This window comes from Schistocerca serialis, chromosome 6 (genome assembly GCF_023864345.2).
Source record: "Schistocerca serialis cubense isolate TAMUIC-IGC-003099 chromosome 6, iqSchSeri2.2, whole genome shotgun sequence".
Classification (NCBI taxonomy): Eukaryota; Metazoa; Arthropoda; class Insecta; order Orthoptera; family Acrididae; genus Schistocerca; species Schistocerca serialis.
In genome coordinates, this window is record NC_064643.1 from 101780997 (window position 1) to 101902892 (window position 121896).

The 121896-nt window shown below is 42.8% G+C and overlaps 1 protein-coding gene and 1 non-coding gene across 2 annotated transcripts; one reads left to right on the forward strand and one right to left on the reverse strand.

Moving 5' to 3' along the window:
* Window positions 1-17731: 17731 nt before the first annotated feature.
* On the forward strand, window positions 17732-121537 carry LOC126484661 (uncharacterized). Its single transcript, XM_050108253.1, has 4 exons — window positions 17732-17815; window positions 42686-42814; window positions 107476-107708; window positions 121390-121537. The coding sequence occupies exons 1-4, from the start codon at window positions 17786-17788 to the stop codon at window positions 121535-121537; spliced, it is 540 nt and encodes a 179-aa protein (XP_049964210.1). The 5' UTR covers window positions 17732-17785.
* On the reverse strand, window positions 103627-103701 carry Trnas-cga (transfer RNA serine (anticodon CGA)). The gene has a single exon. It is a non-coding gene; the product is annotated as a tRNA-Ser (tRNA).
* Window positions 121538-121896: the final 359 nt, after the last annotated feature.

Below are 121896 nucleotides of genomic sequence, written 5' to 3' on the forward strand. Positions count from 1 at the left end.
GACTTAACATCTATGGTCATCAGTCCCTTAGAACTTAGAACTACTTAAACCTAACTAACCTAAGGACAGCACACAACGGGGTGGGTTGGTCAAAGACAGTGCTAAGGGATCTTTAAATCTCTAACTTTATCCTAAGAATGCGAGAATGCCCTGTGACTCCCATCCACACAGAGAAAGATGGTGAAATAACGCACAATGCTTGAGGTGCTAGAAATTTGTAGATTGCTGTCTGGTATGCTTTGATGATGTATATGTTCGAGAATTAACACTGAATGGACGTACTGCACAGTCATCTCTCTACATTTGCAATGGTACTCGCAAATTAGAGGAAGGGCAGTTTAGCGATGATACAGAAGTTGGGAAGCACGCTGTCGCATCATTTGTCGGTGTTGAAATTACTGTAACATTGCTAAAATTGTTCACACTATCAACTGTGATGCTTATTATTACTGTACATCGATGGTGTCTCTTCCATCCCATCCATCCACTGGTACACTGTAGATTAACGCATAATGATTAACTGACCTCTTGTTTAAGATGAAGAAAGGGTTTTGGTGGAGGGACAACACTTTCTGGGGATGGATAACACCGAAACATCGATTGGATACATGCAATGTGAGGAATCAGTCGAAACGGAACGCAGAGCCATCAGCTATTCTGAACTTGTGACAGATGAGTTTAAATGTAGGGGTCGGCAATCACTTTCGAACAGCAGTTTGGAAACTCTCCACAACGCCGCCAAACCCTCCCATTTTCCTTACGTTGTAACTGTCTTTTATTTAAAATCATCCAGTGTGTGTGTGGCGTGTTATGGTAGCTGGAGTAACAAGATGATTTACACCGTGCGACGTCTTGTTTTCTGCGAGAGGCAATGGGTCAGAAAGTGTTAATGTCAGTTTAGAATCTGACACAGACCTCGAAGTCGTGGTGGAAAAACGAAATCTATGACAATGTACAACGCGTGTTACAGCAGAAAAAAACAATGTTTCAAACAACGATACAGGGTCATAGGGAGCGTCTCTTGTGGCTTACAGTATGGTCTGTGGGATACATTCATCCTCCTACAGTACAGGTGATAAAACTTTAAACTGGTCAGTGCAGTGGATCAACACCTGTATACTTAATAGAATCGCTGCATGTGCTCGATGCCGGCATGCAGACGGTATTTGTTTGTGATATATCGGGAGAGAAAGACGCGGTAAAAATCTTATCTAGTGCTCTATCGGATGAAGTTGGCAGAGCTTTTATAGTTCATAATTTTTCTTTGTTTTGGGTTTTACAGAATAACGATGATTGAATGTTGGGGTGATCGACGTGAATAGACCCCGAGGGACGCAGATCTGCTTCAGATTGTGGTACCTGTGTGATGTTGAGTCTTCCGAATTTTCCTCAGCCGAAACACCACCGTAACTGTTCATACTTTCTTTATAATACCGCATGTTGCAGGAACGGGCTTCGTTTGGTGCTGACCTTACACATCGTACACGGTTGGTGGAGCTATAACAACGTGTTCCTATTTCCATCAAATGATCAAAACGTGGTTCTGTCGCACTTAGTCAGCTTAGCCTGTTTCTACATGGATTGCAGAATGTGGTAGATATAGCTATCTCTGACTTCTGCTCAGTTCCGACTTAAATTGGAACAATCACATATGAAAAGCTGCAGGGATAGCAGGGCAGAGTCTGAGGAGCAATTGCAAGATGCATAGGAACTATCTAAAACCATGCTGGAATTTTACTGTAGCAGATAGGTTCGAAAAAGGCGATTCATTTCTAGATATGACAGTGCCAGAAATATGATTTTCCATAGGATCCAATGCACGTATGTGGTTGAATGGAAACTCTTGATTCCAAATCGCAGACAGCATTTCTACCAGAAAGCATAGCACTAGAGATCTGAAAAGCCGGAATACATTTCTTACAGCCTCAAGCAGTACACTGTCTACTGTATGTGATCATTCTCAATCAACCAGCACCTATAACCCAGTGGCTATATCACAGAACCTCTGATGTGGCATCAAGACAGAATGTGTTACGAATGCTGGAGAAATATGTAGCGGTGGCATGAGAGAGTTGCAAATACTAGCTTCATACCGTGTTCCTTAGCTGAATCACTTACTACATTCGGTGACTTTATTATGACCATACACTGTCGGAGATGTGTAAACACACTATTGGTCTTGTATACACTGCAGCAGCGATCACAGTCAGTAGGGTGGCTACTCTGGCGTCATCCCAGTCTCCATTGTTGCCAGATGTAGCCAAGATGGCGGTGATGACATCATTCAAGATGGTGGTATGTAGACTTGGCAACAGCACATGACGTCATCCAAGATGTCGACCGTGACGTCATTCAAGATGGTGGATTTTAGTGGGAAGTTAGGTCAATTGGGCTATCTCCATTAACCTAACCCCCTCCCACAGACAATGACGGGAAGTTCAAATTCCAACAGGATAATGCATCACACCATGGTTTCTCTACTAACCTAAAAAAATCGCGGGAAAATAGGCCACTTGGGTTATGTCCATTAACCTAAGCCATCTGGCCGTTATCTCTTCCTAGGGGTTTGAATTTTGAAGGGGTGATAGGTCAGTTGGGCTACTTCCACTAACCTAAAGAAATGGCGGGAAAAAAGGTCACTTGGGCTACCTACACTAACCTAAGTCGTCCGACCGCCACCTCTTCCTAGGAATTGCCAGGAAAAGGACTCAGACTGTGCTGGGTAGAATGGATGTAAGTCTTCATTTTGCAGGCTGACTTTATTTAAGCAATCTGAGGCAGCAGCAGCATCCAGTGTGTTATCCATGAGGCCTAGACTCCAACTGACCTAGTACACAGTACCACCATGAGAGGGCGCTATCGTCTGTTCCGTAATGTAATCCAAGATGACCGCTGGGATGTCAGCTGATATGATTTCTATTACCCAAGATGGTGGGAAACAGTGTGTTCACCACGAGGTCTGGGCCTAGTACACACTACTGCCACCAGTGGGCGCTCTCATCTGTGATGTAATCCAAGATGGCCACCATGACACAAGTACTGTTATCCAAGATGACAGGAAACATTGTGTTCACTACGAGGTCTGGCTCTAGTACACAGTACCACCACCAGATAGCGTTGTCGTCCATTCTGTGATGTAATCCCAGATGATAGTCTGGGGTGGGGGAAATGGTGGGGAAAGGATTCTGCCTGTGTTGGACATAAGTCTTTATTTTGCATACAGTGTCTCCACCACAAGAGCTAGAGTCCAACTGACATAGTACATAGTGCTGCCACCAGAGTGTGCTGTCATCCCTCCTGTGACAAAATCCAAGATGGTGGTCTGGAGGGGGAAAATGGAGCGAAAATGACTTAGCCTGTGCTGGGCTGTTGGAAAGAGTAAGGAAGGAGTGTACTTTATTTATTTTGGAACAATTAATTGAGGGATGGAGTATATTTATCACATTGATGCAAAACACACCCTCTGACATGCTTGGGGTCGCGCCATACAGCCCATAGATCTGTAAACTACTCCTAAATAACGCTCTGCAGACACACAAACAACTCCTAACTTACCGAAATAATTTCAGTGCAGACATGCAAACTCACCCTAAATAATGCAGTCCACAGATGTGCAGACACGAAATCAACTCATAAACTGTCCAAATAATGCATAACACGGCCCACAGACCCACTCACAAAATAATGCAACAGACACGCAGACACTGCCCACTGCCCCATGTCCACTAGACCACACAGGAGGCTACCAACAGCCCCATGAAGTGATGCAGCCATCAGCTCCCAAACCACACACAGGTGCCCGTTTGGGTCCTGCATGCATGAGGCAGTGACATACTTTTCCTACTTGGTACCCGAGAAATTCCCCTTGAAATACGTGACCACCTAGGCGTCGTTGATGACACAACCAGACGGGAATGAAGAGCAATTTATCTACAGAGTGCGGACACTCCAAGGTTTGCCATGTGTGCGTGTGTTTGCCGCTACTGCTGTGAGCCGTCCCTCTACCTGCGGTCCGGTGAAGAGCTAATTACCAAGCGACACTACAGAAATCCATTCCAGAGTAGTACAAGCTGCTTTCTCCCTAGTGATTCTAACGGACCCTGTGTGATGTGTGGCTGACGCATTGTGGCTCATAGCTACATACCATCACAAGTGCAACTAGCAATGTTCTCAATGTTATACTGAAGCCACATGGCTATCTAAAATAATAACCAAGTCGCTCTAGTAAATTGTCCCAGAAATACTTACTGTGAACTTTTGTAGAAGTTTTCGTGATGTCTCAGCTTGTATGCACGGAAATTCTTGCGATAACAGAACCTGTTTACGAAAATAGAGCATAATAACATCGTATACACTCTTTCTAGCGGTCCTAACATGATACCCCGTCCATCACGTGATACCCTTCCTGCTTTCAACACACACAAACGTTCCCACTGCTATGAAGAGACTCCTATATCCCAGCACAAGGGATGTCTTGTGAATGAATCGAGCATTATGATTGGCTATTATCGAATTTACCCGCCAAATTACTGATGCCACCAGTATCGAAGCATCATCCACCTTTCCTTTCTTTCTGCAGATAAGACTTCCAGAGGTAAAAACTATTTTACACAGATCGCCATATTGCACCTACAATTAAACCCTGCAAAGTGCTCCTACGTATCGTCAAATATGGAAAGACTCTTACTCAATCACACTGCTCTCCCACCGAGGACAGGAGATTGAACATTAGAATGTGAACCCGACCTGCAACCCTTCAGTATATCGCCACGTACCCTACATATCGTCAAATACGGAAAGACTCTTACTCAATTACACTGCTTACCTACCGAGGACAGGAGCTTGAATATTAGAACGTGAAACCGACTTGCAACCCATCAATATATCACCGCATACCCTACATATCATCAAATCTGGAAAGACACCTACTCAGTAACACTACTCTCCCACTGAGGATAGGAGCTTGAATATTAAAGAATGAAACCGATATCCAACCCAGCAATATATCACCACCTACCATCTACCATCTCAATGGAGTAAACATACAATTCGTATCCTGTGCCATACAAAATCAGCCCTTTTACATCATTTGTACATATACCATGAAGACAGACAGCACAGTACGTATACTTGCACCAGTAGATATTTACTGCGAAGTCAGGTGGGAATCCACCATCAACACATGACCAGAGCGCCCTCAGTGGATCGAAGTCACTCTCAGAACTGTTCTACAAATTCGGCCTCGTTTGTCCCCTTGGCATAAACGCATTACTGTTTCTGGAATAGATCTGCTTGCTTGCTCGCTTTTCTACACCCATCTCCAGACTCTGGGATTACAAGAACATATATAATTTCGCATGGTTTGCTAGAACATCATACCATTTTCGTAGTACTTTTCGTTATCAAGCACAAATCAATATCGCTTGCATAGCAGTACCGCACACGCGATACAATTCCGAAGATATAGAGTGGAAATTATTTCTCTAGAAACCCGAAACTTGAGCTAGGTGGGGTGTGCTGTAAACCACTAGAAACCTGACAAGTCTGTGAAGACATTTACTTGGAAACTCGAAAAGAAAAAAATAGAGAAAACTGATATTTCCATTCCTGAATACTGATGTCAGTGATGCAGCAGATTCCAAATCATCCCTATAATTTACAAGGTAAACTGAGGTGTTTCTCATGTCAAAAGAACCGGCAAACATGTCTTCCACATGCTAGATGCACACGCCACAATTGATTGTCTCTCAACTAAATAAAGGCGCGAAAAGTGCAGAAGCAGTCAACCGAACAATTTACATCGGAGGAAATACCAGTCCAGCGCAAACACACCTCCATATTCAATCTTCTCAATTTTCCACTTGATCACGAAAGCTGTCCAACACATACTAAGCTCACTATTCTGCCTTCTAGAGGACGGCAAAGTTAACTCAGATACATTTCTGCATTCCAACAGGCCTTTGCATTCGGACGGCTACTGCTGTTAACAGGAAACGAGAATCTTTCCCACACAGGTCGCTGGCGCTGCAGGCCAAGCATACATAGACTGAATGATCCTACGAATTCGTTCACATATGTATTTTATCCCTGTACTTACTACTAAATGTTAGCATTGTGGTCTCAGTTGAATGACACTCGTCAATGAGCGAAGTACTGGAAATACACCATGCTGATGGCTGTGGCTCTGGAAATAGAACTATCGGTACCCATACTTATGACTTGACATACTCTTCCCTTGCTATCACAGTACATGTCAAATTCACACCTTCCTTATGACTGGGCATAGTCATTTCCTTTGCACGTTTTGGAACACAAACACATACTTTATAACCCTGATGCTCAAATGAGAACATATCATGCACCCCCTACTACTAAGTATAATACTTCATCAATAACTAATAGCTGGTGATACGAAATAATACTGAGAGAAAATCAACCAGGGGTGGACATGTCTCATAAGTTTTTCTTGCGAGCGCTACCACTGTGTCCTAGAAAGATTAACTGCCAGATGTTAAAAAAACTCGATCCCAACAACTACTGTATGTTACTGTCACAAGCGGTCTTGGTTCTACAAATGCACACAAGTATCCATGTTAGAAGCTATACTGGCTTTATAAATCGAGGTGCGACATTACCTCTGAATGAGGTAATTTTTTCCAGACAAATACCGAGACAGTGATCGTAGGAATGTGTATTATCAGACCAGGACTCCAGTTACACGTTGCCGATGGTGCAACTTCGTAATAAAATCACTGAATTTCCGGCGGTACTCCCCGCAAACACACATCTAACGCCCTGTCCTCAGCCTCTTCTAACAGAACTTTATTAGTCTCCCCATTCTGTGACAGTTCGAATGTTTGTACATTCAGTTTTCGAATCCTGTCTGAAAAAAATGGTTCAAATGGCTCTGAGCACTATGGGACTCAACTTCTGAGGTCATTAGTCCCCTAGAACTTAGAACTAGTTAAACCTAACTAACCTAAGAACATCACAAACATCCATGCCCGAGGCAAGATTCGAACCTGCGACCCTAGCGGTCTTGCGGTTCCAGACTGCAGCGCCTTTAACCGCACGGCCACTTCGGCCGGCGAATCCTGTCTGAGAACACCACTACAGTCTCATTTCTCCTTATAACTAACGCACTTAATTTTTCACGAAAAAACCTGGTACTATTCTGTTTTTGATACATCTGGCGTAACCCAGCCTCAAGCTCAGAAAACGTCCCCACATTGTTCAACGTTTCATGGTACAATATGTACGACTTGGCCTCCCCTATTAAGTGTAACTTCGCCACTCTCCACATTACAACATCTGACCACCCATTGGCCTCAGCCATTTTGATAATGTCGTTAAGGAATATTGAGACATCCTCCGTTGCTTTACCCGAAAAGGAGTTAATCAATGCCGCGATTGCTGGGTCAAATGGTCTACGACACACCACGACCTGCAATTTACTTTCACCCAATGTCCCTTCCCATCTCACAATGCCTCAAATCTCCCTGCTAATTCTTCATATTTTTCTTTGTCACTTATCCTCGCCTCTGACAATACCAGAATTTGCTCTGTTAGAGCGGCTACAGCTTCCACTGTACTCACTGCCACAGCCTCCGCTGCTTGCCATGTTTTCACCATTCTTGCTTATAGCTCCACTGTTGCCATTAATTTCACTCCGCTACTCCTTAAATGAAGCAGGCAAAAAGGAATACAAACGTCTGAAAAATGAGATCGACAGGAAGTGCAAAATGGCTAAGCAGGGATGGCTAGAGGACAAATGTAAGGATTTAGAGGCTTATCTGACTAGGGGTAAGATAGATACTGCCTACAGGAAAATTAAAGAGACCTTTGGAGAAAGGAGAACCACTTGCATGAATATCAAGACCATTGATGGAAACCCAGTTCTAAGCAAAGAAGGGAAAGCAGAAAGGTGGAAGGAGTATATAGAGGGTCTATACAAGGGCGATGTACTTAAAGACAATATTATGGAAATGGAACAGGATGTAGATGAAGATGAAATGGGAGATATGATACTGCGTGAAAATTTTGACAGAGCACTGAAAGACCTGAGTCGAAACAAGGCCCCCGGTGTAAACAACATTCCATTAGAACTACTGACGGCCTTGGGAGAGCCAGTCCTGACAAAACTCTACCATCTGGTGAGCAAGATGTATGAGACATGCAAAATACTCTCAGACTTCAAGAAGAATATAATAATTCCAATCCCAAAGAAAGCAGGTGTTGACAGATGTGAAAATTACCGAACTATCAGTTTAATAAGTCACAGCTGCAAAATACTAACGCGAATTCTTTACAGACGAATGAAAAAACTGATAGAAGCCGACCTCGGGGAAGATCAGTTTGGATTCCGTAGAAATGTTGGAACACGTGAGGCAATACTGACCCTACGACTTATCTTAGAAGAAAGATTAAGGAAAGGCAAATCTACCTTTCTAACATTTGTAGACTTAGAGAATGCTTTTGACAATGTTGATTGGAATACTCTCTTTCAAATTCTGAAGGTGGCAGGGGTAAAATACAGGGAGCGAAAGGCTATTTACAATTTGTACAGAAACCAGATGCCACTTATAAGAGTGGAAGGGTATGAAAGGGAACCAGTGGTTGGGAAGAGAGTGAGACAGGGTTGTAGCCTCTCCCCGATGTTATTCAATCTGTATATTGAGCAAGCAGTAAAGGAAACAAAAGAAAAGTTCGGAGTAGGTATTAAAATCCATGAAGAAGAAATAAAAACTCTGAGGTTCGCCGATGACATTGTAATTCTGTCAGGTACAGCAAAGGACTTGGAAGAGCAGTTGAACGGAATGGACAGTGTCTTGAAAGGTGGGTATAAGATGAAAATCAACAAAAGCAAAACGAGGATAGTGGAATGTAGTCGAATTAAGTCGGGTGATGCTGAGGGAATTAGATTAGGAAATAAGATACTTAAAGTAGTAAAGGAGTTTTGCTATTTAGGGAGCAAAATAACTTATGATGGTCGAAGTAGAGAGGATATAAAATGTAGACTGGCAATGGCAAGGAAAGCGTTTCTGAAGAAGAAAAATTTGTTAACATCGAGTGTAGATTTAAATGTCAGGAAGTCGTTTCTGAAAGTATTTGTGTGGAGTGTAGCCATGTATGGAAGTGAAACATGGACGATAAATAGTTTGGACAAGAAGAGAATAGAAGCTTTCGAAATGTGGTGCTACAGAAGAATGCTGAAGATTAGATGGGTAGATCACATAACTAATGAGGAGGTATTGAATAGAATTGGTGAGAAGAGGAGCTTGTGGCACAACCTGACTAGAAGAAGGGATCGGTTGGTAGTACATGTTCTGAGACATCGAGGGATCACCAATTTAGTTCTGGAGGGCAGCGTGGAGGGTAAAAATCGTAGAGGAAGACCAATAGGTGAATACACTAAGCAGATTCAGAAGGATGTAGGCTGCAGTAGGTACTGGGAGATGAAGAATCTTGCACAGGATAGAGTAGCTTGGAGAGGTGCATCAAACCAGTCTCAGGATTGAAGACCACAAGAACAACAACTCCTTAAACTTAGTTCTTGCAGCAAATTATTGCCCATCTACATTCTGAACAATTGCGCGCCAAATGGCCAAATCTATTACAAATAAAACATTTCTTTGGCACCCACTTTGTACATGGTAATCTGTGGCCTGACAGATTACAAAAATTACATCACTTAGGCGCTATGTTATCATGTCCCCCATTTCCCCTGAATCCAAATAAATCTACAGGCCCCTCTGGCTTTACAAAGACGCCTTTAAAAAGTCCATCCCCATTAGCAAAAGAATGACACATAAACCATAAATCAAATCTCACCCCTCCACATCGTGCTTGTGTGCAGGTGAACAGTCCTGCTTTCCTCTCTATACTGGTATGGACGAACAACTCCCGAACGACAAGATGTAACAAGAAGTGCACGACCACCTGTCACAAACGCAACCAAACACCTCACCTACCCCTCTACACAGACACATCTCAATGCTACTTGCTCGACATAAGATGTGGGAGTAGAAATCCAGTACCATCATAGTAACCAGCACCACTTCTGATACCACTGTTGCTGGGTTGGTTGTCGAACCTGGGACTCCGGATGGCAGAGCTGAAGCTGGGACCCAAAATGCCCTATTTTGTCAGGAGGGTGAGAAAGTTCAAGAGCATCGAGGGGCAGTGCATCGTGATACAGCGGTATTCGGTAACATTCCTTTATTCAATTAATTTACAGTACTCGATGGGTGAAGCATAATGTCGACATGCTGCCGTGTGCTGCCCTGCGAGTCCAGCCAGCTTAGCAAACTCCTGGTATGCTGACGCCACTGCTGCAATCATCAAGGTCGCCCGCTGACGGAAGTTGGCTGCACTCTCCCAGTTGCTGCTCGCCGGGGCGTTGCGACTGGCGCTGCTCTGCTGCCCGCCATTCTGGAGACTGCTACAGACCCTGGACCTCGCCACTCTCCACCCCACTTGGCCTGCTCTGTCCGACCATGGGACGAAGGTGGGTGTACTGGTCACCTGTGGCCCCTGGGCCGACGCTGCTCCCAGGACAGTACCGAATTCGAACCCATGCCCTCCTGGACATTGTGCCCCAACTTTCCACTAGTGGTGCTTGCTGGATGGCAACACCTGCCACCGTCTCTGTCGCAGTGTTGCTGTGCCTGCCAAAGCGTATGCCTCACCCGGATCCTAGTATGCCAGGTGGGAAGCAAACGTGGCCCTTAGACTCGAGTGGAACCGAGCTCTTCCTGGACCCGCTGCAGACTGCTGTCACTGTCCTCCTTCAGGCAGACTGTGTGATCTCCAAGTTCCAGGCTGCTGTTCCATCCCACCCTGGTGTTGTGTCCCCGGAGGCGGAATATAACCCAAACAAGTATATAGAAACAGAGTACAAGTTTATGCAGAATACTTATAACATTGGTGCCAGACTGGCCCCTATAAGTGTAGACCAGCACAGGTCTGTCCCGACACTCGACTGACTGGGCACACTCTGTATCAAGCTAAAATTGCCCATCTGTTTATATAGGTTTTTCCCTCACTTCTGATGTAGTGTTAGAGAGCAACAAAAACTATGGCAGGGATAAATTCACACATATCAATCACTTACAAATCACTGCTCTTGGCTCTGGCGTAGTGCACCACCACATACATCGCAATAGCTTAAAGCAACGCTGCAGTTTCCTGCCTTGGTGTTGCTCCACTCAAAACAAATCGTGCGTGCAATACCGCCATCGCAGCTCTGTGCCCACGAGTCCATGTTTATCTTGCTTGGCCTGCTGGCTACTGACTGTTACCACACTCTGCCAGCGGACCCAGATTTCATCGCCCAACTGTGCCTTCACTGAATTTGGACAAAATTTCCCTTTCCTTCGACTAGGACTAATACTAGCGCAGCAGTTATTAAATTTTCATCTCCCTTCACTATCTGAATAATTTCTTGTATCTCACCATACATTTCTTCAATCTCTTCGTCGTCTGCCGAGCTAGTTGGCATATAAACTTGTATTACTGTGATAGGTGTGGGCTTCATGTCTGTCTTGGGTACAATAATGCATTCACTATGCTGTTTGTAGTAGCTTTCGTGCACTCCTATTTTTTAATTCATTATTAAACCTACTCCTGCATTACCCCTATTTGATTCTGTATTTATAACACTAAATATATATGACCAAAAGTCTTGTTCCTCCTGCCACCAAACTTCACTAATTCCCACTATATTTAACTTTAACCTATCCATTTCCCTTATTAAGTTTTCTAACGTACCTGCCTGATTAAGGGATCTGACATTCCATGCTCTGATCCTTAGAACGCCAGTTTTCTTTCTCCTGATAATGACATCCTCCTGAGTAGTCTGCGCCTGGAGATTCGAATGGGGGACTATTTTACCTCCGGAATATTTTACTCAAAAGGACGCCATCATCATTTAACCATACAGTAAAGCTGTATGCCCTCAGGAAAAATTATGGCTATAGTTTCCCCTTACTTTCAGCCGTTCGCAGTGCCAGCATAGCAAGGCCATTTTGGTTAATGTTACAAAGCCAGATCAGTCAATCATCCAGACTGTTGCTCCTGTAACTACTGAAAAGGCTGCTGCCGCTCTTTGGGAACCACTCTTTTGTCTGGCCTCTCAAGAGATACCCCTCTGTTGTGGTTGCACCTGCAGTATGGCTCTCTGCATCACTGAGGCATGCAAGCCTCCCCACCAATGGCAAGGTCCATGGTTCATGAGGGGCAGGAAAATACTTATGTTCTTGTAATCCCAGAGTATGGAGATAGCTGTAGAAAGCAAGGAAGCAATCAGGTTGGGGCCAGAAACAGTAACGCCTTTTTGTCGAGGGGAACCAATCCAGCCTTTGTACAGCAGTTCAGAGAGTGACCTCAGTCTGTTGAGGGCACTCTGGTCATGCATCAGGCCAATGTGTGCAGGTGCAAATTACTTGTGAACGTCGGCTGCAGTGGATGACCTGCCGAGCTCGTGGGTAATATCTAGTGCTGTGAGGACTATATACAGACCATGTGCTTACTCTGTCTGTCTTCTTGGTATATGTACCAGTATCTGATGGTCGGTAGCTATATGCAGGATGCAGCGGTGGTGATTTTGTATGGTGCAGGATACGAATTGTGTGTTTACTACATCGATGCGGTATGTAGTGATGTGTAGCTGGGTTGGAGATCAGTTTCACGCTGAAATATTCAAGCTTCTGTCGTCAGTGGCAGAGCAGTGTAAGTGGGAAAGTGTCTTTTCGTATTTGACGACCTGTAGACCACTTTTGCAGGGTTTAACTGTCAGTGCAATATGGCGACCCGTACAAAATACTTTTGCCGCTCGAAGTTTTGTCTGCAGAAAAAAAGGTATACAGTTCACCCACACTGCAGCATCAGTAATTTGGCGTGTAAATTCAGTAAGAGCGTATCAGAATGCTCCATTCATTCACAAGACATCCTTTGTGCTGGGACATAGGAGTCTCTGCGGAATGGGTCGAACATGATGGGGGCAAGGTGTCCATGGAAAGTTCTGAGAGTAACATGATGTCTTCTTTGTTCAAGTGTTCAAGGACAAGTTCGAGCAGACCATCCATATCTGGCGAGATGCTGGCCCTCATCCACCATTGAGGCATTATTACTCCTCCAAACCAATAGCTGTAGGACACCGAGAATTTCCGCCATTTTTTTCTTCTGTAGGACAGCAGTGCTTCGAATTCTGTTTGCATAATTGTTCTGATTTTTCCATCTGTGCTTAGACAGTACTCTCTTTTCAAACAACAAGCATGCTTTTATGATTAACTGTGTTTTCGCAGGCGTGCACAGACATTATGAAGGCTTTTAAAAGTGAGAACATGGGCGAAACGTTTACCGTTTCTGAGATATATGTTGAAAGCAGGATGTTACGATTTCAGGGAAGGGTAACACGTGGTGCACAGGTTGCTCGTTAGGACCATCAGGGGGAATGCATTCCGCGTTATTCTAGGCTATATTCGTAAACAGGTCCTGTTAGGACAAGAATTTCCTTGCAGACGAGCTGAGACATCACAAAAGCTCCTACAACAACAAAAATGATTGTTAACTATTTCTGTGGCACTTTGCGATTTCCGGGAAGGGTTATCCGTAATGGACAGGCTGTCCTGTTAGGATCTCTAGGAGAATGCATGCTGTGGTATTCTGGGATATTTTTGTAAACAGTTTCTGAAAGCACTGCAAACGATTTCTATAGTGTGTCTACAGGGAGCCATGTCTGTTATTTACTTAGACGCGTGAGGACAGTATAACACTGACAACCTTTTAGCTGCACCTGTGAGGGTGAGTCGATAGGTAAACATCTCGCTGGAACTGCAGGCACAAAGGCTATTGTCATTGCACCAGCAACGGTGGTTAGGTAAACACTTGTGTGCCTGGAGACCTCTCGCATGTGGAGCAGGCTGGACCGGCGTACACCCCAACACATGAGTCATCATTATGGCTTGTATCTCTGTAAGGAACAGGTCTCTGATACGTTACAGTCGAATTTCTTAACGATAGTTCGAAAGCTATTTTGCATGCAATGAGTGTTTGTGAAATGCATTATTTTGGCAGTTTCAGCATTGTGAGTGTGTTTGCAGAGCATTATACATGCAATATTTTTGACAGTTTTACGCTTAGTGAACGTGTCTGTGCATCTGTGTACTGCATTATTTTGTGAACGTGTCTGTAGGCTGTGCAATGCAGTATTTCCGCAGTTTACAATCAGTGAGTGTGTTTGCAGAGCGTTTTACATGCATTATTTTGACAGTTTAGGAGTTGTTTGCGTGTCTGTACATCAGTACACTGTATTATTACGGCAATTTACGAGCAGTTTGCATGTCTGTAGGCTATTTATTGTAACCCCAAGCACGTCATGGCGAGTGTTTTGTGTCAGCATAAGAAATTCATAAGCTACGTGAAATCCATCCCTAAATAAATTGTTCCAACATCATACTGAAAAAAACGTAGATTCCTTCCTCTCTCCAGCAGCTGGACACAGACGGAGTCCTTTTCCTGCCATTTTCCCCAGCCCGCCATCTTGGATTACACCATACGAGGGATGATAGCCCCCTCTGGTGGCGCTGCTATGTACTAGGTCAGTTGGACTCTGGACCTCATGGTGAACACACTGGATGGAACTACTGGCTATGACAACTCGAATTGTTTGAATAAAAATGCAAAATAAAGACTCTTGCCCATCCTATCCAGCAGCCAAACATAGAGTGAGTCCTTTTCCCGCCACTTCCAAGGAGGAGGTGGTAGTTGGATGACTTAGGTTAGTGGAGGTAGCCAAAAATTGACCTATTTCCCGCGAAATTTTCCCGGCACTTTCTTAGGTTAGTGGGGATAGCCCAAGTGACCTTTTTCCCACAATTTTTTTCCTGCAAAATTTTGCCCCGATTTTCTTGGGGAGGGAAAGGGATGGGATGGTTGAGGGGAGGAGAGGGGGTTAGGTTAGTGGTGGTAGCCCAGTTGACCTATTTTTCCGCCAAAATTTAAACTTCCCACCATGACTTCATTGGAAAGTTGCCACATCTATTGCCACCATCTTGGATCCACCATATTTATAAATCTGGCAACAATGCAGAGTGGGATGACATGAACTCCGAACGTATACATAACGGCTTCAAAATCAGGCGAAGTGGACAAGAGTATTCTTGAACAATGGCGGGATAATAATTTCTCTCCTAATATCAGAACAAAATATTGCCTGGTTCTGGATGCATTTTCATTCCGTCAGCAGGACTGTTCGTAATTCCACATAAATACATACAGGTAACAACCATTGCACCTGGCGCAACCTTTACATGTATACTTTTTCCGCCAGCGGGAAAAGTGCACTAAAAGTTTTTTATGAGCGAGTTTTATTCGGCGACATTGATACTGAAGTCCGCATTCGTAACGCTGCCATCGACCTTCATGCACTTATCCATTATCAGTTTAGAGCACCCATATTTAATAAGATGATCAAGAAAACTATATTTCCAGCTGAATGTGATGCTTCTGTAGCTCCTGACGATGTGTTCTGGAATACGGAAGATTCAAGTTGGTCAACACCCAACTACGCAACTGTGTCGTTTATCCAATGCTCATATTGTCGTTTACATTTGTGTTTAACAGATTTATTGACCAAGACCCACAAACATCTTAATAATAGTTAAGTACAGCTAAATGGAATAAATAAATAAACAATAATAATCAATATGTTACAACTGTGTTTCTAGTCCTATTCATTATTACACCACTATCTACAAGGCTTACCAACATCTATAATGGGCAGCTAAAATTTGTGTAGAAAGTATTGTTTACACCTGACGTTTCCATCGTAATTAATTTTAGTTTTGAATGCATTATGGGAGTGACAGTGATCAATGTGTTACAAATATTTAATATTAAAAACAGTCTTGATCACAATTTATTTATTACAGTGATCGGTTTCGACCACTACTGTGGTCATCTTCAGACCAATGAGTAAGAATCTCCTCCTGCTGGACAATCACTACTCCAGCAGAAGGAGGTTCTTACTCATTGGTCTGAAGATGACCACAGTAGTGGTCGAAACCGGTCACCGTAATAGATAAATTGTGATCAAGACTGTTTTTAATAGTAAATATTAGTAACTAATTTTATTTCAATAACTGCGAGTCACTTTGCGAATATATCTTGTCAGACTTCATACAACCCCACCAACAAAAATCTAATAGCGTAAGGTCTAGCGATCTTGGTAACCATTTAATTGCACTATCACGACTATTCCAGTAATTTGGGTAAGTGCAGCTGAGATGTTTCCTCACGCGTCTGGTAAAATGTGGAGGGGCTCCGTCACAGCAGAAATTCGTTGCAGTCCGCATGTCCAAAGGAACGTCCTTAAGGTATTCAACGAACGAGTTTTCCAAAAAATGCAAATAATTCTGTAACATCATTCGCTCTTCAAAAACGACTGAACAGCCCAAAAACAAATGTACATTAAAGGTGTTCAGTCTCGGAAACCATTAGAAATAGCACTTTTATCTGTACGAAGTTTTTTTTGTTTCAGTTGAGTGTTCCTGTCATATCTCTGAATATTGGCCATTCCCTCTGGGAAGCCTTGTCTAACCTGACAGCGGTTACTTCGAGCCCTGGAGCTTTGTTCGGTTTGAACAATTTCAGCTGTATCTCGAAGCCACTGATACTATCTATTTCACTGGTCTTTGCAGTGGTATAAGAATTAAACTGGGGGAGACACTCCCACATTTCCCTTTGTAAAGGAACATTTGAAAACAGAGTTAAACATTTCTGTTTTTGTTTTACCATCTTCAAATTCAGATCCTGTCTCGTCCACGAATCAGAATTTCTGTGGGGTTTGTGTGGGAAAATATTCTGCTACGGCTGTCGTTGAAGCCTTGACGCTTCGGCTTTTTGACAGGTTTATTTTAACGCCTCCAACGTAGGAAGTATATTTTACTTCTATACATTTTAAGTTCGTTGTCCTCTGCCATTTTATAGCGAGGCACCGATTTTTTCTCTCCGAATTTTCAAATGTCTTTCTCTCTGGGGAGACGCAGACAATAGCTCTGGCTCTTTAGTCAAATAAGCTAGAAGCTTTTCGGAAATCTCCGATTTGTGCACATAGGCACCATTTAATGAAAGCTTACTTTAACGAAATATTATGCGGCATATGAAGTATTAAGCATAGTCATATTAAGAATGTACTCGGCACGTGTTGGAAGTTAACGTCTGCAGTGCCCAAAAATAATTAAAGAACTACGTACTAAATTCTCGTCTGTTAACGGTAACAATCTTTCAGAAATTTATGTTGGCAGAGCTAGCTGCCTAACAGTGACGGAAGATCACAGACAAAATAATTGTTCTCATATCTCGGACATGGTAACCAAAAAGACAAAACATTAATCATTCCAATTTAAGACTTTTGGAAATTATAAAAAATCTTTTAAACGAGATACGAGAGCAGCCAAATGCGTTTTTCACTCAGCACCTCTCCCATGCTTCGCTTTACACCTGCTATGCAGCAGTAGCTGTATCTTTAGCAGTACCCATACAGAGACTGTATACTGTGGAGCGTCCTTCCCGTCACGACAAGATCCTGTATAAAACGAGTCACAATTTAGGCCTTTTATCCGCTGCGCGCAGGGCGTGGCGTTATCGACCGCTCTGGACGTGTGGGTTTTTCGTCGGGCGCGCATGCGCGGCGCTCGCCCTGCGGGTTGCCGGCCTCTCAGAGTGTCATGGCAGCTCGCTAGTCCTCGCAGTGCCGTCAGAGACTGGTAGGAGAGAGACAACCATGTGGCGGCTACAGCGGCATCCTCTGCAGGTAAGCGCGGCGCCTCAGCCTCGTGTGCGCAAAGTACTTGCCCGTTGCTGGGGCCGCTCTGTTTGCCTTAATGAGAACTGGCGCGGAATACAGCTTCTAGTTGAGACAGTCTGTTTAGGTGGGAACTATGTCCTGGAAATAATTGGTTGATTCGGGGAGGGGACCAATCCTGGAAATGTCTGCATTTTCGCAATGGAAGTGGTCACAGTTAATGTGCATCGATAACACTAGAGTCTAATCACAATTTTAATTGGGCAGCAATGGTAACGTAGATCGATCGCGACTAGGTACAACGAACCGTTTCCTAGCAGAGTGTTTTATGGAAGCCACAATAAACTGAAATAAGAACGGCAGGACGATTACAAGATATGTCCTGCGTCGTGACCACTATGGAATTTCGTCCTCTAATTTTCGTATAAGTTATTTACCAGCACGGATCCCGCGAACATCGGTCATGAGAAACCCTATTCGCGTTTTTCTCCACGTCACAATGAAAGCCACGGATCAAAGCAGTCACGTACATGAAGTATTTCTCGATTTTAGAAAAGTGTTTGATTCACTACAACACCCACCCGTATTATCGAAAGTACGATCGTAGTGGGTATCAAGAGAGATTTGAGAACGGACTTCTTGGTAGGGAGTACTGAGCATGGCTTGGTTCAAATGGCTCTGAGCACTATGGGACTTCTGTGGTCATCAGTCTCCTAGAACTTAGAACTACTTAAACCTAACTAACCTAAGGACATCACACACATCCATGCCCGAGGCAGGATTCGAACCTGCGACCGTAGTGGTCACGCGGTTCCAGACTGTAGCGCCTAGAACCGCTCGGCCACCCTGGCCGGCTTACTCAGCATGTTCTCTTGGGTGTAGAGTCATCGACACATGTAAAAGTAACTTCAAGTGTGGCCCAGGGAATTATGCTCAGAACGTTGCAGTTCACATTGTATGTTAGTGACATTGCAGACAATAGTAATATCAGACTTTTCGCAGGTGATGGCAGTTATCTGTATTGAAACAGTCTGAAAAAAGGCACAGAAATATTCAGTCGGACCTTGAAACGATTTCAGATTGGAGCAGAGACTGCCATCTTGTTTAAATATTCAGAAACGTAAATTTGCACTTTTCAAAACGAATAAACGTAGTGTCCTAGACTACAGTACCAACGAGTCACAGCTAGAATCGGTCAGCTCATACAAATACCCGGGTGTAACAATTTGCTGGGATATGAAATGGAACGAAAAGTTGGATTGGATTGGACTGTTTGGGGGAAGAGACCAAACAGCGAGGTCATCGGGGAAGGAAGTCGGCCGTGCCCTTGCAAAGGAACCATTTGCCTGGAGCAATTTAGGGAAATCACGGAAAACCTAAATCAGGATGGCCGGACGCGGGATTGAACCGTCGTCCTCCCGAATGCGAGTCCACCTCGCTCGGTGAACGACGAATAGGTTCAGTCGTAGGTACAGCAGGTGGCTGACTTCTGTCCGTTTGTACGTGACTAGGAAAATGCAGTTATATCAAAGAGACAGCTTACAAATTGCTAGTGCGCTCCATCCTATAATATTGCTCAAGTGTGAAAATATTAGGCTGGCGCATAGGATCCTAGCGTTTTTGTTTTGCATGTTGGTATTCCCGCTGCTGTGGGTTTGTTTATCGATTGTCATTTTGTATTTGTAGTTCACTGTTCAAATGGCTCTGAGCACTATGGGACTTAACATCTGAGGTCATCAATCGCCTAGAACTTAGAACTACTTAAACCTAACTAATCTAAGGACACCATACACATCCATGCCCGAGGCAGGATTCGAACCTGCAACCGCAGCGGTCGCGCGGTTCCATACTGAAGCGCCTAGAACGGCTCGGCCACAGCGGCCGGCAGTTCACTATTGCTGTCTGAGTTTACATATTGTTATTTGGAGATAGTTGTCCTCTATGGTGAGTGTTCATCGGAGGTGAGAGTATCATCTGGAGTGCCCCAGGGAAGTGTGGTAGGTCCGTTGTTGTTTTCTATCTACCTAAATGATCTTTTGGATAGGATAAACAGCAATGTGCGGCTGTTTGCTGTGGTCTACGGGAAGGTGTCGTCGTTGAGTGACTGTAGGAGGATACAAGGTGACTTGGACAGGATTTGTGATTGGTGTAAAGAATGGCAGCTAACTCTAAATATAGATAAATGTCAGATGAATAGGAAAAAGAATGCTGTAATGTTTGAATACTCCATTAGTAGTGTAGCGCTTGACACAGTCACGTCGATTAAATATTTGGACGTAACTTTGCAGAGCGATACGAAGTGGGACAAGCATGTAATGTCAGTTGTGGGGAAGGCGGATAGTCGTCTTCGGTTCATTGGCAGAATTTTGGGAAGATGTGGTTCATCTGTAATGGAGACCGCTTATAAAATACTAATACGACCTATTCTTGAGTACTGCTCGAGCGTTTGAGATCCTAATCAGGTCGGATTGAGGGAGGACATAGAAGCAATTCAGAGGCGGGCTGCTAGATTTGTTACTGGTAGGCTTGATCATCACGCGAGTGTTACGACAATGCTTCAGAAACTCGGGTGCGAGTCTCTGGAGGAAAGGAGGCGTTCTTTTCGTGAATCGCTACTGAGGAAATTTAGAGAAGCAGCATTTGAGGCTGACTGCAGTACAATTTTACTGCCGCCAACTTACATTTCGCGGAAAGACCACAAAGATAAGAGAGATTAGGGCTCGTACAGAGGCATATAGGCAGTCATTTTTCCCTCGTTCTGTTTGGGAGTGGAACAGGGAGAGAAGATGCTAGTTGTGGTACAAGGTACCTTCCGCCACGCACCGTATGGTGGATTGCGGAGTATGTATGTAGATGTAGATGTAGATAGTGTGTGGAGCTGTGGCCGCTACCGAATGGAGTGGCAAGTGGAGAAATCGGAACATTTCCGAATTATTCTCCTGTTTGAATTCAGTAGAGGGGCGAGAGCAGCGGAGGCAGCCAGAAACATATGCGCCGTGAAGGGGGATGATGCCGTTGGACAGAGCATGCAATGAAAATTGTTTTCTCGTTTTAAGCAGGATCGTTTTGAAATCAGTGACTCTCCACGTTCAGGAGACCTTCGGGGTTTGATGAAGATGGTTTAAACGCATTAATCCGCAGCGTTCCACGTCGGTGTACTCGAGAACCGGTGAATCGGATGGAAGCGTGATCGTTCGGCCATCGTGCGACATTTGGATGCAATGGGGAAGGCTAAGAAATGTAGCGTATGTGTAACGCATGCTCTAAGTCATAATTACAAAAATCCGCGGGTGGTCATGGGTGCATCGTTGCTTCCTCGTCGCCAACTGGCTCGTGAACAACACCGATCATTTCTACCCCGTATCGTTACTGGCGACAAGAGATGGCGCCTTTATGCTAACGTAAGGAAAAGAAAGCAATGGTTGAGCCCAGACAAAGCAGCGACTACCCGTGCAGAGACCCGCGCGCATCCACAAAAGATAGTGTTTCGCATCTGGTGGAACAACGACGGTGTGGGGGGCTTCGAGTTGCTTCCTCGAGGTGTAACCGTCGCTGACGACATTTACTGTCAACAACTGAGACGCGTTCCAACAGCAACGACCATAGAGACTGCCGCCTGCGTTCTGCTAGACTGACAAGGGGAGGCCGCCAATTGTGAAATTCAGATTCGATCCATACTGCACATAATAAGAGCTCATGGCCAGAGGTCTAATGTGGGAAAGCACCAAGATGCACTTCTCAGCCGTTGTCGAGAAAATAGACAGTTGAAAGAAACCGTTGTGGTGAAATACTCTCTGCGATTAATTATTTTCTACAGCGTCGTGGTGCAGTAAGCGCTGGAGTTCGTAATCCGAAGGTCGCCGGATCAAATCTCGCGCCATGTGACTTTTTTTTTAGTATTTGTTTTGTAATTCAAATGTATATATATATATATATATATATATATATATATAAATTCCCGGCAAGCAGTTGCAACAATTATGCATATAATAAGTTGTTGAAAGTCGTTTGTCGTGCAAAAACTGGCGACTTCGAACAACATTATGTTTTCCGCAACCAAAGGTTGTATTTCACAGATGTTATTAATCGTCTTCATAATGTTTACCACGTATAGTTAACGGAAAACGTAGAAACGATGTTCCGAAACGAATACGTATAGTGTAAGTCAAACGTTCGAATTAGAATAGAATTTTTAATCGAGCGAAACCGTGACATCAACTCCAGAGACGATTGTATAAAAATCCAATCCATCGTCCACCACCAATTGTCTTCTCCGATTTTTGCCGATATTATACGATACGCGTGGTATGCATCAAACCTGACGAACGATAGAACAATTTTTCAGAATGTCAGTCAGGTGTGTTTCCCAACAGAAAATTAAAAAAAAAACAGTTGTTCTTGTAAAAACGCATCGTTTATCAGATGTGCTCGATGTCGTGCTGTTTTCTGCTTTCCATGTTTCTATAATAACTATCACCCTGGTTCGTGTGATACTCCAGCTACTTCTGGTCACGAATTGTTAATTATGTGCGAGTGTATACCGAACTTTTCAATAAATTGTATCCACTTGAATATTATTTGTGATATTCAGTTTTATTTCAAGTATTATTTTTCCACGACAAACGACTTTCAACAACTTGCAACTGATATATATATATATATTACAAAAAAATAATAATAAAAAAAAGTTGCATGGCGCGAGATTCGATCCGGCGACCTTCGGATTACGAACCCGAGCGCTTACCGCTGCGCCACGACGCTGTAGAAAATTAATAATCGTAGAGAGTATTTCACCGCAACGGTTTCTTTTAACTGTCGATTTTCTCGACAACGGCTGAGAAGTGCATCTTGGTGCTTTGCCACATTACACCTCTGGCCATGAGCTTTCATTATGCGCAGTATGAATCGAATCTGAATTTCACAATTGGCGGCCTGCCCTTGTGAGACGTCTTGCAGACGCAGTCAAACAACAACGACCATAGAGACTGCCGCCTGCATTCTGCTAGACTGAGAGAAAAACACTGTACAGGGCTGGGAAGTCATTCCGCTACCACCTTATTCCCTTGGTCTTGCGCCCTCAGATTTCACCTTTTCCGCTATCTATCGAACAGTCTTCAAGGAACTTCCTTCGCGGATGAAAGTACGCTCCGGAGATCGCTCGACGAGTTCTTCCCCGGAAAACCACGTGATTTCTACAGTCGCGGAAGAGGAAGACCGCACTGCAGTTCCTTCTCTAAATCCTCGCACAAACGAAAAAATGACTGACATCGAAACAAGTATCCAAGGAATAGAAAAGCAACTGGAATCACTCAACAGAGCAAAGTCCACTGGACCTGACGGGATACCAATTAGATTCTACACAGAGTACGCGAAAGAACTTGCCCCCCTTCTAACAGCCGTGTACCGCAAGTCTCTAGAGGAACGGAGGGTTCCAAATGATTGGAAAAGAGCACAGGTAGTCCCAGTCTTCAACAAAGGTCGTCGAGCATATGGGGAAAACTATAGACCTATATCTCTGACGTCGATCAGTTGTAGAATTTTAGAACATGTTTTTTGCTCGCGTATCATGTCGTTTCTGGAAACCCAGAATCTACTCTGTAGGAATCAACATGGATTCCGGAAACAGCGATCGTGTGAGACCCAACTCGCTTTATTTGTTCATGAGACCAAGAAAATAGCCCGCATCTCGTGGTCGTGCGGTAGCGTTCTCGCTTCCCACGCCCGGGTTCCCGGGTTCGATTCCCGGCGGGGTCAGGGATTTTCTCTGCCTCGTGATGGCTGGGTGTTGTGTGCTGTCCTTAGGTTAGTTAGGTTTAAGTAGTTCTAAGTTCTAGGGGACTGATGACCATAGATGTTAAGTCCCATAGTGCTCAGAGCCATTTGAACCAAGAAAATATTAGATACAGGCTCCCAGGTAGATGCCATTTTCCTTGACTTCTGGAAGGCGTTCGATACAGTTCCGCACTGTCGCCTGATAAACAAAGTAAGAGGGTACGGAATATCAGACCAGCTGTGTGGCTGGATTTAAGAGTTTTTAGCAAACAGAACACAGCATGTTGTTATCAATGGAGAGACATCTACAGACGTTAAAGTAACCTCTGGCGTGCCACAGGGGAGTGTTATGGGACCATTGCTTTTCACAATATATATAAATGACCTAGTAGATAGTGTCGGAAGTTCCATGCGGCTTTTCTCGGATGATGCTGTATTATACAGAGAAGTTGCAGCATTAAAAAATTGTAGCTAAATGCAGGAAGATCTGCAGGGAGTGGCAACTGACCCTTAACATAGACAAATGTAATGTTTTGCGAATACATAGAAAGAAGGATCCTTTATTGTATGATTATATGATAGCGGAACAAACACTGGTAGCAGTTACTTCTGTAAACTATCTGGGAGTATGCGTGCGGAACGATTTGAAGTGGAATGATCATATAAAATTAATTGTCGGTAAGGCGGGTGCCAGGTTGAGATTCATTGGGAGAGTCCTTAGAAAATGTAGTCCATCAACAAAGGAGGTGGCTCACAAAACACTCGTTCGACCTATACTTGAGTATTGCTCATCAGTGTGGGATCCGTACCAGGTCGGGTTGACGGAGGAGATAGAGAAGATCCAAAGATGAGCGGCGCGTTTCGTCACAGGATTATTTGGTAAGCGTGATAGCGTTACGGAGATGTTTAGTAAACTCAAGTAGCACACTCTGCAAGAGAGGCGGTCTGCATCGCGGTGTAGCTTGCTGTCCAGGTTTCGAGAGGGTGCGTTTCTGGATGAGGTATCGAATATATTGCTTCCCCCTACTTATACCTCCCGAGGAGATCACGAATGTACAATTAGAGAGATTCGAGCGCGCACGGAGGCTTTCCGGCAGTCGTTCTTCCCGCGAACCATACGCGACTGAACAGGAAAAGGATGGTATGACAGTGGCACGTAAAATGCCCTCCGCCACACACCGTTGGGTGGCTTGCGGAGTATAAATGTAGATGTAGATGTAGAATCGAAAAGCTGCCTCAGTTTTCCAGACCGCTGTAAATTGTGAAGGAGAGTACATTATGATGACCGAGGTCTCTGCTATGTGTGTGTGTGTTGTATTTGCTAACCACATGGAAAAACTCTCGGACCTTATGCACCATCCCAGTATTTTAAAGATCCTCGTGTGCTTACTCGGTAGCCGTGGATACCGAAGCGTAAAATAAAAAGAAAGGAGTAACACAGTGATCAGGCAGGGTGTCTGCAAGTTACCGACGGCCTGACTGCTAGAGATGACAGTTCATCGGACCATATGCTCTCGCCAGCCCGGGTTCGACTGTATAAACAAGCAGCCACCAGGGAACAGTCATGAGGCATCGCTGGAGGAAATCACTATCCCCGGATACAATCTACCGATGCGTTATTTTCTATCAGTCACCTGACATAATAACAGAGACAATAACCAGCTGTACAGCCACTTCTCCATAGCAAGTTTTACTTCGAATTGTCCGGTGGCATCCCAAAATGTGACATCGGTGGCCATCTGGCAACCGAAATAAGACAGTACGTAGGGGAAGACCATCACCAGAATCCAGCAGCTAGTTTCCAGAAGGGAGCCGCTGCAAATTCGATCGAAACGTCGGTATTTTACTCGTTTCAGTGTTTCATAATGACGTAGTCTAGTCCCAAAATGATTTTATTCGAAATGAACCAGGATCTTTAATTCAGCTTAATTGCTGAGTAAATGTTTGTACATCTACATCTTCAGCTACATCTACATAAATACTCCGCGGGCTACCGTATGGTCCGTGGCAGAGCACACCTTCTACCACTACTAGTGATTTCCTTTCCCGTTCCACTCTCAAATAGAGCGAGGGAAAAATAGCTATTTATATGTCGTCGTATGAGCTCTGATATCTCGAGTCTTATCGTCGTTGTCCTTATTTACAGTGTATGTTGGCTACAGTAGAATCGTACGGCAGCCAACTTCAAATGACGGTTTTCTATATTTTCTCAATAGCATGTTTCGAAAAGAACATCGTCTTGCCATCAGGGATTCCCATTTGAGTTCCCGAAGCATCTCCGTAACACTTACGTGTTGTTCGAACCTACCGGTAACAAAGCTAGCAGTTCGCCTCTGGACTGTTTCGTTGTCTTTCTTCAATCCGACCTGGTACAGATCCACAACACTCGAACAGTATTCAAGAGTAGGTCCCACCAGCGTCCTATATGTGGCCTCCTTTACAGATGAACCATTCATTCCTAAAATCTTCCCAATAAACCGAAGATGACCATTCGCCATCCTTATCACAGTTGTCACATGCTCGTTCCATTGTATACCACTCTGCAGCGTTACGCCCAGATTATTAAAAGGTTTGACAGCGTCAGGCAGGACACTAGTAATACTGTATCCGAACATCACAGGTTCTACCTACTCATCCGCACTAACTTAACTTTTTTTCCACAGTTAAAGCTAGCTGCCACTCACCACACGACCTGGAAATTTTCTCTAAGTCGTATTGTATCCTCCTACACTCACTCAACTTTGGCACCGTACCGTACACCACGGCATCATCATTGCTGCTCATCCTGTCCGCCAAATCAATTGTGTATATAGACAACAAGAGCGGTCCTATTACACTACATGGGGCATTCCCGACGATACCTGCGTCTTCGATGAATATTCGCCGTCGAGGACAGCATACTGGATTCTATTACTTACGAAGTTTTCGAGCCGCTCACATATCTGTGAACTTATTCCACATGGTCGTACTTCCGTTAACAACCTATAATGGGGCACCGTGTCAAACGCTTTCCGGAAATCTAGAAATATGGAATCTTGGCCTTGTGACACGGACAGTTACCTTGCTCAAGGACGCCGTCATTGGGGGGACATCGGGCATGAAGGGATGCAGTTGGTGGTCAACAACGTTCACATAGTCTACAGCCGTCATGACTTCTTCGATTAGTGCTACAAGTCCTAGGGAATCCCAGGTGAATGTCCCTTATAGCACAATAGTGTCCAAACCAGCCTGTCTCAGTAGCGAAGTGCGTGTTTCAAGAAGGCGTTCGCCTCGATGGCGGTGTATCCAGACACGACCGCCGATCTTGTGTAACAAGAAACGTGATTCATTCGACCAGAGGACATGTTTCCATTGATTAACGGCACTGTCTCGTTGATGCTGTGCCCGCTGCAATAGTAAATGACGATGTCGTTGAGTCAATATGGGAACATGTAGAGGTCTTCTGCTGCAGATATCCATGCTCAGCGATGTGCGCCGAACGGAGTGCTCTCAAACACTTGTGTCTGCACCAGTGTTTTACTCCGTCATAAAATCCGCCACAGGTCGCCGCTTATGCCGCTTTACAGAACGAGCAAGGCTCCGACCTTCACGTCCTGTGATGAAGAGCCCACATACAACACTTTTAACGCTGTTTCAGTGTCTTTCAACCAATTAGCGCAGCCGACCGGTTTCGCCCGTTTGAGAGATGTTCGTTCGCAGTCGCCGGGCCACAGTAGTCTCTCTTTGTCAAAATCTCTTATGTCAGTGGATTTCCCCATTTGCCGCCTGTGTCGTCGTTAAAATGTGTTTCCATAACAAGCTTTAGTAATGACGGGTTTTTCTGTGTCCCTCCAAAGTGAAGTGGCTTTGTCGTTATGTTTCCTAACGTGTTGGTTGGTCTCTCTTGTATTGCCCTCCCGTATGTGTTTCATTACCAGTGCTGCCAAAATTTAGTTCCACGCCAGGTAGGGTCAGGCACAGCGCGGGTGTTCCATGAGGGTGTATGTGGCTATTTGATGGTCTCTTTTAGTAGAACATCCACACAATCCGTGAGGACCTCTCGCAAACAGTAGATACCTGGCTGATCCTGCATAGGTCGGCAGAGGGGAAATATCGAGACAGATGCATGGCGAGACGGATCGCCCCATTCTGAAGTCCGTGGAGCCACTTTACGCCCGTCTCTGCAGCACTGCCCCATGCGATGCACACGTCCAGGAGGTTGGGACTGATTAGGGTCACACACATGGTGACTCCAACAAGGGAGGCGGGGGAGTTAAGATTGTGGGTTGAGAAAGGAGAAGAGTATCTGCAGCCTACCTGTCACCTTTTAGTCAAGGTCATTCGTTGTGTTGACTTCAGGACTGCGACTGCAGCCTTTGGAGAGCGACAGCTGCCATTCTACACATTTTCGTCCAAAAGGGAGAAACTATTGAAGATCTTTTTCATGGTGTGCTTCACAAATTCAAGTTGGACCATGTACAACAGCACCTCTATGTCCTTGGATTCTGGCGCGGCCTGCACTCTGTTACATGCCTCTCATTACTGATGATGTAAGAAGCCACTGGTGCTCACTGTGGTGAGTGTCATGTCCTTACACCGTGTCACCTGGTGCATGAAGCACATCCCAGCCATTCCCGTGACGACAGAGAACTTACAAGAGGGGAGACTCGCAATGCTGGAACTGTCATTTTGTTAGCCACATTGCGCGACGCTTCTCCATTCCGCTGCAGTGCGTCAAATACTCTGCGGAAAGCCAACCGTGACTGCACTCGTAAAATCGAAGAATCGCCGCCCCTCTACGCAGACTGTGGCCAATGACGTGCATCGGCTATTGCGACAGTTTGTGCTTCAAGCGTACTGCCACATCGAGACGAGATACATATCCCAAAGCCTCAAAAAAATAGACCAATCGTCCAGGAGCTAGTTTTTTACGGACTGTCTCCTCCCTGGTGTTGGAAAACTTCACCACCACTTGCAAAAAAACTGCAGCCACCAGTGGGGAAGGGAAGCAACCTCGCCGCAGATAGCGCTCCCAATCACGCATCTGAGATGACTCATCCTCCAAAGGACACTGTCAAGGATAGTGATTCACAGGCAGTACGCCTAGCTGACTTTCCAGCCATCGTTGTTCCATCTATCTCAGGAAGAAGAACGCCAGGAGAGCGTCACTGCAGCATACGAATTATCAAGCGTCACAGCCATGTTCAAGTCGCTTCTCAGTTTTGTGGAACAACTGCTAAAGAGCATCCCACAACAAATCCCAGCTGCAATCAAGGAGGCCATCTAGGTTACCACACTACGTCATGAAGTAACGGTCGGTAGTGACGCCCAGGTATTTAGCAACGCGTTCCAAGAAAGATACTGCCATTCCCTGGACGTTTACTGATGTGCGGTCTGCAGGAACGAGTCTTCTGGCAATTATGATGTCTGCGTCTTTGCCAGTCTGAATTTTAGTCGCCACTGCATGTCCCACTGTGTCAGAACATCGAAGGCCCATTGGAGGCGACGTTGAAACTGAACGCCGTTCATGCTCTTAGTGTAGATCACCATGCCATTTGTGTAGAGGGCCATCTGGACTTGGGGGAAAGAGGAAATCCTTGGTATATCTGCTGTCTACAGAATGTGTAAGAGTGGACCAAACACAGAGGCTTCTAGGAGCCACTGAGAATGTTGCACTCTGTCTATGTGCCTTCGACATGGAAATGGAAGGCGAGTCGTTCTAGGTAAGATTTGATGAGATGAACATGTGACAGAGGCACCCCCAAGTTGAGGAGATTGTAGAGGAGCCCCTCATGCCACACAAAATCGAAGGCTCTTGAACTCCAAGGGCTGTCAATTCGACTAAATACCTAGGAATTATAATTACGAGCAACCTAAATTGGAAAGACCACATAGATAATATTGTGGGGAAGGCGAAACAAAGACTGCGCTTCGTTGGCAGAACACTTAGAAGATGCGACAAATTCACTAAAGAGACTGCCTACATTACACTTGTCCGTCCTCTGCTGGAATATTGCTGCGCGGTGTGGGATCCTTACCAGGTAGGATTGACGGAGGACATCGAAAAAGTACAAACAAGGGCAGGTCGTTTGTGTTATCGCGCAATAGGGGTGAGAGTGTCACTGATATGATACGCGAGTTGGAGTGGCAGTCACTGAAACAAAGACGGTTTTCTTTGTGGCGAGATCTATTTACGAAATTTCTATCACCATCTTTCTCTTCCGATTGCGTAAATATTTTGTTGACACCCACCTACCTAGGGAGAAATCATCATCATAATAAAATAAGAGAAATCAGAGCTCGAACGGAAATATTTAGGTGTTCCTTTTTCCCACGCGCCATTTGAGAGTGGAATGGTAGGCACTTAAGTATGAATTGCAGAGTAACCATGTAGTCGTAGATGTAGATGTACAAACATTGAGTAGTACTGTCCTGATGTTCTCCCTCCTTCCGAGGGTGTCCGACGCTTCCTCCACTAGGCACTGCAGCTGGTGGTTCTTTGGGCGTCCCTGACGAAATCCCGATGGTTTGTATAGTAGTAATTCACTGACTACGACGTGTTGGAGCAGATGACACATGTATATCGATTCAAACAGATTGCTGATGGCTAGCAGCAACTCGATGGGCCAGTAAGTATTTGGGAGTTGTGGTTTATACCCTGCCTTATGGGATGGCCATGCTTTTGGCTTTCTTCAAATCCAGTGCGTACCTCCATGGACGCAGGATATTGTTGAAAATCGCCACTATATGGTCTGTGGCGGCGGCAGGCATCTATTGCAGAAGTTGATTGGTGAGTAAAAATGGTTCAAATGGCTCTGAGCACTATGGGACTTAACTTCTGAGGTCATCAGTTCCCTAGAAATTAGAACTACTTAAACCTAACTAACCTAAGGACATCACACACATCCATGCCCGAGGCAGGATTCGAACCTGCGTCCGCAACGGTCGGGCGGCTCCAGACTGTAGCGCCTAGAACCGCTCGGTCACAACGGTCGGCTGATTGGTGAGTAGATAGGAGTCTCCTGCGTTCCGAGTATTGAGGCAGTGGAGTTGTTAAACCACCTCTTCTGCATCGACTTCTTCTGGCTGCTGTGCCTCATCTGCATTGGCTGCTAAAAACAACCAGAAGTCGTTAATCTACGAGAGTGATGTGGTCTGGGCCTTACAGAATCTCCTGTCGAAGTGAAATTGGTCTCAAAGATATCTCCAGGGATGGTGGATTTGGGTGCCAGCTCACAAAAAACTTCTTGGTTGATTCACAGTGGTGGTGTGTCCTCTACACAGGAAGGTTTTCGTGTCCTCTCCTCTTTCCCCCTATGCCGACTCATCTCTGACACACATCAGCGCCAGGTGGTTCGACCAGTCCTGGTAATTACGATATTGCAGTGCCTGTGTTGTTAAAAAGAATGATGCACTGTGGCAACTACAGTCATTATGAAATATATGAAATGTATTCGCAGTTGTGAATACAAACAGCCATCAGCTGTATAAGGAAATGACGACAATGAAAATTTGTGCTGGACTGGGATCCGAACCTGGATTTCCCGCTTTATGCGAGCGATCGCCTTCACCGTTTTGGCTATCCGTGCACGACCCAACGTAAAACACAAACTTCGTCGTGCCTGTATGGCAACCTGCACTCGTACGCACCTTATGTTACAATATCGTATTTATCTGTCGATACCAGTCATGCATGTCCGAAGGAACACGGAATCGTTCTTCTTAACAGCACATGCATTGCAATATCGTATTTATCCGCTGATAACAGGCAGCGACTTTCAATTAAAATATCCTCTGCTGTATGGGAATTAAATATTGTTTATACGAGTGCAGGTGGTGGCGGAGGAATGACAACATATGGAAGTCAGGGTCTGACCTTGAGCCGTACACGTATCGCCAAAGCGATTAAAACGACAGCTCACGTAAAGCAGGAAATCCATATTCGAATCCCGGTCAGGCACAAATTTTCATGGTCGTCATTTCGTTATAAAGTTGAAGACAGCTCGCATTGGTAACTACGAATACATTTCATATAGTCCAGATAGTAGTTGGTCGATGGCGACTTTAACCTCACGCCGCATCAGCTTAAGCAGGCGCTTGATTGCCTGGTGTCGTATTTGCTGCCACTCCCGGAATCCTCTATTTTTCTCAGTATTGATGCCATTATGTACAAGTGCAATCGCTGACAACGATCTGTCGGTGCCTGTCTTTGTAAAGGAAGGAAGATCAGCTTAACGTCCTTTTCAAAGCACAGTCATTAGGTTAGGATTATCAAAGAATGGGGGAGGAAATCAGATGTGCCCTTTTCAAAGGAACCCATCCAGCAAATACCTATAGCGATTTAGAGAAATCACGGAAATCCTGAGTTTGGATGGCAGGACGAGGCTTTGAGCCCCCCTTACTCTCGAACCCGCGTCCAATGTGCTACCTAGGGTAATTTCCTGTCGGTGTTGCAGCTATGACAGCGTCTAGTGCCTGTTCTTGGTGATGACATACATGTGGCTGCCAACCCCTTCAGGTGCAGAGGCTGAAGCCAGTACCCCATCTAATTGCGGCCAATAATGCTCCCAGTTTATATGAAGGGTGTCCAGACTGGTGTGGTGGTGATCTTCCATCGATGTCGAGATCGAAAATGTTGGGCTCGTGGTCTAAGATGATGGTGGTGCATGTGCTCACTGATATAATATAGGGTAGTCCACTTTCAAGGGGTACATCAAGAATCGCTCACTGGTGGCTAGTCGATATATTGTGGGCTGGTGGGACGTGTGAACCAATCGCCTGTCATTGGCATTAGTGATATGAGAGTTCCATGCACCATGCTTAGCGTTAATGTCTCCCCCAACGAAGACTTGGCTGGTGGGGGTGTAGGGGGAAGGCGAGAGGAGGGCTTTCACGTCAGCTGGGTCCAGTAGGCCTTTTGGTGAATTATACACCCCTACGAAAGTGATACTCTGGAGAGATGTGTCACTGATGGTAAGCTGTGACCTCCATAGATTGGAGCAGAGGAAGTTGTATATGGCGGTAGGTGAGAGACTTGTGCAAGTTGCCTGCATTTCCGCCGCTGGTTGTAACAGAAGTAATTGACTGAATCCACGTTCTGGTCTTCAGATCGGTCTCGCTCGCCAGACACGCGTCGGCGGCCTTTTCACACAAGAACTGCTGAAACCCCCACCCCGTGTATGGAGGCTATTGGTGTTCCATACACAGATAGTTAGGTCTCCCAGACTACGGGTCACGGTGGGTTTCCGACGGTGATGTGACAGTTACCCAGATGGCCTCATTGATAGCAGTTGCTCTGTAGCAGTTGTTCCACAAAAGTGATAAGCGTCTTGAACATGGATATGACGTGTGGTAATTCATCTTGTGGAGATACTGCAGTGACGTTGTCTTGGCGTTCTTATTCCTGAGATAGATAGAACAGTACTGATGGGTGCATTGCCGGCCGAAGTGGCCGTGCGGTTAAGGGCGCTGCAGTCTGGAACCGCAAGACCGCTACGGTCGCAGGTTCGAATCCTGCCTCGGGCATGGATGTTTGTGATGTCCTTAGGTTAGTTAGGTTTAACTAGTTCTAAGTTCTAGGGGACTAATGACCTCAGCAGTTGAGTCCCATAGTGCTCAGAGCCATTTTTGATGGGTGCATTGTCTGTTGACCACTACCCTCAAAAGAGTTCTTGGCTGAGGGTGAGTCATCTCAGATTTTTGCCTGGAACCGCTTGCAGTGGTAAGGTTGCTTCCCTTTCCCATCGGTGGCTGGGGTTGTCTTACAGGGTGGTGCTGTTTTCCACTGCCCAGGCGAAGAAAGTGAGAACAAACCTCACTCCTGGCTGAGGGATCAACGATTTTTCGGCCTTAGAATTCGAATCTCATCTCCATATGGTGATATGCTTGAAGTGGGAGCGGTCACGACGGTTGGCGATGTGTTGTTGGCCGCAGCGTGCACAGTGTGTTGGTGACTTTTCCATTTTGCGAGAGCAGTCACAGCTGGCGTCTTCGGCAGTGCATTTTAGGCATCGCAGTGGCATCGAACAGTGCAGTACAACGTGGCCAACGACGTGACAGTTGTAGATCCTGTTGCAAAAGTTCACCTTCGTCACGGGAATCGCTGTGATGTGTGTCACGCACCAGATGCCATGGGGATGGGGCAAGGCACTCTCCACAATAAGTACCAGTGGCTTCTCTTTGTGCGTCTTCAGTGGTGGGAGGACGGTGACAGGGTACAAGCCACATGCGAATCCGAGGTCGTCAAGGTGTTGTACGTGGTCCCAAGTTGAATTTGTTCACCAAATCACGAAAAACGATCTTCAATAGTTTCACCTACTTGGGCGTAAAAGTGTAGTATGGCAACTATCACTCTCCAAAAGCTGCAGCTGGAGTCCTAGAGTTTGGAGCCAGTCTCAGTGAAACCTTATAGACGTCATTCCCCATTGGCCTAAGAGAAAAACTGTCGCTGCCTGACAATTTGGTATCGTTCGTCGTGGTCTCTGCCGAATTTGAAGACAACTGGAGGAGATTTTGTTTCCTTTGCGGGCTTTTAACACTAGAAGTCGGTCGGATAGCATAGTAATGTCCATCTCGCTATCCACTAACATGGCGGAGTTGATCGCAGAAGGGCGGTCGACTGCAGCAAACGACGGATAAACACACTTGCCGGCAGGCGATAATCAGAACTCCGAGCTTGGGTGCCTCCGCAACGAGCTCGACAACCTCAGCGACAGAGCTAACTCGAATGAGTCCCGTTTCGTCTCCGCTTCGGTTAGATACTAGGTTAGTGGATGAGTTTGTAGTGTTTTTGTTGTGGATGGTGATATTTCGTTTGCTGTGGGTGTACTTATCGATTATCAATTTTTATTTGCAGTCCACTGTTGCTGTTTGAGTAAACATATTGTCATTTTGTCATGTGGAAACAGTGAGAATAGAGAGCGGACGATAGAAAATGGGGCGCCAAGCGGAGAAACCAGAATATTTCTGACATATTCTTCCGTTTGAATTCAGTAGAGGGATGACAGCAGCCGAGGCAGCCAGAAATATTTCCTCCGTGAAGTGGGATGACGACATTGGACAAAGCTCGGCAGGAAAATGCTGTTCACGATTTGTGGAGTATTGTTTTGGCATAAGTGACTCTCACGTTCTGAAAGACCTTCGAGGTTTGATGAAGATCGCTTAAACGCGTTAATCCACGATGATCCAAGTCAGTGTATTCGACAACTGGTAAATGTGATGAAGTGTGATGATTCCACATCATCGTGTGACATTTGCATGCAATGGGGAAGATTCAGAAATCAGGTGTATGGATACCGCATGCACTACCCCCCCCCCCCCTCCTCCCGGGGCACAAAGTTTCAAATACCGGCTCCATGGCCATTGTTCGGTCTTCACAGCTGAGCTCTTTGCCCTCTACCAGGCTGTTCTTTACATTTGCCACCACCGACATTCTGCTTACGTCATCTGCTCCGATTCCCTGAGCGCCATCCAGAGCCTCAGTGATCCGTATCAGGGGACTGATGACCATAGATGTTAAGTCCCATAGTGCTCAGAGCCATTTGAACCATCTTTGATCCGTATCCGGTTCACCCCTTCGTGCACCGGATCCAACGCTCTCTCAAGCAGCTGGTGGACGACGGTTCTCTGGTTAGCTTTATGTGGGTTCCTGGACATGTCGGTATGCCTGGAAACGAAGCTGCAGATGCCGTGGCCAAGTCTGCGGTCCTCCATCCTCGGACAGCTTCTTGTTGTGTCCCTTCATCAGATTGTAGCAGGGTCATTTGTGGCATGCCGATTGGGCTGCACTTACGGACAACAAGCTTCGGGCCTTGAAACCTCTTCCCGCGGCTTGGACGTCCTCCTCACGCCCTTCTCGGCGGGAGGAAGTCGTTTTGGCCCGGTTACGAATTGGACACTGCCGGTTCAGCCATCGCCATCTGCTGACGGCTGCGCCGGCGCCGGCGCCGTTCTGCCCATGTGGGCAATTGCTGACGGTCCGCCACATTTTAACGTCCTGTCCGGATTTTACTACACTGCGTCTTGTTCTTGGCCTGCCGTGTAATCTGGATGCCATTTTAGCGGATGACCCAGGAGCAGCTGCTCGCGTTCTTCGTTTTATCAACTTGACAAACCTAAGGACATTTGATTATGCTGTTTTTTTAATCCTATGCCTGCCAATCTGTCTTTTATCGTGTTTTCTCTTTAAGTTGCTGTTTTAAACTTGTGCCTCGCGGTGCAATCCTAACGTAGTCTGGGCGCTAATGACCATTGTAGTTGTGCGCCCTAAAACCACAAAAAAAAAAAACAAAAAAAAATAATTTGCGGGTGGTCGTATGTGCATCTCTGCTTGCTCGTCATCATTGCCTCGTGAACAACACCGACCATTCCTATGTGTATTTTTGTTGGTCACGAGAAATGGTGCCTTTATGCTAACGCAAAGAAAAGAAAGGAATGGTTGAGCCCAAACAAAGCATCAGTTCCCGTACAAACACCTGCGAGCATCCACAAAAGCTAATTTTATGCATCTGGTGGAACAGCTTCCCCGAGTTGTAACCGCCACTGCTGACATTTACTGTCAACTGAATACTTGGAGACGTAATCCAAAAACAACGACCAGGAAGACTGCCTGAAGTGATGCTACTCCATGATAACGCTCCCCTGCATTCTGTTGGACTACACAGGAGTTGGGTTGGGAGGGCATTGCGCATCCACCGTATTCGCCTGATCCTGCGTCCTCAGATTGTCACCTTTCTCGATCTCTATCGAACAGTCTTCAAGGAGCTTCCTTTGCGGATGAAAACGCGCGCTCCGACCATGGCTCGACGAGGTCTTCGCCTTAAAACCACCTGATTCCTACATTCGCGGAATCGAAAAGTTACCCCAGCGTTGCAAGAGTGTTGTAAACAGTGAAGGAAAATATTTAGTGATGACTTAAGTCCCTGCTACGTGTATGTTACGGCGTTACGTGCCGGCAACGCAGGTGGCATTCATTCTCGCCGTGAGCGTTGGTCGGTTTTTTTGGCTCATCAGAGAATAGTTTACTTTCTTTTAAACTTGCATGGCATCTGACCTCCCGGAACCCACTGGAAGTGATGTATCAAAAGGTACACATAAGGCTTCAGCAGAATGGCCCTTATTGTTGGAGACCTGCGTGTACCTCTTACGCGTCTTCACAGAAGCGAACGTCTAGAGTGGAGTCGTCAACAAGTCACCTGGACAGTCGGTCAGTGGGCCAATGTTCGTTTCGCAGAAGAGTCCTGATTTGGTCTGGAGACGAATTCGCATCTGGAGGGAACGCGGAACACGATTTCCGGGTCCAAACATTGCGGAAAGAGACCGATATCTAGAAGGATCCGTAATGGTGTGGTAAGGGATTATGTTGGCTACTCGAACACCACTTCATGAAATTGTACGGGTGAATCGGTGAGGTTTAACTGCTGTCAGGTATCGTGACGAGATCTTGGGGCCTCATATGCGGTTGTTGCGAGGTGCTGTGGGCCCAGACTTCGTACTGAAGAACGATAACGCTCGACCTCACGAGTGGTCGATGTTTTCTTGGAAGACATTGCATGCATGGCTCGGCCTGATCGCTCTCCCGATTTTAATCCTATAGAGCATGTCAGGGATGCACTAGGGAGACGTCAGCATCCACCAACCTCTCTCCAAGGCTTGTGAGCAGCTCTGCAGGAAGAGTGGGCGTCATTGCCTCAATCTGAGGTTGGCGACATCATTCACTGCATGCCCCATCGTTGTCAGATCTGTACTGCTGCCAAAGGTGGTCACACCCCATACTGAGCACATTAACCAATTGTCGGAATGTGTATACAAATCCGTTAAATTGGTAAGAAATTAAGAATATTTTGTCTACCGGTATATATTGTGTAGTTGTTTACGTTCTGCATTCTTTACATTGTTTCTACTTTGCTGTCACCTGTTTATAGTGTTTTGTGGCAAAATAAACGAATCTTGTAAAATTTTCGCTCGTTGCTTTAATTTTGGACACCAGTGTAACAACAATATTTATTAAACATTTTAATGTTTGAGCATGTAAACTGTACTTGCGCCAAAAGTAATTGCTTTGTTTACGTAAAAGAGCAGAAGCGATCAGCTTATTGTTACAACTTATAAAATACAATTTATATTTTGTTCAAAATGGTTCAAATGGCTCTGAGCACTATGGGACTCAACTGCTGAGGTCATTAGTCCCCTAGAACTTAGAACTAGTTAAACCTAACTAACCTAAGGACATCACAAACATCCATGCCCGAGGCAGGATTCGAACCTGCGACCGTAGCGGTCTTGCGGTTCCAGACTGCAGCGCCTTTAACCGCACGGCCACTTCGGCCGGCTATATTTTGTAAGGATATAAAATACGCAATGGACTAAAACTGAACTATGTGAGCTTCCAACCGTGTTCAGAACAAACAAAATACAACGAGAAGTAGTCGGCTCCCAGTTTCTCTCTCAGAAATTCACTTACGTTTCTTTCTCTAACAACGCCAACAGTATACTTGGAAGGAGAGACAGCATTGGTCGTATATTTTTGTTTATTATCGCAAAATCGATTGTCGGTCACTTAGTGACCATCTTCAGTGCTGTAATTATAACTTAAATTAGTAAGCACTGGTGTCAATAATGTCTATGTGATCGCCGTAAGCTTATTGACACCAGTGCTTACTAATTTAAGTTATAATTACAGCACTGAAGATGGTCACTAAGTGACCGAAAATCGATTTTGCGATAATAAACAAAAATATACGACCAATGCTGTCTCTCCTTCAAAGTATACCCATTATCTGGTCGTAGTGCACAGGACACTATGGAGTCGCCAATCAACGCCAGCAGTACCATTTACTACTTCATTTGTGTACTGTACCAAAACTATGGTACAGTAGCTTTGGCAGAGCGCGACTCTAGTTATATCACATGCAATAAAATGAGAATAAGCTATAATATCGGAGAAAAGTATGGAGACTTTATGTCACTCTGCGTAAGCAAACGACCCTTACTTATCGAATACTCCAGGTCCCAAACTGTGTTGCCTTGGGGTCCAGTTGTTTACTCGGGTCGCCGGTACGTGTTGTGTGGAGCTGTCCTGTGCCACACAGATGCGTCACGGCCTCGGTATGCCGGCAGATGGGCTCATTGGCCGCTGCGTGCGCCATTTACGTGAATGGCAGCGAAGGCCGCGAGTCCGGCCCGTGGTCACGTGCGGCGCGACAGGTCACGAGGTTCAAGTCGCCACTGGTGCCGGCTGGCTGCCTAATTGGACCTCACAAGGCCACAGTCCGTGCGGCAGGAGAAGAGCCCTGATACTTAAACTGGGCTTGGCGCCGCTGCTTCGCGTGTCTGCCACAACCAACTACATAACACCATTTTGTATTCGCCTATATTGCATCGATTCATTGTTGGCGCATCGATTCATTGTTGGCGCAGATATACGTAGGGATTCCCGATATTTCGGGCTAATGATCCCAAACAAAGAAGGAAAAGCTGAAAGATGAAATGAATATACAGTGTGTCTGTACGAGGGAGATCTTGAACGCAATATGACAGAAATAGGACGTAGATGAAGATGAGATGGGAGATGTGTTACTGCGAGAAGAATTTGACCCCTGAAAGATCTAAGTAGAAACAAGGCCCCGGAAATAGGGGACATTCCGTCAGAACTATTGATAGCCTGCCGAGAACCAAATGTGACATAACCCTTCCATCTTGTGTGCAAGCTGTATGAGAAAACCCTCAGACTTCAAGAAGAATCTAATAGTTCTAATTCCAAAGGAAGCAGGTGCTAGAGGTGTGAATATTACCGAACTATCAATTTAGTAAGTCATAAAAATACTAATACGAATTCTTTGCAGAAGAACGGAAAAACTCCAAAAAGCTGACCTTGAGGGAGAACGGTTTGGATTCCGAAGAAATGTAGGAACACGCGAGGCAATAATGACCCTTCGACTCATCTTAGAAGATGGGTTAAGGAAAAGCAAACCTCGGTCTGTATCATTTGTAGACTTAGAGGAAGCTTTTCACAATGTTGACTAGAACAATTTTTCTGAAATGCTGAAGGTAGCAAGGTTAGAATACAGGGAGCGAAAGGCTATTTACAACTTGTACAGAAACCAGAAGGCAGTTATATGCGTCGAAGGGCATGAAAAGGAAGCTGGTTGAGAAGAGTGTGAGACAGGGCTGTAGCCTATCCCTGATGTTATTCAGCAGTAATGGAAACCAAAGAAAAATTTGGAGTAGAAATTAAAGTCCAGGGAGCAGAAATAAAAACTTTGAGTTTTACCGATGACACTGTAATTCTGTCGGAGACAGCAAAGGACTTAGAAGAGCAGTTGGACAGAATGAGCAGTGTCTTGAAAGGAGGGTATAAGATGAACCTCAACAAAAGCAAAACGAAGGTAATGCAATGTAATGATGCTGAGGGAATCAGATTAGGGAATGAGACACTTAAAGTAGTGGACAAGTTTTGCTATTTGGGCAGTAAATTAACTGATGATGGCCAAAGTAGACAGGATATAAAATGCCGACTTGGTAATGGCAAGAAAAGCGTTTCTGAGGAAGAGAAATTTCCTGACATTGAGGATAGATTTAGGTGATGGGAAACCTTTTGTGAAGGCATTTCTGTGGACTGTAGCCATGTATGGACGTGAAACATTGACGATAAACAGTTTATCCAAAAAAAGAATGGGAGCTTTCGAAATGTGGTGCAACAGAAGAATGCTAAAATTTTGATCAGTAGATCATGTAACTAATGAGGAAGTACTGAATGGAATTGGGAAGACAAGAAATATGTGGTAAAACTTGACTAAAGGAAGGGAACGTTAGATCGGACACATTCTGACACATGAAGGGAGCATAAGTTTAATATTGGAGGGAAGTGTGTGTGTGTGTGAGGGGGGGGGGGTTAAAAATCGTAGGGAGACACCAAGAGATTAACACAGTAATTGAATTCAGAGCAATGTAGACTGTAGTAGTTATTCAGAGATGAAGAGGCTTGCACACGATAGAGTAGTGCGAAGAGCTGCATCAGACCAGTCTTCGGACTGAAGACCACAACAACAACGAGCCTACAATGATCAACCAGTACCGCATGGATTTTGGATGGGTTGAGTTTTAACCCTATGCCCTGTACCCATTTTTATAGTGCACACTGTCCAGTACTGAGATTCTCTGTAGTTATCTTCAGGTTTATTGGTTTTGCACCTAGATACAAATGGATGTAATCACAGTACATATGGTATTAGCAATACGACAAAACTGATAGCACATCGTTGACATACAATGAGAAGAGAGTGGCAATAATACCGAACCCTGAGGGACACCTAATACTCCCTGCCTCCACTGTGACTTTATGGTGTCAGACGACGCATTCCTAACGAGATGAGATCCCTGATCTGCAGTAATGAACCATAATTTTATCCTACTTAGGTTCTTAAGACGTCTAAGCTTTTTTGAAACTTCATCTCGTTTATTTCCTGCGTAGCAATTTGCCAACCTTTTTTTTATTACGGTACTTGTGCATATTACTTTTCACGGCCCGTAACTCTGGTTCTAGACGTATTCCATTCATGAAATTAATTGTTCTGCCATTGCACTGATGAACCTAAATAATTGTACTGCACTTTGCGAGGAATTTAGGCTGTTAAGTTTGGCAAGTAAAATGTCGACGTCGTCAGTGTCAAAGGCTTCGCTGAAATCTAAAAAACAGCAGCTTCCTGTGCATCCAATGCAAGTTGAGGTCATCTGAAGGCAGATGTTGTGCAGCAATGTTTACGAAAAACTGATTGGTATTCATCTAGTAGATTGTTCGTAATTAGTTTGTTAGCTGATCGTGGACTACCAGATCTGTTCAAAAAATTCCGGAACTTTGTCTACAAAATTTTTCTACACTTATCTGTTACTTATTGTGGATGGTCTTCGAAATCCGCTCCTCCACAATTGATACACAGCTCCGAATGCCGTTTCCAATTCCAGAAGTAGTCTTGGTACGCCTCTTGCTGGATCGCTCTGGTCTATCGTTGCAAATCTTCGTCCTTTCAATGGGGTTTTCAACTATGAAAATAATAAAAAGTCCTCAGGGGCAAGGTCTGGAGAGTACGGAGGCTGAGGCTGCACAGTGTTTTCGTTTTTTTGTGCAACAATGACACACCAACAGGGATGAATGGGCAGGTGCGTTATCGAGATGCAAGAGGCATGAATTGTCTCACCACATTTCGGACCGTTTCCTTAGTGTTTGTCCCTGTGGCACTAATTCATGATGAAGCAATCCTTGAAAGTCAAAGAAAACTATCAGGATGGCTTTGACTTTTGACCTGACCTGACGAGCTTTTTTCTGTCTTTGAGAACCTTTGCCGGCCGCGGTGGCCGTGCGGTTCTAGGCGCTTCAGTCCGGAACCGCGGGACTGCTACGGTCGCGGGTTCGAATCCTGCCTTGGGCATGGATGTGTGTAATGTCCTTAAGTTAATTAGGTTTGAGTAGTTCTAAGTTCTAGGGGACTGATGACCTAAGATGTTAAGTCCCATAGTGCTCAGAGCCATTCTTTTTAGAACCTTTCCCAACCCATTGTGAAGTTTGAACCTTGGTCTCAACATCATTACCGTAGATCCACGTCTCATCGACAGTTATGATTTCTTCGAGGAACATCTAGTTCTCATTTACGCGATCCAAAAGCTCTTCACAGATAGCGAGACGGTGGTCTTTCTGGTCTTGACTCACGAGTCGTGGGACGAACTTTGGCGGCAGCACGATGCATTCAAAGATCCTGTGTTAGTATTTTATGACATGATGCGACTGAAATGTTACATTCATCTGCAATCTCTCAGACAGTTAGTTTTCGATTGGCACGTACAGTTTCTTTGACGTTCCAGACGTGAGCGTCGTCGGTAGATGTCGAAGGGCGTCCTGAACGAGGGTCATCTTTAACTTCTGTCCGGCCATTTTTAAACCGTACAAACCTTGCGTACGACTCTGTCAATCCCAGGCAGAACCTACTCTCGACATGCGACAACGGGTGCCGTGTGATATGTGGTTGGTGTGGAGAAATCTCCTCGAACCGGTCCTGGTAACACTTGTATCCTATGAAGTACATGTGCCTTGAGTTTCAGCTATGGAAGTCCGCGTCACCTCGCTGTGTTGGACAGGTGTGCGTCTGGCGGTGGGCGGCGACGACGGCGGCGTGTCTGCTGGTGGCGCTGCCGGCGGAGGAGGCGGAGGCGAGGGCCACCAAGCGCAGCGTCACCGACACCTCCGTCATGGGCTACCTCACAGAGGTGAGTGCACAGGTGCTTCGCAGACACCTCTGTCATAGGCTACTACGTGGATAGCAGCGTCACAGACACCTCCGTCATGGGCTACCTCACAGAGGTGAGTGTACAGGAGCTTCGCAGACACCTCTGTCATAGGCTACTACGTGGATAGCAGCGTCACGGACACCTCCGCCATGGGCTACCTCACAGAGGTGAGTGCACAGGAGCTTCGCAGACACCTCTGTCATAGGCTACTACGTGGATAGCAGCGTCACCGACACCTCCGTCATGGGCTACCTCACAGAGGTGAGTGCACAGGAGCTTCGCAGACACCTCTTTCATAGGCTACTACGTGGATAGCAGCGTCACGGACACCTCCGTCATGGGCTACCTCACAGAGGTGAGTGTACAGGAGCTTCGCAGACACCTCTGTCATAGGCTACTACGTGGATAGCAGCGTCACGGATCCCTCCGTCATGTGCTACCTCAAAGAGGTGAGTGCACAGCAACGTCTCAGACACCTCCGTAATGGCTTACCTCACGAAGGTGAGTGCACAGAAACATCACAGACGTTTCTGTCTCTCGCTACCACATGGAGGTGAGGGCACAGCAGTATCATGAATACGTCTTCGATGGTCTACCACATTTTGGTGAGAGCGCAGAAGTGTTACTTCCGTGAGATAATCCGTGACGGGGGTGTCTGTGATGCTAGACACCCCCGTCATGGATTACCTCACGGAGGTGAGTGCACAGAAGCGTCACGCACACATCCGTCACGAGTTACCTCATGGAGGTAAGTGCAGACATCTGCATCATGGGTTACCTCACGACTGCACAGAAGGGTCACAGACACCTCCATCATGGGCTACCTCATGGAGGAGAGTGCACAGTAGCATCACAGACACCCCCATCACAGGTTACCTCACGGAGGTGAGTGCACTGAAGTATCACAGACTCCTCTGTCATGGGTTACCTTACGTTGGTAAGTGCGTAGAAGAGTCACAGACATGACTGTCGTGGGCTACCACATAGAGATGAGTGAATAGAAGCATCATGAATACCTCTGTTTGAACTACCACATTTTGATGAGAGTACAGAAGTGTCACAGACACCTCCATCATGGGCTACCTCACAGAGGTGAGTGCACAGGAGCTTCGTACACCCCTGTCGTAGGCTACTACGTGGATAGCAGCGTCACGGACACCTCCGTCATGGGCTACCTCACAGAGGTGAGTGCACAGGAGCTTCGCAGACACCTCTGTCATAGGCTACTACGTGGATAGCAGCGTCACGGACACCTCCGTCATCGGCTACCTCACAGAGGTGAGTGCACAGGAGCTTCGCAGACACCTCTGTCATAGGCTACTACGTGGATAGCAGCGTCACGGACACCTCCGTCTTGGGCTACCTCACAGAGGTGAGTGCACAGGAGCTTTGCAGACACCTCTGTCATAGGCTACTACGTGGATTGCAGCGTCACGTATCCCTCCGTCATGGGCTACCTCACAGAGGTGAGTGCACAGGAGCTTCGCAGACACCTCTGTCATAGGCTACTGCGTGGATAGCAGCGTCACGGATACCTCCGTCGTGGGATACCTCGAAGAGGTGAGTGCACAGCAACGTCTCAGACACCTCCGTAATGGCTTACCTCACGGAGGTGAGTGCACAGAAACATCACAGACGTTTCTGTCACTCGCTATCACATGGAGGTGAGGGCACAGCAGTATCATGAATACGTCTTTGATGGTCTACCACATTTTGGTGAGAGCGCAGAAGTGTTACTTCCGTGAGATAATCCGTGACGGGGGTGTCCGTGATGCTAGACACCCCCGTCACGGATTACCTCACGGAGGTGAGTGCACAGAAGCATCACACACACATCCGTCACGAATTACCTCATGGAGGTAAGTGCACAGAAGCATCACTGACATCTGCATCATGGGTTACCTCACGACTGCACAGAAGCGTCACAGACACCTCCATCATGGGCTACCTCATGGAGGAGAGTGCACAGTAGCATCACAGACACCCCCGTCACGGATTACCTCACAGAGGTGAGTGCACAGTCGCATGAGACACCCCCATCACAGGTTACCTCACGGAGGTGAGTGCACTGAAGTATCACAGACTCCTCTGTCATGGGTTACCTTACGTAGGTAAGTGCGCAGAAGTGTCACAGACATGTCTGTCGTGGGCTACCACATAGAGATGAGTGAATAGCAGCATCATGAATACCTCTGTTTGAACTACCACACTTTGATGAGAGTGCAGAAGTGTCACAGACACCTCCATCATGGGCTACCTCACAGAAGTGAGTCTGCAGAGCGCATCACTGCAGAGTGCAGGGCAGGTGTTTGTCGCCAACAGTGCTGTGCTGTCAGCATTTCCACAGAACAACTTCAGAGTTGACAAGACAAAACGCTCACAGAAAATATTTATAAGCCTGACTCACAACTGACCCTAGTTAATGAACAGGAGAACTGCCCATCGGAGGCAATGCTGGAAACTGTGATTTGGATCCAATAATCGGTTGCTGTCAAATGTCTGTGCATGTGTATCTTCCACATGATCTGTCCCGAATATTTCGTTGTTTTATTACATCTGATTGAGTGAGAGTAGATGACACTGCTTTCCTCGCCCTCTGCCTTACACTCCAGAAATCCCAACAGTGCTTCCAAATCTACCTCAATCAGTTTATCTCCTGGTGTAACCGAGGGCTTGTAAAATCAGTCCCTCCAAAACTCAGGCAATAATTGTAGGACTAGCTGCCCACACCTTCCCCTGCACGAGTTCTATCTTACCATTTACGACTGTCCTACAGTCCTATCCACTAACGCACTAAAATGTCTTAGACTAATGCTCAACTGGCAACTAACGTGGAAACCTCACTTATTAATCATCCAACGGAAAACCCACACTAGACTAAAACTACTAACCAGCCAAATTTGGGATTACACCCCTCCAGTACGCTCAAAACCTACAAAACCCTGACTTGACCTATCCTATGCTATGCAAGTGTTGCATAGATCTCCACCCCATCAAAGTTCTATAAGTCTCTCCAAATCGTCAAAAACTATGCACTCTGCCTCATTTTCCTCTTCCGTCAACTGTCCACCACATGGTTTATCTATCACCTTATCAAATTTCCACCCCTCCTCAACCACATCGAACACCTCCACATCTCCTATACAATCCGCAAACTAGATTCCAATAACCCTATTCTCCCCTCTGACCACCAACCCTAGTATGTTGCTGCGCCTTCACAACCACATCCCTCCACCTCCACACACTCCATATCCCATCTCAACTCTACTTCAACCAGCTCCATCTCCCAGACAATGAGATCCGCCCCAATATTTATCCCTCTTACCAACTTTAACTCTTCCCTACCTCTCCCACCCCACTTTAGAACCTCCTACTCCTTTTCCCTCTCTATCCATCCCTGTCACTTTGCTCTTGTAAGCACTACTCTCCCCATACACCACACTACTCCTCACACTATGCCTTTCCCACTGACTGTATTCCCACTATCTGCCTCACCTCCTACCTATCATACCACAGTTTCCTTACCTAACAGCCCCTACCTCTTTATGCACATCCCTCAATCCTGTGGAACATATTCTCTCCTGCCACTACATTTCCTATCCAGTCCAGGTCCTTCAGATTTTAAGTGAAAGCGCAGTGTTCCAGTGTTTTTTTTTTTTCACAGAAGAATATCACCACATTGCAATTGTGTTTTTAAATTGTACGTATTGTTTGTCCTTGTAGCTGTCTACCGTTAAGATCCTTAATTTAAAACGAAAATTCATGATATTCTTTTGTCTCTCAATTTGTAAGAATGTTCTTGGCGGAAGAGCGGAGTATCGAACTGCTGACAGCCCCCCTGCCCCGTCCATATGGAGCGAGAGGTATGAAATAACAATACGGAAAAAGGTGAGTGAGTGGAGTACCAAAAGTTGGTTGTTCATCAATTTTACTGGCATAACAGGTGATAAAAATCAACTACGTTTTTTGATTATGCAGCGGGCACTTCATACACCAGCAGATGTAGTGGACTCTGAGTTTGATTGTTATCCCCTGCTATGACAATATGGGAAGTTGGTTGTAGGTCCAGTTTTTGCCAGTAGAGGTGCCTGATGACAGTGCAGCGTGTCATCGAAACCAGTCACATTTGAACGAGGAGATTGAAACACGCGGCTGAAGATGTTACCATTAATTCTCATGTATAGTCGTTCATCTTCTGTGAGTTAATCCACATATGAATTAAACAGTTTCTGGACTTACTGATTAGCATTAATTCTCGTATACTGAGCAGCTGTTGTCCCATTCTCCATCCAAAACAAAAGATGGTTATACGAAAGAAAGGCTATATGGGCATTTTCAGCGAGACTGAGCAACAGTACGCACTGACTCGATAACCTAGTCAAGAGCGCATGAGGTGTTCTGTGAAAAGAGGACAATCATCAGAAGCAGCAAAATCTGCTGGCCACCTCGATCGCCTGGTCTCTCACCTTGTGGTTTTTATGTATGGGGAAAATTGAAGGTCAAGTGGACTCACATAATGCCCATACACTGGAAGAGTTAAAGCAGAATACTGAAATGTTATTGCTGCTATCCCTCAGGCATAGCTGCTATGTGTGTCTCTGCTCTGCATTGACGTGAGCGTTGTCCATTTCCGGCATCTTGTGTGACATTCATTAACAAGGGTATATCCTGCGTCAATCTTATCAATATAAATAAAAAGTAAATTTTTCCTTTGGTCAGAATTGTTAATCTGTGAAAGTTCTTGATGGATTGCTTTCAAATTTAGACAAAATGTTACATTCTAAAACAGGCGTTTTTTTAGGTAAGTATTTCTTTGTTTCCCTATTATTAAATGTTTGTCACAGTGTTTCCCTATTATTAAGTTCATAAAAAAATTGTATATTACATATATCAAAAAATAGGTATATAAAACACAATATATATGTAATATACAATAAATTTAATAGTAAGGAAATAAATGTAATAATAGGGAAACGTTGTTACAAAATTATTACATTTATTTACTTATTATTAAATTTATAAAAAATTGTTCATTACATATAATAAAAAATATGTATATAAAACACATGGGTATTCCAATGTAACCGTTGTATCAAAATTCCAAAGCATTTGCTCATAAACTTATGGAGATTTGCGATTAGAAACTTTTACAAACGTTGATGTTCATTTCCTCAAAATCTCAAAGCTCCAAAAGCTCTTCACGGATTGCTTTCAAATTTTGACACAACATAGCATTCGAACACTCATGTGTTTTTACTTACCTATGGGAACGCCATCTGGTATATATGTAATCAGTATGTAGTAAAAAGGGTAATGTTATAAAAATGTAAATACCAGTTTGTACAAAATCGTTGATCTCCAGAAGTTCTTGACCGATTGCTTTGAAATTTTGACACAACGTTGAATTCTAATACAGGTGTATTTTATGTACCTAATCATTTAATACACGCATATTTTCTATATATATATATATATATATATATATATATATATATATATATATATAAAGGGAAAACATTGTTACCAAAAATCTCAAAATATATCTTTCCTAATCACTTCAAATTTCTGCACGTTACTGTAATAAACGTTTAGGTTATATACTAGGTTATATACATAACAGTGAAACGTTATTAGCAAACAGGAAAGTTTTATTTATGGCTCATTGATTTACGATTAGAATATTATTATAGAATATGAATCCGCAATAGTAATAAACAAGGCTGAAGGTCAGAGACAGTGGGAGGAGGGGGGAGAAGAGATGGACAGAGGGATGGGACGAAATGAACAGAGAGGGGGACAGAAGGAGAGAGGGGGGGGGCATGAGAAGATGGACAGAGAAAGGGGGGGGAGGAGATTAGGACGTGTATCCATTTCCCATACATATAAGAAACGTGTGCTTTCTCTATTCTTTCTTTTCCGTTTAAGCAGACCATGCCGCAGCAAACTGTGGTAGGGTACAACTAGTTGCAAATATTTTCTTGGCTAATTATGTATTGCCCACATCGTACATGTTCCGGCGAGGCCAACTGTAGGTGGGCGGGAATTAGCTCCCTATTGAAAACTTTTTATAACTGTATTGATACTTAACCAATTTTCATGAACAAAAACATTTTATTCTTTACAAAGGTAAAACTGTTATCCATAGCTAATATTCGACATAATTTACATTATTATCCACGAGTTGTCACTAACTGATGGGGATGTTCTGCTAATAATCCAACAATACTTTTCCAAAACATAGCGAATGCGCTCCAACTCATCAGGAATTTTGATTTTGTACAATGAACATTCTATTTCGCGCACCTACAATAGAAGTCGAAGGACGTTTGGGGGATGGGGGGAGGAGAAGTTCCTTGCTGGCCATTCCAGGGGACCACGCTGCCCCAACTAGCGCCCTGCAAAGTGGATGTCGAGCCATGCAAGGACAGGTCTTGCGAGGTGAAGTGCGGCCCCATCTTGCATGCAGATTAGGTCCTTGTAATTGCGGTATGTGGATACAATTCCGTGAGGGTCATCTTCAAGCAAATAAAGGTAGCGTTCGATACGCATTGAGTCCACAGTAAGATACTGACTGACAACTTTCGTTGATGTCATGGCGCTCCACACTGCGACATTTCGGCGATGTTGATTTTTTCAGCGACCAACATCGCATCCTCCTTTTCTCAGCAATAACAACTGTGTCGGTTAAAAAATCCTCCAACGTGAAACACAGTCACATCGGATCACAGGGTATTATCGAAAAATTGAGCCCGTCTTCATACCGAGTAAGCATCATTTCCTCACCTTCCAACTTATGACCACAGTCTGCTGGCGATAATTCCTGGCAGTAATGTTCTTTCCAAGTCCGAAAATTTAACTCAGTCTTCAGAACAGTTTGAATTGCATGCCAGGTCAAACTACTTCCGCGAGATTCCTGTCTTTGTGTCTTTTGGTTTTACGAGGGCTTGGAGTGAAGTTTTCTTAACGCATTTGCAATTTTTCCTCCGTCCTGGTTCGACTGCTTCTACCCAAATCTCACACAGAGCCTGCGTGCATCAACTTGTAGTGGCAATTCCTTGCGGTCTTTACATCTGCCAGGCCACCATCGCTGTACTTGTACCGGGATGCCAGTTGGAGTTGCTCATGCAAAGTCAGACGTTGCGCCATGATCGGCTGCTGATATGTGCAATGGCATAAATGAATTATTGTGTAACAAATTTTACCGTTGTAAGTTTTTCTTCCATGAAAATTGTAGTCATAAACAGTTTTCAATTGGGAGTTAATTCCCGCCCACATTATGGATACACCTTTAAATAAAGTGCTTGGCATAAAGAATTTCTTCCAAGGTCTGTTAGCGAAAACATTTATTAAATAGGCCAACATTTAACAGAACGTTTAAAAATAAAAATGCATTTCAATCAAAGTTGCACAGTGATAGGTATAAAATTGCCAGTACTAGATTTACATTGGTGAGAAACATCGGTTTTGCGATCTGTCAGCGGTTGTAGCTTGTGAGTTTTGCAGTGTAAAGTAACGATTCATGTTAAGTCCACAATCATCGACGCTAGTATTGCATCTCATTCTCACTGCCAGACGCTCTCTTCTGAGAAGTAAACATGAAATACAGATCAAAATTACTCTCCAAAAATACACTTTGTTTTTAAAAATATCTAGATGGAAGTACAGCTCTATCTCCAGAAGCTGATGCTAAGTTATTCAATGCATTGCGTAATTTTTAAATGAGGAGCCGTACCACTGTTGTTTTACGCAACACGTCGAAGACAGTCGACGCCAATTGAAAAAAAAAAAAAAAATGTCGCCATCTTGTGTGAAGCATTACGGATGTTATAAATTTTATTTCTTTTTATTCTCAGTGTAAATTTAAGTTATGCTGAAACACATTTACTTACACATAATGACTGATAGAAAATTCGGATAGAACGTAAGTAAAATCTCTTTTGGATAAAGCGAAAGTCGGATCTATGAATGAGGTTTTTGCAGTGTTTCCATTTCAGAGGCCAAAGCTCTCCAGTGTTTTTTGTTGTGGTTTTCAGTCCGAATACTGGTCTGACGCAGCTCCCCATGCTAGTCTATCCTATGCAAGCCTCTGCACCTCTACTTAACTGTTGTAACCTACTCGAATATCCATTTGAACTTTCGTACTGTAGCCATGCCTTGATCTCTGTCTTGAATTTTTATCCCCTACCCCTCCCCGTCGTCCCTCGCACTTAGCACCATGATCAAGCTGACCATTTTTTGGTGCCTCATTATGTATCCTTTCATTCACTCTCTTTTTTTAGTCAAGGTGTGTCATAACACTCGTTTCCCCCCGATTAGATTCAGTACTTCCGCATTACTTATTCGATCTACCAATCTTATTTTCAGTATTCTTCTGCAGTACGACACTACATAAGCTTTTACTTGCTTCTTGCCTACACTGCTAATCATCCACCATTTTCTTGCCTAAAAATATCCGTAGAAAAACAACTAAACACTAAAATTTATTCTAGAGCTCAATAAACTTCTCTTTTTCTGAATCTTTTCTTACTATTAATAATTTGTACGTTAGATCCTCTCTGCTTCGGACATCGTCAGTTATCTTGTTTCCCAAACAGCAAAAGTCACGTCCTACTTTTAAAGTCTTATTTTCTAATCTAATTCCCTCAGCGTCACCCAGCTTAATTCGTATACCCTCCATTTCACTTGTTTTCTTTTTTTGATGTTCATCATGTAACCTCTTTTCGAGATACAATTCAGTCCGTCCAACTAATGTTCCAGATCCTTTCCCGTCTCTGACCGAATTACGAAGTCATTGGCAAACCTCGAACCTTTTATTTCTTCTCCATGAACTTAAAATCCCTTTCCAAATTTCTGTTTGGTTTTCTTCCCACTTTGATCGGTTTACTGATTGAATAACATGGGGGAGGGCGGAGGGAGGGGGGGGGGGGGGAGCACACCTACAACCCGTGCTTCGAAAATTTTTGCGACAAGCTACCGCTGCCGTCATCTTTTCAAGAGACAAGAGTTTAAATATAAAAATGAAGAGGAGATTGCCAATTGGAGAAGTGAATTGGCGGTTTCTAGCGAATAAATTAATGGGAAATTAATAATTAAAATGTGTTATCCTTGTAATACCAATGCTTAATTGGCCAATAAAATATAATAACTGTAAACAGCCGGAGCACCTAGTCACCTCAGAAAATTGTCCCCAACTTCTGTCTTCGTCACATGAAATGTGACATCGACAGCGCATTTAATTGAATAAATCGCAATGTTGCAAATAAGAGCGGAAAACCAGCCTCGAAAGCCTTACGGCGGCAAGGAAGGCACTGATTTTGGCAGTTAGGTGGTAGGATATATGTGGTCCCGACACCCTGTCGCCGAGGGCACTGAATACAATACACCTCCGCAATATAAATTTTTCTATATGATTTACGAAAATGTTGGCTAATGTTGATGATGTAGGTGAACCCATGGGTAAACCTTCTTCTTGTATCTAGTATTCTTAATTGAATTCAAAATAATTTTGTTGTAAAAACTTTATTGTATCACATGGGTGTTCATGAGGTAGCTGATAGTGTGTTTTCGGGTCTTCTTCAATTATTTTTATGGTTTCGTTAACATCGATGCGACTGTACATACTTTATACATCAAAGGATAGTAGTTGCGCTGTGCCAGGGATTTCTTATTGTTGTATCATTATCTAGTTTATAGTATTGGGTGAGCTGTGACTGCATTTGTTTTGCTAGTAGATACGTACGAGCTGCTCTGCAATTCAGTATTGGACGGACTGGATAATTTTCTTTATGGATCTTTGATTGACATCTCAAGTTGGCGGATTGAGGATTTTTTTGTACAAGTCTCTGTTTCTGTGTGTAAATGTGTATGTTTTTGATTGTGTTTTTAACATGTGTTTGAAATCTGTTAGATTTGTTTGATTTTACCTTTTTTATGTTGGTTTTGCTGATGAATTCTTCTGTTTTTTTCTACGTATTTTCTGTGTATCTACAACTTTGTACAGAAACCAGACGGCAGTTGTAAGAGTTGGACATAAAAAGGAAGCAGTGGTTGAGAAGTGAGCTAGACAGGGCTGTAGCCTATACCGTATGTTATTTAATCTGTACACAGAGCAAGCAATAGAGGAATCCAAAGAAAAATTTGGTGTAGGACTTAACGTCCAGGGAGAAGAAATAAAAACCTTGAGGTTAGTCGATGATATTGCAATTCTGTCAGAAACAGCAAAGGACCTGGAAGAGCAGTTAAACGGAATGGACAGTGTCTTGAAAAGAAGATGTATGGTAAGATGAAGGTCGAAAAAAGCAAAACGAGGATAATTGACTGCAGTAAAATTAAATCGGGTGATGCTGAGGGATTTAGATTAGGAATCGAGACACTTAAAGTAGTAGATGAGTTTTCCTATTTGGGCAGCAAAACAACTGATGATGGCAGAAGTAGAGGGGATATAAAATGTAGACTGGCAATGGCAAAAAAATCGTTTCTGGACAAGAGAAATTTGCTGACGTCGAGTATAGACTTGTCAGGAAGCGTTTTCTTAAAGTTTCTGTATGGAGTGTATGGAAGTAAAACATGGATGCTAAACACTTTAGACAAGAAAAAAAGCCTCTGAAATGTGGTACTACAGAAGAATGCTGAAGATTAGATGGGTAGATCACGTAACTAATGAGGAGGTACTGAACAGAATTAGGGTACAAAGAAATTTGTGGTAGGACACATTCTGAGATAATTTAGTACTGGAGAGAAGTGTGGGAGGAGGGGGTTGGTAATAATCGTAGAGAGAGACCAAGATGAATGCAGTAAGGAGATTCAGAAGAATGTAAGTTGCAGTAGTTACTCAGAGATAAAGAGGCTTGGAGAGCAGCATCAAACCAGTCTTCGGACTGAAGACCACAACAAACATTTGTGAATGAAGGCACTTAAGCCGCTGAGTTCCAATAAGATAAAAGATTCATTTTAACATTTTTCACGAAATTAACCTATATAGTCATAGTAATTTACAAATACAAGAAGAAATTAGCTGAAAGTAAATATTCAAACATTTTCACTTGGGAATATAATTAACGCTTATTTTTATCGTAGTAAGCAGCATGTAAAAGAAGAAATTAGCAAACCTAAACAATCAGTTGTGTTGAAGTTGTAGAACCACTGAGACATTCAGTTTTCTATCATCCATCATTTCATGAGATATATTTGTAAGCAATTTCGCATTTTTCCTAGAGATAATCCCACATCTCGAAACTTCCGTGAATTCGTAATACCTAAAACAAATTAGGGTCTTACGTAAAAAGCAGAAATGTGCCTAAAATTTAATAAATTTATATCAGAAGTACATGCTGGTTGGTTGATTTAGGGGAGGGGACCAGACAGCGATGTCGCCGGTCCCGTCGGATTAGGGAAGGAAGTCGGCCGCGCCCTTTCAAAGGAACCATTTGCCTGAAACAGTTTAAGGAAATGACGGAAAACCTAAATAAGGATGACCGGCCGCGGGTCTGAACAGTCGCCCAGTATGCTGACCACAGCGCCACCTAGCTCGGTAATAGATCTACTACATCTACATCTACATTGATACTCCGCAAGCCACCCAACGGTGTGTGGCGGAGGGCACTTTACGTGCCACTGTCATTACCTCCCTTTCCTGTTCCAGTCGCGTATGGTTCGCGGGAAGAACGACTGTCTGAAAGCCTCCGTGCGCGCTCTAATCTCTCTAATTTTACATTCGTGATCTCCTCGGGAAGTATAAGTAGGGGGAAGCAATATATTCGATACCTCATCCAGAAACGCACCCTCTCGAAACCTGGCGAGCAAGCTACACCGCGATGCAGAGCGCCTCTCTTGCAGAGTCTGCCACTTGAGTTTATTAAACATCTCCGTAACGCTATCACGGTTACCAAATAACCCAGTGACGAAACGCGCCGCTCTTCTTTGGATCTTCTCTATCTCCTCCGTCAACCCGACCTGGTACGGATCCCACACTGATGAGCAATACTCAAGTATAGGTCGAACGAGTGTTTTGTAAGCCACCTCCTTTGTTGATGGACTACATTTTCTAAGCACTCTCCCAATGAATCTCAACCTGGTACCCGCCTTACCAACAATTAGTTTTATATGATCATTCCACTTCAAATCGTTCCGTACGCATACTCCCAGATATTTTACAGAAGTAACTGCTACCAGTGTTTGTTCCGCTATCATATAATCATACAATAAAGGATCCCTCTTTCTATGTATTCGCAATACATTACATTTGTCTATGTTAAGAGTCAGTTGCCACTCCCTGCACCAAGTGCCTATCCGCTGCAGATCTTCCTGTATTTCGCTACAATTTTCTAATGCAGCAACTTCTCTGTATACTACAGCATCATCCGCGAAAAGCCGCATGGAACTTCCGACACTATCTACTAAGTCATTTATATATATTGTGAAAAGCAATGGTCCCATAACACTCCCCTGTGGCACGCCAGAGGTTACTTTAACGTCTGTAGACGTCTCTCCATTGATAACAACATGCTGTGTTCTGTTTGCTAAAAACTCTTCAATCCAGCCACACAGCTGGTCTGATATTCCGTAGGCTCTTACTTTGTTTATCAGGCGACAGTGCGGAACTGTATCGAACGCCTTCCGGAAGTCAAGAAAAATAGCATCTACCTGGGAGCCTGTATCTAATTTTCTGGGTCTCATGAACAAATAAGGCGAGTTGGGTCTCACACGATCGCTGTTTCCGGAATCCATGTTGATTCCTACATAGTAGATTCTGGGTTTCCAGAAATGACATGATACGCGAGCAAAAAACATGTTCTAAAATTCTACAAGAGATCGACGTAAGAGATATAGGTCTATAGTTTTGCGCATCTGCTCGACGACCCTTCTTGAAGACTGGGACTATCTGTGCTCTTTTCCAATCATTTGGAACCTCTAGAGACTTGCGGTACACGGCTGTTAGAAGGGGGGCAAGTTCTTTCGCGTACTCTGTGTAGAATCGAATTGGTATCCCGTCAGGTCCAGTGGACTTTCCTCTATTGAGTGATTCCAGATGCTGCTACAATTCGAAATCGCTTATAACAACAGCAGCACAAACTCAGATTTACGTTACAATAAACTGTAGATGTACTTACTTCACCGTCAACGTTCTCCTCAGTACGATCCCTATCAAAATACCACATGCGACAGCCTGTTACAATCACGTAGCACGGTCCCTGCGCTAACCGATGGTTTGACCGCTGCCAGTGACTGCCGCTATGTACTACGTTCGTAGTAGCACCTCATTGTAGCAGTAGATCTCTCTGTCTTGCAGCAGCATGGATGGTTTCAGGCGAAAGGCGCTGGTAGTTTAAAATAATAGTAAAATGGTGGTTTCAGGCCGAAACCATTGGTACTGAAAGAGTTACCAAATTCCAACAAGGTTTACAAATAATTTCAAACTTTTCGGAACTTTCTACCGCTGACACCCCACACAAAGTGATGAAAGAAAAAACAGTTTATCGCCTAATCCGTAACGTCCCAGGTACTGTCTCACAGACCGAGAGCGTTTGTTGTTTCTCTGTTGCTAATGCATAGAGGCGTGGTAGGGGACCAGTGCGTTGTCTGGTTGTTCTTCTCGCAGCTGCCGTTGTTTGCCGGATCGACGCGTGCCGATCCTGTTACTGGGCTTCTTTCGTGGTGGCGGTCTCTGAGACCGCACTGAGATTTTGCGTTATGGATTCCGTAGCTAGGTCTTCATCTATCATTCGTGGTACAGCTGACTTTGAGGATACTGTTTTCAAATCGTTTGAAGATAGTTTAGGAAGTGATGTTTGATCAGATAGTGAAAATTAAATTGAAAGGGAAGATAGTTCATAATCCGAACAGAGTGGAAAGAAAACGAATTTGTTGTGCCAGCAGTGAATTCACTGAATGAAACAAGTGGTCAAAGAGATGGAAACAGAAGTGTAGAGACTAAATCTTTTGTTAAATGTTCTGTTAGAAATATATTTGGGCGAAACAAATATCGGTGATCTGTGAAGTCTCATCAATTTCATGTTCGGCAGCATAACATCATTCGTATGCTAACAGTAAAACTAACTGCTGAAGGAGGAAAAATCCAGATCCTCTTACTATTCGAAATTTACTTATGAGTGACGACATTGTCAGCCGCTGTGGCCGAGCGGCTCTAGGCGCTTCAGCCCGGAACTGCACTGCTGCTACGGTCGCAGGTTCGAATCCTGCTTCGGGCATGGATGTGTGTGATGTCGTTAGGTTAGTTAGGTTTAAGTAGTTTTGAGTCTAGGGGACTAATGACCTCAGATGTTAAGTCCCGTAGTGTTTGGAGCCATTTCAACCATTTTGAAGTGACGACATTTTGAGTACTATACTGAAACTGGTAACGTAAAAATAAACAAATGAAAGCCTGAAAATGATGCAAATATTTGACATGAACCTGATTTGTGTGGCCTTAAAGCATTTCTTCGTGCTTCCATTCACCGTGCTTTGGGTGTAGCAGAACCAAGCGCAGAAGTCTTTGTAGAACGACTGAAAAAACGCAGAACATCCTCACCCCAAATAAAAAACAGAGGATGTCCCCTTATGTCTGCTACTGTTGCAAGAAGCCAGTTTGCTGTGAATGCTCTACAAAAATTTGCAGCTAGAAGGAAACTAAAAAGCTAAAAAGTACTAGTCTAATTTGAATTTCTATTACTGTTTTATGAGAGTTTCTTATGCATTGATTACTACATGTACACTGAACCGCGAAAGAAAGTGATATGGGCATTCGTTTTGAAATACAGAGATATATAAAGAGCAGAAGACGCCGTTGCGGTCGGCAGCACCTATGGTACAGTATATAAACAAGTGTCTGGCGCTGTTGTTAGACCGGTTACTGCTGCTACAGTGCCGGGTTACCAAGATTTAATTGAGTTGGAACGTGGTGTTAATAGTCGGGGCACGAGCGATGGGACACAGCGTCTCTGAGGTAGCGATGAAGTAGGGATTTTCCTGTACGACCATTTCACGAGTCTACCGTGAATCCGGTAAAACATCAGATATCCGACATCACTACGGCCGGAAAGAGATCCTGCACGAATGTGACCAACGACGACTGAAGACAATCGTTCAGCGTGACAGAAGTGCAACCCTTCCGCAAATTGCTGCCGATTTCAGTACTGGGCCATCAAAAAGTGTCAGCGTGCGAACCATTCAACGAAAGCCCACTGGTGTACCCTTGATGATTACACGATGCAAAGCTTTACGCCTCGCCTGCCCTCGTCAACACCGACATTGGACTGTTGATGACTGCAAACATGTTGCCTGGTCGGACGAGTCTCGTTTCAAATTGTATCGAGTGGATGGACGTGTACAGGTATGGAGACAATCTCATGAATCCATAGACCCTGCATGTCAGCAGGGGACTGTCCAAGTTGGTGGAGGCTCTTTACTGGTGTGTTGGGTCTGATCACCTGCATCCATTGGTAAATTCCAGCAGGACAACTCGGCATCCTAAACGTTCAGAATTGCTACAGAGTGACTCCATGAACACTCCTCTGAGTTTAAACACTTCCACTGGCCAGCAAGCTCCCCAGAGCATACTGAGCATATCTGGGATTCCTTGCAACGTGCTGTTCAGAAGAGACCTCCATCCCGCCGTACTCTTACAGCCCTGCAATATTCATGGTGTCAATTCCCTCCAGCACTACTTCAGACATTAGTCGAGTCCATGCCACGTCGTGTTCCGGCACTTCTGCGTGCTCGCGGAGGCTCTACACAACATTAGGCACGTGTACCAGTTCCTTTGGCTCTTCCGTGTGTAATAGACAGCAAAAATACACCAAGAAGTGAAATTTAGAGTACACGGTTTTTGAGTTTTTATTGCATTAGCGCTATCGTGGAATCTTCTTCTTCTTCTTGCGTTACGGTCTCTGTAGGACCACGGGTAGCCCCTTCGCATTTTCCTCTTCTTCTCCCAGAACCTCTTCATTCTTTCTCTTCTTCTCTTCCGTTCTTCTTCCGAGATCTTCAGTGTCCTTTTCTGCTGTCGGCTTCACTGGAGACACTCTAAATCTTTTCCTGTATTCTTCCCTGTCGTTGATCTCCGGCATATTGGTCGGTGTTTATTTGTCCCTCCAATTTTCCTTTCCTTCGACCCTGATCCCCAATTCCAACCAGTCCTTCCGAAGTTCAACAACCCACTTGGTTCCTGTCTTTCCCCTTGTCCTCCCTGTTGTTTCCCACACTCTCTTCGTCATTCTGTCCAAACTCATCCTAACTACATGTCCAGCAAATCTCGCCCTTTTGAGTCTGATTTCCCCAGATATTGTTCTCGGGTTCCGGTACAACTCTGCCCTAGGTCTTCGCATCCACCTCTCTCTACATCTTTTGGGACCTAGTATTTTTCTCAGTATTTTTCTGTCTTCTTTCTCTAGTTGTGCTGCCCCATTTCTTCCTAGTGTCATCGTCTCAGCAGCATATAATACTGCACTCCTCGCTGTTACCTTGTAGTGGCTTATCTTTGCCTCTGTGGATGTATTCTTTTTATTGTATATCTCTCTCGTCATACAGAAGGCTGACCTCATCTTCTTTATCCTCTCTGTTATTCCCTCCTTGCTCCTGTTCCTTCCCGTTATAAATTCTCCCAGGTATGTAAATATGTCCACCATTTGCACAGTGCCTTCCAGTGTTTCCCAGTCTGCAGTGGTGTTTGATGCCATTGTCTTGTTACAGGCCATCCTCAGTCCCACATTTCTGGCTACCTTACGTAAGTTGTTCATTTTGTGCAGCTTTCTGATTAAATGTGTTTCTTTCGTAATAATAAACTTTAAAATCGCCTGAATATTTGTGTGTGTGTGTGTGTTATTAACGTAACATTTTCCATAAAAATCTGAATTGTTTCAGTGAAATTTCTGGATTCAATTTTTATGGCTATTTAAATACAGCAGTCTGTCAGACCACACCAGGGCAGGAAGTAAAAAAAAAAAAAAAGGGACTGGGAAGTTAAGTGTTAATACATTTTCGTTGTTCATGCAGTCGAACTTCAGCATCCGGTAGGACGTTATAAATTATTACTTCTTTATTACTAATTGTATTCGTAACATATTTTTCATATATCATCGACATATACCACTAAATGTCATATTATTCACTGTGCGGCACGTATTTCAGAAGATATGACGTCATAATCACTGAGATACGTGAAAATAAATATTTTCTTAAAACGGAATGCAAATTAGCCAGACTGCGCTCATCCAGTGTTTGATAATGAGAGCGCTCAGCAGTTTCCGAAGTGATGTAATCAGATTTTTGAAGCAGTTTTGTATATGTCAGTGCGACTCTTTAAGGAATCGGGGAGTGAAGAGGGGTTTCTGTTACACAAGAGACCAGAAGATAAGAATGCTGTGTCAGCTGTGGTTTTCAGTACCGAAACCACCGTCCCTTGGTTAGTCCCAGGTCTGCAGCAGCGTCCCACGTCTTTTCTCAAATAAACAAATTCCTTTTCAGAGTGAGTACGGCTGGAAAACATTCTGGAGCAGCAACGCCTGCGGACCAGTGAGACAGCACAAAGAGCGACAGGCGGCTCTGAGTTGCCGCCGCGCTCGCTTTGTTCTCCGTGCCGTTGCGCCGGCGAGACGGCGGGATCAATGGCGACGCAGCGCAGCACCAGAGAGCCGCGGTCGCCCGCCCGTTGTTCTGAGAGTTCTTCTGCGAGAAAGGCCTGCTCTGCTGCTGCTGATGTTGCTGCTGTCGCCCGTCTGAACGGCCCCAAGCGAGTTAGGGAGTCGGCGCGTCAGCGTGAATGGGGGACCTCTGACCGCCAACTTCTACCTGCCACGTGGAAAATAATTTATTGATCCTTTTTGTTCATTAAACCAGTTAGGTGAATCAATTGAACGGGTATTCACGTTTTTACCTGCAGAATGTAATGACACATTCCAACGCAGATATATGCAATACCTTAAAGGCTGTGCCAAAGATTAAATTGAGAGGGATATAGAGTATAATCTCAGTAATGTTCATCTTGGATTCTCTTTTGTTTCATGCTCCAAGAAGGAGTTAAGACACACTTTCGATTGTTACCTTGTAGGGGATGGACGTAATTTTTGGTGTGTGCCGAAAGGCAGCCATCTTGTTAATATTTATGGTTTGTGCGACGAGCAGAGCAAGTCTTATTGTCTTGTGATTAAAAAATAGTGAGAATTATCTAAGTTTTACGAGAATTATTTAAAGCGACGTAGCATTGTATTCCTTGGTTTCCACCGCCTTTGTGAAGTAAACCGATGCCGACTCAGGAAGATACACACGGTCAACAAAGAGAAGAACATCGATGGCGACTAATGAATTAATATTGTGGCAGAAGGACGAATTCTACGTCTAGGTGAGACCTCTGAATAAATCAACAATGACGTAGAATTAAAAAATTTAATTATTCGGAATGGTAAATTATATTACAGGCAAATTTCACACAGCACTGAATTTGTCCGCATTCAAACCGGTCAATACAGTAAGTAAAATAGCCTTTCAAAAATTCTAAATTTACAGTCCCATATCCATAATTTTTTCTCTTTTCAAAAAATCAATAAATTAATTTTTTTTTATTTATTTCGCCACAAGAATCATCATCACCACTGCTCCGACAGCTCTTTGATTCTTTGCCTTCTGTAGGACATTATTCCATTCTGTCCTGTTTAGTGCCGAACTACTCCAATTCCAATTTTCGTTGTGTCCTCTCTGACACATTCCTCCTACATTAGCTTTGGTCTTTCACCCTCCTCTTGGTGCCTTCATGCCCTTAATATCTTCCTAATCGTTCGCTCATTATCTCTCATTACTTGTAGTGGCCTTTTAATACAACTGACAAAAACTAGTTTTAATGGGACTGACAATGTCTGGTTCATTTTATAGAATGTTTCAGGAGGGGGAGTAACTATTTTACACAGTGGGGTAAATAAAAGTGGCCTGGACGAGTGGATACGATTGGACGTGAATGTATGCATGTGATCACACCCGGCGACGCGCACACCACGTGTTCGTTCACCACGTGATCCACAGCGGTTCAGAGCGTAGTGCGGACTGCGTCAGTGTGAGTGGAGCAGTGCAAAGTAGAGTTGGGCAACACGATTCCATTTCCCGATTCGATTCCCACGATTCAATTTCACATTGCGAATCGATTCCTACGATTCGTTCACGGTTCTTTCACGATTCATTCTAGTATGCGATGGCACGATTCTTACGGAATGCAAAAAGTTCTACATCTTACTCACAGATGGCAGGACACGTCTGAAATTGTCAATGGGGTTAGAATCGAACTGTGTCATGATAAGACATGACAGAAATAGTTTATTTATGAGTAAACATGCATATGACGTTACAAGTGTGATTCTCGATTTATACGTGTCATGCCTTAATTGTTGAAAAGGACACGTTGGATTCGATTGCATCTATTTCAGTATGCCAGGAAAGAGGAGTGGATTTGTGCGAAAGGTGGTGCAAAATTACGTGGTATGCCAGTTTGGTTGTGTGCTGTAAGGAAAGACACCTATATACAGATAAACTTGAAAACCAAAACCTTAACTACATTCAATACGTACTAACAAAGTTTCACGAGATGGCGTTATAAAAACATGTGAAATAGCGTTTTTATAAAATAAAATTGCGTTTTTACGAATGGAACTATGTAGCGTATATAAATTGTAAAATTGACTTTTTACGAAAGAATGGAACTACGTAGGTGAACTCGAAAAGCAAAAACCAGTCTAAATACAAAATTTCATCCAGATCGTTAGGGCCGTTTTCGAGATACGCGAAATATAATACATAATCCAAGTGCTATTGCTCGTGTGTAAAGAAGGTATGTGTGTTTTGCATTGCATCTGCACGTATTTAATCATCATACTTTGATTTCTTGATTTTAATCGTGTGTATTGGGAGCTGTGTACTCTGTGTACTGTATATCGTTTCTGTCATCACTAGTTCGTGTATTACTCGCGCAAACTAAGCTGACGTCGGCGCGGTGGCTGATGGTAGCGATGGTAAATGGGAAATGCCTTTACGCTCGTTCCCGTCAGCCACCGCCAAGTGTCAGCTTGGTTTTCAGCTCACGAGTAACATTAAGGCCCACGAACTTCGTTTGTTCGATCCGAGCTTCCTTTTTTCACACGCATCCTCCACTTGACTGCCATCTGGCGGTCGTAATCATACGGCACGGAAGTTGCTTTCGAAGCATAGCGTACTAAGAATCGATGAATCGTTGGAACTTGGAATCGTCACGACTCGGAAACACGCAATCGTTCTTACGATTCTTTTGGACGACGATTCGTCCGTATCACGATTCGATTCTTACGATTCTTTACTTAGAGTCGTTCAAATGAACGACTCATTCACGAATCGCCACAACTCTAGTGCAAAGGGGACGGTGGTACTGATAGTGGAGCAGCGGGTGTTCGCTGTGCGAAGTTATGTGACAACAAAGACGTGGAATTTGTATGGTCAGTTGTTTGCTGAGAAGTCTAACGATGTCAAAGTGCCAGCAAAGAGTGCCATGCAACGCTTAATCCGAAAATGGTGTCAGACAGAATCTGTTTTGAACAAGTCAATATACGTTCCGAAACATGCCCACACACTAGAAAATGTGGCTGCATTTCACCAAAATATGCTTCAGAGTCCTACCAAATCAATCCGACGTTTTTCGCAAGAGACTGACATATCACATCGATCATCTGGACGAATACTCCACCTGGACATGCACATGCATCCCTAACGAGTGTCTGTTGTTCATGCATTGAAAGCAGCAGATTCTCCTCAGCGCCCCCAGTTTTGTGAGTAGCTGATCACTGACATAACAAAGAACGACTTGGACACGGAACTGTTCGTTATGTCTGACGAAGCCTGGCTTCACCTGAGTAGTTATGTCAACTCATAGAATCACGGGCTCAGGGTAGCGGAGAATCCGCACAACTTCCACGAAACGCCACTGCAAGATCAGAAGGTTGCGGTTTGGTCTGCAGTGTCTACAGTGCTTTCCTTATATATATATATATTTTGAGTCTAGCAAACTCTGCTTCTTTCTCAGTGAGTTTAACTTAACTTTCACACGTGTAAGCCTTTGAGTTACTAATACTATGTCGTAAGTTTAATACAAATGTGAAGGGTATCCTTCTTTAGGCCACTGAAAGTTGGAAAGGAGACAAGAAGATAGCGTCTCAGTCACAGAGCTTCATAAATTGGTGTTTTCGACGCCTAATGAATATCTGGTGGCCAGAAAAAATAAGAAATGGGAAGCTCCGGAGGTAAACAAATCATATGCGTATACAATACCATACTATATACGTGTGACAAAGTGACACGCTGGGAAAGTCAGACGGAGAAGTCGAGAAGAAGGCATAGGAAGGAAATCCACAGGGAACAAGGAAGACAGTCTAACATTCTGCGTGGTGTCTGTTTGTTCTATATCGTGTCTCCCTACCACTTTCGCGAAACGACGCTCTGAGCGTGTTTTTTAGGGAATTGACTAGTTTGAACCTGTGACCTGTTTCTGATAAGGAGACGCCAGACCTCACATGACATGTAGAGTTCAGAAGAGTTCAGTGGGACTAGCGATGATATAACCAAATACTTAATGATTTCAGCGTCAGCTCCACTACACTCCCTGTAAAAGAATCTTAATACTAACTAAATTTAGTGGAAGGGGTTCAAGGCATTCCTATTTTTAGTTAGCTGGTAAACTAACCACGAAAAAGCAGTTAAGTTTACCATTGGAAATTTTATTCTACTCACAAAACATTGTTTATAAATTGCACTATTGATAAAAGGAAATGTTTTAATACAGGATGGTAAAAACCAACTGCGTCCAACAAAAATGTGAACGAATATTCCCTGAATGGGTTTCCAAGTTCTACAATGGATCGAAGGATGACCTATGCCATATCACATCTATGATCTAGGTTTAAATTAAGTTTCACGGAAGAGAAAACTATCAAAATGGTCTACAGTGACCCTCAATTTTCTTTAATTACTTATCTAACTTGTCGTAAATTACAGTGGCTGATGTGGCTTCTCAATAACTATATAACAGAAAAATCATCGCGTTTCAGATTTTTACTTCAAGTGGCAAATGTGAACACCATGAGCTTTAATTGACGATCGACACTAGTATTACGCAAAAAGGGGGTGTAACAGATGAGACTTCTGCAGTTCTGAGTGAAGCTTAATGCGCTGTTATGCAGCATTGCGTGCGTTCGTTATCTTGTCGGTGTTCGTCAGGGGGCGACGGACAGCACAGCTCCGCTCACCTCGCCGTCTCGGAAGCAAGTCTCCCCTAACTTCTCCTTACTACAATTTACCGAAGTTGGTTTAAAAAAACTATCTGGCTGTGTTTTCATCTTACCAATCACGGTCTCAATGTTAACCTTAAGCTCCGCCTACAAAAATTCTGTCTACTCAATGAGAAAAGTTATACTTTTCGTGGTGGGGCAATGTTTTTAAAGTTTGCAACGTAACAGAGACGCGAAAAAGTCTCACGCTAAAACTCGCGGCTGGGGTGGCCCTTTTAGTGTTATCGTAAGATCTATACTGTTCTTCTGGAGGGCTCTTGCTTTTAACATGGGCTGGGGATGGTCCTAGCGGTTAGCTGGCGACGTGGGTGTCCGTCCCTTATCGTAGGGCCTTCTAGCTTAACACGTTCTGCTCTCGGCTTTTGTTCTCGTTTCTCCCCTCGGAACTGCGCCTGTCTCATGGTGGGAAGGTATGACATGCATGTAGGCATTCTTGTGTTAGTCTGTGGTATTCCATTTGCTCACTCGTTACTCGTATTACTTTGGTTAATTTAATGTCACGATTTATTCGGAGCTATGTGACATACTATTGGATTTGCTTATCATGCCAGGGTTTTCATGGAAGGTGTTGGATTTGCGTGACACCTTACATATCACCACTCTTCGAACTTAATTTTTGTACTGTTGTTAGGCAATGATTGAATCGTTGTCTAAGCCAGTGAAAAATTATTCCGTTATCTAAATTTTGTTGCCTACTGTTCAGCCACGTTATTCTGTTCTATGCTAGTTTTTATTACTAATTTTTATATTCTTCCACATTATTATCAAAAATATGTTTATATTGACAAGGGAAGAATGTTTTTATTCTATTATAATTATTATATTTTAATTATTTTCTTTCTTTATTTAACTGTGAAGTTTCTTTTTTAAGAAGTTTGTTATCGAAAGTGAGGAGTCTTTCACATCGATTTTCTTAGAAATATTGTTTTTATAAATGTAGTAATTAAGTAAAATCTATTCCTAAATAACATGTACAAGTAAAATTTTTGTTTCTAGGCACTCATTTCAACATTGTTGCACTAACAAATGAGAATTATTTCCAAGAATTGCTTTGACAAAGAAATATACATACACAAGTATTGAGATATTATCCTAACAAATGGTACAAATGTTAAACAAAAAAGGGAAAACATCCAAAAAAGACAATTTTTTATTCTTTGTTTTTATAAAGAAAAAATAAGTAAAATATAGTTATTCTTCTATTTTTATGAGGAGAAAATAAGTGACATATAGTTTTAGTGTTTAAAAAATGGTTCAAATGGCTCTGAGCACTATGGACTTAACATCTGTGGTCATCAGTCCCCTAGAACTACTTAAACCCCTTAGAACTACTTAAACCTAACTAACCTAAGGACACCACGCACATCCATGCCCGAGGCAGGATTCGAACCTGCGACCGCAGCAGTCGCGCGGTTCCGGACTGAGCGCCTAGAACCGCTAGACCACCGCGGCCGGCGTTTTAGTGTTTATTATGCCTTACTTTTGTTCTTTATATACTGTCCATTTCAGAACTAATGACTTATTTTTATCGATAGTCTATTTTTTACTAAGTCCATAGTCAATGACTGTTATTTTGTAGTTCATTAGCTCTCTGGTGTGCTTAACTTATTTAGTTTTTCACACGTTTCTTTTGCACAATTCCTACATCACATAATTTGATTTCACACATTCACACAATCCTATGAATGTTTAAGCATGAGGTTGGCGAATGTTTTTTGCACGAAGGTGATGGACTTGAGCGAGATGGATGTGGGCAAGTATTTGATGTACAGCTTCGTTCGTCGTTCCTTGTTGGCTTTGCAAGTGTGTGTTGCTGTTGTGGAGGTCCCATAATGGAATGGAGCTGTGAGTGCAGAATCTCGTGGTTTAAGCTCCGTCTACAATAATTCTGTCTATCCAATGAGAAACGTTATACTTTTCGTGGTGGGGCAATGTTTTTAAAGTTTGCAGCGTAACAGAGACGCGAAAAAGTCTCACGCTATAACTTGCAGCTGGTGTGGTCCTTTTAATGTTATCGTAAGATCTATACTGTTCTTCTGGAGAGCTATATCCTTTAACATGGGCTGGGGGTGGTCCTGACGTAACAGAGACGCGAAAAAGTCTCACGCTAAAACTTGCGGCTGGGGTGGCCCTTTTGGTGTTATCGTAAGATCTATACTGTTCTTCTGGAGGGCTCTAGCTTTTAACATGGGCTGGGGGGTGGTCGTAGCGGTTAACTGGCGACGTGGGTGTCCGTCCCTTATCGTAGGTCCTTCTAGCTTAACACGGTTCTGCTCTCGGCTTCTGTTCTCGTTTCTCCCCTCGGAACTGCGCCTGTCTCACAGTAGGAAGGTATGACATGCATTTAGGCATTCTTGTGTTAGTCTGTGGTATTCCATTTGCTCACTCGTTACTCGTATTACTTTGGTTAATTTAATGTCACGATTTATTCGGAGCTATGTGACATACTATTGGATTTACTTATCATGCCAGGGTTTTCATGGAAGGTGTTGGATTTGCGTGACACCTTACATATCACCACTCTTCGAACTTAATTTTTGTACTGTTGTTAGGCAATGATTGAATCGTTGTCTAAGCCAGTGAAAAATTATTCCGTTATCTAAATTTTGTTGCCTACTGTTCAGCCACGTTATTCTGTTCTATGCTAGTTTTTATTACTAATTTTTATATTCTTCCACATTATTATCAAAAATATGTTTATATTGACAAGGGAAGAATGTTTTTATTCTATTATAATTATTATATTTTAATTATTTTCTTTCTTTATTTAACTGTGAAGTTTCTTTTTTAAGAAGTTTGTTATCGAAAGTGAGGAGTCTTTCACATCGATTTTCTTAGAAATATTGTTTTTATAAATGTAGTAATTAAGTAAAATCTATTCCTAAATATCATGTACAAGTAAAATTTTTGTTTCTAGGCACTCATTTCAACATTGTTGCACTAACAAATGAGAATTATTTCCAAGAATTGCTTTGACAAAGAAATATACATACACAAGTATTGAGATATTATCCTAACAAATGGTACAAATGTTAAACAAAAAAGGGAAAACATCCAAAAAAGACAATTTTTTATTCTTTGTTTTTATAAAGAAAAAATAAGTAAAATATAGTTATTCTTCTATTTTTATGAGGAGAAAATAAGTGGCATATAGTTTTAGTGTTTAAAAAATGGTTCAAATGGCTCTGAGCACTATGGACTTAACATCTGTGGTCATCAGTCCCCTAGAACTACTTAAACCCCTTAGAACTACTTAAACCTAACTAATCTAAGGACACCACGCACATCCATGCCCGAGGCAGGATTCGAACCTGCGACCGCAGCAGTCGCGCGGTTCCGGACTGAGCGCCTAGAACCGCTAGACCACCGCGGCCGGCGTTTTAGTGTTTATTATGCCTTACTTTTGTTCTTTATATACTGTCCATTTCAGAACTAATGACTTATTTTTATCGATAGTCTATTTTTTACTAAGTCCATAGTCAATGACTGTTATTTTGTAGTTCATTAGCTCTCTGGTGTGCTTAACTTATTTAGTTTTTCACACGTTTCTTTTGCACAATTCCAACATCACATAATTTGATTTCACACATTCACACAATCCTATGAATGTTTAAGCATGAGGTTGGCGAATGTTTTTTGCACGAAGGTGATGGACTTGAGCGAGATGGATGTGGGCAAGTATTTGATGTACAGCTTCGTTCGTCGTTCCTTGTTGGCTTTGCAAGTGTGTGTTGCTGTTGTGGAGGTCCCATAATGGAATGGAGCTGTGAGTGCAGAATCTCGTGGTTTAAGCTCCGTCTACAATAATTCTGTCTATCCAATGAGAAACGTTATACTTTTCGTGGTGGGGCAATGTTTTTAAAGTTTGCAGCGTAACAGAGACGCGAAAAAGTCTCACGCTATAACTTGCAGCTGGTGTGGTCCTTTTAATGTTATCGTAAGATCTATACTGTTCTTCTGGAGAGCTATATCCTTTAACATGGGCTGGGGGTGGTCCTGACGTAACAGAGACGCGAAAAAGTCTCACGCTAAAACTTGCGGCTGGGGTGGCCCTTTTAGTGTTATCGTAAGATCTATACTGTTCTTCTGGAGGGCTCTAGCTTTTAACATGGGCTGGGGGGTGGTCCTAGCGGTTAACTGGCGACGTGGGTGTCCGTCCCTTATTGTAGGTCCTTCTAGCTTAACACGGTTCTGCTCTCGGCTTTTGTTCTCGTTTCTCCCCTCGGAACTGCGTCTGTCTCACGGTGGGAAAGTATGACATGCATTTAGGCATTCTTGTGGTAGTCTGTGGTATTCCATTTGCTCACTCGTTACTCGTATTACTATGGTTAACCATTTTTTGTGCGTGGGAGGGGCCCCATCAAATCTGTTGCAGCTATTTGTTTCAAACTTTTAGGGATTATTGGAAACATAGGTGGCTTGGTTTGGAAAGTGACGTGTTTAGCCCTCATACATTTTTTGCATTTGACTAATGCTGTTCTAATTCGTCCTTCCATATTAGGAAAATGGCTTGTTTGTTTTATTTTTAAAAAGCATTTCTTTGGTCCAAAGTGGCCATTACTTAAATGTGTATACCATATGTACTTGTTAATTAGTTCATCTGGGATATAAATTAACCATTCATTCGTTGCAACATTTCGTCTAAAAAATAAAACATTGTTTTTTACGAGATAGTGCTGTCGAGTGTTTGGAAAATCCTTACTTCTCCACTTGTGTTTGATTCCTAGTATTTCGGGATCCTTGTCCTGTTCTTTGGCTGTTTTTCAATGCTGTCGTAATGTAGTTTTCGAAAGGTACTTGTTTCATATAGTACATTGTAAACTGGTCTTCTGCTGCTTCCAAACCTATGTTATTGGATGCACCCTGTGGACATCGTGATAAAGCATCTGCTAATACATTCGCTGTTCCTGGTATGTGTGTAATAGTGAAGTCAATTTCTTGTAGTGTTAACATCCATCTGGCTAACCTCCCATGAGTTAGTTTGGCGGATAACAGAAATTCTAATGCTTTGTGGTCAGTGTATACTTTTGTTTTTCTTCCGAATAGGAAGTATCGAAATCATTGGAAGCCCTATTCAATGGCCAATGCTTCCAGCTCCGTGACTGAATAGTTTTTCTCGCTTTTTGTGAGTACCCGACTGACAAATGCAATTGTTCTATATGATCTTAGCCCTGCCTGTTCGTATTCTTGGAATAAAACAACTCCTAAACCTGTTTTCGTGCTATCAGTGGCCATTCAAAAATTTTGTGTTAGATCAGGGTGTGCTAAAATCAGTGCTGTTGTTAGTGCGTTTTTTCACTTTTAAAAAGTCTTCATAGGCTTATTGGTTCCATACCCATGGCGTGTTTTTTCCAGTCAATGCACATAGGCGTGGTGTTGCGAGAGAGTCGATCCAAATAAATTTTTTATAGAATCCGGTGAGACCTAGAAATCCTCTGAGAGTTTTCTTATTATATGGAGTACAGAATTCTTTGATTGCCGTTAGTTTTTCTGGGTCGGGCATTACCCATTTCTCTGAAATTATGTGTCCTAGAAATATGACCTCTCGCCTTCCAAATTTGGGATTTTGTTATATTTACTGTGACCCCATGCTCTTCCATGATCTGTAAAAACTGATTTATAGTGTCGTTGTGATGTTCCCAAGAGGGTTCTGCTATAATCGCATCATCAACATAAGAAGTATTTTTTTGTAAAATTTCAGGACTGAGTATAGTATTAAATCCCCTAATAAACGCTGCTGATGATTTGTTTAAACCAAATGGCAATCGTTTAAACTGGTAACATCTACCGAATACGATAAATGCTGTAAATTTTCTACATTCTGGGGCCAATTCTATTTGCCAGAAACTACTCCGTAAATCAATTGATGAAAATATCTTAGCACTGTGGAAGTTTTGTATCAATTCCTCTAATTTTTCTGGGCGATCTGTCTCAGTGATTATGATTGTGTTGATCTGTCTGGAATCAAGCACTAACCTGATGCTCCCATCTCGTTTTTGCACAATATGGAGCGGGCTGTTATATGTGGAGGTAGCTGGTTCAATAATATCGTCATCTAACATTTTAGATATCTCCTGGAATACTTTATTCCTGTAGCTTAATAGGATTGTATAGGGTGGCACTCTAAATGGTTTGTGCTGCTTTACTTCAAACTTGTACTGAAAGTGTATAATACTGCCAGTCTTAGGTAAAAATACCTCTGCTTTATCTCGTAAAATACCCTCTAATTCTCTTTTACTGTGTTCCGAAATACCTTGAACTTCTTGCAATTTTTCGTCGGTTTCTTTACGGACTTCTAACATGAGTTGAGGCGATTCCCCCTTTTGTGCATACCATTCTAATTCTTCATCCTCTTTATCTCTCGTCTTTCTTAATTGTTTGTTTATAACTGGTATTTCTTCTAATTTTAGCTTTTGCTCAAAGAGAAGTGTGACATTCCCGAATGTTACGCTACCTTTCCCCGTATTTATCATCGCTCGTGTCTCATTTAAAAAATCTGCACCTATAATCAAATCTACAGTTAGTTTAGGTATTATCACGAAGTTGGCTTCGATCTTTTGACCTTGACACGAAAGAGTTAACCTTGTTTGTCTCGTAACTTCCGCAGCATTGTTTCTAATAGGACCTCTTACTTTAATCTTACGTGGTTTCTGAACTGGCAATTCCTCATTGGCATTACACTGCATGAATAAATTTTCTGAGATCGCAGTCAGTTCACTTCCGCTATCAATTACAATATTGACTGGGATATGCTTTACCATGGCCTTCACAATTGGTTGAATTTGAAAGGGTTGGTTCCGTTCTTCTTCTTCTTGCATCAACGAATCCTCCACTGAATCATACATGAGTCTTTTTAGGAATTTCCCATGTGAATTCGAACTTTCTGTAGGATAAGCTTCGACTGCTACTTCTCTCTCTTTTATTTCCTCTTCTCTATTTCTTCCTTCATTTACGCTTTCTTCAACATCCTCTACTTTTTCCTCATCCTCGTCTATCTTCTTGTAATATCTCTTTATATTCGATGAATTATTCTGATACAATTTTACCCTTGAATGACGTTTACTAATTTTCTATCTTCATACTCGCAGAATCCATGCGAAAAGTAGTTCATACAATAGCTATGCCATGAGCGCATAAGTATTCTTTGTAGTACTCTCTCTGGTGGTTGTTAGAAAAAAAGAAAGAAAAGGAGAAAAAAAGAAAGCTTTGGAGACTGTCTTCGTGCCGATTAGCCTGAGCTTGGTTTGGAAGAACTGTAATCTGATTATTGAGATTTATCACAGAAGATAACTGATACAAACTGTACGATTGAAAAGGAAATATATATAGATTGCTCCTTGAAATAAAAGGTGTGTATTTGAAATTTGAGAATTAATGATATTTATCGATATATTGCGTAGTTGATAATCAGAAGGGAACTTCCGAAAGACTGGATACGAACCTGCATTTAATAATCCAAGAGCTCCATTACTTCTTCGGAAGGTTAAACTTCATCAAAGCCAAATATCCGCTTGATATGAGGTTTCCCGACTGATTATACAACGCTCCCAAAATTACGAGGCATTTTATTTGTACAGATTAGCGGACTGCCGCAAAGCACGAGCCTGCAGAGAAGAAGAATCATCGCCTGATTTCATTCTAACAAGTAAAATTTCAGAATCATTTTGAGTGACTGAGCTATGACTGTGTTTCCTATCATGAATGATTGATTGCTCGAACGAATTGAGAGCTACAGAATTACGTAGAAAAGAAGGAAAAAATTACAGTGGCGCCAGTTTGACAGGACTCTCTTGGATTGTTATATAATATATGTATTTTTTTGTTTCATGAAAACCAACGAGAACGAGAGGTAACTAATCTGAAGAGAGATTCGGTGTCCACAGTAAAAGATTGCTGATACGAAGAAACGATTTCAACTATTGGACAACACCGAGACTACAGAACAAGGCCAGAGAAATCTAATTTTTTTTATCCTGTAGTTGAAATAGTTTGAAATCAATTTAGAAAGAACTTTTTTCCAGATGGTAATTAGATTGTAGAATTGTATATTGTGTGATTTTCGTATTTGGACATTGAACTTTCTACCATCTGTGAAGTAATTTGAAAGTTAAGTGTGTCTACGACAGTAAATTTGAAACTGTATTTGGTGATTAGAACCTGATATTGACAGTTATTTAATGGTATTGACTAGAGCGGCATTTAAAATGTCATTGAATCATCAACGAGACATGCAACAGCCTTCAGCTGTTGGCGCAGAACCAGAGGCCACGGATAGCAATTCTGAGACTGTTGTGGCTAGCGGTAGCAATATAAATAATCCCGCTGGTTCAGAAAACATTCATACAACAGCTGATCAGACTGTTGTTGACACATTAGTTGTTATTATGCAACAGTTGTCTCTATTAGCCGAAGGCCAAGCGGAGGTAAAACGAGACTTATCCGTTATACAAAATGAACTCCAAAATCAATTAGCCGAAAATCAAACAGAATTACAAAATCAGTTAAGAGCCACCTTTACCGAATTAGATCAGAGATTAAATACCCAGACACAGGAAATAAAAGAACGGGCAGAAAGGACCGAACAGAATCTTATTGCTCAAATTGAGCAGATCCGCCAACAGTGCCAAGAAAACAATAGTAAATTAAAAGCGGAACTAACCGAATATGTATCCGTCAAAATTGACACGATACAAAAACAAGTAGAACTGTTTCCTCAAGTAATACAAGCTAAAGAGGACATACAGTGTTCCGTAGCTATGATACCAGAAATTATAGAATCCCAAGATAATCTAAAGAAGCAATTTGACGAAGTGAAGGAAAAACAGGAGACAGTGGAACATAGAATGAATGTACTTGCGGGAAAGTTTTCAGAAATGACATTACAGCGGCAAAATTTTCCTTCGGAAACGAAAGAAGAAACTGTGAAAGTAGCTTTACAGTCAATTTCAGAGAGTTCCGAGGAGAATTTTTTCAACAAAGGGTTAAAGGAAGTTCGAGAACAACTTGGCGAAGAATTCTCGCGTTGGAAAGCAAATATCGAAAGATCACTAAATCTCTCGCAGGAGGATTTAGAAACAGCGAGAAGTAGGAAACAACATTCTCAATCTGCGCGTGAAATTCCGTCCACGTCAAGATCCGATGTAGACAGAACTGGAACGTCACAAGTTAGATTCGACATAACGGATAGCCACAAGGAAGAGTACGAACAGGATGATTTATGGAATCGTAGTACCGTTGAGGAAAAGATGATTAAACAGAGACAATTTCAAATCTTTAACCCTGACAAAAGGAATGTTCATCCTGTAGTCTTTATTCGAAGTTTCAGAGGTCTATTTCCACGATCTTGGACAGAATGGCAAAAGATTAGTTTTGTATCTGGATATATACAAGGATCAGGAGCATTGTGGGCATCCGAACAAACATCTTCTTGTAAATGTTACAAAGAATTTGAGCAGGCTTTTCTAGCAAAATATTGGCCTGCTGGAGTACAAGAAAGACTTAGGCAGGAAGTATCATATCCTGAGCCTTTCTCGTTTTCTAGAGGATCTCTAAAGAGATATTTTGAGAACTACATTAATAAATCTTTGTATTGGGATGTACCGATTCCTTTGCCGGATATACAGATCGAGTGTTCCGGTATCGGAAGTATTTGTTGAAATAGAGGAAGTTACAACGAATGTGATATTAGACACCGCCGCTTCCGCCAATGTCATCTCAGGCGCTCTTTTTCGGAGAATTATTAGGAAGAAGAAGGTACCAATTTTGCCAGTACAGAACTGCAAAATCATCGGAGCTGTTGGAGCACGCTCTCCCAATGTCAAAATACAAACACAATTAGAGATGAAAATGGGAAATGTAGCGATAAAATGCACGTTCCTTGTAGTGGAGAAGTTATTAGTGGACCGTATTCTTGGTATTGGGAGTATGCAGGAGTACGATCGTCAGATTGATTTTTTGGAAGGAATAGTTAAATTTAGATTAAATGGAGAAGTGATAGCACTGGATTTAAACAGAAAGGAAACGGTGCATGAGAAATATTGTCACGGTGCCATAATTCAATTAATTGACACTACAAACGGTCGTTGGAAGGAGCTTTCAAAGGATTTGGTACAACAGGAGGACTTTAACCAAACGACAATGATAAAAGCTAGTGAATCAAATCAGCTTACCGGAGAAAAAAGGCAGCAGCTTCGTTATTTGTTAGAGGCATATGAAGAGATTTTTGATGAGAAACCAGGAATTATTAAAGGGTATATTTGTCACCTACAAGTGAAACCACATCAGACTTACTGTTACACGCACTATCCGATGCCCTGGCGATTAAAACAATCCGTTCAAAGGGAGATAAATAGAATGTTGGAATGGAACTTGATTGAGCCATCAACTAGTCCATATTGCTCTCCGCTCTTAGTCGTCCCAAAACCTGGAGGTAACGTTAGATTAGTTCTGGATGCGAGAGAGATTAATAAAATAATAGTACCTGTAAGATCTCATCCAGAAAATATAAATGAATTAATTCAAAATTTCCAGGATGTTTCGTACTTAACTAGTGTTGATTTGAGAAGTTCGAACTGGCAGGTCCAAATGGATGAAGAATCTAGGAAATATACCGCATTTATCTATGCTGGAAGAAGTTACCAATTTAGAGTTGTCCCGTTCGGTCTTAATATTAGTGCCGGAATATTTATTTCAGCGTTGGATTATGTTCTTGGACCAGAATTGCGTAGTCGTATAACTGTGTTTGTTGACGACTTATTAATAGCCACGAAAACATGGGAAGAGCATTTGCATATTTTGGAAAGGATTTTTGCTGTTTTCAAGAAAACCGGAATTACAGTAAACTTACAAAAGTCTCATTTTGCTTTACCGCAAATTAAGTTCTTAGGACATATGATAGATGCGAAAGGTATCCTGGCTACCGAGAAGAAGATAAGAAGTGTAATTCGAAATTTTCCATCACCACGGAATAAAAGACAGCTGAAGGGATTTATAGGTATGGAATCGTTCTTCCGTCGTTTCATAAAGACTCAAGCCATGAATTCTGAGGCATTAAAGCGGCTTCTACGGAAGGATGTGCCATGGCAATGGACTGAAGGATGTGAACTAGCTTTTCGAGACATTAAAGACCAACTAGTTAACGCATCCTTATTATATCACCCTGATATGAATTGTGAGTTCTGTCTGTCCACGGATTCATCGGATGTTGGATTAGGTGCTTGTTTCTTTCAAATAAGGAAAATAAAAGGGGTGCCAACATTCTGTCCGATAGCATTTGCCAGTCGAGTGTTGTCGCCCTGTGAAAGAGCCTATACGACCACAGAACTTGAAGGACCTGCGGTTATCTGGGCATTCAAGAAGTTTAACTATTATTTATATGGTTCGAAAACGATTGTGTATTGTGACCATCAGTCACTCACCTTTTTGCAAACATGTAAATTATTACATCCTAGACTGTCACGTTGGACAATGACACTACAACAGTACCAATTTAAAATTATTCATGTGTCTGGCAAAGAAAATATTATTGCAGATGCACTGTCAAGATCCCCAGAAGGTTTAACGCCGGAAATAGAATCAGTAAATACTTTGGATTTTCCAGTATTACTGTTGCAGGACAATATCTACAAGACTTATTATGTACATCTTTGTAAAGATATGGGAAATTTACAACGAAAAGACCCTCGATGGAAGAAGATAATTCAGCTAAAGGAACAACAAAATTCAAGGGCTAGTTTAGATCATTATAAATTAGTAAATGGAGTATTGTTCTTCCGACGTGGGAAGGACAACAGTCCACGGTGGTGTGTATGTATCCCGAAGGAATAAGAGGAAAAATTAATTTGGTTTACCCACTTATCATGGGGACATTTTGGTGCAATTAAATGTGCCAATAAAATAGGAGCGTACTGTTATTTTCCGAATATTCGGAGAAAAGTGCACCAAACAATACAAAACTGTTTACTCTGTCAACAGGCAAAACCGGATAATAGAGGTAGTACGCATGTTCTGCATTCAATTATTCCACGAGAGCCAAGGGCGTTAATTTCGTGTGATATCTGCGGCCCTCTCCCACGATCAAGAGGAGGAGTCAAATTCATTGTTGGATTCTTTGATGTGTTTACAAAATATGTAAAACTATATCCATTAAAGTGTGCTACTGCCAGAGCTGTTGTAGTGAGATTGGTGCGTGACTATCTTCCGCATGTAGGTTTACCGAAATCCATAATTACAGATAATGACAGAATTTTTACTGGATTTAAATGGAAGCAAACATTAACACAACTTGGTATTCGACAAATTTTGACATCATGTTACCATCCACAAGGTAGTCCAATAGAACGAGTTTTCCGAGAATTAAACCGATTTATGCGTAGATACTGTCACAGTAAACAAACATCATGGGCTGATTATTTGTCAGAATTTGAACAAATATTTAATAATCTGACACATACCTCAACTAACTTTACTCCAACAGAGCTTATGTTTAGTCAGATTGAAAAGAACTTCTGGATAAACCATCTGCCAAAGTATGAAGACCAGAATTTAAAATGAGAGGAAAAGATTCGACTCGCACTTGTCAATTTAACTAAAAAGGCAATACAACGGAAATTGACATATGATAAACGGATTCACCGGATTCAGACGTTTCATTTTGGAGAAAAGGTTTTACTGAGGCGACACATCCATTCCTCGAAACTGATGAAGAACATAAAGAAATGGATTCTTATTTATACCGGACCGTATGTTATTGTAAATATACCAAATCCTGGATCATACTAGTTGGCATATCCCGAATCGAAAAGAATAAAGGGATTATTCCCGCATAGTGATTTTAAGAAATTTTTTGAAGGACCGTAGATCTGTGATACCAAATATGGAGAAGAATTTAGAGTGGAATTTGACTATGAGTCGAATGTGTAAATAAATATCAAGAAGTTTATGTTGTCTAGGGTTTAAGAGACAGTGAGATTACTCCTGTGATAGGTTAAGAGACAGTGAGATTGCTCCTGTGATAGGTTAAGAGACAGTGAGATTACTCCTGTGATAGGTTAAGAGACAGTGAGATTACTCCGGTGATAGTTTAGCACAAAAATTTTAAGATAGGTAGAAGAATTGTGAAATACTAGAGTTTTTAAGTGTGGACTATGAGCAGAAGCCATAGTGATATACAATGAAAGTGCATATACATTTCCTCAAGACACGGCACTTATGTGAGAATTGCGTGTGAAACTTGAACAGTGTGAGATATGTAGGTAAATACGCTGTGTGTATGATGTGCGCTGTTCGCGCGAGAAAACAAATGAACTGTGAAATGAAGCAACAGTCGATAATGTCACTGTTGCAAACAATTGAAGAAACTCTCTGGTTGCGCAAGAGAAAATTATTATAATTTTTAGATTTTTCATTATGCCTTATTTACCCAGAGAATTAATTTAAGAATTTTAATTAACATTTTAAGAATAGCAGTTTGTGTGTTTCATATTATGGACATAATTGTTGAAATATATTTCCATAAATGTTCATGAGAGGATGAAGAAGATTCTGTGAGTGGATGATTTGTTAAATGAACATACATCATCATTAATGATATTTATTTGCAAGTGGATCTATAAATCAATTAATTATAAGAATAATGAAAATTTTTCAAATTATTCATTTTGTGGAGTCAGTGTCATATGCCTATGTTTAAAATTTTTCATCAGGTGTAAACTTAAATTTTATCCATAATTCCGTAATTGAAAGCAAACCTCGGACAGATTCAATGCTCTACTTCCACCTGCACTATAACAAAACGAAGATTACATTTAAAATTTTTTGAGAGGAATACATTCGATATGAGCTACAACAACATTTAAATGCCCACAGTCTATTTGGCAATGTTTTGGACAATCAGCAGTTGTAATGCAAAACAAGTTTGGTATTGAGGACTACAAAAAAAAAAAATTCGCGATTGTCAGGACTGATGAATGTTCCAGTCTGGTACAGATGGAAGAATATAAGAATCCACTCCGATTTTGAGTTCAACGATGAAATATGGACTTCGTTGCCTTAATCCACTCTCTTCCAGGGATTTATTCAGTCAGAACCTTTTCTTATTCCACTTTGAACCTGTTTCATGTTCACGTCCCTGACCATCTGTTCCTGAGATCATCTTCCTGTTTCTACGGCACATTACCAGCTTCTATCCTGTACCATAAGCCATCGCCTGTCCTCCGTGCCGCCTCCACCAAACGCTGTACGTCGCCTACCCGGTGTCCGTACCCAGTGTTCCTGATCCATCGACTTCACAACGAGATCGCCGGCTACATCGTCGAAAGAAGAATTTTGAAAATTTTTTTTGAGCAATATTGTAAATTTTTTTTTTTGGGCTTAGAGGCACTTTTCCTTCGATCTAATTTATGGAGCTTCTATATATTTCAAAATTACTGGATTTAGGCTTTCCTATCTTCTTTAATACCTGAGCTGGGGTCTATTCTTCCGGGTTTTCCAGGGTTTCCCTGTGAAGGCCAGTTCCCAAATGGGTAGACCTTTTTCGTAATTACACCAATCAACATCTTCCCCGGTTATGTACTCGGGATGCGGGTATACCCCAGTACATGTAAAAGCTACAGCTTAGGTATTCTCATAACTTATTGTGTTAACGTGTTACCCATACTCTCTATAGTAAAATTCTAATAATTCAAAATATTCCTCTTTTGAAGAAACAACCCAACAAATTTTTTCTGTTAGCTCGCAAAGTGTATTATCATTAACTTTGCTCGCTGCGAGGGGCAATTATAATATCTCTTTATATTCGATTAATTATTCTGATACAATTCTACCCTTGATTGACGTTTACTAATTTTCTATCTTCATACTCGCAGAATCCATGCGAAAAGTAGTTCATACAATAGCTATGCCATGAGCGCATAAGTATTCTAGCTTCGGAGATTGTCTTCGTGCCGATTAGCCTGAGCTTGGTTTGGAAGAACTGTAATCTGATTATTGAGATTTATCACAGAAGATAACTGATACAAACTGTACGATTAAAAAGGAAATATATATAGATTGCTCCTTCAAATAAAAGGTGTGTATTTGAAATTTGAGAATTAATGATATTTATCGATATATTGCGTAGTTGTTAATCAGAAGGGAACTTCCGAAAGACTGGATACGAACCTGCATTTAATAATCCAAGAGCTCCATTACTTCTTCGGAAGGTTAAACTTCATCAAAGCCAAATATCCTCTTGATATGAGGTTTCCCGACTGATTATACAACGCTCCCAAAATTACGAGGCATTTTATTTGTACAGATTAGCAGACTGCCGCAAAGCACGACCCTGCAGAGAAGAAGAATCATCGCCTGATTTCATTCTAACAAGAAAAATTTCAGAATCATTTTGAGTGACTGAGCTATGACTGTGTTTCCTAACATGAATGATTGATTGCTCGAACGAATTGAGAGCTACAGAATTACGTAGAAAAGAAGGAAACAATTACATTCTCCTTCTTCGTCGCTACTTCCACATAATCGCATCGAAATGCTCTAATTATCGCTTCATAACTTCCTTCATTATATACGTTGGGTTATGTGCCCACTCGTAACTTATTTTCAACTTCTGTCGACTGCGCATTATCCTCACTCAATTCGCTTTCCCTGGTTTCCACCTCAAATAGCTCTGCAATACTCATTACTTCGTCCTTTCCTCCTACATTCGTTGTGCATGCCTCTGGTAATTCATCCTCCTCGTCAGTATTGTCCCAATTAATTTCGTCCCAACACGATATTGTTATTTTCTTGTCTTCGTTTTTATCTGGTCCCTGCGGATTTGTTTCTTCCTTCTTCTCTTCTCGTGATAAGATTTTTACTTCTCTGTTCAAGGTGCTGCAATTTTCCTGGGTCGGTGCGTCATTCTCTTTGGCACGGGCGCTTAGCTGTCAATTCGAACGTTTATCGGGGTTTGTTGGTCTTACCTCCACCTCTTCTATCTGTATTCTCTTTTCTTGTTCAGCTTGTTGATAGTGGTTTCTTTGTTGATAATTTGTCGGTCTATTGGTTCTCCAGTACCCGTTCCGGTTGTTATTCCCTCTGTAATAGTTGTTGCCGTTCCTGGGTGAATTATAGTTATTGCCATATTCTCTTCTAAATCCATAACCGGTTCTTTGTTGAAATCTATTGTCGTTTCTTGGTGCGAATTTATCACGTGGTTCGTAATTATTGTTTCTTCGTACTGTGTCTTGTGGATTCAACTGCTTTTTGCTTTCGTTTTCACGTGCGCTTCGTCCTTTTCTTGCGTCATCTTCCGAAAATATGAACTCTAGTTCCCTTAGAATACCTTTAAATGCTTCGACGTCATTGCCTCCGCGACCTACTAATGATTGCTGGTATTTCAATGGTAACTTCATCGCGCATGATTTAATCAACTCTCCGTCACTGTACGGTACATCCAAGCATTGATTTTTCTTTGCCATTAATTCGAAAAATTTCACGGGACTCTTCTCTCCCGAATTTTCAAAATATGGGTTCTGTAATAATTCGTACTCCACTCTGTTCTGTGCTTCGCTGGACCAATATCGTGAGAGAAACTTCTCCCTGAAATCTTCGTACGATCGGCATGCCGCTGCAACATTCTGCATGGTTTCTGCGACTGTTCCTGACGTGTGTGCACATATAAAGTCTAATTTGTGTGCTAGCGTCCAGTGTTCTGGTAATCCTACTCGGAATTGATCAATAAAAGTTCGTGGATGTAATGAGTTTCCTTCTCGAAAGTGTTGAAATTTTCTGACTGTGAGGAAATGATCGTTGTCGTACTTCGTCATAGTTCCATATGAAATTCGCGATTCTTCGCCACTTTTGTTTCTGATCATTTCTCCCGTCGTTCTTTCCGGTTGTGGTAGATCCATTGGATATTGTCCACTGTAACTTTCGCCTACCCTTGCGTAGTATCGTTGGAGTGGTACGCAATAATTTTATTCCATCGGTTGTGAACGTGTAGCTGAATGCATTGCACTGTACTCTTCGCGACCTGGCTTTCCATTGTCAGGTATTGGTTCGGTATCTTGTCTGGCTAACCTTGCTGCTTCATTGCACGATCCAAACTGTCTTGAAACATACATTTGTGGTTCCGCATGTGTTTGTGATGACGTTTGTTCATCAAGAATTTCGAAACGTGTTTGTTGCTGTGCAGGCTGTCTGATTTCACGTATGTTACTTTCCGCCTGTGATTGGAATCGCAAATGAGTAATATCTTCGTTAATTGCTTGTTTGTCCGGTGCTGTTACAGATACGGATGTGGTCGCAGACTCTGTGCTTGTTCGATCCTGTTCACTACGCTCTTCAATGGTTTGCAACAACTCTGTTCGCAATTTCTGAAATTGTCGCTTCGTTTGCGCTTCTATTTTGACCATGCGGTTATCATATCTTTTCAGCGCTGCTTTTGTGATACGTTTGTGTAACACTCTGTTTTCAACAATTTCACGCGCTGTACCTGCTGCTTGTCTAGTAATTTCGTTTATCTGTTTCTCTAGTTTCTTGACATCTCCTTGGGTGTTGTTACGTAATGTTTTGATCTCGTCCTGAATGTCATTACGCAATGTTTGTACGTCCGCTTGTACCTTGTCAATGTCTGTTCTCAATTGATTGTGACCTGTTATTAAGTTTCCTATCACTTCTCGAGATTCTTTTGCCTCGTCTTCAATATGACTAAGGTGTAACTGAATTTTTTTCTTTTGTTCTTTAATCGCACGCATTTGTCTCGTGGTTTCTGCATTCTAAATTTGAATTTGGTTCGCTATGTCTTTATTTTGCCTTGTAATGCTTTCCGTAATTTGTTGTAATAATTCTGCCAGATTGGTGGGTCCTATTGCGTTTTCTTCCGACGTCCTACGCTCTGTGTTTTCGCCCAAGTGTTGGTTCGCAACCGATTGCATTGAACTGTGCTGTGACACGTTTCTGCTCCCATTCCTTGTACTCTGTGGTGAGGGAGCTCTGATTACTTGTACTATGCGTTCTACGTATTCAAGACGCAAGTTAGAATCCTCATCGACTGTCTCTCTACTTTCCTGCTCCTCTGTCGTATGCTGACTTAAGTTTTCTATGCCTTGACGTACATTATCCTCGTTATGGTGCGTTATATGTCCTATTTCTCGCGATACTGCATCGTCTGTTGTACTGTCCCTTATTGTCTGTCCATTTTCATGCTGGGTCTCTACCTCAATTCGGTCAAGGTCTCGATCTGCCATTGCTAATCTTTCCGAATCCCTTATTTTCTGTCCACATGCGCTCATACGATCTCACGCGCTTCATAAACTTTTTGGTCAGGCGACTTGACACTTATTATACCCAAGACTGACAATCCATTCACTTACTTGTTGAGTCAGAACCAACTTGTCAACGATGTATCCGCCACCTGTGCGCTTGCATTGAGGAGAAAACTTAATTCTAACAATTTTTAAAATTCATAACTTAATTATGCTATTGTCTCTGCTAGAATGTCTCACTATCTATCGCTGCAGCTACTGTTTTCAACTATTTATGCCTTTCAAAAAAAAATTTTTTTTATTACGATAAATTTTTAACAGGATATTTTACTGACCTAGTTAGGCATGTGGTCGACCTTCAATCATGGTATTTTACCATCCTGGAAGGGTCGCCATTTTCTAACATTCTGCGTGGTGTCTGTTTGTTCTATATCGTGTCTCCCTACCACTTTCGCGCAACGACGCTCTGAGCGTGTTTTTTAGGGAATTGACTAGTTTGAATCTGGGAACTGTTGCTGGTAAGGAGACGCCAGACCACACATGACATGTAGAGTTCAGAAGAGTTCAGTGAAACTAGCGATGATATAACCAAATACTTAATGATTTCAGCGTCAGCTCCACTGCACTCCCTGTAAAAGAATCTTAATACCAACTAAATTTAGTGGAAGGGGTTCAAGGCTTTCCTATTTTTAGTTAGCTGGTAAACTAACGTCGAAAAAGCAGTTAAGTTTACCATTGGAAATTTTATTCTACTCACAAAACATTGTTTATAAATTGCACTATTGATAAAAGGAAATGTTTTAATACAGGATGGTAAAAACCAACTGCGTCCAACAAAAATGTGAGCGAATATTCCCTGAATGGGTTTCCAAGTTCTACAATGGATCGAAGGATGACCTATGCCATATCACATCTATAATCTGGGTTTAAATTAAGTTTCACAAAAGAGAAAACAGCACAGCTCCGCCCACCTCGCCGTCTCGGAAGCAACTCTCCCCTAACTTCTCCTTACTACAATATACCGAAGTTGGTTTAAAAAAACTATCTGGCTGTGTTTTCATCTGACCAATCAGGGTCTCAAAGTTAACCTTAAGCTCCGCCTACAAAAATTCTGTCTATCCAATGAGAAACGTTATACTTTTCGTGGTGGGGCAATGTTTTTAAAGTTTGCAACGTAACAGAGACGCGAAAAAGTCTCACCCTAAAACTTGCAGCTGGTGTGGACCTTTTAGTATTATGGTAAGATCTATACTGTTCTTCTGGAGGGCTCTAGCTTTTAACCTGAGCTGGGGATGGTCCTAGCGGTTAGCTGGCGACGTGGGTGTCCGTCCCTTATCGTAGGGCCTTCTAGCTTAACACGTTCTGCTCTCGGCTTCTGTTCTCGCTTCTCCCCTCGGAACTGCGCCTGTCTCATGGTGGGAAGGTATGACATGCATTTAGGCATTCTTGTGTTAGTCTGTGGTATTCCATTTGCTCACTCGTTACTCGTATTACTTTGGTTAATTTAATGTCACGATTTATTCGGAGCTATGTGACATACTATTGGATTTGCTTATCATGCCAGGGTTTTCATGGAAGGTGTTGGATTTGCTTGACACCTTACATATCACCACTCGTCGAACTTAATTTTTGTATTGAAGTTAGGCAATGATTGAATCGTTGTCTAAGCCAGTGAAAAATTATTCCGTTATCTAAATTTTGTGGCCTACTGTTCAGCCACGTTATTCTGTTCTATGCTAGTTTTTATTACTAATTTTTATATTCTTCCACATTATTATCAAAAATATGTTTATATTGACAAATGAAGAATATTTTTATTCTATTACAATTATTATTTTTTAATTATTTTCTTTCTATATTTAACTGTGAAGTTTGTTTTTTAAGAAGTTTGTTATCGAAAGTGAGGAGTCCTTCACATCGATTTTCTTAGAAATATTGTTTTTATAAATGTAGTAATTAAGCAAAATCTATTCCTAAATATCATGTACAAGAAAAATTTTTTGTTTCTAGACACTCATTTCAATATTGTTACACTAACAAATAAGAATTATTTCCAAGAATTGCTTTGACAAAGAAATATACATACACAAGTATTGAGATATTATCCTAACAACTGGTACAAATGTTAAAAAAAAGGGAAAACATCCAAAAAGATAATTTTTTGTTCTTTGTTTTTATAAAGAGAAAATAAGTAAAATATAGTTATCCTTTTATTTTTATGAGGAGAAAATAAGTGGCATATAGTTTTAGTGTTTATTATGCCGTACTTTTGTTCTTTATATACTGTCCATTTCAGAACTAATGACTTATTTTTATCGATAGTCTATTTTTTACTTAAGTCCATAGTCAATGACTGTTATTTTGCAGTTTATTAGCTCTCTGGTGATCTTAACTTATTTAGTTTTTCACACGTTTCTTTTGCACAATTCCTACATCACATAATATGATTTCACACATTCACACAATCCTATGAATGTTTAAGCATGAGGTTGGCGAATGTTTTTTGCACGAAGGTGATAGACTTGAGCGAGATGGATGTGGGCAAGTATTTGATGTACAGCTTCGTTCGTCGTTCCTTGTTGGCTGTTGTGGAGGTCCCATAATGGAATGGAGCTGTGAGTGCAGAATCTCGTGGTTTAAGCTCCACCTACAAAAATTCTGTCTATCCAATGAGAAACGTTATACTTTCGTGGTGGGGCAATGTTTTTAAAGTTTGCAACGTAACAGAGACGTGAAAAGTCTCACGCTAAAACTTGCAGCTGGTGTGGTCCTTTTAATGTTATCGTAAGATCTATACTGTTCTTCTGGAGAGCTCTATCCTTTAACATGGGCTGGGGGGTGGTCCTGACGTAACAGAGACGCGAAAAAGTCTCACGCTAAAACTTGCGGCTGGGGTGGCCCTTTTAGTGTTATCGTAAGATCTATACTGTTCTTCTGGAGGGCTCTAGCTTTTAACATGGGCTGGGGGGTGATCCTAGCAGTTAGCTGGCGACGTGGGTGTCCGTCCCTTATCGTAGGGCCTTCTAGCTTAACACGGTTCTGCTCTCGGCTTCTGTTCTCGTTTCTCTCCTCGGAACTGCGTCTGTCTCACGGTGGGAAGGTATGACATGCATTTAGGCATTCTTGTGTTAGTCTGTGGTATTCCATTTGCTCACTCGTTACTCGTATTACTTTGGTTAACCATTTTTTGTGCGTGGGAGGGGCCCCATCAAATCTGTTGCAGCTATTTGTTTTAATCTTTTGGGGATTATTGGAAACATAGGTGGCTTGGTTTGGAAAGTGACGTGTTTAGCCCTCATACATTTTTTGCATTTGACTAATACTATTCTAATTCACCCTTCCATATTAGGAAAATGGCTTGTTTGTTTTATTTTTAAAAAGCATTTCTTTGGTCCAAAGTGGCCATTACTTAAATGTGTATACCATATGTACTTATTAATTAGTTCATCTGGGATATAAATTAACCATTCATTAGTTGCAACATTTCGTCTAAAAAATACAACATTGTTTTTTACGAGATAGTGCTGTCGAAGGTCTGGAAAATCCTTACTTCTCCACTTGTGTTTGATTCCTAGTATTTCGGGATCCTTGTCCTGATCTTTGCCTGTTTTTCAGTGCTGTCGTAATGTAGTTTTCGAATGGTACTTGTTTCATATAGTACATTGTAAACTGGTCTTCTGCTGCTTCGAAACCTATGTTATTGGATGCACCCTGTGGACATCGTGATAAAGCATCTGCCAATACATTCCCTGGTCCTGGTATGTGTGTAATAGTGAAGTAAAATTCTTGTAGTATTAACATCCATCTGGCTAACCTCCCATGAGTTAGTTTGGCGGATAACAGAAATTCTAATGCTTTGTGGTCAGTGTATATTTTTGTTTTTCTTCCGAATAGGAAGTATCGAAAACGTTGGAACCCCCATACAATGGCCAATGCTTCCAGCTCCGTGACTGATTAGTTTTTCTCGCTTTTTGTGAGTACCCGACTGGCAAATGCAATTGTTTTATATGATCTTAGCCCTGCCTGTTCGTATTCTTGGAATAAAACAACTCCTAAACCTGTTTCCGCGCTATCAGTGGTCATACAAAAATTTTGTGTTAGATCAGGATGTGCTAAAATCGGTGCTGTTGTTAGTGCGTTTTTCACTTTTAAAAATTCTTCATTGGCTTGTTGGTCCCATACCCATGGCGTGTTTTTTCCAGTCAATGCACATAGGCGTGGTGTTGCGAGAGAGTCGATCCAAATAAATTTTTTATAGAATCCGGTGAGACCTAGAAATCCTCTGAGAGTTTTCTTATTATATGGAGTACAGAATTATTTGATTGCCGTTAGTTTTTCTGGGTCGGGCATTACCCATTTCTCTGAAATTATTTGTCCTAGAAATATGACCTCTCGCCTTCTAAATTTGGATTTTGTTATATTTACAGTGACCCCATGCTCTTTCATGATCTGTAAAAACTGATTTAATGTGTCGTTGTGATGTTCCCAAGAGGGTTCTGCTATAATCACATCATCAACATAAGAAGTAATTTTTTGTAAAATTTCAGGACTGAGTATAGTATTAAATTCCCTAATAAACGCTGCTGATGATATGTTTAAACCAAGTGGCAATCGTTTAAACTGGTAGCATCTACCGAATACGATAAATGCTGTAAACTTTCTACATTCTGGGGCCAATTCTATTTGCCAGAAACTACTCCGTAAATCAATTGATGAAAATATCTTAGCAGCGTGGAAGTTTTGTATCAATTCCTGTAATTTTTCTGGGCGATCTGTCTCAGTGATTAGGATTGTGTTGATCTGTCTGGAATCAAGCTTTAACCTGATGCTCCCATCTCGTTTTTGTACAATATGGAGCGGGCTGTTATATGTGGAGGTAGCTGGTTCAATAATATCGTCATCTAACATTTTAGATATCTCCTGGAATACTTTATTCCTGTAGCTTAATGGGATTGTGTAGGGTGGCACTCTAAATGGTTTGTGCTGTTTTACTTCAAACTTGTACTGAAAGTGTTTAATACTGCCAGTCTTAGGTAAAAATACCTCTGCTTTATGTCGTAAAATACCCTCTAATTCTCTTTTACTGTGTTCTGAAATACCTTGAACTTCTTGCAATTTTTCGTCTGTTTCTTTATGGACTTCTAACATGAGTTGAGGCGATTCCCCCTTTTGTGCATACCGTTCTAATTCGTCATCCTCTTTATCTCGCATCATTCTTAATTGTTTGTTTATAACTGGTATTTCTTCTAATTTTAGCTGAGAGGCACCCACATGCCTTGCTCATACTGTGGCATCAAGCAGTCAGGCCTGCAAGATGAGTGGTCTGCCAAGCGAGTGGATTCATTCTTATTTATCGAGTAACATGAACTCTAGTACTCACACTTAAGTTACCAGTTATCCTCCTATATGATTAATACGCAACGGAAACACGCATCTGACTATCAGTAATTTACAGAACTCTGACTGTGCACTACGCACTGGCAATACCACATTTTCTTTTTGTCTTTTATTTAACGGCTTTTGTCAACATGTGGCCACCGCACTGGATATGAACGGCGCACACATTATAAATTCGGGACATTATGCCAACATACAATTCGAAGGAAAAGTCCACCAATCTTTTTCTTTTCACTATCTTATTTATTCCGATAAATTCTCTAACCTAAACACACAAATTCTACAACCTACAACAATAAACATGAGAAATTCCTCCCAGTGGGCATGGCTTTACAATGGTGAATCTCTATATTATGGTCTCGTAATTATTTTAACGCTACAGTGCACTTTCTGGATAGGATGGTGGATCTTTTATTATACCTCACACTTCGACTCTCACAATCATCATCACGAAACTTTCCTCCAGACCGAGCGGTACCGAAGGAACAAGCATAACCCACTAATCTTTTGAAACTACCTCGCTACTCTCCCATGCAAACCACACATACCCAAATTACATGACATACACCACACTACAACATGAAATACTACACAGAGAATAGTCACAACATTATCACTTTCAGCTTTCCCACTTCAATTAGTATTTATCCCAGTTTCACACGACACTGCCCCACTTTGTAATTCTACTTTCCTACTATGAACTCTGGAGATATTTGCACGTCTTCCTGTGCAATGCAAGGCAAGTGGCGTTGCTGGATAGACGGCCGACTCACCTTGCTTCTGTCTCAGAGTTTTAATCAAGCGTCACACGGAATCATATCACGCAAAGTAATATTAAGAACATCACACACGCGAGTCCTCAACTGATACCATGGACGAGTACTTCTCTTTATCCTTTGTCTCATACACAGATTGAGACTCACACAGTACTCACCACGTGGAAGTACTCGTCTCTAATTTCAAGTCCTCCACACGCCATTTCTTAAATATTTCAACTTATGGTACACACGCTATTTCTTAAATATTTCAACTTATTGTACACACGCTAGTAATCCAGCTTAACTTAAGCACACGGAAGTATTTCAACTTATTGCTACACGTGGTTTCATTGTGACCGTTGGTCACTTCCGAAGATTACTACAATCCCTTTAATATTACCTGCCTGACATTTAATTCTCCCCACAAAAGTTCCTGAAATAGAGAAATTATTATGTCAAACTACTCTTAAATATTCCACATGCATACCATGTCTCCACTCTTTCGTCATTACGGAGCACAACTAAAACAGGTCTTAACAGCACAAGATCCAGCGGCAGAGTGCTGAAACATGGCCGTTCCTGAGGTTCTCTCCCATCTCTGTCGAGGTGGGGGAAGCACCTTGCTATCGTATTGGTCAGCCACATTTCAGGCGCTCAAAGCTCTGATAAATTTCATCTCTTTGGTCCCACCAAAGGTGGCCAAAGGATCGACTCAAAGATGATCATATCTTCACATTCACTATCTGCGGTTAGCAGACGACCATACATTCATTCATTTCACAGATCTCACCAAACTGGATGTAGGGATTTACTTTGTGGGAGTGCACATGTGATCAATTAAATAAATAAATTGTCATTCTTTCCCACACTGGTATCCGGCTTCGCTGTAATAATTGAAATTGTGTTATTTTACAAAAAAAATGTGTTGTTCTGACAAAAATAATGAAGTATGTTGCACCTATTTTCAATGTCGGGCGGTACTGTGCCCTTTCACCACCGGCTACTCATGCAGAAAAAAATGGCACGGTACTATCCTTGCAATGCGAGGGTAGTTCCGAACATTTTTTTAAAAAAGCTGTATTAGAACAAACTTAGCAAGTCATCAAAATATCCAGGAGGAGACCTTAGCCCCTGGTGACCTCAAATTGACGACCAAATGTTGTTACTTTACCAAATTATTGACACAGTTGTTGCATTATTGTACTCTCCACAATGCGGATTAACGTACACTTACAAATTTACAACAATGCACATGACAAATAAAACATTACATCATACAAATAAAAAATAATGGTGAGATAAAAAATTGCTTAGTTACCGGGATCTCCGTTATTTTTATGAGTAATCCAAACTTCACTAATCCTACGACAAATAAAAGAAAATACTAATTGTGCTCATGAAATTTCAAATAGCTCACCGTCCAAACACAGAACAAGTAATCTGACATTCATAAATTGCGTTGTAATAATTTTTACACGGCAATGTCTAAATACAAAACAAAATCAACAAAAGAGAAAAAAATTGCGTACACTAGTTACACGTAGAAGTCAGGCTCCATATCAGTAAACGCAATAAATAGTTAGCAATAAGTGCTTGAATCCACCAGTAGGTCTCGTATCTTACTCTAGTGCTCATTTCTCTGTTGTCACACATTTAGACGACAAGAACTTGCATTTCGACTAGCCTTAGTTACACTTTAATGTGAAATATCACCACTGTGATAATAAAATAAATGGCTTCAGTCACCACACCAACAAGATCATTACTGTCCACGACATCAAAATGCATCAATTAATTCCGATATTTGTTGTGCAATGCAAACTCTTCTCCCCTGTGACAACCTTACTGATCAATGCTATAAGAGCCGCTACGTTAGTATTACGCCACTGGCTAATAATTAAAGCATCATTGTACCAAATATTCTAATAAACATGCTACGTGAACTTGATACCCAGAACAAACAAAAAAAAAACACTAACTATTCTAAACACTAATGTTAATAAAATACAATTACACTTGCTGTCCCTTCAGGAATGAAACACATAATAAAAAAAAATATTTACACAATTACAAATACATTATTCCCTATCTTGCGAGTCACACGGAATCATTTCATTCTGTGATTTTCTTGGGGTAAAAAAAGTTGCTGACAGGTTCCCTAGAAACACTGTCTCGGTGTCATAGCTCTCCCATGGTTACTCGGACGAAAGTCTTTAAGTCACTCAAATCGGCATTTTGAACACGCACTGAACAGTAAACTGTATCTCACATTAAACACAAATGTCATAGTCACACTCAGCATACCATCCACACGAATCTGGTCGTCCAGAAATGGCCCTACAACTACTATTACCCACGGTTCTGTCCTTTCAGTTCATGGTGTAATTAAAAGTCATAAGTTCCAACAAACAGCACTTATTCCCCCACCAATTAAAGAAATGTCTCCTACTACAGACGCAAATGTCAATGTCCCACTCTAGTTTCTTGCGTTCATACAATAATTAATCACCAAACGACAACTGTCCTCTTCAAGAATACCAAGCGTCCCACATGCAATTCACAAAGCACACTTAACAAGTCACTGCCAAAAGTTTATGGATCCCACCATTCAGTGGTCAAGACAAAACAAAACGATCGTCCTGTCTGCTAAAGACAAAATCTTTTCCACTACTCACAACGTGGGAACACCAGTCTTTCACTTTCCACCTTATGGAGACATACGAGCAGTCATCTTGCTTCACGGCTCCACAGTCCAGTACTAGTTAATAGTTGCTGGTAACAAATGCCCGCCGGGCTCTGCCGCGCGTCGTCCTTTCTGCCGTGGCGCCGCTGCGCGCGCCGTTGAGCACAAGAAACCACCCGCTGTTGCCTCCGCGGGATACTTTCCCCAGTCGTAAGGGTGGCGGAACTTATGAGTGGCCAGTGGTACGTGCGTGTCGCCCCAGGCCGTTGACCTGCTGTAGCGGGCGCGTGGAGTGTACCCCGACCGGCAGTGGAGTGGGGAGTGCCGCGGCTTTGTCACATCTCCCATGGTGACGTCAGCTCGGCCTCCCGCATTCTTATGCAGGTACGGTCGCGTTCTGTGTGAGCACCTCAGCGTTACGACACCCAATCAGTCAGACCCTTCCGTGCATCTCGCAACATTACAGACAAAAGGATATTCTTACAGTATTTAAATATTCATTGATTACATGTATCATCTATTTGATACTTTGGTAATAAAAGAATTTTTTTTTTTTAAACATAAAATCATACACCCTAGTTATCTACACATACAACATCAACATTTATCCCTTTTCTATACACAGCCCACACTTGCACTATTGATTGTACCTGTCGTCCCTCATACAAAACTTGAAAGTGTACAAAAAACAAAAGGAATAAGAAACAATCTATACAACTCATAATTACAATATAAAATATATTAGAAACTGTTTATTCTAAAACTACGATATACAGTGAACCTTTGTGCTTGTGACAGACTGAAATTAATACCACTTGAAAGCCTTCTAACAAAAAAATAAGAAATAATCTACACAGCTCACAACTTCCTACCACATGTTATTAACTAGTAAAATACTTTAACATACAAAGACAATAAACATTTTAGAAACTGATGACTCTAAATCTACAACATACGATACACCGTTGTGCTTGTGACAGACTGAAATTCGTATCTCTTTATATATTTTACCTTTATTATATACAACAACATTTCTAGGACATGTATGAACCATCCACATGTCAGATCCTGACCTGCCATCGAAGTTCATCCCAATCAAACAATAAAACACAATAATGTTTTAGTTATGGATCGGTAGCATTCCCTTTACAGGAGTGTGCGCATTGATCACACTACTCTACGACTCTCACTCACCAGACATCACATTTTCCTTCTCATTCAAACCATTAATACACTAACAGAATAGGTCTAGAAGTCAGCTAACCTTAACAGCACCACACTCACGACAACATACCATACCTTTGCTCCCTTATACTCATAACACCATTGTCTTTTATTTAATGGCTTTTGTCAACACGTAGCCACCGCACTGGATATGAATGGCGCACACATTATAAATTCGGGACATTATGACAACATACAATTCGAAGGAAAAATCCACCAATCTTTTTCTTTTCACTATCTTATTTATTCCGATAAATTCTCTAACCTAAACACACAAATTCTACAACCTACAACAATAACACATGAGAAATTCTGCCCAGTGGGCATGGCTTTACAATGGTGAATCTCTATATTATGGTCTCGTAATTATTTGAACGCTACAGTGCACTTTCTGGATAGGATGGTGGATCTTTTATTATACCTCACACTTCGACTCTCACAATCATCACCACGAAACTTTCCTCCAGACCGAGCGGTACCGAAGGAACAAGCATAACCCACTAATCTTTTGAAACTACCTCGCTACTCTCCCATGCAAACCACACATACCCAAATTACATGACATACACCACACTACAACATGAAATACTACACAGAGAATAGTCACAACATTATCACTTTCAGCTTTCCCACTTCAATTAGTATTTATCCCAGTTTCACACGACACTGCCCCACTTTGTAATTCTACTTTCCTACTATGAACTCTGGAGATATTTGCACGTCTTCCTGTGCAATGCAAGCTAAGTGGCGTTGCTGGATAGACGGCCGACTCACCTTGCTTCTGTCTCAGAGTTTTAATCAAGCGTCACACGGAATCATATCACGCAAAGTAATATTAAGAACATCACACACGCGAGTCCTCAACTGATACCATGGACGAGTACTTCTCTTTATCCTTTGTCTCATACACAGATTGAGACTCGCACAGTACTCACCACGTGGAAGTACTCGTCTCTAATTTCAAGTCCTGCACACGCCATTTCTTAAATATTTCAACTTATGGTACACACGCCATTCCTTAAATATTTCAACTTATTGTACACACGCTAGTAATCCAGCTTAACTTAAGCACACGGAAGTATTTCAACTTATTGCTACACGTGGTTTCATTGTGACCATTGGTCACTTCCGAAGATTACTACAATCCCTTTAATATTACCTGCCTGACATTTAATTCTCCCCACAAAAGTTCCTGAAATAGAGAAATTATTATGTCAAACTACTCTTAAATATTCCACATGCATACCATGTCTCCACTCTTTCGTCATTACGGAGCACAACTAAAACAGGTCTTAACAGCACAAGATCCAGCGGCAGAGTGCTGAAACATGGCCGTTCCTGAGGTTCTCTCCCATCTCTGTCGACGTGGGGGAAGCACCTTGCTATCGTATTGGTCAGCCACATTTCAGGCGCTCAAAGCTCTGGTAAATTTCATCTCTTTGGTCCCACCAAAGGTGGCCAAAGGATCGACTCAAAGATGATCATATCTTCACATTCACTATCTGCGGTTAGCAGACGACCATACATTCATTCATTTCAGAGATCTCACCAAACTGGATGTAGGGATTTACTTTGTGGGAGTGCACATGTGATCAATTAAATAAATAAATTGTCATTCTTTCCCACACTGGTATCCGGTTTCGCTGTAATAATTGAAATTGAGTTATTTTACAAAAAAAATGTGTTGTTCTGACAAAAATAATGAAGTATGTTGTACCTATTTTCAATGTCGGGCGGTACTGTACCCTTTCATAGCTTTTGCTCAAAGAGATGTGTGACATTCCCGAATGTTACGCTACCTTTCAACGTATCTATTATCGCTCGTCTCTCATTTAAAAATCTGCACCTATAATCAAATCTACAGTTAGTTTAGGTATTATCACGATCTTTTGACCTTGACACGAAAGAGTTAACCTTGTTTGTCTCGTAACTTCCGCAGCATTGTTTCTAATATGACCTCTTACTTTAATCTTACGTGTTTTCTGAACTGGAAATTCCTCGTTGGCATTACACTGCATGAATAAATTTTCTGAGATCGCAGTCAGTTCACTTCCGCTATCAATTACAATATTGACTGGGATATGCTTTACCATGGCCTTCACAACAGGTTGAATTTGAAACGGTTGGTTCTGTTCTTCTTCTTCTTGCATCAACGAATCCTCCACTGAATCATACATGAGTCTTTTTAGGAATTTCCCTTGTGAATTCGAACTTTCTGCAGGATAAGCTTCGACTGCTACTTCTCTCTCTTTTATTTCCTCTTCTCTATTTCTTCCTTCATTTACGCTTTCTTCAACATCCTCTACTTTTTCCTCATCCTCGTCTGTCTTCTCCTTCTTCGTCACTACTTCCACATAATCGCATCTAAATGCTCTAATTATCGCTTCATAACTTCCTTCATTATATACGTTGGGTTGTGTGCCCACTCGTAACTTATTTTCAACTTCTGTCGACTGCGCATTATCCTCACTCAATTCGCTTTCCCTGGTTTCCATCTCAAATAGCTCTGCAATACTCATTACTTCGTCCTTTCCTCCTACATTCCTTGTGCATGCCTCTGGTAATTCATCTTCCTCGTCAGTATTGTCCCAATTAATTTCGTCCCAACACGATATTGTTATTTTCTTGTCTTCGTTTTTATCTGGTCCCTGCGGATTTGTTTTTTCCTTCTTCTCTTCTCGTGATAAGATTTTTACTTCTCTGTTCAAGGTGCTGCAATTTTCCTGGGTCGGTGGGTCATTCTCTTTGGCACGGGCGCTTAGCTGACAATTCGAACGTTTATCGGGGTTTGTTGGTCTTACCTCCACCTCTTCTATCTGTATTCTCTTTTCTTGTTCAGCTTGTTGATAGTGGTTTCTTTGTTGATAATTTGTCGGTCTATTGGTTCTCCAGTACCCGTTCCGGTTGTCGTTATTCCCTCTGTAATAGTTGTTGCCGTTCCTGGGTGAATTATAGTTATTGCCATATTCTCTTCTAAATCCATAACCGGTTCTTTGTTGAAATCTATTGTCGTTTCTTGATGCGAAGTTATCACGTGGTTCGTAATTATTGTATCTTCGTACTGTGTCTTGTGGATTCCACTGCTTTTTGCTTTCGTTTTCACGTGCGCTTCGTCTTTTTCTTGCGTCATCTTCCGAAAATATGAACGCTAGTTCCCTTAGAATACCTTTAAATGCTTCGACGTCATTGCCTCCGCGACCTACTAATGATTGCTGGTATTTCAATGGTAACTTCATCGCGCATGATTTAATCAGCTCTCCGTCACTGTATGGTACATCTAAGCATTGATTTTTCTTTGCCATTAATTCGAAAAATTTCACGGGACTCTTCTCTCCTGAATTTTCAAAATATGGGTTCTGTAATAATTCGTACTCCACTCTGTTCTGTGCTTCGCTGGACCAATATCGTGAGAGAAACTTCTCCCTGAAATCTTCGTACGATCGGCATGCCGCTGCAACATTCTGCATGGTTTCTGCGACTGTTCCTGACGTGTGTGCACATATAAAGTCTAATTTGTGTGCTAGCGTCCAGTGTTCTGGTAATCCTACTCGGAATTGATCAATAAAAGTTCGTGGATGTAATGAGTTTCCTTCTCGAAAGTGTTGAAATTTTCTGACTGTGAGGAAATGATCGTTGTCGTACTTCGTCATAGTTCCATATGAAATTCGCGATTCTTCGCCACTTTTGTTTCTGATCATTTCTCCCGTCGTTCTTTCCGGTTGTGGTAGATCCATTGGATATTGTCCACTGTAACTTTCGCCTACCCTTGCGTAGTATCGTTGGAGTGGTACGCAATAATTTTATTCTATCGGTTGTGAACGTGTAGCTGAATGCATTGCACTGTACTCTTCGCGACCTGGCTTTCCATTGTCAGGTATTGGTTCGGTATCTTGTCTGGCTAACCTTGCTGCTTCATTGCACGATCCAAACTGTCTTGAAACATACATTTGTGGTTCCGCATGTGTTTGTGATGACGTTTGTTCATCAAGAATTTCGAAACGTGTTTGTTGCTGTGCAGGCTGTCTGATTTCACGTATGTTACTTTCCGCCTGTGATTGGAATCGCAAATGAGTAATATCTTCGTTAATTGCTTGTTTGTCCGGTGCTGTTACAGATACGGATGTGGTCGCAGACTCTGTGCTTGTTCGATCCTGTTCACTACGCTCTTCGATGGTTTGCAACAACTCTGTTCGCAATTTCTAAAATTGTCGCTTCGTTTGCGCTTCTATTTTGACCATGCGGTTATCATATCTTTTCAGCGCTGCTTTTGTGATACGTTTGTGTAACACTCTGTTTTCAACAATTTCACGCGCTGTACCTGCTGCTTGTCTAGTAATTTCGTTTATCTGTTTCTCTAGTTTCTTGACATCTCCTTGGGTGTTGTTACGTAATGTTTTGATCTCGTCCTGAATGTCATTACGCAATGTTTGTACGTCCGCTTGTACCTTGTCAATGTCTGTTCTCAATTGATTGTGACCTGTTATTAAGTTTCCTATCACTTCTCGAGATTCTTTTGCCTCGTCTTCAATATGACTAAGGTGTAACTGAATTTTTTTCTTTTGTTCTTTAATCGCACGCATTTGTCTCGTCGTTTCTGCATTCTGAATTTGAATTTGGTTCGCTATGTCTTTATTTTGCCTTGTAATGGTTTCCGTAATTTGTTGTAATAATTCTGCCAGATTGGTGGGTCCTATTGCGTTTTCTTCCGACGTCCTACGCTCTGTGTTTTCGCCCAAGTGTTGGTTCGCATCGGATTGCATTGAACTGTGCTGCGACACGTTTCTGCTCCCATTCCTTGTACTCTGTGGTGAGGGAGCTCTGATTACTTGTACTATGCGTTCTACGTATTCAAGACGCAAGTTAGAATCCTCATCGACTGTCTCTCTACTTTCCTGCTCCTCTGTCGTATGCTGACTTAAGTTTTCTATGCCTTGACGTACATTATCCTCGTTATGGTGCGTTATAAGTCCTATTTCTCGCGATACTGCATCGTCTGTTGTACTGTCCCTTATTGTCTGTCCATTTTCATGCTGGGTCTCTACCTCAATTCGGTCAAGGTCTCGATCTGCCATTGCTAATCTTTCCGAATCCCTTATTTTCTGTTTTAAAAGCAATTCACGCGCCCTACTTCGAGTCCACTTGCGCTCATACGATCTCACGCGCTTCATAAACTTTTTGGTCAGGCGACTTGACACTTATTATACCCAAGACTGACAATCCATTCACTTACTTGTTGGGTCAGAACCAACTTGTCAACGATGTATCCGCCACCTGTGCGCTTGCATTGAGGAGAAAACTTAATTCTAACAATTTTTAAAATTCATTACTTAATTATGCTATTGTCTCTGCTAGAATGTCTCACTAACTATCGCTGCAGCTACTGTTTTCAACTATTTATGCCTTTCAAAAAAAATTTTTTATTACGAAAATTTTTTAACAGGATAATTTTCTGACCTAGTTAGGCATGTGGTCGACCTTCAATCATGGTATTTTACCGTCCTAGAAGGGTCGCCATTTTCTAACATTCTGCGTGGTGTCTGTTTGTTCTATATCGTGTCTCCCTACCACTTTCGCGCAACGACGCTCTGAGTGTTTTTTAGGGAATTGACTAGTTTGAACCTGGGACCTGTTGCTGGTAAGGAGACGTCAGACCACACATGACATGTAGAGTTCAAAAGAGTTCAGTGAAACTAGCGATGATATAACCAAATACATAATGATTTGAGCGTCAGCTCCACTGCGCTCCGGCCCGCATCTCGTGGTCGTGCGTTCTCGCTTCCCACGCCCGGGTTCCCGGGTTCGATTCCCGGCGGGGTCAGGGATTTTCTCTGCCTCGTGATGGCTGGGTGTTGAGTGCTGTCCTTAGGTTAGTTAGGTTTAAATAGTTGTAAGTTCTAGGGGACTGATGACCATAGATGTTAAGTCCCTTAGTGCTCAGAGCCATTTTTTTCCACTGCACTCCCTGTAAAAGAATCTTAATACCAACTAAATTTAGTGGAAGGGGTTCAAGGCTTTCCTATTTTTAGTTAGCTGGTAAAATAACGTCGAAAAAGCAGTTAAGTTTACCATTGGAAATTTTATTCTACTCACAAAACATTGTTTATAAATTACACTATTAATAAAAGGAAATGTTTTAATACAGGATGGTAAAAACCAACTGCGTCCAGCAAAAATGTGAACGAATATTCCCTGAATGGGTTTCCAAGTTCTACAATGGATCGAAGGATGACCTATGCCATATCACATCTATAATCTGGGTTTAAATTAAGTTTCACAAAAGAGAAAACTATCAAAATGGTCTACAGTGACCCTCAATTATCTTTAATTACTTATCTAACTTGTCGTAAATTACAGTGGCTGATGTGGCTTGTCAATAACTATATAACAGAAAAATCATCGCGTTTCAGATTTTTACTTCAAGTGGCAAATGTGAACACCATGAGATTTAATTGACGATCGACACTAGTATTACGCAAAAAGGGGGTGTAACAGATGAGACTTCTGCAATTCTGAGTGAAGCTTTATGCGCTGTTATGAGGCATAGCGTGCGTTCATTACCTTGTCGGTGTTCGTCAGGGGGCGGCGGACAGCACAGCTCCGCTCACCTCGCCGTCTCGGAATCAACTCTCCCCTAACTTCTCCTTACTACAATTTACCGAAGTTGGTTTAAAAACACTATATGGCTGTGTTTTCATCTGACCAATCAGGGTCTCAATGTTAACCTTAAGCTCCGCCTACAAAAATTTTGTCTACTCAATGAGAAACGTTATACTTTTCGTGGTGGGGCAATGTTTTTAAAGTTTGCAACGTAACACAGACGCGAAAAAGTCTCACGCTAAAACTCGCGGCTGGGGTGGCCCTTTTAGTGTTATCGTAAGATCTATACTGTTCTTCTGGAGGGCTCTAGCCTTTAACATGGGCTGGGGATGGTCCTAGCGGTTAGCTGGCGACGTGGGTGTCCGTCCCTTATCGTAGGGCCTTCTAGCTTAACACGGTTCTGCTCTCGGCTTCTGTTCTCGTTTCTCCCCTCGGAACTGCGCCTGTCTCACGGTAGGAAGGTATGACATGCATTTAGGCATTCTTGTGTTAGTCTGTGGTATTCCATTTGCTCACTCGTTACTCGTATTACTTTGGTTAATTTAATGTCACGATTTATTCGGAGCTATGTGACATACTACTGAATTTGCTTATCATGTCGGGGTTTTCATGGAAGGTGTTGGTTTTGCCTGACACCTTACAACAGATAGGTCTAGATGTACGTGGAAGAGGACGGTGGAAGGGTAAGAAGGAGATTTTGCAAGACCTGGGTGGAACGGAGGGAAATGCTCTATGCTCCCACATGGACCAAAAGAATTAAATGAAGTCATTGTAATCCTAACAGTTAATCTTTTTTATTTACTTTTTCTTTGTAGACTTTGCCTTTCAACCATCCCCACAGTCAAAAATTTAGAGGGATGAAGTTTTGGGACCACCGTGGCGCATAAAAGTGATTATTTCTATCGCTCCATCTTCAGGTTTATTTTAGATTTAGGTAATGTGTCGCCTGACGAGTATAATGTGTAGAATGCGACTGAAAGAGGACTCTATTCAGAGTATTGTTATCTGTGGAGTTCCTCGGCCCGATTGACATTTCATCTAACTTTAACCGCAATAAAAGTAATGATGGTCCAAGTTTAATCATGGACTGCCGTTACTGTCCCAGCGTGTTTAGAAGTACTCCAGTATTGTGCTACATGTAAATAAAGAAAAAGGTTGTTGCTGTTTCAGTTCTGCTAACTTACTTTCGCCATAGATGAGTAGCATTTCTACCTTCTTTTCGTTGCTGTACGTTCTACTCACACATATCTTCGAGTGTAGCTGGTTGACTGAATGACCAGTGTCCGTTTCCCTTGTGTTTCCATTTGTTTACTGTTAACTCCAGCAAGTGGTTGAGTTACGTTATCCCGGGTACTGCACGTGCTCATACAGTCTATTTTGTGCTACTTTTTAAAGTCGTAGTTAAGTAAATACTACACTCCGGTACGTTTTTGAACAGGTCTTGAGGAGAGGAAGTGGATTAACGAATGAAAAATATAGGCTGCTATTTAAAAAAAGACATACCGCTGTTCATACCATCGTAACGAACGAAGTTACCAGAAAGACAATCATGCTGATTAACATCTCCATGGTAGCTTTTACTCGATGGATGAATTGTATTCAGAGTTGCTAATACGAACAGCGACCAGTTGTGTACGGGAATGACGACAACGAGAATCTGTGCCGGTCCGGGATTCGAACTCAGATTTCCCGGTTTAGGCGAGCAGTCGCCGTAACAGCTTCGGCTACTCGTGCGCGGCTCACGGCCAGATCCAAACTTCCATATGTCGTTGTTCCTGCGCCTCACCCTTTACTCGTATACATATTTTGTAATTCCCGTACAGGGGAGGACATGTTAACGGAAAGTCGCCTACTGGTATCGGCAGATAAGTATAATATTGTAGTGTCTGTGTTATTAAGAAGAACGACACACCGTTCCTTCTGACATGCATGCACAAGCACTGCATCGTGCATCGGCTAAAGCCATTATGCTGCAGTTGCGAATGCGAACTACCATTAGCAGTGTAAGGGAATGACGACAATGAAAGTTTGTGCCGGAGCGGTACTCGATCGCGAACAGTCGCCTTGACAGTGCACGAATAGCCAAAACAAGTACGGCAGCCTCTTGCATAAAATGGAAATTCGAATTCGAGTCGCAGTTCGGCACAAATTTTCATTGTTGGAAACTGGAAATTTGTCGTAAGTTCCTACGGGACCAAACTCAAATGCTTCAAATGGCTCTGAGCATTATGGGACTTAACATCGGAGGTCATCAGTTCCCTATAACTTAGAACTGCTTAAACCTAACTAACCTACGGACATCACACACATCCATGCCCGAGGCAGGATTCGAACCTGCGACCGTAGCGGTCGCGCCGTTCCAGACTGAAGCGCCTAGAACCACTCGGCCACCCCGCCCGGCGGGACTAAACTGCTGAGGTCATCGGTCCCTAGGCTTACACACTACTTAATCTAACTTACGCTAAGGACAACGCACACAGCCATGCACGAGGGAGGACTCGAGCCTCCGAGGGGGGAGAGAGGCGTGGACTGTGTCAAGCCGCCTGCGACTGCACGGCTACCCCGCGCGGTTTTCATTGTTGTCATTCCCTTATATAGTTCATATTTGCAACTGCGAGTACACTTCATTTATTTCATAACGGTCGTAGTCACTGCAGTAATGTCCGACGGAACACAGCATCGTTATTCTTAACAACAGAGGTACTGCAATATACACTGAAGAGCCAAAGGAACTGCCTAATATCGGGTAGGGTCCCCCACGAGCACGCAGAAGTGCCTCAACACGACGTGGCATGGACTCGACATGTCTGAAGTACTACTGGAGGGAACTGACACCATGAATACTGCAGGGATGTCCATAAACAGGTAAGAGTACGACGATGGAGATCTCTTCTGAACAGCACGTTGGAAGGCATCCCAGATATGCTCAATAATGTTTGTCTGAGGAGTCTGGTGGTCACCGGAGGTGTTTAAACTCACAAGAGGGCTCCTGCATCCACTCTGCAGCGATTCAGGACGTGTGAGGTGCCGCATCGTCCTGCCGGAATTGTCCAAGTCCGTCGGAATTCGCAGTGGACATGAACGGATGCAGGTGCCAAAGTCGTGTGTAGACGTATTAGGGGTCACATACCACTCCAACTACACACGCCCCACACCATTACAGAGCCTCCACCAGCTTGAACAGTCCCCTGATGACATGCAGGGTCCATGGATTCATCACGTTTTCTCCATAGCCGTACACGTCCATTCTTTCGACACAATTCGAACGAGACTCGTCCTATCAGAGGAAATGTTCCAGTCAACGACAGTCCAATGTCGGTGTTGACGGGCCCAGGAAAGGCGTAAAGCTTTGTGTCGTGCAGTCATCAAGGGCACACGAGTGGGTCTTTGGCTCTGAAAGCCCATATCGATAATGTTTCGTTGAATGGTTCACACGTTGACACTTGTTGATGGCCCAGCATTGAAATCTGCAACAATTTGCGAAATAATTGCACCTCTGCCACGTTCAACAATTCTATTCAGTCGTGGATGGTTCCGTTCTTCTAGGATCTTTTTCCGGCCGCAGCTACCAGATTGAAACTTCCTGGCAGATTAAAACTGTGTGCCGGGCCGAGACTCGAACTCGGGACCTTTGCCTTTCGCGGGCAAGTGCTCTACCAACTGAGCTACCCAAGCACGACTCACGCCCCGTCCTCACAGCTTTACTTCTGCCAGTACCTCGTCTCCTACCTCCCAAGGTCGTGCTTGGGTAGCTCAGTTGGTAGAGAACTTGCCCGTGAAAGGCAAAGGTCCCGAGTTTGAGTCTCGGTCCGGCACATAGTTTTAATCTGCAAGGAAGTTTCGTATCAGCGCACAATGCGCTGCAGAGTGAAAATCTCATTCTTTTACCCGATTCCTGATATTCACGGTACACTTGTGAAATGGTCGTACGGGAAAATCCCCACTATTCGGAGATGCTGTGTCCCATCGCTCGTGCGCCGACTGTAACACTAAGTTTGAACTCACTTAAATCTTGATCAATATAAAATAAATAAAATAAATAAAAAAATGTTATTATTTTAAATATGTTAATTATTCTATCTGTATGATGGTGATTGTGATTGCAATTGTAATTAATATTTTGCTTATCTGGAACATGGACGTTTAATTATTCGTTATCAGACGCTTGACAATGGCTTTTTCGTAAAGGCAATGTTACTCGTAGTTGACCATGAAATAAAACTGAATAATCGGACTTCGTAATTAAATCGTTTCCAAAGACTGCTGCGGTAGGTGCGGACTCATAATCTAAATCTCAATATTACAATAATTTGCCAGCCATGCCAATACGTCGTACAGAGGTGATTGTCTACTAAACATAAAAAAGTTACACAGTTAGTTAAATCAGATATATTCAATGAATAAGCCTACAGTTCATAATCCTACTTACTTTTATAAATATAAATTCTCTACAGAATCGAGTGCCTAGTGTGGTTGCAACTCGCAGTATTCTTCTATAACATGAAATATGGCGGTGTGCCAGACAATAAAATAAAATACGTGCTTCTCGCACCACTTCTACCAGAGCTCTCTCTTTCTTAATCAAACATAAGAGTAACGTAATTGTGCTTTTGTTTTATCAGCGACACAGCGCTGCAGTTGTGTGCCATAGGCTTTATTTATTTGTCACTGATTATTTATTTAATTAATATTTCGCGTTTCCGCGGAAACTCACGCTCGGCATGCAAATGTGCCTTTATAACCTGTCATTGTAGGAGCAGTAACCCATCTACCAACTGCGCCAGACACGTGCTGTCTTAAGGCGTTACCGACCGCTGCGCCGTATTCTGCCTGTTTATATGAGGGCTATTCGGAAAGTAAGGAGCGATAGTTCGCGAAATGGAAACTACAGTGAAAATCAAAACTTTTTTATTTACAACAGTTAGATACAACTTCCAGCTCCTTATCTTCAGAGCCGGCTATCCGACTTAGATGTTTGTCGTAGTGTTGTAGCAACTTTCCGATACCCTCGTTATAGAAGGCAGCTGCCAGTGCTTTCCGCCAATTCTCTGTGCTGGCCTACAGCTCGTTGTCAGTGCCAAAATGTTGTCTTCATAGCCAGCTGTTCATGTGAGCAGAGATGAAACTCAGAGGGAGACAGTTGCGGGCTGTATTGTGGGAAAAACATTTCCAACTGAAAACGGTGCAGAAGCATCTTCATTGCCCCGGCAGAATGCGGCTGAGAACTGTCTTGAAGAAGAAAACGCACGACAGTTATGTAATGTTGGCTGCATAGCTTCAGGCAAAATTTCTCACCAGGCCCTCGTACTTGGCGGCAGACACTAATGTTCTGGGTATATTTATATGCTTCCTGGTTGCTCAGAACTAAAAAGAACGACGGGCATACTAGAGACACTGCCCAACACACCTGTGCAAAACTTCATCGGATTTTCACTGTGGTTTCCATTTCGCGACCGATCGTTCCTTACTTTCCGAATAACCCTCGTATATCTCCGTTTTTGATTGCACAAGCCTATACCAGTTTCTTTGGCGCTTCAGTATAGTATTTAGTTCACACAGTTTTCATTTGGCTTCTGTCCGCCCCTGGTAGCTGCGTAGTCAGCGCGAAGGAATGTCATATCTAACGGCCTGTGTTCGATTCCCGGCTGGGTCGGAGATTTTCTCCACTCAGGGACTGGGTGTTGTATTGTCCTTATCATCGTTATTTCATCCCCATGGAAGTGGCGTCAACTCGAAAGACTTGCACCAGGTGAACAGTCTACCCGACGGGTCGGCCATAGCCAAGCGGCATTACCATTTGGTTTCTGGATGGTTCAAATGACTCTGAGGACTATGAGACTTAACATCTGAGGTCACAGTCCCCTAGAACTTAGAACTACTTAAACCTAACTAACCTAAGGACAATACACACATCCATGCCCGAGGCAGGATTTGAATCTCATGTCCATTATAATTATCCGGGCTGTTATGCCGTGGTCGGTTGATGAATTCTGTGTCAATTTCCAACGTTTCGTCTTCGACTGCGGGAGACATCTTCAAGTGGGTCCGTATCTCGATGGAAGGTCCAACACACCCACTGGCTCGCTACTGACTGCCGCTAAATTCAGTGTCCGCGCGCTCCGACGCCGCGGCGTGACGTCACGTGTTTTGAAAACGTCAGTGCAATTGGCCGCTGTCCGTCGCCGTCGATCGCCGTTGCCATCACCCAGTAGTGGACGGGTGGTACACATCTTCTTTAACACCGGCATCCATTTACCGTTTAATTTCATGCCCTCCTCCTTTCGGTTGAAATTATTTGGGTGTTTAGCGATTTCGATTGCCTCCCTGTAGAGCCTTTCGTAATATCGCCTTGTGGCAGCTAGTACTTGCGTCTCCTCGAAACGAATATTGTGGTTCCCTGGCTAGAAAGCATGCTCCGCAACAGCAGATCGTTCCGTTTCTCCTCTTCTACAATTTCCCTTGTGCTCTTACAAACGTTTAGAAACTGTTCTTTTAGTGGTACCCACATAAACATCTCCACAGCTGCATGGGATCCTATACACTCCAGCTTTTTCCAATGGTTTGCGAGCGTCCTTGGTAGGCTTAAGGTATTCCTGTATCTTGCTGGTGGGCTTGTAAATTACGGTAATATTCCGCTTCGTCAAGATCCTCCCTATTGTTTCTGTTACATTTTTAAGAAACGGCAGGAAAACCTTAGATTTTGCAGTAGCCTGTACGTCAGTATGATTTCTGCGTGGCTGCCTCAACGTACGTTTTATTTCGGCGGACGAATATCCGTTCATCGTTAGTGCATTGTGGAGATGTTCCATCTCAGCGTCGAGCAACTCAGGTTCACAAATATTTCTAGCTCTGTCCGCTAACGTCTTGATAACACCCCGCTTCTGTTGTGGGTGGTGGTTCGAATCCCGGTGTAAATAACGGTCCGTGTGCGTGGGTTTGCGGTATACTGAGTAGCCCAAACTACCATTTTCTTTTCTAAAAACAACCACATCGAGGAAATGTAATTTGCCGTCTACCTCGTCCTCCACTGTAAACTGAATTCCCGAGTTTATACTGTTCAGATGTTCGTGGAACCGGATTAGTTCCTCCCTACCATGTCTCCACAGCACAAACGTGTCATCCACGTATCGGATAATTATAATGGACATGATATTTCCGGCCGCGAAAGTCTACATTTTAGTATCGGATTCGAATCTGCGACCGTAGCGGTCGCGCGGTTCCAGACTGAAGCGCCTAGAACCGCTCGGCCACACCGGCTGGCTTGGCTTCTGGACAAGACGTTATTTGGAGTGGTAAAGATAAATCGGATACACCGTATATCTTTGATTTACCGCGACGTCGTTCCCGCTTCTATGGCTACGGTCAGGAGTCCGTACCTTTGATGATGTTTACCAGACACTGTTTCGGACGCTGGCGTGTGACAGAGCGGTGTGGTGCGTGGGTGTTGCAGCGGACGTGCTGGTGGAACGAGGTCTGCAAGGAGGAGTTCCAGACGCTGTTCCGCTGCAAGTGCCCCGTGTGGTCGTTCTGCCGCAGCCCGGGCCGCTACTACAACGCCTTCTGCACGATGACCGGCACCGGCTACATCTGGACGCAGCCCGAGCCGTCGTGGGGCCGCCGCCAGAGCGCGCCCGGCGCAGACTTCGACGCCGCGGAAGGCGGCGACCCGCAGCAGCGCGCCAGGTGCCCACCCTCACCTCACCACTCGTCCCCCCTCAGTCACCTTACCCACAGCTCTGTGTAGTGCTGGGAAACATGGCCAAGTTGCCGGAGGCCGCCCAACTGGGCGTGTCACGATGCTGCTCATGCAGGGTGCTCATCATTAAAGTCCCAGTTTCAAAACACTGTAAAAGGAGATCCACTTCTCACAATGTCGTGAGATTGGAAGAGCATTTTATTCACGTGCGGGGAACCGTCATGAAAGAAAAAAATAACGAAAATTTGACTAATACAGGGTGACTTACAGCTCTGTGTAGTACTGAGAAACATTGGTAAGTTGCTGGAGATCGCCGTGCTGGGCGTATCACGATGCTGCTTATACAGCATATTCATATTTAAACTCCCAGTTTCAAAACACTGTAAAAAGAGATCCACTGCTCCGAATGTCGTCAGACTGGAACAGCATTTTGTTCACGTAGGGAGAAAAGTCATGGAAAAAAAATTAACAAAAATTTGAAGGGGGGAGGAAAATTCGTGCATTCGTACTTCGCAGCGTAGTTCCTCACATATTAGCAGTACAAAAATGTCTCTCAGAAAATTGCGTCTTAGGGATATTTCGGGCAGTAAACGGAAGTTGAAGATTCGAAATCTGGCAATAATGTAATCACATTTACGGTAACTGCCTCTGTCAGCATGTAGCAGCAATGCTGGGCAGTTGATGGAGTCGCTAGCGTTTCGGGGAAGCAAGAGATCGAGGGTTCGAGTCTGGGTGGAGGCGTCTTCTTGTCTGCTGCACGTAGTCTGCATGGTAAGATACCTGACGTCGTAGTCGTCGTACAGCATTTTACAGTGAGTCTTCTACAAAACATTCCAGGAACGTACTACGATCACAGAAATGGAACTACAATCGTTTTCATTGGTCAGCTTTTAACGAAGCCTTTTGCACGTCGTGGACGCGAATTGTTTCGTGCCTATTAGATTACAAACCTGTTCTCTGTGTACCCTCCCCCAACGGGCCCATCGAAATTAATTGCAAAGCGCGTTACTAGCCCTACTGGGGACGTAAGGAAATGTAATGGACCTGAACGTCGCAAGAATAGTAGTTGATATTAACCGATCGGGCCATTATGGCAGAGTATACACAAAACATGTTTGGAACCTAGTAGATGCAGTGATGCGAAACAATTCGTCTCCATCACGTGCAATTGGCTTCTTTACAAGCTGCCGAGTGAAGACGGTTGTACTTCCATTTCTGTGTTCGTAATACGTAACTGCAAATGTATTATAGAAGGCCCACTGTAAGCGCTGTATGACGATTAAGACACTAGATACCGTAGCACGCATAATGCTAACCTAAAACGCTATCAATTGCTCCAACTGCACTGGTACTATGTGCTGGCAGAGGTAGTTACCGTACATGTGATTACATGTTGTTGTTGTTGTTGTGGTCTTCAGTCTTGAGACTGGTTTGATGCAGCTCTCCATGCTACTCTATCCTGTGCAAGCTTCTTCATCTCCCCGTACTTACTGCAACCTACGTCCTTCTGAATCTGCTTAGTGTATTCATCTCTTGGTCTCCCTCTATGATTTTTACCCTCCACGCTGCCCTCAAGTATTAAATTGGTGATCCCTTGATGCCTCAGAACATGTCCTACCAACTGATCCCTTCTTATAGTCAAGTTGTGCCACAAACTCCTGTTCTCCCCAATTCTATTCAATACCTCCTCATTAGTTGTGTGATATACCCATCTAATCTTCAGCATTCTTCTGTAGCACCACATTTCGATAGCTTCTATTCTCTTCTTGTCCAAACTATTTATCGTCCATGTTTCACTTCCATACATGGCTACACTCCACACAAATACTTTCAGAAACGACTTCCTGACAAATCTATATTCGATGTTAACAAAAAATAAAAAAAATAAAAAAATAAATAAATAAAAAAAATAAAAAAACCTAGTTAAAATGGCTCTGAGCACTATGGGACTTAACTTCTGAGGTCATCAGTCCCCTAGAACTTAGAACTACTTAAACCTAACTAACCTAAGGACATTGCACACATTCATCCCGAGGCAGGATTCGAACCTGCGACCGTAGTGGTCGCGCGGTTGCAGACTGTAGCGCCTAGAACCGCTCTGCCACTCCGGCCGGCCGATGTTAACAAATTTCTCTTCTTCAGGAAAGCTTTCCTTGCCATTGCCAGTCTACATTTTATATATTCTCTACTTTGACCTCTCACATATTAGCAGTACAAAAATGTATCTCGGAAAATTTCGTCTGGCGCATATTTCGGGCAGTAAATGGACGTTAAAGATTGGAAATCTGCCAACACTGTAATTACATATTGGGTAACCACCACTATCAGCAGACTGCAGCAGTGCTGTGCAGTTGGTGTGCAGTCGCTATCGTTTTACGGTAGCATGCAGCAGATCGAGGGTTCGAGTCTGGCTCGAGGCGTATTTGTTTTTATCTGCGAAATGTAGTCTGTGTGGTAAGGTACCTGGCGTCTTAGTTGTCATACAGCGATTACAGTAGGTCTTTTACAAAACATTTGCAGTTACGTACGACAAACATAGAAGCGGAAGTACAATCGTTTTCATTGGTCAGCTTTTAAAGAAGCTTTTTGCACGTCGTGGACGCGAATTGTTTCGCTCCACTATATCTAATAGATTCCAAACCTGCTCTCTGTGTACCCTCCCCCAATGGGCCAATAGAAATTAATTGCAAAGCGCGTTACTAGCCCTGCTGGTGACGTAAGGCCCTAACGAAATGTAATGGACCTGAACGTCGCAAGAATAGTAGTTGATATTAACCGGTTGGGCTATTATGGGAGATTATACACTAAACAAGTTTGGTACCTAGTAGATGCAGTGGTGCGAAACAATTCCTGTCCATGATGTGCAAAAGGCTGCTTTACAAGCTGACGAGTGAAAACGATTGTACTCCCATTTCTGTGTTCGTAATAGGTAACAGCAAATGTTTTATAGAAGGCGCACTGCAACCACTGTACGAAGATTAAGACGCTAGATACCGTACCACGCACAATGCTAACCCAAAACGCTATTAATTGCTCCAACTGCACAGCGTTGGTGCTATGCGCTAAAAGAGATAGTGACCGTACATGTGATTACATTGCTTCCAGATTTCAAATCTTTAACGTACATTTACTGCCCGAAATGTGCTCAGGACGAAATTCTGCGAGAGACATATTTGAATTGTTGGTATGTGAGGGATCGCGCAGCGAAGTCCGAGTGCTCGAATTTTTCTTCACCCTGTATATGGCGATATTAGAGGCAGAATATGTACACCCTCATACGCACGATACACGGCTGTTTCTCAGTTTGAGTCCGAAATTCCCTACATGACTGTCTCTGACAAGGATCGCTCGTTGCTGGTAAAGCTCTTTTACAAGAATGGATGACTGATCGCCAGTAGCCCTCGAGAAGATCCGTACACTCAAGGGTATGAAAAAAAGGCATTGGCCCGACGTGTGCTAAGCTTCTCAACAAAATCTTTACAAAATACGAGAAGACAGCTTCTTTTGAATTGGAATGTGGAAGAGGGAGGAAAGCATTTGACCCGATGTCTGTCGAAGATGTGGCCCCGGATTGCAGGAGTAGTCGAGCTGTAGCGTGCAAACATGCTGTGCACCGGGAATTGCCCGAAAATTGGTCATTTTTTATTTATTTATTTTATTGCAAATTTAAAGATCTCTTAACTGACCTTTTAAAGCAGATCGTACATCTTACTGCTTTCGTTTGTCATCTTTCTTGCAGTTCTTTTTTATTTTGTTTTTTACCTACAACATTTGAAAAAGAATAATACTTTTTTCAAATAACACTAATATGAGGCTGCAATATACACTCCTGGAAATTGAAATAAGAACACCGTGAATTCATTGTCCCAGGAAGGGGAAACTTTATTGACACATTCCTGGGGTCAAATACATCACATGATCACACTGACAGAACCACAGGCACATAGACACAGGCAACAGAGCATGCACAATGTCGGCACTAGTACAGTGTATATCTACCTTTCGCAGCAATGCAGGCTGCTATTCTCCCATGGAGACGATCGTAGAGATGCTGGATGTAGTCCTGTGGAACGGCTTGCCATGCCATTTCCACCTGGCGCCTCAGTTGGACCAGCGTTCGTGCTGGACGTGCAGACCGCGTGAGACGACGCTTCATCCAGTCCCAAACATGCTCAGTGGGGGACAGATCCGGAGATCTTGCTGGCCAGGGTAGTTGACTTACACCTTCTAGAGCACGTTGGGTGGCACGGGATACATGCGGACGTGCATTGTCCTGTTGGAACAGCAAGTTCCCTTGCCGGTCTAGGAATGGTAGAACGATGGGTTCGATGACGGTTTGGATGTACCATGCACTATTCAGTGTCCCCTCGACGATCACCAGTGGTGTACGGCCAGTGTAGGAGATCGCTCCCCACACCATGATGCTGGGTGTTGGCCCTGTGTGCCTCGGTCGTATGCAGTCCTGATTGTGGCGCTCACCTGCACGGCGCCAAACACGCATACGACCATCATTCGCACCAAGGCAGAAGCGACTCTCATAGCTGAAGACGACACGTCTCCATTCGTCCCTCCATTCACGCCTGTCGCGACACCACTGAAGGCGGGCTGCACGATGTTGGGGCGTGAGCGGAAGACGGCCTAACGGTGTGCGGGACCGTAGCCCAGCTTCATGGAGACGGTTGCGAATGGCCCTCGCCGATACCCCAGGAGCAACAGTGTCCCTAATTTGCTGGGAAGTGGCGGTGCGGTCCCCTACAGCACTGCGTAGGATCCTACGGTCTTGGCGTGCATCCGTGCGTCGCTGCGGTCCGGTCCCAGGTCGACGGGCACGTGCACCTTCCGCCGACCACTGGCGACAACATCGATGTACTGTTGAGACCTCACGCCCCACGTGTTGAGCAATTCGGCGGTACGTCCACCCGGCCTCCCGCATGCCCACTATACGCCCTCGCTCAAAGTCCGTCAACTGCACATACGGTTCAAGTCCACGCTGTCGCGGCATGTTACCAGTGTTAAAGACTGCGATGGAGCTCCGTATGCCACGGGAAACTGGCTGACACTGACGGCGGCGGTGCACAAATGCTGCGCAGCTAGCGCCATTCGACGGCCAACACCGCGGTTCCTGGTGTGTCCGCTGTGCCGTGCGTGTGATCATTGCTTGTACAGCCCTCTCGCAGTGTCCGGAGCAAGTATGGTGGGTCTGACACACCGGTGTCAATGTGTTCTTTTTTCCATTTCCAGGAGTGTAAATAAAATTTCGTTGTTGTAAGAGGAGTGTAAAAACATGATTGGACAGAGGAGAGATTTGTTAGTACTATCACCGATTTTGACTGGCGGTGAATTCCTCGGAATGATTTCTTCGAGCTGTTGACCGCCAGTCACAACAAAATAGTTTCTAATTAGTACTAGAGAAATGGTATTGCTAATCCTGTGCAGTAACATTAGATACTCATTCGTGTACAGCACTGGGAGCTTTCTTGGCTAGGTCGCCAGGACCGTACAATACATTTACTCTAGTGCTCGCTATCTTTAATGTTATTTGACCGATATGTACAGTTTGCCAGTGGATTTTCGCATGTTATATCTTTCTTATTTACTGTTACAACTCGTCTTCCTCCTGTTCCTATTCAGTGTCACTATTTTTGTTGTTACTGTGAGTGTCGCTGTCCACCCTCTATAGATAGTTGTTTCGTTGTATATTTTGTAGGAATGTCTGTTACGTTGTGTCCGCAGGTACTCTTCATGTGTTGTTTTGAAATACTGTTTTGTTAATGCATTTAGTTGTGCACAATCTTTTTCCTCCTTATTGGTGTGTTGTCTAAGCGTGCTGTATGCCTTTTGCTCTCGTATTGCCCGCAAAAGGAGACAAGAAGACAGTGTGTTCTGGAGAACCTTATTCCTCGCATGTGTGTGTGTCTCCGACTCACGCGCTTGACACGCCTGCAAGCACGGTGCATAAAATCCTACGAAACATCCTACATTGCTATCCACATTAAAAACACCACCCTTTGGAAGTTGCTTCCTGCGGAACTGCGAGCAAGACAAAAGTTCTCTCTGGAATTTCGTGCTCACTTAGAAGTGGACATTGAATGGCCATAGGACATTCTGTAGACAGACGAAGTCTATCTCGGTGAGAAAGTCTTTACAATAAGTCTATCTCCAAGGACATGTCAATACGCAGAATTGCAGAATATGGGCAACGGAAAATCCGCATGCACAGCAATCGGTACCACTTCTTTTTGCAAAGGTGACTGTGGTACGAGTTGTCGGCATCGCATATCGTTGGGCCGTATTTTTTCGACGAGATGAGTCCTGCGGATCCTGTTACCGTTCGTGATAAACACTATGGGTGTCTTTTGTGCACCAACATCATTCCAACACTTCAACAACATGGATGTGCGGGTGGGATCTTTTTTATGCAAGTTGGCGCGCCTCCGCAGGTAGGGGTGTAAATGTGGAAACCCAGTTTGTTTTTGTTGTTTAGAAGAAATGTTTACTTCTCTTTCAGCTACAAAAATTAGCCAAAGCTAATTCATAATGTTTTAGCAATGGATGTAATATTATGAAACACAAAACCTAAATATATTAAAAATTAAAAAACAATTTCTACTTGCACAACTACTCATTAATTTTTCAAGAAGTGCGGGTGATGTGGAAACGCCTTAAATTTGTGGGAAACTGACTACTTCAAACGAAAAGTATTAAAAATTTTAGATACTATTGTATTTTATGTTAAATTTAAGCTACACAAAAATATTTTTAAACGCAACTGTAATATAAAAATGCTTCATAAGTGAAGTTCATTTGCAAAAATCGCATATGTAAATATCTCCTTCATTTCTGGCACACAGAGAGTGACTCCATTCCTCACACACTACACACTTAATCCACAATTCTCCCCGAACGACTTTAGAAAATGCGCCTCCACAAAAAATACAATTGGCATCTTATTCAGTAGGTTTTTCTTTCCCAACTGGGAGATTCAAATCTGACTCGCCTGAAGAGACAGTTGGTGCATTGGGCTCTTCATCTGAATCCTCAGATAACTTAAGGAGTGTTTACTGTACTCAGCTTCCAAAATATCAAAAAACTTGTCTACAGCTTGTTTGTTGAACCCGTTTGCTCTCGAGAATGAGGTCCCCATAGGGATTGTGAATTTATTTCTGTGTCGCCTAAGAAAAAGGTCAAACCAAGCTCTACCAGCAGAATTTGAAGTAAAAGGATGATTATTTCTTTCTGCTAGCTGATGTGCCTTTGTCTTGACATCAAATCTGATAAGGCCATAGAAGCCAGTATCCATTTCAATGAGATACTGTACCAACTGTTTCTCAGTAGCATCAGGTAGTACAGGTTTACGTCCAAGTCTCAAAGAAACACATTCTTCAGGTGACATATCACTATGCACAAACTTTTGAAGTGTCGTCTGAGGTACACTGAAAGCTTCTACTGTTCTTCTTAACCCCACCTGCTTTTCCCTTAAGGCTATTATAGCCTTAATCATGTTTTTAGCACCCCACTTCTTCACAATAGCTCTTGGTTTCCGATCAGTCAGCTTTCGCGGCATCTAGAAACAGACGAAAAACGTATTATAAGTAATGTATTTGATGTTGGTATTGTGGAAACGTTCCCACAATGCCATCGTATGTATGCTTCCACATTACCTGCACAAGGGCCATTTTAAATTTCGGTAGATTATATTAAGCAACTATCCATTTAAGGTTGACAAACGGCTGCTAAAACCTTCTACACACCTTCCTTTGTAAGCTATTAGACGTAAAGAAAAGATAACTACAAAATATGTAGATAAATCTAATACCAAAACTTACCTCGAAAAAGGTTTAGAAAACGCGCGAACGTAAATTGCATCTTTGTCACGGCGTCTGTTGCTCATCTGACTGCTAACCTTCTACCGTGACAAATGTGAACTATTGTAACAATTTCTGGCTGCCCTAATAGAATGCAGCACTCTGCAGGCCAGACACTAGACGTTTCCACATTACCCACACGCTTCCACATTTACATCCCTACCTCTACAAGTTTTTTTAAGTATCTGGTGTGAACAATAGACTGACATACAGTGGAGTAATGGCCAGATGTAGTAGTCCTCTGTTTTATCAACATCGTTATCATCTGCTACTGCATATAAGGGCTCTGGTGCAACTGCATCTTTTAAGTTTGGGATTCAACAAGAAGTCCATATAAGTGCACCACCAAATGCTTTAGACTTTAGTACAACAGCAGTGACCTTAATATTTCCCTATTTCAAACACCTGTCTTAAAGACCTGTGGTAATTTCCTCCATTTAGTTGGCAGTGTTTCCCAAACCTGTCCTCTAAACTCTCTGGTTTGTACTTTTCGACGATGCAAATATATTTTCGTTATCTCAAAAAGCCACTAATTGCTTGAATCAATTAAGGCAGCAGTACTGTGTTTCAGAGCGGAGTATGTTTCTCTGGTCGGCTCCTTTCCATCAGTGAAATCATGCCATGAAGGCAACCATGACAGAAAGTTTTTCAAAAAATTTAGACTATGTTGTGAAGTGACAGTGACAGGCTCCTGGGAAACACCCCCTAGCCCTTCATCTTTAGGCAGTATTTGAACATCAACAACAGCTCATCACTGACCTATTGCTTTTATAAATGTAGCAATACTCTTCCAGTTTTATGTTCCTTTCTTCAGCCTATGTGGTGAAAACTAACAACTGTCATATTATTAAAAATACACAATGCTACACATTTTGCCGTTCAGTTTAATCTGGATATAGGAACCTAAGTATCGAAGTGCTACCATATTGCAAACAGTTCACATTTTTCTGTTATATGGAGTTCCTTCTATGCTGTACCAGTTGCCCTTAGCTTTTAGTCCGGTTTGCCTTTACACCTTGGCCCTGGGCTCGTGCCGGTATAGCTGCACTACTACTGTCTTCTTAGGAAATGGGAACGGACAGGAGAAAGTGGAACATGTTCTGGAATGCTGCATGTTCGTAAGCTTTCGTGTAGAGAGGAATGTGTCAGCAAAGGAGTCTTTCCGGTAAACTTTCAGTTTGTGGTTACTATTTTCTATCTGTTAGTTGATGTCTAGAGTATTAATGATGGAATCCCATAACTCCATACTGGCTTTTATATTATATTTTCCAAGAACCTCTGATGGAATCTTTCCACAATTTACTTTTAAATTCTTCTTAATGAAATCGTCTCAATCGTTTATGCATTCTACGCCACACTCTGCTGTATGACTGTCTCGAATGCACTGTTTTATAAATAGTCTCGAAGAGTCTTTGAATCTTCTAGGCTAGAAATCTGCTGTGCAAACAAATACGTAGGGCATCCAGGCAGCCTTGGTGCAAATATGGAGATAAGTAAAAGAGTAACCTGGAAATTCTTTGTACTGTACTTGTCTTAGTGTGTGTATCATAAACTCATACTGGACCTTTTATCAACATCGTAACGAACTCGATGCGCAATTCATTTTTTAAAAATTGATAAGTATTTTCTCCTAAGTAGTGAACAGATTTTCATCCACCTTTCTTTAAATACAGACTGCCCAAAGGTGCCATAAAGACCGTACCAGTTCTTTGGTCATACATAGTGTTACTGCACAAAATGTTGTCTGTATTAAAATGCAAATCACATACCTAAAAACAAACACACATCTTAGTGTTAGAGTTTTGATGCAAACTAAACAAAGAAAACTAAGAGTACGGTATAGGAAGTGGTTAATAATGCTTTGTTTTAGTTAATGGTTAGAGTTTTCTATTTTGGTACATTTTGTTATCAAAAATAATGATTTATTAATAAGATAAATGTGCAGTTACTCATGACAGATTGTTCAGTGTTAACTCAGCCTTTCCTGTGAATTACCGAGATTCATTTTCATCTTAAACCTTCATCAGACGGGAATGTAAAAGCGTTAACCTTAGGACCGTTATCATAGTTCCCCCATAAGTGGGCATAAAACAATTTCGAGGTACTTGGAATGGACACTAAATAATATTCTGACCCATGTATCTCAGTCTTAACGAATGAGATTTCCACCATAAATGCAATAAACGCAGCGATTACAAACAAGTGATTCAGATAACCTCAGCTACATACCTGTGACGTCACAAATCCCTCATACGTAGATGCTACCACCGTGGCCACGTTACCAATTTAGTTGGCCAAGTAGTCACAGTAATTGTATTTGCTGATATCAGAAAATACAACTGAGTTAGTCTGAGAAGTGGTTGACGCTGCCTCTATTTGCAACCCTTTGTGCACTGAACCTTAGTAGTTGTCTCTGTGATATTCGTTTGGGAACGTTATTTCTAATTACTCAGGAATCTGGGTTATTACTTCAAAGCAAAGACCCATATCTACATCATTGTTTTCCCTCGTGTTAGAGAAAGCTGTAATAAGACAACATAATGTCGTATACTGAGTTCTCTACATTCACATCTATCTGATTGTCTTTTGGCAAGGAAGAAAGGATTTCCGGTTAGGAAATGGATCGTGCCTCTACGTGGGGTCATATACTACAGTTTTCTTTCACGAATGTCTGGAATTTATTCGTAAATTTCGTGACCAGTTCCTTAGACTCCCAGTCTGTCTGTTGTGTACACGTCTTTGCTCTCCAGGACGTTAATTGAACTTTAACGGTGATTTGGTGCCCAGTGATGTCACTGTCTCTGTGGGGTCCTGTCCACTCGTCTCGTATAGGGTGCCTAAGGGATGCTGCGTTCTCGGAATGCTATACAACAATTCAAGCGAATCACATTAATAGTTTTATTACAATGAAGAAGATAGACAAAACTTTGTATTACAAGAACGTGTCGCAAGCGATGGGCGACAGGCAAACAGTCAGCGTCTTTCTGTATATACTATGTCCATACAACAGTGGATACGGATCACTAACAACTGCTGTCGTAGTGCTCTCCTATTTCTGTGCTAGTACTGTGCCGCCGAGGCCGGCAGCAGCGGCTCCTTGTATTCTCTTCCTGTAGAGGCCGCTCTTGTCGTCGTGGTTTGTGGTTATGCCGGAACAGCCTCAGTGCCTCTTTTCCGCTACTACAAACATGCATTTTCCTTCTTGACAATTAATCGGCAGGATATGCTCCTAGAATTAGTAATAATGGTTTTACTGGTGTTGGATCAAATTCTTATATTAACTTGTTAATGTTATAGCCTGCATAAAATATTTTTCAAGTTGTATTCTACAGCTTGTATGAAAGACATTTTTATATATAGCCACCACAAAACTGCCAAAATATTTCTTTGTTCTGGAATAACTTTCTATAGTATGCCATTGTCTGACAGACCTGGTTATTTAATTTATTTGGTAAATATTAAAATATATTATCTAAAAAGATGCTGTGGTTTCTTGGTCACTGCTAAAATCCTTGGGTAATATTAGGGTTGCCATAACGACTTCCATGTAGTAAGAATGTCGTCTGTATTCGTTACATTAATTGTAATATGAATTTATGTTTCGCCTATAAGGCATGGTAGCTGGAACTGCTTCCAAACTGACTAGTCACACATAGTCTCTAGAACACCGCTATATGTCATCCACCTGATTTCTGCTCCGATATAATGTACGTTAAAATTATATACAATATTGACTAAAATAGTCAGTGCTGTTTATGTAACTTTAATGCTGCTCGCCTCATACATTGGTAGTTAAACATAACCTATCTCGCATTACGTTGACTGAGTAAGGACCCTATTTCAGCTGTGGTTTGAGCTGGATAATTTTAAGCCGTAATCCAGTTATATGGACTGAATTGCAATTGTTACTGGTGTGCAATTGTTCTTGGTAATAGTTTTGTTGTACATCGTGAGTGTATTTACAGGCCCACTTACTTTAACGGCATTATATACGGATATTTTAAAATTATAGACATGTAATACACACCATTTCAAAATCTGAAGTGGTTCAGGTGGCTCTGAACACTATAGGACTAAACTTCTAAGATCATCAGTCCCCTAGAAATTAGAACTACTTAAACCTAAGGACATCACACACATCCATGCCCGAGGCAAGATTCTAACCTGCGACCGTAGCGGTCGCGCGGTTCCACACTATAGCGCCTTAACCGCTCGGCCACCTCGGCCGGCTCAAAATTTGAAAGTAAGGTCTTTAATTATGTGGTGTGTTTACTGTATTACATAAATCTCTTTCGTCATGAAGTTGTATCTCTTACTATGTATGAAGGACATTCAATAAGTAATGCAATACTTTTTTCTGAAAGCAAGTTCATTTTTTTCAAGATTCAAATACACCATGTTATTCCCCGCTGTTTTGGCTACAAAATCCTATTTCTCACCATAATCTCCATTCAATACTCTACCCCATGGATTGCCGTTTTGATTCCAGTTCTAAATGATGAAGCCATGTTTCATAGCCTGTCACGACGTTCGACAAAAAATTGTCACCATCAGCCTCGTAACGTGCAAGCAGTTCCGTCCAGATGGTCCTTCGTTGTTCTTTATGGCCTTTTGTTAGGCGCCGAGGAACACAACGGCCATGCACTGAGTACCCCAACTGATGGACGAGTGTGGTTCAAAATGGCTCTGAGCACTATGGGACTTAACATCTGTGGTCATCAGTCCCCTAGAATTAGAACTACTTAAACCTAACTAACCTAAAGACATCACACACATCCATGCCCGAGGCAGGATTCGAACCTGCGACCGTAGTAGTCGTGCGATTCCGGACTGAGCGCCTGAACCGCTAGACCACCGCGGCCGGCGGACGAGTGTGTCAACACTACTAAGAGAGCCGGCCGTTGTGGCCGAGCGGTTCTAGGCGCTTCAGTCTGGAACTGCGCGACCGCTACAGTCGCAGGTTCGAATCCTGCCTCGGGCATGAATGTATGTGATGTCCTTAGGTTAGTTGTGTTTAAGTAGTTCTAAGTTCTAGGGGACTGATGACCTCAGATGTTAAGTCCCATCGTGCTCAGAGCCATTTGGACCATTTTGAACTACTAATAGAGACGTCCAGTTGTGAAAGGTGGTGTTCCATTGTGTTCCGACGATCATTTCGAATGAGAGTGTAAGCACGTTCAAACATTGCAGGAGTCACTGCTGTGAGTGGCCGGCCGGTAGGTGGAGGATCAGATATGTTTGCACACCTTTGTTCCGATGATGGCAGACGCCTCGCGCAACGCCTCGCTGTGCTTTTGTTCACTGCTGTGCCTCCGTAGACATTCTGCAAGCGTCTATGAACATTTGGAATGTTCTGGTTTTCCGCCAAAATAAACGGAATGACAGCTCACAGCTTGCAACGCACCTCCGTAACAGATGTCATTTTGAAGGCTCCTATCGGAACATCACGAAACCATAAGGGCTGAAGCGGGATATCCCACGATGTTCCACAGTAAATTCTACATTTTTTCAACTGAAGCTGGCCGAGAAAAAAACTTATTACTTATTGAATGATCCTAGTATTAAGTCCACTTGTACCAGACAGGGAGACATTGTCGAAATTAGTTGTGGAACAGTGAATCATTTTAGCAGCTTTGTGGTTTTTGCAAGTGAAAATGCTTTGTAACACGCGCTTTGCCTTGCACGTGGCTGGCTGCTGCTGCCGCCGCAGGCCGAGCAGGAACAAGTCCGGCAAGGGCAGCCGCTCGTCCAGCAGGCCGACGCAGGGCAGCGCCTAGCGGCCGCCGGCCACCCCGCGGCCCAGGGCCGGCGCGGGGCTCGAACCCACGGCCGGCGGCGGGCGCGCCCACCAGCCGGACCTGCCGTACGCCGCCGTCGTCGAGGAGCGGCCCAACCCGCAGCCACCTGCCGGCGCGGGCGGCAGCAGGCTACTCGCCTCGGCGCGGGTGTGAAGCGGCCAGCACCTCGCCACAGTGTCGTCTTCTCTTCTCTTCGTGCGTCGCAGAACAACACGTACTTACAGAAACAGAAATCATTGTCCTTGCGCTTAGAGCAAGAAACAGGCAACTGCTTTGCCCTGGATCTGAACTTAATACAAGGTGTATTCCATTAAAATGTGGCGCACATACACGCTCGTCAGTCTAAGTTTATTGTCTTGTCGGAAGGAAGGAAGAAGGAGCATAATTCATGATACTATCGATATCGAGGTTATTACAGATGCAGCACTAGCTCAATTCTAGAGTGTTGGGAGTGGAAATCTGTCTTGGTCTTGTTATATTACGTTTCACTTGTATTCTGTGTCCCATTGAGA

Coding starts and splice junctions, on each gene's coding strand:
- LOC126484661 (XM_050108253.1), top strand. CDS start 17,786: ATGTGGCGGCTACAGCGGCATCCTCTGCAG. Junction 42,815..107,475: donor TCATGGGCTACCTCACAGAG/GTGAGTGCACAG, acceptor TGGGTGTTGCAG/CGGACGTGCTGGTGGAACGA. Junction 107,709..121,389: donor GACCCGCAGCAGCGCGCCAG/GTGCCCACCCTC, acceptor CCCGCGGCCCAG/GGCCGGCGCGGGGCTCGAAC.